This window comes from Hippichthys cyanospilos, chromosome 9 (assembly GCF_059441005.1).
Source record: "Hippichthys cyanospilos isolate Australia breed blue-spotted pipefish chromosome 9, RoL_Hcya_1.0, whole genome shotgun sequence".
Taxonomy (NCBI): domain Eukaryota; kingdom Metazoa; phylum Chordata; class Actinopteri; order Syngnathiformes; family Syngnathidae; genus Hippichthys; species Hippichthys cyanospilos.
Genome location: NC_142377.1, coordinates 8,363,376 through 8,507,554, shown reverse-complemented (window position 1 = coordinate 8,507,554; position 144,179 = coordinate 8,363,376). Strand labels below are relative to the sequence as shown.

Sequence of the window (144,179 nt, the reverse complement as noted above, 5' to 3'; positions counted from 1 at the left end):
CGCGCCGAGGCTGGCGGCTCAGGAGGCTGTGGCAGCGGCGCAGAGGCTGGCGGCTCAGGAGGCTGAGGCGCCGTGGCTGGTGGCTCAACAGGCTGAGGCTGCGGCGCCGTGGCTGGTGGCTCAGGAGGCTGAGGCAGCGGCGCCGTGGCTGGCAGCACTGGGAACGGCCGGCTGGACAGAGACAGCCACTGGGGACCAATCAGAAACGGCGGGGATGCCAGGAGACTGACTTGGGATGACTGAGGCAGACGGGCGACTGGCTTTGGAGTCAGACGGGCGACTGGCTTTGGAGTCAGACGGGCGACTGGCTTTGGAGTCAGACGGGCGACTGGCTTTGGAGTCAGACGGGCGACTGGCTTTGGAGTCAGACGGGCGACAGGCTTGGGAGGCAGACGGGCGACTGGCTTGGGAGGCAGACGGGCGACTGGCTTGGGAGGCAGACGGGCGACTGGCTTGGGAGGCAGACGGGCGACTGGCTTGGGAGGCAGACGGGCGACTGGCTTGGGAGGCAGACGGGCGACTGGCTTGGGAGGCAGACGGGCGACTGGCTTGGGAGGCAGACGGGCGACTGGCTTGGGAGGCAGACGGGCGACTGGCTTGGGAGGCAGACGGGCAGGGTTCACAGAGCCTGGGGTCCGGCTCGCAAGGTACGCAGAGGCCGGGGTCCGGCTCGCAGGGTGCACAGAGACCGGGCGCTGGCTCGCAGGGTGCACAGAGACCGGGGTCCGGCTCGCAGGGGTCACAGAGGCCGGGGTCCGGCTCGCAGGGGTCACAGAGGCCGGGGTCCGGCTCGCAGGGGTCACAGAGGCCGGGGTCCGGCTCGCAGGGGTCACAGAGGCCGGGGTCCGGCTCGCAGGGGTCACAGAGGCCGGGGTCCGGCTCGCAGGGGTCACAGAGGCCGGGGACCGGCTCGCAGGGGTCACAGAGGCCGGGCGCCGGCTCGCAGGGGTCACAGAGGCCGGGCGCCGGCTCGCAGGGTTCACAGAGGCCGGGGACCGGCTCGCAGGGTTCGCAGAGACCGGGGACCGGCTCGCAGGGTTCGCAGAGGCCGGGCGCCGGCTCGCTGGGACAGGGACGGTCTGCCGCCTTGGCGCTGGGACAGGGGCGGTCTGCCGCCTTGGCGCTGGGACAGGGGCGGTCTGCCGCCTTGGCGCAGGGACAGGGGCGGGTAACCGCCTTGGCGCTGGGACAGGGGCGGGTAGCCGCCTTGGCGCAGGGACAGGGGTGGGTAGCAGTCTTGGCGCAGGGACAGGGGCAGGTGCCGCTTCAGCCCGCCGGCAGGAAGGTTGGGGAACAGAGACAGGTGGTACAGACGCGACAGGAGCTTGGGATAGGGTGCAAGAAGAGGGTGGTACAGGACAGGAGGAAGTAGGCAGGGCGCGGCAAGAGGGGGACACAGAGACAGGAGGGAACGGATCGGAACTGACAGGAGACTGAACAGATGGGTTCTGGTGGTAACTGGGGCGGTGGCCTTTTCGCGGGCCCCTCCACCGGCGGCCACGAAATGCCAACCGGGAGCCCACGAAAAGGTCACGGTCAAATGGGGGCTCTGAATCTGAGTCTTCGGACGGACTGTAAAATGACTGGCTGGACGGAAAATCAAAATCTGAATCAAAATCATAAGAGGTGCACGGGCTCGAATACGGAATATGATAAAAAGTGTCGAAGGAAGAGGGACGCGGGTAAACAAAATCCGGACCGGTACTGGAACGAAACGTGACGAAAGGAGGGCAATCCTCGATATCGGAAAAATCTGAGTCCAACGTACAGTAAGGTGCGCGAACAGGAGAGGAAGGGTGATCGGGTGTGCGGACAGAAGGTGAACTACGCAAATCAGAAAAATCGGAACTACAAAAAACGTGCGGGGACAGAATCGTGTCGTATGGGAGGTCGGAGGAACACGAGGGAAACGCGGAAGTAACAGACGCGGGGGGCGGATCAGAAGCGGGGACAGACGCGGACTCGGAGGAGAGAAACACGGAAGAAAAAACAAGAGGTCTCACACTGGGGGAACGGGGCTGACCGGCGGGCTGAGAACGGATGCGGGCGGGGCGGCGGCGTCGAGTCCGCCGACGCGGACTTCCCGCTGGGTCCTGTGCTGGTCGGATCATTCTGTCACGGGGGAGTACGGCGGTTGAGGAGGCCGGCATGGTTGCAGAGGAGGAGGACCCAAAAGCAGGGGAGCGTCGGGACAGGGGGTTGATTAAATCCATTTATTTATAAACGAACGGGAACAAAAGCGAGAAAAACAGGACGGCAAAAAACTCGAACTAAGGGCGCAGGCAGGCTGGCAAAACAGAAAGCAAAACACTATGGACAGGCTGGCAGGAAAACACGGAGCTGAGGGACTCGGGGCAAGACGGGACTACGAGACAACAATACGATAGAGACAATATGACATGACGTGACAGAGACAATGATCCGACACGGGCTGTAACAGACACTAGGCTTAAATACATTCACAAACTAATCAAACTAACACATGGCAGCTGGGCAGGGACAACAGGCAAAGGGAGCAGATTGGAGGACACGAGGCGCAGGTAACAGACAGGTGAACTAAATCAAAACTAACGCAGGCAGACGCGACAGGGGCAGAAACCGGAACTATAAACGTAAACAGAAACAGAACCCCTCAAAATAAACCCACAACCCAACAAACCATGACAGTCATGTGACATTTGCAGGCTGAGTCGTAATAGGCTGTTAAGAGACCTACTTCTATTATAATGTCATTATTAGTTGACAGCAAGAACATCAAAATTGTATATACATATTAAAAATTGGTTACATAATAGTATTGTAAGTTTTACTCCTATATAATATACATTTATACAAGTAAATAACATCATAAATAATAAATATATGAAGGAAAAATGACATTTTATAAACCTTTAAGTGACATTGATTTGAGCTAATTACGGCCATAATCCCTAGCAAGGGTAGCCTAGCCTTCTTCTTCTTCTTGATTATCTCCAGCTTTGTTTCCATACTAATCATCTTCTTACTTCTACCTATAACATCACTAGCGATCTTGGGACCCATGGCTAACCAACTTAAGTTTAAATTAGGTATTAAATTGCACAATAAATACGACATTGGAAGCACTCACACGAGATCAATTCTTTAGCGTATCGGCATCTTAGTGACGCCGACCAATAGCAGACCAGCATCTTAGTGACGCCAGAATGCGCAGATTGATGACGCCACGAAATAAGCCGTGCGGGCAGGCAGTTTAACGTAACCTGAAAATAAGAGCAATTACCTAAAAACGCCAGAAGAGGGAGGCAAAACAACATAACCACAGCCAACCCCACAGGTCATGACAGTTGTTGCTGTAAAGCGGGAAAAGTGCTGTAAAGAGGGGACTACAAAACTTATCATTCCACTTTGTAACCTGAAAAAAATGTAAGCCAGGGACGCTATAAACCGGGGGTCCACTGTACATCATTTATGTTTTCTTCCTCCTCAGATATGGGATATAGGCGGACAGCCCCGCTTCCGAAGCATGTGGGAACGCTACTGTCGAGGAGTCAATGCTATTGTGTAAGTTTGTGGACTCGTTGGGTGAATGTGTTTTTTTTTTTTTTGCCTTTTAGTTTATTTTAACAAGAGCGTAAATGATTGAACAAGGTCCTTCTGGAGTTAATTTGAAAATATTGTCAGGTAACTTCACATTTTCTTGTTCTTAATAATAGGCCAGAACGATTAATTGGACGATTTTGTCCCTTCAAATACTGACCCAAAATAATCGACCGATATTTTTTTTTTTTTCCGCGAAAAAACAAGTTATATTGCGGAGAGACACACTGTGAAGGCTGCCTGCATGCCAAACAGATAAGTTAACGATAAATGTACATGCCACGGGCATTCCTTGTAGTTCAAACTACTGCAGTAGACATATTTATGGTACTTAAATCTTAATTTATTAAACCTTATACAGTCACTGTACTGTTATCCCTTCCCGTTCCCATTCCTTTGGCTGTAGTCTCACGTAGAGCCGCGGTTATATTAGCGGTGCCCTGAAGTCAAATTGGAGTGAAGCATGTAGCTCACCTAAGATGATTACAAACAGAGTTCGCACTTGAAACTCCAATTTTTTACAAAAGATATCACTACTTTGCGGTTTTTCACTAATCATGGCGGGGTTGCGGGTCCCCATTACGCGCAAAAAACGAGGGATTACTGTAGTCCTTAAACAGACATCTACTACAATGGATACCAATGAATTGGCTGGATCTCAGGAATTCACCTCACCTTTGGCAAATAGTGAACAATTAATCCAAAAAAGAGGTTTCAAAATCATCACGTGTGCAGTTTACTCAAACGTATCATTTGCCTCCCACGGTTAGCTTAATGCTAACATACCATCGAAGACTCCATTTACAAGCTAAATGTTAGCGTTTGTTATCTCAAGGCACTCCTGTGTTTTATTTATTTTGACAGGTACATGGTGGACGCGGCAGATCGAGATAAGATCGAAGCGTCCCGAAATGAACTGCACAACCTGCTGGAAAAGCCGCAACTTCAAGGAATTCCCGTAAGTCGGAGGATACTTCACGACCAAGATCTTTTGAAAGACAAACTCGTATTTGGGCTTTTCCAAACCGGTGGCGTACACTTCACCCACATGTTGTGTTTTTAAGAAACCAAAATAGCGCGCCGGTTCATGGCGGTTGTTGTGAAAAGTCCTTTTAGCTGTTTGATGTGAGATTAATGAGCTTTTGCCCGTTGTGGTTTTTCAGGTTCTAGTTCTCGGCAACAAACGAGACCTAGCCAACGCGCTGGATGAGAAGCAGCTGATTGAAAAGATGTAAGGCACACACACTGCCTAACCAAATACAGACATTGAACATTATAATAAAGACATTTAACATTTTGCAATTTAGCGATAAGGTGTTTTGTGTTCCAATTAATTTGCTCTTAATTTGAAAAGAAAAAGTGCAGTTCCCATTACCTCTTTAAAAAGCAATTAATTGGGTTTGCTGATACCTGCAGAAACATTGTTAAAAAATCTCCCTCCTTTGAGAAGCATGGTTCTAATCAGATGTGGAATTGACTTCGATAGGAACCTGTCAGCCATCCAGGACCGGGAAATCTGCTGCTACTCGGTTTCCTGCAAAGAGAAAGACAACATAGGTACGCAACGCCGCCGATATGCTCGAAATCCTTGTTGGGATGCCGCTGATGGTGAATCCCCCTCCCCCGACAGATATCACATTGCAATGGCTCATCCAGCACTCAAAGTCCCGGAGAAGCTGAAAGCCAAACGAAGCCCCCACCCCAGAACACTTGTTTATGGTCTCCAGTCATCCCTTCCAACTGCCTCCGTGACGTACTTCAGCTCACTCTGCCCCCCCCTTCACCCCCCGCCTCACTCACTCACTACTACCCTAGCTGTGTAGTCAATGTACAGAACTAATAGCCCGGCTCTTCTTTGGAGTTCTGAAATGTTCATCATGCCTTACTTCCCGTCCAGCAGATCAATACATTGCAGTGTTTTCTTCTCGTACCCCCCACCCCCCACCCACCCACCCCTCAAAAAGCATCACAGATGACTTTCTGTTTGGTATTTACAGTGCGATTGTGGTTTTTCATTCATCTTTGCCAAATGAGGATTGCGCTAATGCCTTCGATCATCAACGAACTCTGAGCAATGTAGCCTTCGTTTCGCAATAGGCGTCAAGTCACTTCATTTATTCCCAAGCGTCAAATTTCACTTTGTACATAGATGACTTAGAAGTTAAAAATAATTAGCGCGCGTTGCTGTCCGAGAGCCGAAAAACACCCTGCGCAAGTTTAAGACTCGTTGCCACACGATTATGAAATCATTACAAACCGAAATTGGAAATGCACATCAACCGTGTATTATATATATATATCATGTATTATAACCAGCGTCTACAACAACATCAAAGCATTAACGCTACAAAATAGGGCAAACGTACACAAAAGGATTAGGGTGAAGGGGGGAAAAAGTGTGAAAGGATTCTCACTTTTACCTCGAATTCGGATTTGATTCTCAAAATTTTCACTTTAAAACCAGAAGTCTGAAAATGCTAGGGAACTGCCCGAGCACCACATAGCTAGCTAGTAAGCTAACAAAGAATAGATTGCATGAATTCAAAACAAAACAAGCAAAAATAAAATGCTCGGTTCATTTTTAATGCTCATGAATAACAATCAAAAATGAATACTGGTAAGCTTAGTCGTAGCATGATATAGCCTTCTCAGCCGAAATTTTGAAAATGCTAAGTAGCTAGCTAGTGAGCTGCCAGAATGATACATAGCTAGCTGGTGAGCTAGCTTAAAAACTAGTTACCAACGAGACCGATCGGTTCATTGTTCATGCTCGTTAATGAGAATTAATAAAAATTGCTCCGATCAGCTAACAGTGAGAATCCTGATAACTTTTTTTTTTTTTCTTCACGGGCGCTACATTGCCTATCCCACCAAGCAGCAAACAATTTTTGACTCGGCAAATTTAGCGAAACGCGTCTACGTCAGAGTTTATTCAAGGTCGCAAAATGTTTGTCAGACATTTTCCTTATTTTTATCACAGCGGAAATTTGAATATGTTCAAAATTTCCTTGCGACAAGACTGTTGGTGGGCATCTGGCGAATGTTTAGCGAAAATTTGCGACTTTTGACAAAACCTTAAAAATTCTAGCCGAATAAATCAGTAAAACTCGGGAACGTCTGGCGAATAATTTTCGACTTGGGCAAACTTTGCGAGACGCGTCAGGTCGGAGTTTGTTCAAGTTTACAACTATTTGCCAGCCTGTAGTTTTCTTATGGTGGAAATTTGAATAAGTTCCAAATTTCCCATAAAAGTTCAAAAGCGCTAGATGATCATTTTGATTCTCCATGTACGTAAATGTCCTTCTCCCTTTCATCAAAGTGACACTTGACGTCATTTATGTGAATTTTGCTCCGTGCTAGCCCGTCAGCCAAGATGGCGTTTGTTCGTACGGTCATCTTTTTTGTCTGTGCAAAGTCATCACATGCTCATTGTTGTCATGTCGTCATTTTATTGATGAGAAGAATGCTAATTCTCAAGTCTTGTCACCATAGCAAAGGATGGGCTGTGGAGTCTACTAAATCTGAGAGAATTAAACAGAAACAGAAAATAAACAGCTTGTGTAATATTATAACAATTTATATGTGCATGTGCTAATATTATTCACATACAATTGCATACTTTGTAAATAAGAAGTTGGCATTTTTATTCCAACAATGCTCCTGTAGATGTCATGCATTCTTTCCATGTGATTGCTAATAAATGTTTTGTTTTTTTTTAAATGAGTTTTAAATTTGCTGGTCAAGTGTTAGGATTGGCCGTTAGGTGGCAGCAGAGGACTTTGTAGTGTTTGTATTGTGCACGCACGGGTTCTTCGACTCACGTTTGACGTTTTGGAGCTGAAGTTGCCACGTAACTTCAAGCATGTACTGCATTGCACCAAATTTGGAGTAAGAGTGGAATTTAATGTTTTCAATTGGTATCTTCGAGGATGTAAATCACACGAGTGGCAAAGTATGAAAATTATTGATTGTTTCTTCCGTCCATTTTCATTAAATTGTATGAGAAGTCATTTGATATTCGAGCTGTTAATAGTAATAGATATTTTTGTTGCAATTGATCAAAGTGCAATATATTGTATATGTTACAATATATTGGACATGTTTGTTGTGAATAAAGTTCTTTTTGTTCGGGTCATCATTCAAGGATCGGTTCAGTCAAGTGACGATATATTTTTTCGGAAAAAAACGACCATGTCTGGTAAAATATATATATTTTTGTTTTGTTTTTAATTCAACCATTTTTACCAAGACTTGTTTTTCTTTTACTGGAAAAGAAAAAAAAAGTAAAGCCGCCCCCCTCCAAAATAAAAACAGTAAACGACCTTGTATATGAGGCGTTTTTTTTTTCAAGTGGCCAGTTAAATAAATCAAATCATGTACAGTAAGGCATTTAAAAAAAGAAAAGACCATGTATAGTAAGGCTTTTGTTGTTGTTGCAAAAATACTATCTACAGTAAATCTTTAAAAAAAAAAAAATCATGTACAGTAAGGCACTTTTTTAGATTAAAAAAAAGACCATTTATAGGCGTTTTTTTTATTGCAAATATACCACGTATAGTAACTCTTTAAAAAAATCATGTGCAGTGAGGCATTTTTTTAAAATACAAAAAGACCATGTATAGTAAGATATAATTTTAATTGCAAAAAAATACCATGTATCGTAAGTATTTAAAAAATCATGTGCAGTAAGGCATTTTTTTAAATAAAAAAAAGACCATGTATTGCAAAAATACCATATATAGTAAGTCTTTCAAAAAATCACGTGCAGTGAGGCATTTTTTAAGTAAAAATAGACCACATATAGTAAGGTGTTTTTTTTTTAATTGCAAAAATACCATGTACTGTATAGTAAGTCAATTTAAAAAATCATGTAGACAAAGGATTTTTTTTTTAAATAAAAACAGACCATGTTTAGTAAGGCGTTTTTTTCATTGCAAAAATACCATATAGTAAGTCTTTTCAAAATATCATGTACATTAAGGCATTTTTTTAAAATACAAAAAGACCATGTATAGTAAGGCGTTATTTTTTTATTGCAGAAATATAATGTAAAAATATATGAACCAAAAATCTTTTTTTCAAAACTCTTTTACAGTAAGACATTTTTTTAGATAAAAATAGATCATCGTAAGGTGTTTTTTTTTAATTGCAAAAATACCATTTATAGTAAGCTTTTTTCAAAAACCATGTAGACTAAGGCATTTTTATATGGATAAAAATAGACCATTTATAGTAAGGCATTGTTTTCATTGCAAAAATATCATGTATGGTAAGTCTTTTAAAAAAAAAAAAACATGTATAGTAAGGCTTTTTTTTATAAATAAAAAATGACCATGTATAGTAAGGCGTTTTTTTTTAATTGCAACAATACCATTTATAGTAAGCTTTTTTCAAAAACCATGTAGAGTAAGACATTTTTATAAAGATAAAAATAGACCATGTATGGTAAGGCATTGTTTTCATTGCAAAAATATCATGTATACTAAGTCTTTTAAAAAAAACATGTATAGTAAGGCTTTTTTTTTTTTTAAAATAAAAAAAGACCATGTATAGTAAGGCATTTTTTTTTAGATTAAAATAGAGCAGGTATAATAAGGTGGGGGTTTTTTTATTGCAAAAATACCATGTACAGGAAGTCTTTTTAAAAATCATGTGTAGTAGGCATTTTATTTTTAAATAAATATAGACCATATATAGTCAGGTGTTTTTTTTTCATTGCAAAAATACCATGTATAGTAAGTCTTAAAAAAAAGCATGCACAGTAAGGCATTTAAAAAAAAAAAAATAGACCATGTATACTAAAGTGTTTTTTTGATAATAAAAAAAGACCATGTATAGTGTTGATTTATTTTTTCAAAGAAAATAACAAAAACAAAAACAGTCCAACATTAAGCATCAACAAAAAAATACGTTCTATAGTAAGGTTTTTTTTCCAGGCAAAAATAAATAAAAACAACTGTGAAGGCTCATTATTTCTGAAAAAGAATATAAAAGGAGCATGTATAGAAGATTTATTTAGCTGAAAAATACAACAACAAAAAAAGAGCACAATGGAGCTGGTAGTGGTCCAGCTAGTCCAGAGGCTCCACAGTTTCATTCATCTGATTTCTTCAAGGCAGCATTTACAAACAGCTGTCCCCACATGTGTTTTCTGATAACTTCCACAGCAGCCTGAGTGAGAGAGCGTGCGCTTTGCTCTTACGCTGACCACAGGGGATGCGGTGAGGCCAATACGCCACAGGGCCTGACGTGGCAAGCGGGTCGTCGCGTGACCTCAATGTGCGACAAAGCGTTGCATAAAAAACGTGCTCATCACGAAAGGCACTTTTCACACCTTCCACATCTGCACTGTCTGCACTTCTGATGATGTCACTAGCAAATATTTTTAGGATCGATTTGATCGAATAATAGTCTAAAATTTTGCAATAAAGTGTTTTACAAAAACTTTTTTTAAATTTAGACTTTATTTACCTGTTGTCGATGTTTATTTTGTGTTGTATAGGGTTAAAACAACAACAACTAGCAACATGAAACGGATTGATATACTCTCCAAGATTCTTAAATCCGATTCAGTCATTGGTTTCGGTCATCGTTCTAACCTGGCTATAGGAAGTACTGACAGGCCTCCGCAAACACTTCGTTCAACGTGCTGTGTGATCAACAATTGGGCGCTAATGGCTAAGTGTGGAATGTTACAGCATTACCACGGTGTGGCCCATTGACGATCTTAATTAACTGTTATATATCCTGGGAAAACACATGCTTGTAAACTTTACTAGGGCTCAATGGACAAATAGAATTTCTCACAATAGTAGTTTACAGATAGACAGACAGACAGAAAGTCAAGGCTGAAAGCTAGCTGGCAAAGATAGACTTTAGCTGCTAATGAGCTAGCTGACTACACAGATAGATAGATAGATAGATAGATAGATAGATAGATAGATAGATAGATAGATAGATAGATAGATAGATAGATAGATAGATAGATAGATAGATAGATAGATAGATAGATAGATAGATAGATAGATAGATAGATAGATAGATAGATAGATGGACAGACAGTCAAGGCTGAAAGCTAGCTAGCAAAGACATAAATTAGCTGCTAACTAGCTATCTAACGACACAGATAGATAGATAATGGCTAATAGCAGCAGACCAGCATTTTAGTGATGTATGCAGTGATGCCTATAGTGACGTATACGCACACTGGCTGCCAAGTTTGAAGTTTGTAATTGTTGTTGATGTTGTAGGGCGGGGTAAAATGCCCCCCCCCCCCCATCCATTTTATCTGCCTTACAACATCAACAACATCAGGGTTAGGGTAACCCTAACCCTAACCTCAAACAAGGGGATGAAAAAACTTCGTATTCCACTTCGTAACATGAAAAAAACGTAAGCTAGGGACACCGTAACCCGGGGGTCCACTGTACTTAGGAATTTTCCGTGATGGGGCCACGGGAGTAAGAATCTACGGTGTACATTTATTGATAAAAAATAAAGTTAGAATAACACATGCTTTCGGCATTCACAATATAGTAATTTATGGGTGAGTTCTTTCCAAGCTTTTCCGGAATACATTTGTTTTGGCAAATCAAAAGCTTGATTTTATGCAACCTTGACTTTGTTGTCGCTAGTGCAAACGTGGTCATGCAGAAAAGCTACCAAGAACCTCAGAAATGCAAGAATTGTAATCTTTCATGTAGTCTGTTATCCAGCATCCGCTTAAGCTAGTTTTTACTGTATGACTGTCACCTTGCCACCTCGGCCACAGCCTACCCCCCCCTCAAATTTCATTAAAAATCCCAACTTGTGCTCCTGGGGGCTCTGATCAAAAGGAGCGCCCAATGCATTTTTCCAATGTACACTACTTTATATTTACATATAGATTGACTACTTATCAGTCTGCATTTTTAACATAGATTTCATGTAATCCACTTTTTTTTCCAATCCATGTCGGATTTATGTACTGTACGTTTAAAAGAAAAGTTGATGTGGCGGAAATTCATCAGAGCAGTATTACACAGAAGTACAGACTCAGTATGCGATTTTAACATTCAGTGTAATCATTTTTCTAAACATAATATACACAAATTTGAGTAGTAATGTAATTCTCATTTCGTAAAGATGCAACAAAACACAAATATTGCCTCCTATATATATATATATATATATATATATATATATATATATATATATATATATATATATATATATATATATATATATATATATATATATATATATATATATATATATATGTGTGTGTGTGTGTGTGTGTGTATAGAATATTAAAGTAGTTATTTTATCATTATTATATTTTTAGGTACTAAAGTAATTGATTCCTTTTTGTACTTTGGTGACAAAATGAATTGGATATTTTAGTGCGTATTTACAGAAAGCAACCAACTACTACTACTAGTAGTAGTACACTGCGACTACAGTTGTCAATTATTCTAGTATGCAAATGACTGATAATTGATTACTCTGAATTATTACATACTAAAGTAATTAATTACTCTAGTTACGGAATACTTAAGTAGTTTCTTTTAGGTACTAAATCCCTAATGTAATTGATTAAGTAATTACTTGTAATACTTTCAATCACTTGTAATAAATAACAAAAAAATAATTAATTTGTTAATTTAGTTAAGAAATTCATGAATTTATTACTTATTATCTCACATAATCCATTACTTTAGCACTTTAGTACCTAAAGCGATAAATAATTTAGTACTCTGCACCGAAAGTAATCAGTACATAATTATGAAAAGTAATTGATTACTTTAGTACTTTGGTACCGAAAACAATCAAGTACTTTAGTATGCTTCACCTAAGCTAATCAAGTATTTTAGTGATTGCTCAGTGTAATCGATTACTTAAATATCTAAGATTGAAGGAGTTAATCGTAGCCTTGCTATCTACTATACTAGGTATTTAAGTAAATACGCACTTAAGTAATTGATTACTTTAGGTGCAGAATACTAAAGTAGTTTATTATTTTAGTTCCTAAAGTATTAACGTAATCATTACTTTTGCATTTTGATTACGAAATTTATCGATTATTTGTACTTGTACACAAAGTAATTGATTGGTAATTTACTACATAAGGAATTTATTAATTTATTACCTCATGTAATTGATTCCTTTTGTACTTTAACAAAAGACATTGATTACTTTAGCGCTACAGTAGCTAAAACAAAAGGAATTGCTTACTTTAGTACCTAAATCAAATAAAGTAGTCATCTGCAATCGAAGTAATCAATCAACTAACGTTTGACTAAATTAGACGGAATTTGAGATGAATTTCAATTTGATTTTGCAGACAAAAGTTATGCGGGCCACCAATGCAGTGGTTAGCTCGGACTCAACTCAGTGAGAAGGACAGATGTTCCCTACAGAGCAGATGAGACGAGGACCGCTGACTTTTGGACTCACATCAAAGAAGCTACCTTTGATATGGCAGACTGACTTGGCAGCGTTTTAAACAAGCTTCAGAAGAGAGATTTTTTTTTTTCTCTCTTGAGACTTTCATACATATACAAAGAGAGCATTGCATCCTGTTGATATTTTGAAAATCCCTTGAAGTTACGTACATCTGCTTTAACAATTTTTCTCTTCCAGGGTGACGGGGAAGCCGGAGCGTAAAGATTGATCTTATCCATAAAAACTAGCAACTGGTTTAAGGTTGATTTTTTTTTTTTCCAGCCAAGTACTTCATAACCAGCTCAAAGCATTTTTATGAAGAAAAAAAAGGACTTGAAACAGAGTGCTGTGTCGTTTTTTGTATGATTTATTAACTTGAATGATTGATTAAAGCGTTCCTGTCATAGCATTAAAACGTTTCAAATTAGAAGACTGTTAGTAGATCATGAACACGTTTTATTTGTGGCTTGTCTGCCAGAAAGTTGTGAAAATCTGCAGAAAATGCAGTTCGGTGAAAAATTTAACAAAATAAAAGATTTATTCTAAGAAGATTTAACAACAAGTAGCTTCAAGATACGTTTAATTTGCTCTCAATTTGAATAAAAATATACTGTTTCTGTCACAGCATTAAAAAGCTTTAAATTAGAAGATTGTTAGGAGATCACGTACACATTTTATTCCTGGATTGTCTAACGGAAATTTGCGTCACAAATGACAATTGGGATCCGTGCAAAATTGAACAAAATAAAAGAGTTAGGCTAACACAGATGACCAAAAAGTTGCCTTCATGATCCAATTAATTTGCTTTTAATTTGAAAAGTAAAATGTACTTTTGTGAGGAGATTAAGGGGCCTTCATCATGGTATTTAAAACTTCCCACAGTTAAATTTATGCGTAAAAATGATGGAATTTAACCTTTCGAAATTGTATGTACTAAGAAATAAAAGTTTTTTTCAAAGCTGCATTTCTAATCAGAATGTGAAACGGCTCCACACACGACTTTGGCGCTTAACTAATCTGAAGTGAGACGACCGGTTTACATGTATTCTGACCACAGCTGGCCATCTGTTCATCCGAAATATAAAAAGGGGCAAAAGTTTGGACCTCAGGCCAGGCTTGGCACAAAACATGAAGCCAATTAGATGGAAGCAGGCTTCGCCTGTGATGCCCTGCCAGGGCGGGGGCATCTTCCGTGACTTTGCCGGCAAACACAAGGTTGCAAAAATCTTCCGATGCATTCCCTGTGCAGCAATGTCGGAGTGATTCACGAGGTGGCGTACAGACACGTCAAGACAGGTCTTGACTGCAGTTTTTTTTTCTCATTCCCTTTTATATTACTTAGGGGAAATAACTGCATGGCTTACTTTTGCTCATACAGCAAAAGCGCTGGTTCCCCTCGGGGGGCTCGTTCTAAGCCCCGAGTTTGGCTGATGAGAAACAGCTGTAGCCGCAGCTACCTCAGTCGCACACGTGAAACATACAACTTTGACACATTTGTAAAACTATTCCCCGTAAATACTGACTTTTTGGCTACGAGTAGTCTGTAGAGGGAAACTTGCATCAGCTGTATTAGAAGGAAGTCTGACTAATATCAAAATCCTTCCGAGCGAAGGCACATTGATGTTTTCCTCAGTGTGGAAGATTAACTAACTCATTCAGTTCCGAAAATATTTTTAGATGAAATTCAATGCCAGGTATCTTTTGCCCATGTTTTTCTAACTATAAGCCGCACCGGTATAAAAACCACAGCAGGAAAAAACACTTTATTTATTGATTTATGTATTTTACAGCTAAGCAACACCAAACCATAAACTGCACGTCATAACATCAGATATTTACGCAGAAGTATTGCATATGGAATTTATTTTCTTTTTCTTCAATATTAATATCAACAGCAAAAACAGATTTAAAGAATATGGATGGATATTTAACATCATAACATCGACATAGAACTGCAGAGTTAAATAGCAGTTCTAACGCAAAATCAATACTTCCATATCATGTAAACACACTGCTCATAATTCATAGATAGATAGATAGATAGATAGATAGATAGATAGATAGATAGAGATATATAAAATATAAATGTAAATATAGAATTTATTCAATTTATACATGTGTTATACATATTTTAATGCTATATTTGGAAAACTCTATTTGAGCACGGCCATTGATTCACATCACTTCAGTTCTATTTCGAAGTTGTTCCATATATTGTCACCTTGAACAGATCAATACATTTGCATTACCAGTGGATTGCCCCCTGGTGGCCAGTAAAAAAAAATAAAATAAAATAAACTGCATACACACTGGACCATAAGCCGCAGGGCTCAAATCATGAGAAAGAAGTTGTGGCTCGTATCCCAAAAATACGGTATATCTAATTTTTCATTATTGGGCTTGAGGAGAGTCTAAAATAGACTGGCAGTGAATGAGTTAATTGTCCATTTAATTCCGCACTTGCCAGCAATTTACTTCTCTTTAGCGCGCTGTTGCTGTTGAGACGCTTCCAAAAGAAACTTTGCCGTCTGCAATTCTGCCGCCGTGTTTCGTCTGAAGCCTTGCCCAGACAATTTTCTCATTCTATTATTGTACAATTAAAGGAGTGTTTGAGTCGAAAAAAAAAGCGATGAAGTGTTTGGATGCACACGAAGGAAGACGAGGCATGGCAACGGCAGCTGCGGAAAGAATAGCATTCTTTGACAGTGTGTCCTTCACGCTCACCCCGCTGCCAGCTTTGCAAGCGGCGTGATTAAATGTCGCTTGTGTAACGCTCGAGCTCGCCGCGCGCAAGTCTTGAAGCGGCAACACATCCTTTGTATAGAAGCTCCACGAAGCATGGCAAAAATGTTATTGTTTGCATGGAGGGCAGCTTCGTTGCTTGCCGCCCATCTGCATGGTCGCATGGAGCCAAAAAAGTATTTTGAAGTATGTTGGAATGTATTTTCAAATACTTTTGAGCATGGGTCTGAACGTACATGTAGATAAAATCTTAAAAACATAGCCTTTGTTAATAGGTTATTGAGGAGCATAATGCATAGTATAGTGGGATTCGTTTTTAGCATTTAGCTTAAAAAACATTCAATTGTAGTTTCAGGTACGTTGGGTCATTATTTAAAGTACGTTTGCTCATTTAGTCTTACGTACTTGTAGACAAAATGCAAAAAAAAAAAAAAAAGACACGTGTTCCTATAATTACAAAAGGCGTTAATATATATATATATATATATATATATATATATATATATATATATATATATATATATATATATATATATATATATAATTTTTTTTTTTTTGGAAAGTACGTTGGATCATTTTTAAGAACATTCGAACATAAGTCAACGTACTTTTGCACAAAACGCTAAAACCATAGCCTTTGTTCTATAATCCCATGGGTTATTGATGAGCATTTATTGACACAGAATAATTGGGAAAAAAAATGAGATGTTTTTAGCATAGAGATAACAAATACGTCATTACAGATACAAATGCATTTTCGAGTACTGTGTGTTGAATCATGATTTTAAGTACGTATATGTCACATGTCTGAACGTATATGTCAACAAAATGCTAAAAACATAGTAACGTGTAGCATAGTGAGAGAAAAAAAAATCCTTTTAGCGTTTAGATTACAAATGTATTTTCAAGTACACTTGAACATTTGAACAAGTCCATTCAAATACAAACAAATATTTGAATATATATAATAACAAGTATTTGTAACATAATTTACAGTGTAGAAAAATGTGTATATATTATACAAGTATAGATATAATTAATACTTCTAATCAATTGAAATTGAAAATACAATTGAACATACTAGCTAACTGCTAAAAACAGCATCTTTTTGTTTCCGTTATCCTATGGGTCATGCTCATCAATACCCTGTGGTTTTATGGGAGCAAATATTATGTTTTTAGTATGTAGTCTACAAGTACATTCAAACGTATTGGCAAGTACGTTGAAACATATTTGAAAATACATACAGTACAAGCATACTTGAAAATACCTTCAAACGTACTCGAAAATATGTTTGAACATACTTAAAAATGCATTTGAACATACTTATAAGGTGAATAACATAGTTTTTTTTTTTTCCAACGCCACGGGGTTTTCTGTCGATAACTCATTCTAATCTTAGGATATTTTTCTTAACGGCGTCACTTCAAACGATGACGAAAAAGATACCGATGGCTCCTAAGCAAGCTACGTGACACTAGTTCAGTCTAATCTCCAGAGAGTGTTCCTAACTTTGTCTCTTCCACCCACGAGAGCAAAAAAGTTGAGCACATTCCGACAGCGGTTGGTCCTACTGAGGTGCTTTCGACTTTCTGTCTCCAAACTGATGGATGGCCTGTCTGACTTTATCTGCCGCGGACGGACGCTCCGCTGGCTGGAGCCCAGAGATTGTCACCGCTTACTCCTTTATCAGCGTCTGACTTATAGAGCTGTCATCCTCTCCGACCAAGGTTCTCAGGCGCCTTGTCCAGCCAGAACTCCCTCAGGTCTGTCACGGTCCGACTCGACTTGACTGGCACTCCACTTAACTAGATACGTTTCCTTTTTTTTCAATTTACACTTTCACTAGAATTGAATACTCTGGCCTTCAATCAAAAGATTTCAAATAAGAAATGCGTTTTCTGTGACGGCTTAGCGTACATTTGAGTCTGACATGGAAACATAGCAGTCCCTTCCCTGTTTTAACCGTGATGAGCAATCGGAGAGCTTGGTGGCGAGCCAAGTAAAATCAGGGGCCTCCGGCACATTCTGCTTTGTTTCAAACAGAATCGCTTTATACAGCTGTCAGAATAGCCGCAATTCATTGGAAGTCACAAAGTCTTTAGGAACCAAAAAAACACCTTACCTTTATTTATCAGATTTACGTTTTCCCCAAGGTTATATAGTCACTTTTTGACATTTCTAAATGTTACTCTGGGTATCATCGGTGTGCTCCTAAAATACTGCTTGTTGAATATCTAATACACCGCTGTGCTAGCATAAATTCATATTTAGGGTGACCCACGTCCCATCTAGTCATTTAGTCAATTCTTTGTATGTCAATCACTCATTTATCAAGGCAATTCTTTCGATGAACCGATTTTAAAAAAGAATTTAACTTTTCTTCTTATTTACTTTTTCATTCATGTTTGCCGCATTAAACAACTTTTTGCCTCCGTGTGAAAGAATCATGGGAAATGTAGTTAGGCCAAATGTTAGCTGAACATTTTTGGCGGTGTGTTTCCAATGTGCCAGATTGTTTTCTGACGTATGAAAAAGGTTTTGCCAAAAAAAAAAAAAAGTGAGTTCATGTTCGGCAGCTGACTTGAGGTGTGTTCAACGACCACTGTCGAACACCGTTCACATTTATGGAAGTACTCACTCACTACACTTACTATCAATGAAGAGTTCATGAGCACATTGCAGGGGTACGTGGAAACATTTACTCATTTGTTTGATGTACCAAATTGCAGTAGGGGCAACAATTTTTACTACATTGACACAAAACCACCATCGAGCAAGAATGGCACGGCCAGTGCTAATTTTGTATATCATTTAGCATTAGCTGAATTTGTTCAAACTCCGGACAGCAGATACACATAAGATTAAATTTGCTGTATGAAATTCATAGTGACAATTTAGAAGATCTTTTATTTTCAAAGAAATTACTGTGTCCTGATTTTTAATTTAGAAAATCCGGTCAGCTAGTCAAACAAAAAAATTTCTGTTGAAAGCAGACAATACCTAGCCTATTTGGTCGCTGTTACTCAGCTTGTGTATTTTGCTCCTGCATCATCATGTTAAGCTGCATGACGTGACACAAGTCTAAAGTGTTTGACTTGGCTGTACACTCAAGTGGACCGCGCCACGTTCCTCCAAGGTGACCCGTCACCACAGGCTTTCACAGAGGCCCACCATGAGAATTTCACCACCCAGGGGAGCTGTAAAAGTGTTAACGCCTTCTTCACTTGGCGACATGGTATTAGAAGGGAAGGCCTGCCTGTAGGAATGTCCACCTGCTCCTCTCTAGCTTCCAAAAAACCCACTCCTGCTACAGCCACGACACCGAGAACAACCTGAACGTCTTTGGCCTTTGAAAGATTGAAGTCCAACAAGTGTAATGGGAACATGATGTAATAGGAACTAGGGGTGAAATAAGTAATTACTCCCAACTCCCAATACAATCAACATAATGTTGGTCTGAAATCACATTCAAATCACAAATTCAGGAGGCTAACAAACCACTTAATATAAGGCTGTCATTGATGCACATCACCAGTGGCCCTCGAGTGCTCGATATAGGCTGGCTTGATAGATGTAAATGAATCTAATTACAGTGGTACTTCTACTTACGAAATGATTTCGTTCTGGAAATATCCTTGTTAGTAGAGCCGCTTTCTACATGTAAATAGATGAATCCGTTCAAAGCCCCCCAAAATGCTCCTAAACCCTTTAGCTGAATATTATTAAGTTATGAAAATGCATCAAAAATGGTAACAAATATATTAGAATTACATTAGTTCATAATAATGAAAATATATCCTGGAAAGAATAATAAATGCAACTAAACTCTCTAAATTAATAATATAGAAGAAAATAGAATTGTTGCAGTTGACATCATGAATGCAGTTCACTTGTTTGCCTTGAGATGATGCTGATGTGTTGGTGATGAGTGCGGACAGAGAGACACATTTTTAGGACGTGTAATTTATAGATTTTTATTTTACGTTTCCAGTGATCCAGGACTCATTTATAAGTCCACAGGAGCAGTAATATATCATTACTTTAGTTTAGCTTGGGGTCATGCAACGTGCTTCCTGTGTGACAACAATATTGCTAACAGATGCAACAGCTCAAAGTGCTATGTTACATATGTGTTTTTATGTACAATGTTAGCTATAGCTGATGTCGATTTTATGTTTGTTAGTCCTATGGTGTAAATTGTTGGTACGTTGCTGTTGCTGCACAAGCGCCGGTTTCTCGTATCTTATATGCAAATAACGTCACCTTTCGTACCTCGAATTTTCTCTCGTTACTAGAGGCGATATTCTTAGGCTGAGAAGTTTTGTAAGCTGAATGTTTTGTTACACGAGACATTTAAGTAGTTCTCAATTTTGACATGCTTAGCATGATGGTCGTCTTTTGTTCGCTGCGGTGAACAGAGTAAGAATTTCTCTGTGTGGTTTCGTGCCATACATGTGACAATAATCCTCTACGATCTATTTGAAAACATAAATGTATTGTTCCTGTCACGGCATTAAAAAGGTTAGATTTGCTGACGGCTGCAGAAACCTTGCTAAAATCTCATACCCCCATTTCAGAACACTGCACGATGCTTTTCCATTTGACGAATTCCAACCAGTGTCAATCAAAAGAATATTCACTGCCTTTGTGAAGCCAAAATATTTGAAGAGCTCTTGTAAAAGATCTTATTAAGTCTGGGCAAGTAAGAGTAGACAGTATTAGCTTGGCCATTAAGGACCTTCCGGTGACCTCTCCTGAGTCATAGTCTTTCAATGTAAATATTTTTGTCACTTAATTTAATATCTGCTAATTGCCAATTTGACGTAAACCTCAGCGAGCCCACAGCGTTGTCATTAAGCAGCAGAAGACAGTGCGCCGCTTGTCCAGAAAGCCACTCATCATGTTTCATGCAGACAGCTGCAACAACATGCAGATGTTGGCACGACCTCCGGCAACTGAAGCTCCGACGTTAATTGTATCCATTTTCTTTTCAAAATAAAGTCAGTGACCTGTGCTTCGTTTATGCATGAAGGCTGATTATTACGTTGTTAGTGAGTAATGCGTATTTAGACGACTACAGCATGCTTTCCTGAAAAAAAAAAAAAAAAAAATCTTATTTATTATCGCTGGTTCTAAACTCAGTCATTAAGCTGTTTTTCAACATTAGTAATGGGTAATTTATTAGCCCATTACTAATTCAGACCGCTTTAGGTAAAAGTCTCGACTAATGAATGTGTGTCATGGAAGTCCGTGACTTGTTATTTTGAGAAAGTTGTGTTCAGGGGCAAATGACAACAAATGATTTAAGCCACCACACCTTCTTTTTTTTGCACCTTTTCAATCTCAACGTTGACAATCACGTGCCTTGAGGGTCACACTTTTTGTCGTCCTTTTCTCTCCCATTCAAGGGGCTCGTCGAGACGAAACATGATTGCAGGGTTGGGAGCCGATGTCAGGCCCATCGCAGCTGTTGAAAGCTTCTTTTAGAGACTCTTACCTCATCATAACCGGGTGATGAAAATATCTTCGCTGTATGCTCGAGGGGAGGCACTTGAGTGCTAAACTAATAAATAGCGTGTCATCTTCACTGTCCCAATAAGAAATGACTATTCTACTATTCTAAATCAAATTAAAGCCGTCAACGAGTACCTGCATTGTTGAAGGTCTAAGAAGTTCTTTAGCTTAATATCTGCTACAAAAAAGTATAGGGACAGTGAAGGGGGGGGGGGGGGGGGGGGGGGGGGGGGTAGGGGGGGGGGTAGCTTAGATTTTCCAAGTCTAAAGTGAGAATTCTGACTTGGAGCTTTCTCAGTTTTCACTTTAAAAGTTTTGCATGTCTGAATGCTGAGTCAGAATTCTCACTTTAAAGTGAGAAATCTGAGAAGTCATAATTTTCATGTTGAAGTCAGAGTTTTTTGTCAGAATGATGAGAATTGAGTTCTTTGATAGTGAGGAATCACAGAAGTCATAATTCTCCTGTTAAAGTCAGAATTCTGATAATAAAGCAAGAATTCTGACTTTGGACTTTCTCAGTTATCACTTTAAAAGGTTTTTGTCAGAATGCAGAGTTGAGTCAGAATTCTCACTTTAAAGCGTGGAAGCTGAGAAGTCAGAATTCCCACATTAGTCAGAATTCTGAGAATAAAGCAAAATTCTGACTTTAAGGTTTTTCAGTTGTCACTTTAAAAGTTTTGTTTGTCACAATGCTGATAATTGACTGTTTTTCTTACATTGAAAGTGAAAAATCTCTTGAAGTGAGAATTCAAAATGTCACAAGAAATGATCAGAGATGTCAGAATTCTCACTTCAAATTTGAAATTCTGGCTTTAACAGAAAAAACTGAGACTAAAGACAGACTTGAATTCTGACTTCACTTTAAAGTCAGGTTTACGATAATAAGTGAGACTGACTGGAAAGTGAAAATTCTGAGAATTAAGTCAAAATTCTGCAATGAAGTCAAAATTCCACTTGAAAGTGAACATTCTGTCTTTAAAGTGAAAATTTTAAAAACAGAGCAAGGATTCTGAGCTAGCTCTTTTTTTCTACCCCGCCATCATCGTCTTCTATGCACCACATTTGTTCATGTTTTAGCCAACTACCTTCCTGAATCTTTAAAAAGAGTTTTTCTAACCAGAAAAAAAGACGCTCTCAAACTCTCAAGTCAAAAGAAAGAAACTCTGAAAGGTTTTCAGAGTTCAACTCTTGGGGCTGTGGTTATCATATCAATATATAACTGTCTCTGGGTTCAAAACGGAGAAGAATGTTTAGTGTCCAAACGGAATTAAGAGCTCCCTCCTAAATCAGAGGAAGAGGCGCGTGGGCTTACAGTGCCATTGAGAAAAAAAAACTGACAGAAGTTGTGATCTAGGGCCCTGTGGTCTCTCGGTCAGTTGGGAGTGTGAATGTGAAGTTATCGACTGTCCGGTGTGGGAGAGAAAAGCCAGGTTCACACTGAAGGGTTTAATGCTCAATTCCCATTTTTTTTGTCGACGTCACATTTCCAAATAAATGCGACCTGTGTTCGGACGCAAAATGGCCCCAAACGACCCCGCATGCACATTGAGGACATTGAGACGTCACGGGCAGCGGGCGTGCTTAACTCCTTCAGTATTACTATCTTTTTAAAATAGTAATAACAATAATAAATAAAATGTGTTTTTCATGTAGGCTAGCTGACACCCAGTGTAATATAAGCACTGTAGTGATAACTCTGACCATCGGATGGTAGTGTTTCCACACTTACAACACAGACATTACCTAAATGCAATTCAAAATGCATTCTAAATGCAAAGTACTGTAGTACTTGAGTACTTGAGTTAATTAAGTGCTCCCCAATGACTTTAACACGTTTTTACCTGAAGTAATTGATTACTTTTCGTTCCTTAGTACCGAAAGTAGCCAAGAACGCAGCGCTGAATCATTTAAAGTGATTGATTAGTCTTAATTACCTGAAGTAATTATTTTAGCACTTGATTACCTAATGCAAGTTAATTTTGTACTTGATTACCTATACTATATCTATTTCAGAGCACCGGATTTATTTCTTTAGGAGGTTAAGGAGTGCCACACTCGATTGCCCACTGACACTAATCCGCATTGAAAGCAAACAACTCTTCGAGGCACAGCAACTATATAAAAAAACAAACTTCAAATTGCGATTCACAACCATTTTTACAGCTGAATGGACACTTGAAAGACCTCTGTATGAGGGAAGTAACATTTCTAGGATCATTTTTGTCCTCCACCACCTGTACTTTCTTTAGATACATTGAAATTGCCAATTACTATAATACATGTTTTGTATATACTCTAAGTGATGAATTGTAATATTTTGGAAGTTTTCAAGTCATCAGCTCATTTTGCATGCTTCGATTCGTACTTTAATATTTCAAAACAATCGGGCCAAATTGCAAGTTTGACTAGAGAGGTTCCAAACAGATGTCTTTGAACAGGCCAAGTGGACAGCTCTCTAACTGACTTTGTTTGCTCTTTTCATGTTCAGTAGCATTGGCTAAACCTGAAAAGGCTCGGAGAGATCTTCGCCACAGGAGCGTATCCTTGCTTGACAGGAAGAATAAAAAGTACGTACTCATTTCTCTGATCTCTTCAGCGAGCCCCCTGGAGATTAGGTCTTCATCTTTATTCCCAATGAATCTGTGAACAAAAACAAAAGAGTCCAGTGTTCTTCAAAGGCAGCTTGAGAAGAAGCTGAGCCTCTCCCTGGATCTTTATATGAAGAACACAAGAAGGTTCTCACTCTGGCCCAGAAGGGTGAGGATTTGGACATTGCTGACCTTCTAATAAGTTACATGTTTTATTTTTAAATGTATATATATATATATATATATATATATATATATATATATTTTTTTTTTTTTTTTTCATCTTGAAAAACACAAAATATCATTGGTTCAAGGGAAAATAAATGACACCGTGACTAAGAGTTTGCATTGGAAAGTGTTGCTGCATGTGTCACTCGGAGTCATTAGCCACTTCCTCCTCTTTGCAAGCGAAGACCACATGACCCCCATAAACATGATGAATAGTCTGTCTTGAGATATCCACTCAGGTTAACTCCAAAAAGGTTCGATTTTCACCATAAAGACTATGTTTAATTGTTGAATAAATTAAAATTGACATCGGCCTACTGTAAAGTCTGAAAATCATGTTACTTTGCCCCATTAAATAAACATTTAAAAGTTCCCCTAGCATCTTATAGTCATGAATGGGTTTTTAAGACATCTCAATGGCATAGCGGCGTGTCGCTGAGGAAACACATGACAGTGATTAATGCACGGCAAGGATGCTTTTATAGGGTTCACTGTAATGCCACACCGTAAGTTGGAGAGCATTTAACTGCGCTTGTTTGACTTTAATGGAAACGAGGGTGATGGGAGCCTCACGTTTGCGAGCATCCACTTCTCCATTGCTTTGGCCTACAAATAATCCAATATTTTCCTTCCTTCCTTACGAAAGTCATGCATTTCCCATTCATATCCTGTAACCCTGACTTTTAGAGACTTTATAGGGTTTCCATGTGTTGCTTTCCATAGAAACAAAGCTGATTGTTGCAGAGAAGCCAATACAGATGCATACAAAAAGTATAAAGTTCTTATAAAGTACTATATCCATATATATATATATATATATATATATATATATATATATATATATATATATATATATATATATATATATATATATATATATATATATATATATATATATATACAGTATATATATATATATATATATACATATATATATATATATATATATATATATATATATATATATATATATATATATATATATATATATATATATATATATATATATATATATATAAGTCTTATAAATATATATTATAAAATATTGGGGCAGTGTCTGGCATAAGTTTGCATAGAAGTGTGTTAGAACATGTAATGTTGATTTTAAAAGGGGTTGTGCGCCGTTGTGGTTCTGAACAGAACTTAAAGGAATGTATAAGAAAATCGATCCCATTATGTTGTTTGCTCGCTAAATATAAGGTCAAATGTCTATGTTGCATGTGTCTGCTGCAGTGGTTCCCAAATGAGGTTACAAAACGGCTCAAAATATTTTGGGATGGAAAAGGACAAAAATGTTCTTTGCCATCCATGCCTTGTTTCATACATTTTGGAAATGTATTTGTTGTGATAACTCTAGGTGAATTTTATTCAGTGACTCTAGAAGGTAGGTTGTGTGTAACATTATCGGTTCTAGTTCTGGAGCTTGTGCCGGTAAAATGTATCACTAATTACAATGCTTTTCAGTAAAAAACATACCAAAATAAAGCCACATTTTGCAAAGGAGTCACTATAACACAATTTAGCAATAAGTTGCTTCATAATCTAATTATTTTGCTCTTATTTAAAAAGAAAACAAGTTGGGGTACGAGCAAATCAAATTTAATGTTGTCTCTTTTCAAATTAAGAACAAATTATTTGAAACATGAAGCAATATTACCGAATTGTATCAGAGACTCCTTTTTAATAGTTTTTTGCTGTTTTTTTTTTTTTTTTTATCCAAAAATACTTTGCGCTGGTTAGGATGAACTTGGCTGAAAAAATGAAAAGATATTAAACAGGCTGCAAAGCAACCTACCATTCACATCTGAATTATCACCAATTCAGTTTAATGGCACAGTAAAACGGTATACTGAGTAACATATCCAATAAAAACAAAGTAGCAAGACTTTGACCTGATCCATTGAGTTGTGGCAGGAGCTCATTAAGGCTCACACAGGCGCTGTGTCAGTATGACTCATTAAAAAAAAAAAAAAAAAAAACATGGCCACAGCTGGGCAGTGCTTGTATATACACCAGATTTACCTGCCCAACACATAAGATTTTGATTGGCATGAAAAAGTACTCTAACCATCAGGTACTGTAATTTGATTACTTTCGTAATATACGATAAAAAATAATTGTAAAAGATGTAGGGGTCGCCAACATCATGACCTTGGTATGTGACCTCCCTCAAGCACTACATTACTTCATCCTATCATTGCTCAGAGACCACAAATTTGAAATCCTTGAGTGTTAGACGTTTGTGGTTTCCTGGTACAAATACTTGTTAGCAACTAAAGAGGCCCTTGTTACTCATCAGTCTCTATACTGAGATGTAGTCAGTCAGAATTTGTACAAACTTAGTCACAGAATAACTTTTAATGATTCAGGAGTTGATCTTAAGTGAGACCACCACATTTGTGTTCTACACTTGAAACATTTACTGCTTGTGAGTCAGCTCCAACCAATTTTTTTCTGCCCTAAGCCATTGTAGGAGAAATGCAAAATAACCCCTATGTTATAAGGACAGCAGCTATAGAATATTTTAATATTCACATATCTTGAAAACTAATTGGGTATTTGGATAAAATAAATAAAAAAGAACAATTGTGAATACAAAGGACAATATAACATTCCGCATAATAAGGCACGCCTAAAAGCCTTCAATTTTCTCAAAAGCTGACGTGTGTCTTATAATATAACCGTGATTTTTCATTTTGGGGGGGACGAAAAATAAAAAAGCTTAATCGCCGTGTGAATTCTTCAATTTTTACATCTGCATTTCAGTTGTAAATATATTTTTACAGTAATTTTTTTTAACACCCTGTTTAAAATAAAAAAAAAAAAAAACAACATAAAAACACGTCTTTGGGATTGAATGAGTTAAGTGAGGATTTATGTAGGAGATGGGAGGCAGATTGGGAGGGGTGCTGAATTTCACATACAGTTTCTACCTATCAATATTATTTGAAAAATAAAAACGTATCTCTACTTGTTCTGCCCCCTTGACATATAATTGGCCCAGGAATTCAAAGTCACAGAGAAGCCCCGCCCACTACTACAAACCACACAAACTGGATTCCACAAAGGGAATTTATCATTAAAGAAGGACAATCAATACCGCACCCCCCATCACACACACGAACCCAGCATGGCAGAGTAAAGCGAGGCCCCCCCGATCTTAGAGCCCAAGCAGGGAATGTGGCGTACCAAAGGAACCAATTAGAGCGTGAACCCCGGCTATCTTTTCGAGTCCATTCCTCCAACTGTAGAAGTGGCGCTAATGAGAAATGTTGTATCAGAAACCGGCTGTTATTGCGACAGATGATCACTTTGCAATTCAATGAAATGAATACCAAATATTTCACTCCTCTTTGAGGCCTCATGCAGGCCAAGGAACCATGTCGGCGTTGGGTAAACTTGCAAGATGAGATTTTAAAGTTATCCATTTTTTTTAAACATGTACACCTCAGAAGCATAAAAGCTTCCGAATCAGTGAATTGCTTAAAGGGACAGTGTGTAAGATTTAGAGCATTTTTTTTTATTAAAAAGGAATACATTCAATGATTGTACATTTCAAAAACTTGCAAATGAATGTGTACTTAATGACCAACAGTATGTTTTAAATGTAATCATCGGTCTAGTTATCATTAAATTATATTACATGGGAGGTGACACTTCTCTGGAGGCGGCCATGTTTGTTATAGCCTTGGACAATGGTAAATGCAGCGTCTGCAACACCTCCTGCTGTCCGTAATGAAAAACGGTCAGAATCTTACACACTGTACCTTTAGCACTTGTGCAGTATTTTGTCCAATCCTCTGATCTTTATTTTAAAGGCAAAGCATTGAAAGAAGACACTAGGCAGCTGAAATTTCACCCAGGTGGTAACAACATGTCAAATTTCAACGTGGCATGACCACATACTGTAGATATCACATGACCAGGAGTGTGCCATCACTTGCCTAAAATACTACATGGAAGAAAATGACCAAAAAGTGGTCAAAATATTGCCAAGCATTAATCGAGACAGCCCCACATTTATAAATATGTTCGGAGAGACGAATGGCCTTTGACAATATTACAAGTGGAAACAAGAAAGAACAGGACCAGCCAATTATTACACAATCTGTTCAGGCAAGGCAAGATTTTCACATTAACCTTCCAACAGTTTAAAATAAATGCCTGTAGGGTACGCCTTTTTGCTAATTAATCTAGTAATTAGCGGTGGTAATGATTTGCATCGTCTGTTTTATCTTCATTAGAAAGAAGAAAATGAAAATAAAGAACTTTTGCTCATCCCTATTAATACATCACTTGGCAGCAGATTTGCATTCAGATTAGACCAAGAGGGGCATTTCCCCGTCTTTCTTCCTAGACTTTATTGGAGAGTCTGGGTAAAAATGCAGTTTAATATCGAGAACAATATTTGCGGCTCTGTCTGCCACCGCCGTTCATAGACGGCTCACCAAAGTCAATATTTACAAATGCGGCCTCAATAACATCTGCTGTGGTTTGAGCGTGGTGGAGCAGGGGCCATGAGGCACATCCTCAACTCATGGGAATAGAACCGCCTCTCAGGTTTCATTGGCTCATCGGAAAGCTGCAAATGCCACAAACAAATGGTCCCAGATGCCAGGGGATGATGCAACACAGATGAATTCAAGCCTCGTAGGGGTAGCTTTGATTATTTGCCATAGGGAATAGATAAGTGGCATTTGGCAGGATAAGTAGTGTATAACAGAGCACCGGTCATGTAAAGTAGCTATGAAAATGATCTTTTTTTATTTTTAGTACAATACAGTTGAATGCTTGGGATGAACATAGAACACATTTGAAATAATAACAGTGGACCCCCGTGTTACAGCGTCCCTGGTTTACATTTTTTCATGTCGCGATGTGGATTACTGAGTATTTTCGTCCCCTCTTTACGGTATTTTCCTGGCTTTGCTACAAAAACAACTGTCATGACCCTAGGGGGTTGGCTGTATTTGTGGTGTTTTGTCTCCATCTGCAGGTGTTTTTAGGTAATTGCACGTATTTTTTGCTGCCGTCTAACTGCCTCCATGCAACGCGTCACTACAATGCTTGTCTGCTACTGGTCGGTGTCTCCTCACGGAGATGCTGGTCTGCTATTGGTTCAAAATCATTTCAAAATGGCGGAATGGTAAAGTTTTGCTCATCGTGAGTGGTTACAAAATCGTATTTATAGTGCATTTTACTGCTTGATTCAAAACTTGAATGGGTTAGCCATGGGTCCCAAGATTGCAAGTGATGTTAAAGATGGAAGTAAGATGATTTCTATGGAAACGATGCTGGAGATAATCAAGAAATATGAAGCTAGCCTAGCCTAGGCTAGCCTTACAAGGGAATATGGGCATACAATGCTATTTATGATGTTTTCTGATTGTATACGTGTATACAGTATTATATATTCGTAGCGCTATACTATTTTGATACCAATTTTTAATATGTATGTACAATTTTGATGTTTTTACCAGGTGTTCTAAATGCATTAGCTATTTAACATTGGTTTGGATTGCTCGCCATAGGGTGAATTCGCCTTAGGAGCCCAACCGCGGAAGGAATTAATCTTGTAACACAGGGGGGCCACTGCAATGGACCTTTTAGTTATTAAAGTACTAAAGTCTGATAGTGCAATTAACTTGGGAGCGACACTGAGAATGATATTGAGGAAGACTTTTTAATGAAGGAAAAGTGAGTACCAAACACTATGTGTGAGTAACCCACAAATAAAATGTTGGGCACCCTGCGTTTGTGGATCAAATCCTTGTGCGTGATCCATACAAAAAACTGCAAAACCAACACTGTATTATTAAAACTGGAAATCCCTCTATAAAAACAGACAATTTGATTGACCCATTTTCAATGAAACACAGTCTCACTGGGTCATATTTCAGTGCTGGATGGGACTTTGCAATCTGGTATGGTTTGTCATTTTTTTGTTGGAATGAGGCTGCGGGTAAGGGGAAAATTGAATATTGGCTTGCTTCTCTGCACATAGGCCTTATAATGCTGTCAGTGTACGTGATTAAGGCTCCAGAGGCAAAAGGCAAACATATGTTTCATGTATATCTTTATTGCACGGGATTTCTTTATGGTTCGCTGAAGCATTATGTCAGCACGTGAGAGATGCCAGCGCACTCTGATGATGGGAGGATCATATAACAGCTCTTTTCTTATGTTAGTGATTGACAGGTTTCGGTTTGATTCCTTTCAAAAGTATATTGGAAATTGGGGGGGGGTGGAGACTGCTCCGTTGCTGTCATTTTCTGGCATTAGCGGCTAGCATCCAGCGCTAATGAGATTCTGATGTCACAGTCTCAGAGCCCAAACTCTCATCTCACCCATCTCATTATAGAGGTATCATCTAGGACCAATGACAGAGACCCAAAAACCAACATCTTAAGTGTCCCTTAAGTGGTTTATAAAATAAATAAAGACAAGGTTCTGTTTATCTATCTTTTAGGGGACTGATCTGTAATTTGATCAAATCCAGGACTCAAATCTATGATCTGATACAAAGCCTGATCCATTGCACTCCTAATGACTATAAAGCCAGAAATGTGCTCCAGGTCGTCTTTCCAACAGCACAAGTGTGGACTTCATGCCGATTCCCCGAAGGCAAGAGAAAGAAAGGACCAACTCATTCAAATGCTGGGTCAGGCTTTCCCTATCAAGGCAGTTTTTCCACTCGCCCCGTCACTGGGACTCAAGCTTTTCCCCCGCTTTGAAAAAACCGTGCCTTGAACTCTGCCGGTGTGCAGCAAATGGGATATCTACCTCGAAACACACAATACTTCCTTTACTACCTTCTTTCATTTAAAATGTCAGCTAGCTTGAATACAAAGTGCTTGTTTGTGGGATATCAGACCAGAGTTTGTTTTTTTTTTTCTAATCATGTTGTGTTTTTGTACAAATGTTGCTTTTCCTCTACATCTGTTTCGGATTTCTTGAAGGTTGCAGGAAGATAAATGATTTAGTATCACTAAAGATTTCATGGGGGTTATGGAGATACAGATGAGTGGGTATCAGATTACTCAGAGTGCAGCAAAGAGCTTTCTGGACTTATAGATAAATAGTATTCGCATAACGTCACGGAACTACGGCAATTGACTCGGTGACCATTTTATGCTTCTAACAAGCATATGCGGGCCAGTGAGCAAATGTAAAAGTGAAGGAGTGTGTGTTTCCGTAATGTTATTTTCATTCATTCTTTTTTTCCATTCATGGTTTCAAAGTGATACACGCATGCGCTAATAGGGCAAACTTATCTTACCCCCCATCCCCAATGACGTTATCTTCCCTATTTGACAAAATGACAGTTTCCACCAAGAAATCTACCTGACTCTACTCTAGCTTACCTGCTTTTTCTGATCCCCGTTGCGTTATGGTTGCAAAAAAAGTAGCCCTGGTTACAAAACGTTACATAAATACTTGAAGGCCATTGATTGATCCGAGACAGATTTGAATATGCGGCGCGGAAAACTAGATGAGAAAAACAGCCACCATTAATGACAAAGCTCCTTCAACCGTCTCCACCTAACGCTATCTGCTCTACTCTATTGACAGATTCCACCAAGAAATTCAGCAAGCTCTACTTTACCCAACTCGCTTTTTCTGGTACCCATTGCGTAGTACAGTAGTTCCAAAAAAAGTAGCCATGGTTAAAACGTGTGACATAAATACAGCCATCATTAACAAAAAAGTTCCTTTAACACCCATCTCCACCAAATCTACCTGACTCTACTCCACCTTACTTGCTTTTTCTGGTACCCATTGCATTGTGGTCCCCAAAAAAAAGTAGCCCTGGCTAGAACACGTGACATACATACTTTGGAGGCCATTGATTGGTACGAGACAGATCCAAAAAATGTGGCACTTAAAACTAGATGGGAAAAACACCACCATTAATGACGAAGAAAGGAAAAAAATAAAAAATCTTTTGCTTCCATAAGCATTCTTTGATGCATGGACTTGAAGTCAATATTGTCTTCTGGTTGATGAAGTATTCCAAAACAGACAGTCCAAGCACCGAGTACAATAAGATGCCATATCCTTTGGTGTGTAGAGCAGAGTAGAGTAGAGTAGAGTAGAGTAGAGTAGAGTAGAGTAGAGTAGAGTAGAGTAGAGTTCACGCAACCGTCTGAAGCGGCCCAATTCCAATCTTGTTTCCTCGATGCAACTTGTATCAGATCTTTTAATGACAGTGTGAATGACACAGGTCTGATTTTATCAAATGCGACGCAGGCCACTAGAGTATGTGGTGCTGAACCCGCAGGCTGAAAGGTCAGACGGTCGGAATACGTCTTCTCAGAAATATTCTCAGAGAAAGATGAGTATAACATTTTTCATCACAAAACAAAATTCGGTGTAAGGTCATCAACGCGACAGAGAGCAGGACGGAGACTTACGCTAGCCCGATACGATTTACAATGGCGCTAACAAGCAAGATCACGTCATTTTGTCACATCAGTGAATACTACCTAAAGATCAAAAATTTTCCAATTATCGAATTTTTACACAAATGGATGACATTATGTACGGTAATCTCTCTCACACAAAGCTAGTCTGCACCTGAGATAGAAGAATACTTCATTCATTATCTAGCTAGCTGTTTAAAATGGACAATGCTAATGCGTGGTCTTTGTGGTGCAGCATAGGGATGATGACAAGTATTTGGTTCGGGGTCAGTGCTAGCTGACAGATTTTCAGATGGGTCGTTCAGGCTCGGCCGGACACGGCTGCTGGACAATGAGGTGATTATCATGGCGCTGCAATGCCACTGATGCCGTGTTGGTTGAGTTGTTATCAAATGCCAGGATCTATGAATCATCTCAGGAACGACTGGCTAATTCTTATCGCTGGCACACACCTGTCCGTGGCTTGCTTATTACTGAAGGTCAAAGTCATTAAAGATCTTTATACTCTAAGCGGTGACATTTTCTGCTGCTGTTTTTGATACAAGGTGTTCCCTCATTTATTGTGGGGTTCATGCTACAAAAAATACTGGGATTTTTTTTTTTTTACTTATAGGTTTTAATGGTTTTTATTCAATCACAATATGTTTTGTTTATTGTAAATGTTTTTGTGTTCTTCATTACTATATTGTATGTGTTTTTTAGTTTAAGGTATGTTTTTCATTTGTTATACATGGTTATTCTTTTTTGAAAAAAATTAAGCTGTACTTTTAGCGTTTTTAAAACATTTTAAAACATTTATTTTTCTGAATTTTCATTTATTATATTGATTGTTTTTTTCATCATTCTGATTTTTTCATTATTTATGTTTGAAAGCAGTAACCCCTCACTCCACAAGTTAACATTTTTCCTGACAGGTGTTAACGTTGTCTCAGATTGATCCCATTCAGACTCACCTTTGAAGATTTGGAAAAATAAGTACACTTTTACAGAAATGGATCTAACGTCAAAACGTTTATTTGAGAAAATAAAAATAAACAAGGATAAGCAGTTGAGAAAAAGGATGGATGTTTTCGGAGGTTTTTCTATTACAGAAATATTTTTCAAACAAATTCACTTTTAATGCTCAATCTGGAGGCTGCACACAATAAATAATTAATAATGATTCACGCTATTTACCTCTAAGGACCTCTTCCATACCAAAAATCATGGGGAAGATTGATTGAAAACGGCCTGCAGTGCATTAGCCAATCAGGACTCAGAACAAAACATGGGTTCGTTCTGTAAAAACAAACAACAAAAAAAAGGCATAAAAAAACAAGAAACAGTAAGTCAACAAAAGGTGAACCACGTGAAAACTATTTGAAAGTTAATGAACCATCTACTGCAATAAAACACATACTACATATCAAAAATGTCCCAGCTTTGATGGTTTTGACATTATTGTCGCCACTCGGAAAAGCCTAAAGCATCATCCATAATTTTTGGTTACCATGGCAACCTGACACTTTAACCCTTGTGCACATACTTTGCCAACTATACTTTGCGTTTTCTTTCCTTTTTGCAAATACTTTTAATGGTGTAATAATTAAAATTATTTATGAATATTTTTTTTCCTTCAACCACTCAAATTGTTCAGTGGCATCAGTTCTATCCGCACATATGTAGGTTGAATTTATTAACACCCACAAAAAATTGAAAAATGGACGAGTCTGTCAGTGCGACGATGTCATAGTCAATAACAGGTCTCTACCGCCACCTACTGTCTTGAGGTGAAACACAAGTCAACAAAGAATTTTCTCTCTGCTGACATAGTTTGACTTCTGCTCAACTAAATGCAGCAAAAATTGCAGGAAAAATCAATGCAATACATCCTTTTAAAATGAATCTCAAAAATTGTAATTATTATGGTTTCATATGGTCCAATATTTGTACATAAAATCTCGCACGTCCAGCTGCAATTGCATAAAAATGTCAGAATTGTTGCATTTTGAAATTTTACATGTTTCAATCATCTACTGGAAATTTAAGCTCTCTATTGTTTTTTTCCCTCATTGATTCTTTTATGGTCATAAAAAAATGAAATGATTTTCCATATTCTAACATGAAAACCGCCATGCCGGTTTCCATTCAGCTTGACCCAAACTGCTGAACGCTTACTCGGGCTAGACCAAGCACCCAAGGCTCCATTCCAACTGCTCGGCGGTCACCATGGATACCACATACTCAACATCGATGCCTTCACTATGTGAAGGCCGCGCTGCCTCAGGAATGCAACTCAAAGAATGCAAAATAAAACCGTTTAACGCTCTGCCTCTAGATCAATATCAATCGAGCGTTCTCTTTTTTCAATGTGATGACCATTTATTGGCTAAACGGCCTTAAGTGACTTGTATTTGATTTTTATTGCTTCAGTTTGTAGTTTTATAACATGAACTGGTAATATTATTTCCCACATGAATTTGCATGTGAACGTAAGAGCAAAAAACGCAGTCAAACCTCCGAGTGACTTTCGAATTCAAAACACAAAAAGTTGTATCTGCCCTCTTCTCCCTTCTCTTTTTATCAGTGATTCTGTTTGTGTTTTTGGTCCCCTGGGAGAGTAAGTGCTCAGATGGAGAAACTCATTTTCTCCAGCTTGCTGTCAGTCAAGATCAAATCTTTTTTTTTTTTTCCTTCCCGGCTCATCCAACCGTTATCATGGGCAGTATTGCTTCAAAAAATGACTTCTTAAAGAAGTCAACCCAAAACTTTTCAAGGCAATATTCTTTTTTCACGTCCCCACTAGCTTAAACTGGGCATTGTTTTTGCGGAATATGAATTAAGCAGCAAATTGTACTTACCTTTTACTAATCTGATGGGTCGGCCATTTTGCTTCTTCCCGTCAACTAAAAATGACATCACAGTCGCTCGCGCAGGGAGAAACCAATCATGGCTTTTTTTGCGAACATCACATGACCCCACTCAGAAAACTGGTGAGCTATGTTTATCTGAGAGAGCCACTGTGATGTCATTTCCTGTCCACGTTCAGTGACAAAATAGCTGTAAAAACAAAGACAATACAATCCAACAAGAAATCGCTATTTAGTTTACGCTTACATATCGACAACAAAGCGCTTTACAATGCGACCAGCGGCATTCGCATTTCCTCCTCAATGGATGCTTGTGATGTAAATAGACACAGCAGGAAACTCGGAGGTTGAAGGTACAGGTAATGTTGGAATGACAATGCATGTGCATGTTTGTGTGTGCGTGTCCTCAGAGGGGGTCTCTATTTACATGGTCCCGCATAAGAAAAGGGGTGCTTTACGCAAGAGCCACAAGACATGGGTCAAAGGGACAAAGGAGGAAATTGGGCAAGCAGGAGTCAAGCGGCAGCTGAAGACCTCTGATGACGTTTGTTTGTTTTAAGACAAGAAACAATGACGGCGATTGTTAACTACTTGCAAGGACCACCAGAAGACTTAGATTTGGTGTTTGTATCGAGCAACAAAGACTTTATGAAAGATTTATAATTGGAGTCAGTAAAGGTGTGAGTTATGGATTTTTGGAGTATCTGATTGAGCCGGACCACTGTGTATACAAAATATACATTCTAAAGAACAGTTGGATCAGACGTAGCCCAAATTGTCGAAAAGACTGACTCAAAGGGTGGAATGAATAACTTAGAAATTCTGTTGGTTCTCATTTGACACAATGTAAGTTGATTCAACCCAACTAAGTGTAAAAAAAAAAAAAAAAAAAAAACAGGTTAAAGAAATGATTTTGAATGAATGAATGAATGAATGACATTTATCCATCATTTTTTTGGTACATAAGAGGCACTTAAAATGTTTCATTTTTCACAAAAATCAACAGTGCTTATCCATGGATTTGATATATATATTCATATATATATATATCCATACGATAGGTGTATACACATACATACATACATACATACCTTTTGTATGAATGTCAACTTATAAGGTCTTCATTTTTACTGTCATTCTATTTCATTTCATTTAATGGGTCGTTAGTTTAATAAGAGACAAATTTACTCCCTAACCCTAACCCTAACCCTAACTCCACTACTGCTCATTAAGAAAAAAAATGCAGTACAGCAACTGAATCAAACTTTATTCAGCTTCAATTCAACATCCTTAAATAAGGCGGATTCTGATTATGAGGTTAACTGATGATTTGGGAGAAAATGAGAGGAATTGATGTGTGCCTTATATGCATTCCAAAAATGCAACAGTCTTCAGATTAAAATGTACTCTAGAAATTAATTGTGCACTGAATACATGACGGCCAAGAAATGATCTAATGCTTTACATAAAAAAAAAAAAAACAGTGTCTCAATATTATAGTTAGTCCATATAAAATGATTCGAATGGATTACTTGTTTTAGTAGTATTATCAAAGCCCACGCATTTGAAAGATAGAGAATGACTGCTCATGGCACATCAATTCCAATAATGAAGCGATTAGATGTCACTGTGGCAAATGCCTCCATCCTTGGTAGCCGGTTTAATCTCTCATCACTGGGCTGAGCTCCACTATCCACAAGTCCATCAGCGAGGTGAATCCGTTGCTGAGATAGAGGGATTATCTGATCACCTGTTCCGCGCTGTATTCCCTCATTATCTAAACTGCACAACTGCAGGTCTGACTTGCACGTGCGGCATTGTTCCCCTTACGTTATCATTTTTGCCCTTCACCTTCACCTGCTGAGCATCCTCCAATTATTTAGAAAGCGAGGGACACTGTGGCTATATTTGTATGTTCCTGCAGGTATTTCTCACGGGAAAACCGTAAAGAATGCCTCCATGGAAAGAATTATTAGTTTAGAGTCCCCTCTCTGCCAAACAAAGGATTCGTTCACCCTTTCTCATTCGACGCATGTGTACCCTGGAGATGTTTACCGACTTCTTAGTACAAGCGTGCTCTTAATTTTGCACCTGAAATCGTGACAACTTCAGACAGATAGCCCGTCGCCTTGTAAAGGTTGCGGTGTCGATTCCAGCACTAAGGTACTTCCTGTGTGGAGTTTGCATGCTCTCCCCGTGCCTGCAGGTGTTTTCTCTGGGTACTCCTGTTTCCTATAACACCCCACAACAGTTACATTATTTTTTTAAATTTCATTATCAATTGAATCAAAATAATGTAATTGCACTTAATTTGAAAAGGTTTAGGATTAAGGATTAAGGTATCCGATGACTGATGAATTCAACTTTGGAATTACAGTTAAAATGGGATCTTTAGTGTGTGTTATACGATATATTTTCAATAAAATGTGCCTAAAGATATATATATATATATATATATATATATATATATATATATATATATATATATATATATATATATATATATATATATATATATATATATATATATATATATATATATATATATACTGCATACACACACTCACACACACAGGCGGGTATCACTGTTGTCGTATTCTAGTCAGTCAAGGGTCATTAGAATCAGCGCTGTCATTTTGCCACCCTCTCCGCACCCCCGCTCAAATCCATCTGTGCTATTGAGCAACGCATCAATTATAAGATCGCTTGAATATGCCAGATTGTTGTTTTCCATTTAGCCCGGAGGCTCGTGTCATCTCCTTTAAAGTCCTTCATGAATCATTGTTGCAATATCTCGCACTTTACAGGAAACGTACTTCCTGTAATGCCTTCATAGGTGCAGAAAAACGAGCCGCGGTCACCATTGCACCATTCGGCTGTTTAACAAAAACAACACAACACAGAAAGACAATACGCAGGTAAACATCATCAAGCAAATGTTTGAAATAAATGAGGATTGGACAAACCAAAAATAATACAAATGAAAGTGTGTAGAAAGTTGACTGTCGTGTCGAATGAGGTCAATGTCATTTCAAGTAGCCTGGATTGAAGGACGTGGCGGCTGGTGTTTAGCCAAGTATGTGAGACCTTTCTGACACAGGCTCTCACGTTACCTGTTCACATTTACCTTTGCGACGGACAATACTCCATCACAATTAACAATATCAAGAATTATAAGTGCAGAAAACGACTTGTCTCCTGTAGAAAGGCTAAAACATCTGTTGGAGTGCTCAACCTCAGTGAGATGACATTGGAATTTTTTTTTTTTCCACAGATGTCACCTGGATATGATTTACTTTCAAACAAATGAGTAACACTCCTTTATCTTCTTTCCAGTGGAGAAAAAAAGTGTTTCACATGTATAACAATAACTTTTTAAGTCATGAATTTCCTGATGTCTGACCCACTTCTCACTGAATTCATTGTCTTTTATACTGTAGATATTGAGTGTGTGTGTGTGTATATATATATATATATATATTTTATTTTTTTTCAATATCCCAAATATGGAGTAGGGCAATCTTATTTGATGGCGTGATGATGTCAAACTGCATATGTTTTTATGGTTTTGGCAGGCAATATAGGTCCTTCCCCAAAGTAGCCCAACCCAAGCAAGTTTTTGATGTGCTGGCGCTGTGTAGTCTACACAAAGTGTGAGGCAGAGCAGCCCAGACATGTCGCGCTTGACATGTGAGCGCCTCCAGCGTTGGGCAGACAACAGAAGCAGCTCGCATAAACACGTCATATTAAGTCCCCTGTCACTGCTGCATTCTTGTGTTGTTTGCACTTTTGGCAATGTGGAGATTCTGAACATCTCGTTGTATATGAGATATTACCCAATTGAGATTTGGAAAGTAGAAAACAAACAAGAAAATCCTTAAGATACTATTTGCCTGCTAGGTCGGGAATAGAAGATTGAAAAGATTTTCTTGAGTTATTCTTGAAGCCCTTTAAAAAGTATAACTTTCGTTAGAAAGTGATGAGATAGTAGGGATACTGTACAGCAGTTCAATTTCTAAACGATGAGCGCTTTGAATCTTTGGCTTTCATGTCTTCAGGTACTTCTTGAAATGCGAAATTACAAAAGCTACGTGAATTCGGATTTAACGGCTGTTTCACTGCTAGAGACAATGAGGCTACTGTGTCAGAATCTCCTCGAATTAAAAACACGTTCCTCTGCTATAGCTATTATAACGTTTGTTGCAAAGTTGTGTAATTACAATAAAATGTAGATTTTTTTTTTTTTAATTTCAGGCACGTTGATGTATTTGTTTTTTTCTGTTTTGGACTAATCTGTAATTTGTATAAACACTGTAAAAAAGAATGACTCAAAGTTGACTTAGATTGCTGTTTTATTTCTTAATATCAAAAAGAATAAACGGTATAATTATAGACTTTTTATCACTAGTGATTTTATTTATAGTCGGCACAATGAGTGAGGGTGCACAAGTTTTTTTTCTTTCCTGAGGGGACTTTGCAAAAAATAAATGAGAATTATTGCGGTAGCCCTAGCGGTGGATAGAGCAACTATACCCCAATCTTCATTAAAACCTCATTTTTAATCAAACTGTGGTTGAAAACTTCCTACTTTACATGAATTTATCCGGAAGCATATTAACAATGAAAATCTGAATTTTAATAGACCTTATGTAATCTATGTTTCCCGACCTTTAACCCAAACAGCAAAATAGAAAAAAAGGATGCGTGTACTTGAAATACATAACCACTTACAGTGTGACTCTAATGGGTGGTACCCGTATAAGTATCGTCTCACCCTTCTAATACAGTACAGTATGTGTTGGGAAGACCTTTTAAATATTGAATGTGTAACCATGGCACCAGTATCCCATGAATCTGTGTGGAGGAAAGAGGCCGGCGTCAGCATAGAAAGGAAACACTTCAGCTTATTTCCTATCTGGCACCAGTGAGAATAGTTGATATTTCTGCTAGGTGCAGGGCACCAATTCTGGATACTGAAATTTGTGCATACACTGACCTAATGATACCAATTGGAATATTTTGTATTTTTGTTGTCCCACTGGTGCACTTCTATTAAAAAAAATGTCCCTTGGAATTCCATTTACAAGTCAATGTCTACCAAATTGGAATGGTGGGGTTTTTTGGTGGATGCTGTTGGAAAGGAAGGATGTATCCCGCCTGTCAGGATACAAAAGCCGAAGAGGCTTAAGTTAAAGGTTGCTGTGATTGTAACTCAAGATAACGCCAAACATCTCTGCTCCCCTCAGACCTGTCAAGCTATTTACAGCATGTTTTGCTTGGAAGATTAGCCTTTGCTTCACATAAAGATGCATTGGAAAGAATCAATGAGCATTTGAGACTTTTCAACATATATTCTCGATTTTTTTTAAGCAGTATCGCCTATAAATAGGTTAAAAAAATTGTGTAAAATATCTGATGCATAGGTGCATATAGGGTATTGACAAAGGTGTCCAAACTGTAGCCCGGGGGCCATTTGTGGCCCGAGATGCATTTTTCAGGGGCTCACTGTATTTATTAAAAACTACAAGGCTAGTGGAAAAAGGTTAAGATGCCGCTACTACTAATATATTGGTCTACATTTCCCTATAAAAAAATTATGACAATTTCTATTAAAAAAAAACAAAACAAAAAACACGGCAGTCAATAAAAAAAATGGATTTTGAAGCAAAACATTGTTTTAAAATACACAATAACTGCTGTCAAAGCAGTGGCTGCAAAAACACAACCGGATAAACAAAAGATTTTGTCCGACGAGATAAAAAATGAAAAAAGGGACAGATTTCACTTGGTGTCGTTATCTCTAAGAGGAGGAGGAATTTCTGACAGACGCTAATCCTGGTGGACTAGTTAGTGGCTTTTGGCAACCAAAGGGGGGCACACTCCTGGTCATGTTAAAATTTGACATCATCAACCGGGTGAAATTTCACCTCCCTATTGTCTTTTTTCAATGTTTTGCACAAGGCTTTAAATCAACACTAATAGACCACAATTTTACGGGTACAAGGGTGATCATGAGTAGTGTTTGGATTAAAGTTATCTTGCAGTGTATTTTTCCGGGATATGCAGTGTAGAAAATGGAAGGATAGTACTTTACATCAACAGTAATAACACCAGTAATCTGTGAAAAACAAAAAAAAGATGGTCAGCATTTGAGAACAGGGGGCTATTGAGAATCTAAAAGTGGATTAGCTACTTCCTCAAGGGCTGATGCTGTGGCTTGTGATTTTCTACGGCTCAGGAATATTTACCTTTACAGAACGTCAACACTGATTCAGAGCAGCGGAGGGTCGAAATGAAGTCACCTGCTTCTCAAAATACCCATTATATGGTGCCCAGTAACTTTGTAATTTAAAATGACATGGCATGCGTGCGCACGTGTACACGCCCTGGCAGGAGTTTGTTTATACAGCTTGCGCAGGACAGTATATGGTACGATTTCCCTTGCTCATTGGATGTGTGAAAAGTGGAAGGAAATCAAAGCCATTTCCTTGATTTTGGCTGCTGCGGTTTGCAGTTCCCTCGGGTTGGTGGGCTGCGGGTGGCTACGGAGTGGCGGTAAGCCTGCAAAAGTCAACCAAGCCCCGCCACATGCCAAGAACAACAGAAGAAACTGTTGCTCGTAGGAACTGTAGGAGAAAATTGAGGTGGTCCAAGTATACGAGTCTCGAAAGGACAGCGAGGAGAGACTCGCTCAATTCTGAGCGATCGCCTAGCCGCAAATCTTTACCTCAACTTCAGCAATCACTTCCTACAGAATTTGTTCTATCGCCCTTTAAACTAGTTCAACGTTGTCTGTCTCCTTCCATCTTTGGTTTGGAAAGTGATAAGATTCTGATTAAAGTACGGTACTTCTATTCACTTTTGATGATGAGAAAAGTTTCTTATATTGAATTAATGAACGAGCGTCTTGCAGTGATTTTGAGACATGCTGATTCTTTTTCTCATTTAAATGCTAATAACTTTGAGGACATTGCGCGGTGGAGTGAAGGTGAAACTTCATTTTGCATGTTTTGAGTCATGTTTGTTGCTCGTTCTTAAATGCGGAGGGCGGGTGGTCACGCCCGATTCATCAACGGCCAAGTTCGTAATATGTTCCTACTACACTATGCCAATGGCGAAATTTTTCCATGATACCATATTAACTGCCGTATAAAGATATGTATGTTTAAACTTGTTTGTTTATTATTATTATTATTTAATTATTATTATTTATTATTCATGTTATTTGTTCATTAAGGTTTGTTCACAAGGTCTTCCATAATTAAACACGATCAGTTCCCTTTTTTCGACTGATCTTGGAAGTAAAATCTTGGAAGTTAACTTAAAAACAAAGAGAAAATAGCATTTCATTTCAGACTAGTTAGCTTCATTCGATGCCTTAAAGCAATTCTTTTCTCGTAAAATACAACAAAATTACAGAATCTGAGTCAGTGATTTTTTTCATCATATATATATATATATATATATATATATATATATATATATATATATATATATATATATATACCCGCACACACAAATATATTCAAGTAGCCTGTTGGATTTCATTCACTCCGGTGATTAGCATAAATACCTATAGTTAATTTCACATTCAAAGTGTGACATATTTTCCAAATGTATCTTTATGGAATTCACGTCCAATGAAAACTTTGAGATCTGGCAATTAGGTCCACCCTCAGACTTTACCGAGTCACGGCTCTCTGACGGTTGCGCACAAATTTCCAGGTTACGCGTTTTGGGTGTATCCTGGCAGGAGGATTTCTCAACTTTCTTTTGCAAAACAACTCAAAACTCACAGACGCAGTGAGGGTTTTGCTGACTGACTAGCATCCTCCCCTGATTCTTTCCCTTTCAAAAACTGGGACTTTCTGTCAGTTGATCTCTTGAAGCCTATATTCATCCAAAATGCTGATTTAACACCTGCCACCCCTTGACGCCCCGAGGGCAGAGCCCCTTGGAAATCTCAGTTCCCATCTCCACAGGAATGTACAGTACTCTATGCAACATTAAAACAATTTCATACGCCACTGAGACAGACGTCAACAGTAAGGCCGAAACGTGCACTGGCAAGATTTTTATCACCAATCTTATCATGCGAGCCCACTTGAGAGCATGGAGTGTTTTTGGGCTAGTGTACACAGCTCACCTTTGATTTGCATCAAGCAGAACGTTGCTTTTGTCTCCAATGGAGATGCTGCCAAGGCTGAAACTTTGACGGTTTGGAGCCTTTCAAAGAGCTCGAATGGATCCAAAATGTGGAATGACATGGCGCGGTGGAATGTAAAGGCCTTTGCTCAAATGAAAACGTTGTCCTGAATGCGCAAGATGTCCGCTCGCAGGAAGTGGAGCGATTCCTTTTTGCCAAGTGGTCGGGAAAAACTTTCTTTACGTCAGGTCAGTTTGAAGGTTGACAACTTTGGAGACAACATCCTGCTGCCATACTGAAGAAAAGATGAACAGGCCAGCTCCTTTGACCCTATTGAGGTGACGGATGAACACCTGACAAACTTTTCTTTTCCCAATGAACTTGATGGTCAATCCGCTGCATATTAAGCAACCGATTTGAATAAAGTGCTTTTAATCTGAATGAGGAAAAGACGTCAAATGGATTGTGATTAAAAGCGAATCTTTTTCTCTATGCAATCATTGCGTGAACAAAAGGACAAATTAAACATGTTATCATCAATTTTGAAATGAATGACATTTCTTGCCCTTTTCTAACCAAAAGGTAACTCAGATAAGACTTCAAATTTGTGAAACATTGTCTGTGCTCCAAGTCAGTAAAATTAACTTGTAATAATGTCATACTGTGATAACCTTTTTTTAAAAAAAATACAGTTCACTAGTTGTTTTTATCTCTAATAACAGGAGTGCACACAAGTGGTGCACAGGTGCATGAATCTTTGAAATACAAAACTGAATTTAAAATCAAAATCTTAGTGTTGCTGTATATTCCTTAAAAATTCTTCCAAATGAACAAATGTTGAAAAAAAGTTGCATTTGATAAACCAGTGGTCCTCAAATTAGGGTACGAGTACCCTTTGGGGTATTTGAAAACACTTCAGGGGGTATTTGAGACTTTAACAAGGCTTCTGCAGGTATGAGCAAATGTAATTCGATGCTCTCTAATGCCTTGACAGGAATAGGGTTGTTTCTTTTCAATTTAAGAGCAATTTGAACATGAAGCCAATCATTTTAAATTGTGTTACTGTGACTCCGTTGCAAAACGTTGCATCGCTTTATTTTGTTAAGATTTATACGGTGCGTATTTTCATTAGTGACACAATCATCTGACGAATGAGGAAATATAACAGAAAGATGCTACCTTCCTTCTGGAGTTGCCTTATTATTTCCAGTATGCGGAAATGTACTTACAACTTATAATGTAGAGGAAGACAATATTGATTGTCCAATCAGTTAAGCCACTTATATTTGCAAAGCCCCCACTTAGGAAAGAGAATCCCTCACACACACACACACCATGCCAGTTGTGTTATCATCCATGAAGATTTTATACCTAAATTGGTTTCCTTTTTAACATTAACAAAAGAAAAACGCAATACAAATCAAATTTCCACAACTGTTAACTACCTTTTATAGTGTTCATGTTGGTTACGGGTTAGTTTAAAACTGCAAAAAAAACCTCAAAAGTTCATGATTGTAATATTTAGTTAATTATTATTAGTTAATTATTTAATTGACACGTTTAATGAAACATTAATCCTTTTAATATGGAATTAAATAAATCAAACATTTATTTAATTGATGATAATTAGAATTAATTAATGACACATTTAATTTATTTAATTGCATAATTAATTTATTAAACATTTAAACAATTGATGACAGTTCCATTTAATTCTTTGATAGCACATTTATTTATTTTAATTTGGTCTCCTGTCCTCCATACATCTCTCGTACGATCACAAAATGCAATTTTGTTGACGTCACAAGTTGACTACCCGTACGTCACAGGGAAAATAATCGAGCCACGATTCTCCCGCACGCAGATGACTTTTTGACAGTTACAGTAGATTTCTTACAAATGCAATTTCGAACTCTAATACATCAGACACAGATTGACAGATTTATGTTAAACGGTATCTTGACTGAAAAAAAAAATCACAGCGGGCAACATCACTGAAAAAAGGTTGAGGCACAACGCGTGAAGAAAAGCCCCCCTGGCCTGCCGCGAAGGGGCGGCTCGCATCTGCGTTACCCGCCCCGTGGGTGTGTTTAGCCGAAGCCGGCCTCCGCACCGCATCCACCTGCTCCCGCCCTGCCTCTCTCTCTCCAGTCAGGAGCGGCCAACTTTTAGTCAGGAGCGCACGCTGCGTGTCTGGACCTCTTCCACCTCGGGGACTTTGTTTCACGCTGCTTTGCGACGCACCAGGAGATGTGGATTGCGCCGCTCGCCTTTCGGGCTTTGTCAAGGCTCAAATAAACATTTTCTCCTTGATTTTTTTTTTTTTTTTTTTTTTAAATTCTCATGTTGATAAAGCCTCCCGGAAAGGACGCGCAGGTACACGGTTGCATCTGATCAAGGAGCGTTAAGAATCAGCACTCGGATTTCAATATAATTGATCTCAACTTGGAGGCGGAAGTAATCGATATTGGATTGTTTTTGTTTGTTTGTTTTTGTAAACACTGGCGAAAATGGTGTTGAAGTTTGGCTTTTAATCTAGAAGCTGATAATAGCCAGGTGGGTGTTTTTTTTCCTCTCTTCCATAATGCTTTCGTGACTATTGATGCAATGCTATTAACTATTTGTCTACCTCCTGCATATATTTTAATATTGCTTTACCACTTGCTCGATGTATTCATGAAATGTTGTATGATAGCTTTTCTGTTTGCTGTAAAGCCTCACCAGAATGTTTACTGTTCTGTTGGCCATGTGTAGCCAAGACTGCCAGTCTGTCACACACACGTTCAGTTTTGCATTTCCATCCCACTTTTATTGTTTTCATTCTCATCCCTTCACATTATGGGACACTATGGCCAATCAACCTTTGGGGAGCGTAACGCCTCAACAACTTGGGAGATTGATTTGTTGGACTGTTATTTGGTGAATTAAGTCGTGAGTAACACCAGGTCATTGAGTTGATGCGTAACTAAATATATCTTGAATGATAGATAGTAAATAATTAAATAAATACATGAATTAATATAAATATTCCACCTGAGGTTGACATGTCCGAATGTATTTAAATGCACCTCCTGTCTCGTGCACATTTGAAAAGTAAAAGATTATTATAGCTTCGTTCAATTGGGAATTTTCATTACCTTTTCTACTGCAGGTTCACGTCGCTGTTTTTCTAGCAATTTTCCTTAAAAAAACAAATGTGGATGCTGATTTTTGATCATATCAATTGCAGGTTTACCTCACTTATTGACTTTATATTTTTCCCCTTCCTAAATAGGACCAGACAAAGAATATCAATTTATTTATTTATTTATTTTTAACAAAGGTGACAGTCAAAAAGGGGAACATAAGATTAAAAATACAAACAAACCTTTGATTCTTACTTTTTGGGATTTGAAAATTATGCTGGTATTTTTGTCTACTGTGATGTACTGTACAAGGGAATATTGCATAGGTAATCATTTATTACTTACATCAGTGGTAAGAAAGAAAGAAGTAAGAAGTATGTTTTCAGCCAAATACCCCTTAATCAAAGCAAAGAACTTTTGGATTAAAAAAAAAGACATGCTATCAGTGTTTAATTCATTAAACTTTAGAACCTCTCAAAATTAATTTGTATTAGTCCACAAAAATAATCAACCTAAAGTGTCCTCTTTTGGATTACTGTAGAGATCTGATCACAAAAATAAATCAAGATCAAGTGTCGGACTTGTTCTAAAAAAGAAATTATAAATAAATATTTGCCTCCAGAAAAATATTAAAAACAAAGCTTCTTCTTTTACGACTACAATAAAGATCTGTTCACAAAAAATAATCATTAACTTAATTATTAATAAATATTTCTCCACAAAAAAAGGATAAATTGTCAGACTTGTTCTCAAAAAGAAATAATTCGACATAAAATTTTGTCCACAGAAAAATAATCAATTTAAAGTGTCCTCTTTTGGGATCACAGTAGAGATGTGTTCACAAAAATACATCATTAAATCGACAGGTAACGAGCGGCGGCGCTTGACAAGTTGGGTTGAACCATTCAAGTATGGGGGAGAATATGGCTTTTTAAACTAATGAATAAAGTACTGAATGGAGAATTTGCTTCATGGCCTTTTATTTTACTGAAACATTTAAGGTTTTTATTTAAAACCTCGAGCACCCCCTGGAGTTCCCTCAAGTACCCCCAGGGGCTTTCGTACCCCCATTTGAGAAGCATTGACTTAAACAACCGAACGGTTTTGTTTTCATATCTTTCCGAAATTCTACTCATAGTCAGTGCACTCAAATATTTTCAAGTAGTAAATGGAAGTAGACATGTTTACATTGGAATCCTGTTAATGGAATCCCTAGACTCTCCTTGTTGTCATTTGCTCTCAGTGCCTTGTTTGATTTCATTCGCTGGTGTGAAGGACTCTCAGAATAAACAGCTGGCCGGTTCGCAAATTGTCAGTAAAAGACAGTGGTTTAAACAGCTGGATTTGCTCATGCATCCGCTCTGGTGAAGCAATTTGGGCGCCTTTTGGTCTTTGCAGACTTTTGAAGTGGACACACGAGGTCGTCTGTACATTTTTTTGGATAGAATTCATTATTTCTTACAACCACTGCATCGTTAGTGTGCGAACGTCAGCAAAATTTGATGTAAGCATGAGGACGTGTTATAACACGGTATGGCTTGACACTGTAATTTAAATTATTACATTTGAATGATGTTATCAGACAGGAATGCGCTTTTGTTTTGTGGAGATGCGATACACGCACGCAATAAATTTTTCGGCTAGTGGAAATGTGTAACAAATCTCCAAAAGCTTGGCTCTGTTCCATCAGCGTGCATCGGCGTTAAGAGACTTACAGTTAAAGTTCAGGGCCGCTGTTCCAGAACTTGCAGCGATGGGCCCCATGGGAGCCACTGACTTGACATTTCACATCAATGAATAAACAAAAATAGGGGAAGAATCTGTCAGGTTTGTAAAGTGTTTGTTTTTTCTTTTTGCTGATGGGTTCAATTTTGTTCCTGCAGATTGTTTTTTTGGGGGGGGTTCAATCACCAATTGTGTGCTACTGGAAGTGGAGCGGCCATGCAGCTGCACAGTCTGTGGGCAGTCCGCACCCTCCTGGCGCTGTGCAGCTTTGCTCAGGGGAACCCGATGAGCAATGAGCCACTGGCTGCACCTCGCGTCTTTGTCTCCTTCAAAGGTAAGATCTTTCTAATTTGCATTTTTTTTCCGTATTGTTTCCAGCTGCAGTGTAAGAAATGGGTTGGGATGCAAAGGTTGTTTCCCAATTTTAATCTATACCCACTGTCTGATTAGTCTTCATACTTGTCTTTTAACTCATTCAATCCCAAAGACGTAAATATACGTCTTTAGAGAGTTCGGAAATTCAGTCCCGGGTACCGAGTTTGTTTTTTTCTCTCTCTAATTTTGAACCCCTGTATTAGAGGGGTTGCGAAATAAGTCCCATCATGTCATGCACAAGGTGTAAAATTATACGTTATACAGTACTCCAGATCAACTCGTACCAAGAAATATGGCCGAAACTTATTCAGTGACACTTATTCAGACACCTTTACCCTAATATTTTGAAAAAAAAAATGTATATAGTTGCAGTATTTTTTGGGTACAAGTTGATCTCGAGTACTGAATAAGTCAACACCCCCCCTTTAAGGTAGGTCTAAACCCAAGATGTATATATATATATATATATATATATATATATATATATATATATATATATATATATATATATATATATATATATATATATATATATATATATATATATATATATATATATATATATATATATGTTGGTGATTGCAATTTACATTGAAGCTTAAGGCCTGAAAGGATATGGATTTTACATTTGGATGATACTTATGTACTGTAGTTGCAGCTCTTTCGTGTCTCCCCACTCTGGAAGTCGAAACTGAACTAAGTAAAACCTTATTTCTGAAAATGTGTCAGTGTTTCAAAACAATGGGGCTAATTGTTATAACAACAACTCCCACACTGAGCTTCTCAGCCAGTGACTTGGCAACAAGGCTGGACGCTATTCCAGTGCGAAGGAAAGATTTTCATGCAGTGGCAAAAGCATAGTAATGATAAAGACAAAAGATTCAAGATTCAAGAGATTTATTGTCATGTGCATAATTGTACCTCACAAGAAAAATTCTTATGCTGTTCACTGTTTTTACCCTGGCTCACCTCTGGTCTTTTCAAATTAAGAGCAAATTCATTGGCACATGAAGAAACTTTTCTGATGAATTGCGTTATGATGAGTCATTTGCAAAATGTTTTTACGCTTTGTTTTGTTAAGGTTTAATAGATTCAGAGATAAAAGTGATGATGTTACATGATCTGTCTTCTGGAGTTGACAAAAAATACACGGAGAAATGCCACTACAAGTTCCAAAGTGACTTCTTGTGTGGTATTTTGTCCAGTCCCTTGATTTTTACATCAAATGCATTTGAAATCACAGGGAAAGCATTGAAAGAAGACACTAGGGAGCTGAAATTTCACCCAGATGGTGACGACGTGTCAAAGCTCAACATGGCACCAACACTTAGTTATCACACCAGCAGGAGTGTGCAATTCCTTGGCAAAAATACTCCATGAAAGACGAGAAAGAAAATGACCCAAAAATGGTCAAAATACCGCACAAGGGTGAAAAAAAAGTCAGGCTTGGATGGCATCTGTTTAAAGTCTTTTTTTCATACTAAAATACTTTGAGCTTTTTAGGGGAAATATTTCTCAGAGCCGCTGTATTATAGAAAAATTACAGCTAATTAATTAACGTATTTAATCACATTTGTCACTTTACTACACAGTTAAAGGAATGATAAGGCGCATGTAATAACTTGTTGGCCATTATGTGATCATTCCCGGGCGATGTGTCTTTTATGGTCGGCGCGTTAGCGGCTGTACAAATGAGGTGAGATGGATTCTGCAGGGGTCGGCGCATATTATCGAGAGCAAATTGCCAAGATCAGTCAAGCGGAGCGCCATCCCCGAGGCCCGTCCAGCTCGGAGATCCAGCCTTTGATTAGCATCCAGAGAAAAGCCCAAGAAGCGTGGGGCAGCGCCGCTGTTTGCTTTGCTTTCCATTTCCCAGCGCTCCCTCCGACAAGTTGACTTCATTAAGTGGACCGCCACCACGCATTGTTCAAGTCCCTTTCCTTCTTTAATCAAGAAGGATTTAACGCATCGCTGAGCACACCCACCGGCCAGTCTTTTTCGTTTGGCATTTCAAATGTCATTTTGGTCCGCTACGCACGGCTTGAATGTTTTGTTTTTTTTGACAAATATATATTTGTGTGCCTACTTTTCTGAAGTAGTAGTGAGACTACGCTATTGAATGCTTGAAATGAGCTTGATTAGCTGATTTGCAGCTTGAGGCAGCCACGACTATTTGATTTTGGTTAAATAAAAGACGCTAGACTGCCTTGTCTATCTATTTGTGTTTGACTCTCCAGTCGATATGAATTTCGCAGTCTACTGAAGCCGATTCCCTCGGAGGAATGCACGCCCTGCATTCAATATCGGGACTCTATCTCCTTTAATTGCTTTTGGAGAGACCCGTGCGGTCCTCACCTTGACAAGCTGGCTGCGCTTCCTCTGATGCTTTAGGACTTGCAGTTTTGGCTTAAGCTCTTTGAGAACGCACTGCAACTCAAGACAAGTACATTTTTTGTTTGTAAACATTATTATGTAAGGCATGTAAACAACACACACACACACACACACACACATATATATATATATATATATATATATATATATATATATATATATATATATATATATATATATATATATATATATATATATATATATATATATATATTAGAGATCGACCGATATGGGTTTTTCAGGACCAATACCGATTATTAGTGACATTGAATAATGCAAACACTGAACGTTATTGAAATGCCTAAAGCATGTTTATTGAACCAGACAAATAGAAAATAATAGCCCAAACACAAAAATGCGTCATCGGCAAAACTGGAAGTGCTTCTATCGGCAAAACGACAAAAATATACCTTAATATCGATACTCATGTGTGTGAAATACAATAAAATAAAATTTATGGCATTCCTGCTTGATAATTTACAGAGGATGGTGTCAGATAGCATGCTGTTCGATTAGTGCGGCCATCTGCAAACGTGGAATTCTTCATATCGGCCTGTCCGATTAAAAAAAGTAAAAAAGGGAGGGAGGGGTGATACTGATATACGTCAAAATTCCAAATAATGGCACAGATAATCGGTCCATCTCTAATACATATGTGTGTATATATATATATATATATATATATATATATATATATATATATATATATATATATATATATATATATATATATATGTATATATAATCTCTGCTGAGAAATGAAAGTCGAGACCTTCAGCAGGTTGTTTTTGTAGAAATCTCAAATTGGACATATGTCTAAAATTCTTAATTTTGCAAGTGAATCAAAACTAATCAAATGATATCCAATATTCTGAACATGGCTTCCAGGTCTGCACTCAGTTTTTATGACAGTGCAATGAAACCATACTGAGTATATGTGCATGTTAGAAACAGTATTACCACCAACAAGACAAGAAAGCCTGAGTGAGAAAGTTCGACGAAGAACTTTTTCTAAGCTTACTACGTCTTTTTCACCGGTAAACTGAGCAGAAAAGCAGACTTAGCAAGAAGCCTGCCAGTTTGGACAGGAAAGGTGTAATCAATGTCAGACAAGAAACCTGTTTTCAATGAAGTAGGTGCAGGAGTGAAACAAATCTACCCCCGGGTAATCAGTTGACATCTGAAGATTAGTTGAGACAAGACCAAAGAGACATACAGTATTTTTCTGGAACTATATATATATATTTATATGGTACTCCACTTCAGCCCCTTCCTTCAGAGTAAAATCAAGGCCAAATCCAATGGGACAAGAGAATTTGGGTCAACTTTGCCATAATACACAAATGTACCACTGGCTTTGCAGGTGCCAGTGTTGTCCCAAATACAACTCATCTGCATGCACAACAACAAATAGCCAAACTCAGGTTCCTCTTTTCACTTCAGATACTTAAGTCAAAACATTAATTTCCCAATGCTTAAGTGTATGGAATTGAATGTCTGGACTCTTATAAAAAAACAAAACAAAAACAAAAAAAACATGAAAATACATCCATGGCATTGAGTGAGTAGGCTGTATGTCTTTTGAGCTTTAATAATTGGAAATCTAGAAAACAGGTGAGGAAGATGTGAACTGAAAGTAAGTTTTAAAGTTCATCCACTCTTAGGTTGTTGTCAGCGGTTCACTGCCAGTTTATCTCAGGGCGCGTCCATTTACTACCGCTCCGTCACGTCCACTAGTAAATGTTTACATGGTTATTAACATTGTTCATACAAAACACATTCCAGTGACTATTTTATACTCATTTCATGTTAGTAGTGCAATGAGTCATTATTTTTAACTTTGATGACAGCTAAGCCCACGTGAACTCAATTTTCTTGTAGAATTAGACAGAATGGCGTTTCCTGTATTATATTTTTATCTTGGTGTTTAACCTTTTTTTCAGTGATATATCTGTGACTTTTATTTTTTTGCAATGTGCTCTTTAACCAGCCCAACAACAAAGTGCTGGACCATCTGTGTCTGATCTATTGAAAAATTTAGCTGAGAAGCTTCATCTTCCATTTTGTTTGCTCTTAATTTGAAAAGAAATAATGTTCTTGTAGGGCATTTGTTGATTCCTGCAGAATCCCTGTTAAAATCTCACTTGCCGCCTGACTCTACCCCCAGGTGTATTCGTACCCCCATTTGAGAACCACCGATGTTTTACTACCTATTTCAATGCTTGTGTTTAATAACGAGTGATGTTTCCCCCAATACTTCAAACATAGACCACATTTATGCTTGGAATGATTTTACAGCTCTGGCAGACCACAAGCAGCAGCCCACAAAACCAGTACTCTTGTTTTGTGTCGCTTAAATGTAACGCTAAAGCTAATTACTGTACAGCTTGCTAGTGTCAAAATAAAGACGGTATCAAAGCTGTGACCGGAAAAAGAAAAACAAACAGTGCTTTAATACAACATAGGTCAGAGCTCATCGCATATACAGGAAATCAATTTATAGCGCTGTAAAAATATGTTCTCCTGTTATCTTATCTCTTATAGACACACAATTGCAATATAAATATTTATTGAATTCAAATGAAAAAGGGGTGATGCCAGTTTAAATATTAACTATGGCTATAACTATCGAGTATTTTTGATGTTTTTGATATTTAGAGATTCTACAGAAAATTTGACTCAAATATCAAATATTCAGATGAAATATATCACGCCAGCCTATATGGAGCACTCCAGTGCTGCTAGTTAGCTGCTAATTTACTCTGTCAGGCACTGCTATAACGAAGCTCGAGCCATCAGTAAACACTTTCAACATGTGTCGTATGTCAATGTTAGCATAATTTAATCATAATTACGTTGTTTTTAGTGTGCCCTGAATTGACGATTGAACAGTATTTCAGAACAATGTTGTGTTGTTTGGATTGGGACTTGAAAGCAACAGTTGCAAGAGAGAGACTAGTCCAACTTTTACGACGTGACACGCTTCTGGGAACGTCAAAAAAAAAAGCGTACCAAGACTTTCGTGTGCATGTTAAATCATAAACTAAGGTTTGTTTTTAAGTCGGGCCTTCTCTGCTGTGTTTTCATCATGGAGATCCTCAACAATTGCTGCTGCGATTGGCTTGACATCTTTTTTATGATGTCTTCATTAATAAGTGGGTATCTGGGGCAGGAACAAAATGCTTTGAGTATTCTTTTACATTTTTTTTTTGAGGTACTCGAATTACTCGAGGATTCGTTGCAGCTTTCACTTTGCTGTGATCCAGCTGTAAAGACAACCTAACAGCTACAGTGCGTTGCTAGCTGGCAAGAACCTCAGCGCAAAATCAAAAACGTCGGGTACGTTGAAGGCTGAGTTGAGGTCACTTTTTACTTATGTTTTACTTTGTGTTGGGGGGTATTTGTCTTCTCCTGTAAGAAAGCCAACAGAAGCTCCCTTGTAGTAGAGTTTGTTTCACATTGAAATCCAGAAAGCGGTTAGAGTGACGGTAAAATGGAAGGAATTGGAGCTGGACAAGCCGCATGTCTGTGCGCACCTCTAACCTAACTCATGACCCCGACTTGGGAGATGGGCAGCAGCAGCAACATTATTGAACTTCAGTCTATGAATCGACTCATTCTATTGGGTTAAATTGTCCCTGAGGTTCAAAGGGAATCGATTTCTGCTTGGGTGGTCTTATTTTTGGTAAAGTATAAGTGATTGTTTAACAGCTGGCCACTGAGACCCATGTTATTCATTTGTGTCCACTGTAGTGGACATTGTTTTTTCCTCTATAGGTTTAGACTCATGTGATTAGCCTATTAAGTCCTAATGAGCTCAGTAGAGGACATCCTGGCCTTTTCGGTGATGTCTCATGTGTGTGAATGGGATTAAATTAACCCGTGTGCGGTATTTCGTCCAATCCTTTGATCTTTACAAAGGCATTCTATATCTTTGAAAAAAAAGACACTTGGGAGCTGAAATTTCACCCAGTTTGTTACATGTCAAATTTCAACATGGCACGACCACTTAGTTATTAGTGCCATCCTTTGGCAAAAATACTGCAAGACTGATGTGGGGAAAAATGACCCAAATATGGTCAAAACACCACACAAGGGTTAACTTTGCATCAATAAAATGAACACAGTAGAGGACACAAATGAATAGGCTCCGTCTCGGGAGGATATCAGATATGCACAGGTGATTAAAAGATAAGGGTTAACACGGTTCTATTACGTCCCCAGTTCAGACTTAAGTGGAAGTGATAGAATGGCAGCAGCGCTAGCTAAACCCTCTTGGAATTCTCCCTTTCCTAAAGCAGTTAAGGCTCTTTAACCTTTCACACTGGAACTGTAAAATCAAAGAGTTTGGCATTCCTAGCATGGCAGCGCTACTTTGTTTTTGCATGTTCGGAAATTGGTCTTCTTTTGACAGTGTCACACCCGTACAGGATCTTGAGTCAGGTTTCAGGCTTTGTCTGTAGCTGGCCTCTGAGAAACTGAGACCGGTCCTCCGCAAGACCGAGGACCTAGACTGTCTTTCCGTCTTGTGTTGCCTGGATATTTTGTTGCATCTGTTGCAAACTGCTCCTCAGTCGGCTTAAAATACAAGGTGAAACTCCTATCATTTTTAAGCACTCATACTGGATTTAAAACATGGCTGTTTATCTGGCTGTCCTAAAAGTAACTTGAGGGTACATTAAGTGACTCCATATGTTAAAGCAACGTGAAACAGGACTGTTTTTTATTTCTTGAAATGAAAAAAAAAAAAAAAAAACTGGCAGAGCAAGGTTTTCAGATGGTTTCTGTCAGGCTTCTGAGGCTTGTCAGTTTTATGAACACTTTTTATGAATATACAGAAACCCTTCTTTGTTCAACTATATATATATATATATATATATATATATATATATATATATATATATATATATATATATATATATATATATATATATATATATATATATATATATATATATATATATATATATATATATATATGGGCACTTGTGATGAGGTCACACTTATGTGAAGAAATGTGGCTGTTTGCATGACACGGAAGAGTAACCACTGTAAGAGTCCTTGGGTGCAGTACAATGCACAAACTTTGATGTCTTTGTAGTCCTGTGGTTTTGAAATGCTGATTTTCCTGTTTTTGGAGTAGGCGTTAATTATAATGCATGAGGATGGACTTCAGTTAACGTCCATTGAGCCTTGTCCAGAGCCAGCTGTGACCCCCTGGAAGGCTGTTTTTGTCAATGACCCATCCTTTTTGACTCGGTCCCCCGGCGGTGCCTCCTTGTGATTAGTAACGAAGTGAAACAGGGGAACTCTGCCATGCAATTCTCCTTGTTGCTGTTTTTCGTTTTTTTTTGTTTTTTTTTTTGCCATCACCCACACACCATTGCCCAAAGAAGACCCTAAAGCTGCAGGGGCGTTTGTGTAGGTTTGGGTCTCATTCAGAAAAGTTCATTCACACTCTGGGAGACCTGGGGGTGGCCATCAAACTGGCATCAGACTTTTTGGGGTCCATGAATGAGGTGCACAGCCTCCCGCTGGACCTCCTCCGTGAATCTTATAGATTCCCCAGCCCTCGCTCAAAGAGCACACTGTGAAGCAGTAAAAAGAGGACGAGAGGTGAAAAATGAGGTCTTTACATTGAGGGGGGGAGGGGGGGTGTCAGGAGTAGCAGTTTAAACACAGCAGCGTATTCCGGCATTGTGCCGAACAGAAAACGGGTGATGCAAATGACAGCGGATTATGAGATTTAGAGGGAGTGTCGGGAAAACTATTTGGCAGTACCCGAGTGTTGCTCATTTAGTTTCGTCACACCTCCTTTTGATTGTCTCATTTCCCCGCTCGTTTGAGCAAGATGCATGAGCTTAACGGCTATGAGAGGCCTCATTGTTTTGTAAATCTTAGAGTGAGAGGGTGGTACTACTAAATCCATGTTTGACTTCCCGATTGCTTGTTTTTCTACTTTGCCATTCAATGGAAAGGTAATGAATACTTTATTGCCAGTTGACCATGTGACTTTCGGCCGGCATATTTAATACCCCCCCCAGGAAAGTCCTGTGGTGTTTCCCAGACTTTCCAAGTAGGCTGCTTTGCATTTCCTCTCAGAAAGACAAACGGCCTCGAGTCCTAGATGAACTGTTCTGACCGAGGGAGGCACAGAGGGAGGATACGAACGAGGATTTCACTCCGACTTGTGCTTGTTTTCCCCCATTCTTGGAGACAATCTAAAGTCTCTCTGACGCTACAGTTTGGATCCGATTTCATTCCTTCAAACTTTGACTTTTTTTTTTTTAATATCATCCAGAGTTGCATAGGATAGGACTTTATTTGTCTTTTCCCTATGTGCAATGCCTGATATTTTACTTCTCTGTTTGATGGTTCTCAAAAGGTTCTCAAAAGGGGATGTATGAGTGCAATTCGGGCGGTATAGAAGTTTTTAAACAGACACCACCAAATTTTATTTAATGCCTTGAGAGGAACAGAGCTTATTTTTCAAATTAAGAGCAAATTGATTGGAACATGAAGCAATCTATTGCTGAATTGGATTATAGGGACTTCTTTGCAAAATCGTGTATGACTTTGACTAGGTTCATTCACTTCCGTAAACACGTTAAGTACACCTGCTGTGTGTGACATCACGGACAATATCTACTCCATAATATGCTCAAAATGTAAGTCTATACATTTATTAATAGTTCATTATTACTGCCCTTATTGCTCTATTATGTTTTGTTTTATTGTCTACTTTATTATTTGCTCGATTATGGAATGTAGGCTGCTTGGGGAAGTGAACAGAATAAGAATTTCATTGTGTAGTATTACTATGCATCTGAAAATAAAACTTGAATCTTGAATCACAATGTCCCTAATGCGCATGCGGGACTGTTCTGGGCTGTTTTGCATTCAAACACAGATCACATTTATTTGGAAACATGAATGACCTCACAATTAATAAAAAAAAAAAAAAAAAGATTTCAGAAAAAAAGTGTGAGCCGAGCGCTTACGTTTTATACAGATGCTCATTTTTATTACCAGCCAGAAATAAAACAATATCATCCGATCTATAAACATTTGGATCAAAAAGAACCGACCCAATATTTGCGTCGATTTCACCCAACTTTATGTTTTATACAAAACATGCCTATTTCTGAGGTTGACGTACAAAACGACACACTTTCTGCGGTACTTTTATTCAAAACAACCCTTAAAGTTCAATCAAGTTGACTCAAGTACTCGATCGGTCTTTTTTTGACCCATAATTGGGTTATTTTTCATTCTGGTGCAACCGGCAGGCAAATGAGCAAGACTGTGTAAGGAGATCTTGCTGGAAGAGGCATTGAGAAAAGGTAATTGATTGGAATTAATGAGCTCTGAGAGATAAATGATGGTTAAGGTGAGATTTGACACTTGTAATGATATATTATAGGGATAGAAGGCCTAATGGATTTAACTGTTCACTAAGGCACACGTAAAGCTCAGTCAGGTGTTAATGAACAATCTCAAGGCATTTTCAGACTCATTTTTGGACACTTTGTGCCAGAAACTTGACTTTTGTTTCCTCAATCTGAAATTTTTAATATGCGTTTTTCTATTACTGGAGGCTAACATGAATGTAGTTAGGTATTCAAAATAAATGATGATTGTACAGTAACAGTCTGTGTGTGTATGATTATGAGTAGTCAAGAAAGTAAACAACCGAAAGTGGGAGGCGATACTTATTATAAAAAGAAAAATACATTTTTTCAATTATTTCGAGACAACGTGTTTTTTTCTTTTGGTAAAATATTTTTCACAAACATAGTTCAGGGTGCTCCCAGCGTCATCAACACGTCGTACTAAAATGAAATGAAAAGGCCTAGTTTTTCACTGTAAATTTATTTTGTAAAAATAAACAGACAAACATGTTTTCATTTCAATATCTTTATTTAACAACGAGACATTTTTTTTCATTTAAATTACAGAAATCCTCTTTTCATGATTTGGTTGCTGGTTTGGACTGTAACAAGTCAGAAAATTGACAAAAATGTTAATCATTTTCTAAAGTAAGAGCAGATGTTTGCAAAAGTCTTGTTTTGATTCAACGCAATTATATTCTGCTTTCATACAGTGGAGGAAATCTTTGAATAAATCCAAGCGAGAGGCATGTTGACGATTTTAGATTTCGAATTCATTAATCGATGATTAAAAACAATTTGATAAATTTTGTATTGGATTAGCTGAAATTAATTAATTGATTAACCATTACACCCCTATCTTTGTTTTGATTTCAAACAAAAGATGCAGAGTGTTCCTTGGAACAGAAATTCTTTTGAAGTTAACTAAAATTTAAAAGAAAGAATTCCCAGATTTAAAGTAAAAATATACAAATAAAAAAATGACAACTGCCAAATAGCGGCACCGTTTTTGTCCAGCGATCCATCAAATTGTGATGCATGTATTTCCGTTCAAGTAAAGTTGACGTCCTTTCATAGAGTTAAGCCATAACCGGAGGAGGATCGAGTTGTGACTTGTTGTGAAATAACAGCAAGCAGCAGGATTAGAATCGATGCAGCGACAAGCCTTTCACTCCTGGGGCCGACCTCTTCCTCCTTGCTTTTATTTGAACACATCCCTGATCTCGCTTAGCAACCTCAACTCGGCGATGGCCTCTCGAGGCGTTGGGGATAATTACTCACAACCGTCTATGAATAGAGCTGTCATAACTGGGGGATGAGGATCAGAGTTATTCGGTACCGCCCCAGCCCCTGAAAAGCCCTCGAGAAACCCCGCTGTGATCACAACTTGAACCCTGCATCTGATTTTCACACTTCAAATAAACTACTGCATTTACCTAAATATTAAATTATAAAACCTTATACGGTAACTGTACTGTTATCCCTTCCCATCCGTTGAAATCTTTTCAGTTCTATTTCATAGTTGTTCAATAAAATGACACCTTGAACAGATACACACATTTGTCACTATAAGTCGCAGGGCTCAAATCACCAGAAAAAAAAAATCAGGTCGCAAATGTCCGCTGTGCCTATTAGTAAGGTAGCATATATTACACGATATACAAAGTAGAAATGCCTTTTAATGTTGTCGTTTTAAAAACACACACCATGATGTGTTATACATGGGCAGCCATGATATATGTAACCACTTAAGTTAGGGTTTGACTCAGTAAAAGGGGGGTGTCGAATTGTACTGAAAAAAAAATACAGCCATTATTTTGTCATTTACATTTGAATGGACTGAGAACCAGTTTGACCATTTTAAATTGCAGCAGTAATTGTCGCAATGTTTTGAATAAACAACCAGAGAGTTTCTAATTTCATTAATGAACTGTAACAATGTTACCCAGAGCCAAAAATTGAAAATTATAGACATGTTCATGTGAGAGGATAATTAAAGAGTGTTTGTTTTGCATTAGGGGACGTCTGTGCTTTTTAAGACCTCAAATGCTCCTTTTTTTTTCTTGATGGATTTCTGGCAGAGGCACAATCAATTTATCCTTGTTGATTACTCGACTTTGTCAAGATAATCTTCGCTGGTTGACCGCAATTTCTGTTTTGACTTGTCTCACTTGCCGCCAATTAAAATGTTTGAGACAAATAGCATGCAATTGCTGGTTGAGAGCTTTTGTTTACAGATGTCTGCTGCCTCCAGCAATGAAGGCGAGGTGGAAAGATTCAACAGCAAGCATGCATGCACAAGGTCTATGGCGGGGATAGAGCAATTTTCGGCACCAATATTTTGTATGTTGACAAATATGGGCATCGGCCTTTTATAAAAATATGATGGCTGATAATAGATCATTTTAAAACATCTTAACTTCAGGGAACTCTTTTTTTAAAAATTGTCAGGAAACTGGGAACAGTCTATTACTTTTTTATTTAAAAAAAACGTGAAATTATTCTTTTTTTTCAACATTGGAGGACTTTATTTTTTGGGACAACAGTATTGGGAGATATTTAGACCTTTCATTTAACTATTTAGGACATGCAAATGACCCTTGAAGTTCACCAAATGCTTTCTTTGAATTTCACAACAAAAGCATATATGTTGTCTTAAATTTATTGGATAAATACATTAAGATTAATAAAATCTTAAAAATTGTTACACATATTAACCTAGATCATTTTCTGTATAAGTAAACAAATAAACATAGGATGTCCAAGACTCTTTGTAGATAAGTAAAAATACGTCTTTGGGAGTGAACGAGTTAAGATTTCAATACAAAAATCAAATGAGATGAAGCCGATTGTGCTTCACCGATTAAAATGGATTTATGGTCTTTGTCATTTTTAATTTGGAAGGAGAAATGATGTATGGTCTTCGGCTGTTGTCGGAATTTTATAGCAAAAACCTTTCAGGTCTGTTGCTCGTGAGGCTGTGCTAGAGTCGCTCGCGCAGAGGTTACAGTGTAGGATATGTCGAATATCAAGTCTGACAGGCGTGTGTCCGTTTTGAATTGAAAGTCAAGTGTGCAGACACCGACTGGTCATTAAAATTTGGATTCTGTCACACTTGAGCACATTTCCTCAGCTGTCAAATTGTCCATGTCCGTTCCCCTGTGTGGTTGTCACCTCAGGCACAACAGAGATTAGGAAAGCGCTTCTTTTTTTTTTTTTTTTTTAATGAGGAACATCGTGATGGGAAGTTAATGTGTGATGGCAATGCTTTTACTTCACTATATTTTTAATGACCTCTAGGAGGTGTGTGCATCCTATTTAGTTGATTGTATAGATTTGGACAATGGTTGGGCAAAAAAATCTAATTAATTCGATGTTTGTCATTTGAAATATTGAAGATTTGAAAAATCGTGAAATGGGTGTTTTGCAAAAGTGGTAGAATGCTGGACAACTGGTTTGCAAGACATGTTTACAATAGTTACTATTTACTATTACTCATTCTGCGCCATCTTTTTTCTGACCCTCCTTTACCCTAACACTTCTAAATAAGTGAAAAAAACAAACTAATATTGAATGCCTTGAAAGATACGTAAAAATACATCTTTGGGATTGAATGAGTAAATTTTAACCACAGGATTTTTGTTTTGATAAATCAAACCTATAAATAAATGTTTGTTGGATTTATTGCTTCAATTAAAATCATAATCACCCATGACTACTGGTGAAAAAAAATGAGATTTTATTGTTGGGCCCAATTGCCCATGCCAATGGTACACTTTTAGGGCTCTTATTTTTGTAGACAGCGCATGTGTTCTTAGTTTACGTAAACACCAGTGCATCTAGATTTTTGCGTCCATGCTAGCCTACTGTTGCATTAAAGTACCACCCCCATGCCTTGATTGGTCAATGGTCTCACCAGGAGCCATTCACGTGTCTTGTTGGACTTCCCGTCTCCCACTTGAAACTCATACTGCTGTTGGCAATTGGAATTTCAAGTGTAAACTGGTTGTTATCATGTTTGGTCAGCTACAGGTTTCACTCTAATTAGACTTTGGGGCGTCGCTAATATAACCACGGCTCTCCGTGAGACTACAGCCAAAGGAATGGGAATGGGAAGGGATAACAGTACAGTTACTATATAAGGTTTAATAATTTAAGATTTCATATACGTATGTACTGCAGTATTTCGACATCCGAGGAGTGCCTGTGGCAAGTGCATTTATTGTTAACTAGTCTGTCTGTCATGCAGGGACTCTTCACAGCATATGTCTCTGCAGTAAAGCTTTTTTTTTTCTTTTTAATGAAAAAAAATCCGCCATGCACTGATAGGAGAGGAGCGAAGTAGCGAGGGATCACTGTATTGGGAATTTGGCTGACCGTGCTGTGCCAAGCTGAGTGGATCAAGTGCATCTTCTTTTACACCTGCCAATTTAGCGGCTGAAAGTAGACCACACTTTAGAACATTTGAAAGCAAGTTGAGATGTCGGTAGACAAATTCTATGCTTTTGTACTTTTTTGAACAAATATTATGATGTGGTTTGGTGGTTTGAAGTCAACGGTATGTTGTACTGACACGATCGGCGCCTCACATTCTTCCGCATGCTTGTTTTCAAGGCTGTGTCCTCTCCGGGGCTTAAGTGTGTTCCATTAATACCGACTCATGTGTTGCTTTCTTAGTACATTTCGTCTGATATTGATCAAAGTCGAAAGGGGAGCCCTTAAGTGAATGTGTAAAGCCTCCCGGTAATCAGTGATTGACGTTTGCTATTTCGACTGGCGATTCAAGGTTACATCGATTCCGTCTGTGCAAAGCAGAGCAGCGGGGCAAAGCGCCGAACAAATGATGAAAACACTCAAAGCACACAAAACACTCCCTGATTTTTAACTGACAGAACGTGTACAAGCTGGTCTTTTAATTGAAGCCCTGACAAAATTTCAATCCATCATGTTGATCATTTTATTATTAAATGTGTGGGTGGCAGAAACGCCACGTTCGCATAGATCTCAATGTAGGAAATTGGAGAAGCCTCTCCTGATTTTGAAAGCATATATCCTGAATTGAGAAAGACGTTATGTGGTCATGGTTGAATAAAACGTCCATAAAGGGGTTTGAAGAAATAACAAAGGTCGGTCTGGCACTGAGTTTGAATTTTATTTCCAGTCACTGACAAAGCAAACACCCAATATTCCTTCTTTTGAGGAAGCATTAACCATAAAAGAACGATTGTCGGGAGAAAGGACTGCAGGCGCCGCCGATATTTGGCATTGATAAATAGTAGTATCTGATTAAAAAAAAATAAGAGGGATCACTTTAAAACTGTTAATTTCAGTGAACTTTTTCTTTAAATTGTTAATAAACTTTATTCAAGATTATAAAACGAGTGAAATTTTTGCATTTTTGATATTTCAGAGAGCTTTACACTCGAAAACCAAAAGGGAAGTTTTTTAAGTTTTCGTATTACTTCTTAAGACAAGCTCCTTGAACAGTTTGTCAAATTTTTTACAAAGAAATATTTGCATTGTTTATGTTTGTTTTTTTAAAAAAAAGATGTTGTTTAACATACCAAAACTTGAAAGAGCACTCAATTCTTGAGTAATCACCGATACCAACTACGAAAGAATATTAAAGACAGACCTCTATATCCCAAATAATACATTTCCTTAAACTGCAAAGAATTTAAATTCGCATGTCTTTTTTCAAGGTCCTATTCGTTAAAAAGGGCTACAAGCAGGTGGCCGATACTCTATTATGATACTATGGTATTGTGCCTAAATTGGCAAATTTAAACAAATGGTCTTAATATACGGTAACTTGTTAGTAATATTTTCTCAATTTAAAAACTCAGGCCAGTTTTGCTAGATTCAAGCACTTTTTCCAGATACATTCTCATAAATTAATCAGGAAAGATTTTCTTTTTTTTAATTATACAGGTGCAATGCCATAATTTTTAAATGAGACAACCCCAAGATAATGACTTTAAAAAATGACAAGCATAAGTAGATTTAACATAATTTGAAAGCATAATTTGTGTACGACCTTCCTTATAACAAGATTTTTAATTTGTATACTGAATATATTTTCAATAAACTAAATTAAGGAAAATTGTTTTGTTCTTAAAGCGATAGTGTGATTTTTTTTTGCATTCGCCTGTTGGAGCTTTAGGGACATCACGGTAAATGCAACACCTCCTGCGGTCCATATCTATAACAGACATGGCGATCTCCAGAGGAGTGCCACCCCCTATGTAATATAATTAATGATAACTAGACCTGCGTTTATATTTAAAACATCCCGTTAGTCATTAAGAACATGTGTATTTGAAATTTTGAATCATTGAATTTATTCATTTTTAATGAAAAACAATCTTCAATCTTACACATTGTCCCTTTAAGATGTAGATCATTCAAAATCAACTATTAATCGTGTGACCAAAATATAATGTTTGAGCATAAAGATCAATTGCTAGATTCAATGTCTTGAAATAAGTGTTGCACAAAATATTTTTCCTTTTGAGACAATAAAATAGCACTATGTATTTCCTATTATAAGCATTTTTTCCTTCTTAAAACGGACTTTTTGCAGCGTGTGAACGGACTTACTTTGTATCCATTCCATGACAATGCTAAACAGATTGCCATCGTGTGTCACACTTGTTTGCAAGCGATTTAGCTATGCGTGTTTAATTCCATGCTATGCATATTATCTGTACATATGTGAAAAACGGGGATGAGCCCCAAGAATGCATGCCATTGCTCTAAAGACCACACGCACTTCACATCACAGTTCCCCCTCACTCGTTCGGTCTTATTCCAAAGCGATCTACCTCCTGCAGTTATCAGGCTGATTCTATCAGCCTGTTAGTTGCACGGAGATTAACGGTGACAAACTGGGATGAGTAAATCGGCTTGGCAAACTCACTGACCCGCCATCCTCTTCCCACCCTCACCGCCTCTTATCCATTATCTCGCTTCAGTCACCTTACACTGGTACAGAGGCATGCCTGCAAAACCGGCTTGCCGTATAAAAACTGATAAGGCTCGAATAAATTAGATCAAGAATTACAACATGTTTGGCATTTTAATGTTTTAATAGTTGGCAGGCTTACGGCAAAGTGGATTTTAGATGATTTTGACATTTGAGACACACTACATATTGTGGTCAAAATTATGTTTACACTGTATTTAGTGAATGACAGAATAGACTCTCTCCTTTGCGCCCACCTCCAGGTATAAAACAACACAGCACTTTTATTAATTCGTGTTCATTCGCCAATTCAGGGCACCATAAAACACCATATATCTCCAGGTACAAGTCGACTTTGCTTAAAAGTCGACACCACTAATATGGGGGTTGAAATAGGCGGGGAAAATGTGATTTGTAGTCAGAAAAATACGGAAATTACGTTGGCATACGATACTTGTTGCTAGTATTTACCGGCGGCTTTGGCTCCATTATAGCTGCGTCCAGCAAAAATTGCTACCTAGCGGTGTGCAAGTGCTCCATATTGGCTGGCTCAGAGTGTCGCAGCTGCTGTTCCTACTGATCACTTTTTTCATGCAGAGCAGTGAACTCTATCCAATGTTGCAGTATATCTATATTGAATGTTTTTTTTTTCTCACTGTGCTCACAGCAATTTTCCTCAGATCAAAATTTATAGATGGGAAGTAGAAAGTAGTTAGTTAGTAAGTAGTTTAAATTTAAGTAAAAAAAAAAAAGTTGATAATCAAAGATGTAAAAAATTGGGTCATTCAAAATGAAATGTGTTATTTGGTCATATATATATATATATATATATATATATATATATATATATATATATATATATATATATATATATATATATATATATATATATATATATATATATATATAAAATTTTAGCTGAATACTCGATATTTGACCCGCTGTTTCTGTAGAGTATCCAAATAACAAAACTGTCAATAGCTGTAGCCCTACACTGGGACAACCCATCTCCTAGATTAATTATTTACTTCTTTCTAGAGCTAATTATCTTGTTCTGTCTCCGAAACGGGATAAGAGCCGAGAGTCTTAGAATGCCTTTAAAAACAGCCGTGATTTAGAGACGTGATTTAGAAGACCTTTTGCTCATTGCCGGTACTTGCAGTCTTCGGGTTACGAACAAGTTCTATTCCCACCCTGGAAACGTAACCCATATTTCCGCGTAACTTGGAATAAACCCTTTCATACCCTAAATACCGCCTAAATGTCCAAGTAACTTTCGAAATGCATGTCACAGCCGGGCTTTCTCCGACCTTTGGATTATATTCAGCTTTGTTTCCATCGTCACTAACTTTCCTCTTGGCTGGAAGAGCATCGCTGGAAGAATCTGCTTTCTTTTTGCGGGCCATGATGTAAAAACGGAGGGTAAAAACGGCGAGGACACCGAGAAGATTACGGAGCACAAACAGGCACTCCACAATGTCAAAAAAAGCCGAAAGTCAACCGCTTGTGCATCCGAAGGTTTTTTGACCCTATGACCGGCGCTGCCCGGTTTGGGTTGAGAGAGACCGCAAAGCCAGAAGCACAAAGCTGTTTGTAGAAGACTAATCACATTGATTTCAGATGAGCGCTCTTTGAATAGAGACAAAAAGCGATGTAGTGACTGCGCTGACATATACGTTGAAATTTGGGATTTGTCTTTTAATCCCACTTCCTGTCTGGGAAGGTCTGGGAATCCCAGGCACATGCAAAGAGGAGCGGCAGGAGCATAGTGGTCGGAAGCAAGCTGGACCGGAGCCACAATGGCTGCTGTCACAATCTGTCCTGCTTTTCCTGTCATTCTCATGAAGGGCTTGCAACAACAGGACTCCCACACTGTGACCCCACACTGCTTCAGCAAATAAGTCATTTGTAGCTACGGGGCATAGCAGTGGGTGCCGCATCCAAAGGTTGCTGTATCCTGTGTTTTTCTCCTTGTAAATCTTCAATTGACTTGTCAGGATGCACCTGAGGCCGTGATTGTCCCATAAAGACACTTGGTGTCCCCCACAGGTTTTTCAAATGAAACGGGTGGTTCTTTCAAAGAAAAAAATACTGGGTTGTTAGAGATTATGCAGGAAACAGATTAGAATGATTCAAAATGTAAATTGTAACTATTTTGCTGTATTCTGTGTTTTTTGATGAGTTTCATAATAATGGGGTCTTTTAAAGTGGCAGCTGGTCAATACAGCAGTGATAGATAAATGAAGCCTCATGAAGCACTGATGATAACTTTTTTGCTCCTCTAGATGGCACTGGGTTTAAAGATGTGATGGAAATGTAATGCATGTCCATTGCACTAGCATTTATATTTAAACCAAGAACACCATCTTGAGGGGAAAAACAGCGTGTTTATGAGGCTTCATGTTCTCAATTCGGATTACGTAGAAAACCGAAGGGAAAGATTCCAAATGTAGAATGGATCTCTTTCACTGTATTTTGGGTATTTTGATAGGAATTTCATAATGATGCGGGCTTTTTAGCGGAAGCGGGTCAAAACAGGGCATCACTCACTGGTGATGAGTAAATGAAGCCTCGTGAAGCACTGTTGATATTATTCTAGATGGCACGCTTTAAATATAAGAACTGTAATGCATTTCCATTGGCTGTTGTACACATGTATATTTTTTTGTGGTTTGCTCCACCTATTTTATAGAAATGAAAAAAAATTAAACCAAGCAGACATTAATAACTTTTAGTATGTTTCTAAATCTCCTGATTTGTTTTTGGTTACGTGTTAAGCAATTTCAAAACTTCAACATTCCAACAATGACAGTTAAAGACATAATTCATCGTTGCAACATTCCGCGCTGGGCGAGAAGGAGGTTCCATCTTCATTACCGCAAACCTGTCCTGAACTCATATCTGTGTCTGCTTCCCAGACACCGAGCAGGGATGTGGAGTGCGTCTCTCCCTTGAGTGTGTCCAGAATGCAGAGATTATTTTTTGACATGAGTCTGAGACCTGCCAAGATAAGCCGTAAAGGTAATATTGTTCATTTGGGCAGAACTTGATATTTAGTCTTTGTGTCTTCTCACTTTTCCTCTGCTGATTTTTAGTCTTTTGTCTTTTTGGTATACTTTAATCTTTGATTCAGTCTCAGATCTATCTACTGTACAGTACTACCAGTGATTTAAGAATTATTGGGTGTGGTAATCCACGGCCTGAAAGTATGTATTTTTTTTTTTTTTTTACCGATCTGGAGCACTCGGGTTTGGAATTACTAGAAGGACTGAGAGGATACGACCCGCGTCCATTGAGACGGACACATTGAGTCAATCAGTGTCCTTCGACACTGTCAAACACATGTTCGCTGTGATTGTGGGCAGCCTAGCCAGTAATGCCACTTTACCCCAGGCAATCCCCGTTTCCTGATTCCGCTCAGGCTGAGGAGAGATAACCCTGACCCTGAGCTAATCCCAGATTAAACCAGAATATAAAGCATTGCCACTGCTTCCCAGTGACCTGTGATCTACTCGTGTCTCCTGGCTCAGGCGTCAGGAACCCTGCTGACCAGCATTCATGAAAGCCAGGCCGTGCTGGGAATTCAACTATTTGGATCCACCAAGAAACAAGAGCATATTATTTTCATAGTCAAGGAATCGGTTGTTGGCACATTCTCATGCAACCCAGAATATTGATTGAGTGGAATACGATGACAGCTGGAGGAACTGACATGCGAAATGGGACAAGGGCACATTATACTTCGAGATGGAGACAGTTCATAAAACCATCAGTTAAAACACAACTCTGCTTGTGCAGATGTGTGTTATTATAAGAGTCTCTTGGGATCTCCTTCCATGAAAGTCCTCCAAATTCCACATCCACATAATCCTTAAATCATACCTTTTCCTGTACCTGTAAGGGAATTATTTTGTTTAAAAAAATATTATTACTGTATTTTTTGGACAGTTTCAAAGAACAGATCTATTTTTGGAAATGTCTAAATACAGGGCACACAGAATTACAAGGTACTAACTATGTATAATGTACTAAATAGAATGTTTTATATGGTCCAAAATTTGGACAATGATTATTTTTGTACACAAAATCCGCACATCTAGCTGCAAACGCATAGAAATATCAGAACAGTTGCATTTTGAAATGTTGCATGTTTTAATTATTTGCTGGAAATTTCAGCTCCCTAGTGATCCTTTTATGATATATTTTTTTTTAAAAATCAAAGGAATTTAATTTTTAACATAATGCCACAAGGGTTATTGCTAGTGAATATTGTGATTACAGCCCCTAAGCTTAATTTAGGGGTGACAAAAAAAAATAAATAATAATAATGATCGGTGAGAAAAATCCCTTTTTTTTTGTTCAGCCCAAATTTTAACTGTGTTTGAAGGCCTAAAATATGATAGACGAATTGACACATTTATGCCATGACACCAGATTCTCCTCCACCCACATTTGCCTGTCCATCAGAGTTTGGGGCTTGGCAGGCAACAGCGGAGCTTAGATGACGCTAGCCAGAAGCCCTGCGATAAGGCCGTCTTCTTGCATGAGAGCTCATCAGAGCTGACAGCGAATACAAATTGGTGCCATTAGCAAAGGAGTGACAGGGGATAGGCGTGGGATGGGGCTTACAGTGAATCCTAATTATAGAGCGGGTGCGCACCCCAGGTCGGCACGAGAGCTTCAAGAGGCTACGGTGGTAACGAGGTGCCTGTGGTGCTAAGCAAGAAGTGTCATTCCTCAAAAGGACACAGAGCTAACTTAACGGTACAACTGCGGGAGGGTCAGCAGTTGCGGTTAATGATGAGAGTTAGTGATACGTTAGCTTAACCATTGTGATGGCTCACATGTAACTTGTTGAGACATGAGAAGGTTACACCTTTTTACTGGTGAGAGAATACAAAACAGACCGTAGTATAGAGCAAGATGAGAACATGGAGAATTGAAAAGTAGCTAAATTAGACCTACATTTTTGTTATATGAGTGTTTGTATATGAATATTCAATATTGTGTTATTCTACAGCAGGAGTGCCCAAAATTTCTGCCCTGACATTGTGAAGATGTCAGCCAATCCTTCAAAATAAACTGGTAAATTTATGGTACAATGAACATATGATACCAACGGCTTTGCTATGCTTTTATTTTGAAGTTCCTCCCTAAAGCATAGTCACGACAATGCTCAACCAATTTGACAATCTTTGGTTCCCAGAGAAAGCGTGCTCCGATGTTAACACAGTGTTGTTCTGAAATTACGTTCACACGGTGAAGTTCAAACTGTTAGGTTAGGGTGCTAAAAACAACAAAAACAAGCTATGACTGGCATTTTTTTTTTTTTCTTGATTGAAGTTATTTTTCTCGGCTGAGTTTTTTATTTGTTTGGAGCAGTGTTTCTCAACTAAATTTTGCCACGCCCCCCCAGAAAAGAGAAAACTTTTTGCGCCCCCCCCCAGTGGATGCACTAACTATAAATAAGATTATTATTGATGAAAATTGTTTAAGTATACCAACACATGTATCCTTTTTAACATTAACAGAAACACGCAATATAAATCAACTTTGAACAACTTAATTATTTTTATCGCATTTATACGGTTTACAGCTTAGTCTAAAATGGGAAACAAGAAGCAAGTGCACCAAAGTGCCTGAAACTAAAAGAAAATGATGAAAATTATTACTTTATTGCGATTACATTCCACATGACAAAAACAAAGCCTTTTTCCTGGGATCATCCTCGCCCCCCCTGACATCACCTCGCCCCCCCCCAAGGGGGCCCGCCCCACTATTTGAGAAGCACTGGTTTAGAGCGATGTCATGCCGACTAAAAAAAATTGTTGGGCGACTGACCGTCGACGACGTATTGAGCACCTTTGCTCCACAGGGTTCCGCCCAGAAAAGTTGTTGATCAAGGATAGACTGGGAAAATGTTAATCGATGCAAAGGCGGGTTTACGGACAGCTCCAACCAAACCTTAAATATTCGAGGATTACGTTTGGAATAGCGTGACCAGACGTCCCGTTTTATCCAGGACAGTCATGTATCTTCCCCGAGTCCCGGCGGATTTTGCCAGCCCCATCGTTTTACGTAGGTTGTGTCTCTATGTCCCATTTTTTTGTTGTTTTATTTGAGTCAAGGAAGCCATTTGTTTGTTTGTTTGGGCCAATCACACAGTTGTCATCTTAATTATATACTCTAGATGGCTATAGAAAATTGCAGAGGAATCTAAACTGTTTACATTCACGTTCACTTCATATCAGACCTAGAACTACTTCCTGCTTCTGTGTCAATGAATCATGGGAAATGAAGTCAGACTAAGATGAGATCTAAGTGTTCTGGGCCTCTGGCAGCACATCCCCAATTTAGGATGGCGAGATATGTTTTGCCAGTTGATTTAGAATTTTATGAACGAGGGTTTGTACAGGAAGAAACTGCTAGCAATCAATAATCAATAGCAATGTAGAAAATCAAAAGAAAGTGAGGACCGCACTCATGCAATCGATCGGGGCTGCGTTCGTTTAATGCTCACACTGTAGGACATTTCAAAAGTTAATAGAAATACTTATTCAATGCACCACACAACAGTGTCTACTCTATGAGGACGCTGCACGGGGTGCATAGAAACATTTGAGTATTAGTAGTGAGCACAATGACCAGTTTAGTGCTGTTGAACTGTCATCCAAGATAGCATTTAGCATTAGCTATAGTAATCACCAGATTGACTAGAGATTAAACTTGTTATAAATAGTGCTGGTGAGAATGATTTGCATATTTAATTTTCAGCCAACTTGTTGTATGCCAGTTTTTATTTTTGAAAATGCGGTCACCCTAGCTTAGCATGGTGGAGAGGCCGAAAAAGCCTAGCAGACTCTGTTGTATTATTGTTTTCAGTGGTCTTATTATTACAAGCTCGTCACAGGATGTTTTGCTATATGATGAACGATGCCTATCATGTAACAAAATGGCCTAACTCTAGGCTCCTACATTATGCTTCAGTCCAGAATGTTGCCGGGCTGCAGAAAGCAGGTGTTGTGCTTAGATGTTGTTCCTTTTCATTTACTACGTAAGCTAACATCAAACACAGAAATCACATAGTTTAACTATGGTGTCATTTCCTTTTATTGCCTTTGAAGTATGCACCTGATTCAAAGCTAAACAACCCGTGCGAATGTCTGCCGCAAACAAATATCATAGGGGGACACTGTTGAGCGTGAGAATGTGCCGCGGCTTGGATTTTGTGACAAAAAGCAGCCACATTCAATGGATACACACCAAATGCAGTGTTGTGTTGGCTAATCTTCCTGTGAGTGATTTCACCAATGGCCATTCTACTGTATTGGGTATTTCCTTATCTTGCTAATACTGAGTATCACCGTGAGAAACCTCAGCTGAACAGATAAGGAGGCAACCACAACTCTTAAGATATATACTGCTGAACAGGAGCCAATTCTAACAGTGGACAATCATAGCTATGTCAGGGACGGCGTTACACCGGGACTAGCTTGGTAGGAATCTGTGTAGTCTCATTAAAGACCATCCAGCATTTTATGCTAGAATGTTTGTTGGGAAATTCTGACACAAGCTCCCTTTGATGTGTGGGAGCATGACACCGTTCCCACCCATCTTAAAGACCCCAATTATTGCTCCTGTCCTTCTGCTGTGAGATCTAACAGGAAAGCGCCTCAGGACACAACTTATGTGCCGGGGGCTAGCAGGGTATAGCTAACACTTAATGACTAAAACACCCTTCAGTCATCCCAGGTATCCACAGTAGTGGTTTTGGTCAAAATGGTGATGGTCCTATTGTTCTGTTTAAAGGAACAGTGTGTAAGATTTGGACCATTTTTCATTAAAAAGGAATACATTAAATGATTGTAAATTTCTGTCAAAACTTGCAAATGAATGTGTTCTTAATGACCGCCAGTATGTTTGAAATATAATCATAGGTCTAGTATCATTAAATTGTATTACATGGTGGGTGGCACTACACCAGAGGCAGCCATGTTTGTTATAGCTACAGACAATGATAAGTGCAGCACCTGCAGCACCCCCTGCTGTCCGTAATGAAAAACGGTCTAACTCTTACGATCGCTTTAAGAAAATTATAATAATAAACTTCACTTACAAATGATGAGGCAATTGTCAAAGAAATTCCTGCGGAATCATCACTGAAACCATTTTGACATGAATGTTGTTTTCTGAAACTATCTTGAGGATACTTGGAGTAATCATGCCCAGTGTTTATTTCATCACAGTAAGACAACTTCATATAACACAGTTAACGCATAATGTTTTCAATGCGTGAACAGCGTCATGGTTTTTCTGGCTAAATTGGGAAGACCCGCATGCCGGGAAGTGGGTGTACTGACAAAAACTAATTATTCACAAAATCACAAGCGAGACTACTGCGGAAAAATTAAAAATCAACACAGATCTGAAATGAGTAAAACTCAAGGTGTCAATGAAACAGCAGGTAACAAAACTTCGTGCCAATGACCCAACAAGATTGAAAGAAACCAGGAAACTAAATACAAGCCAAATGATGAGACAACGAGGAGGACCGGGAGGTGTAACCGATAGACCTGACGAGAAGACAGGGATTGAGTTTAACCCATAACAAAACAACAAATCTTGATAATCATCAGTATCTTATTTATGATGAAGACTTTTTTTCCATTCCGAATGCAGACCTCTGACTACTTGTTTATCTATTCCGATTTGCTGTTTGCGTGCTCATTTCGTTCATCAAATCAGCTGTGTGACACGTCGGGATAAACTTTGGAGTTATTTCGTGTACTGTATGTAGCACAGTAGGAGTGTGATTGTTTGAATACTCTTATAATGCAATTTCTTGATTGAAAAAAAAAGTGCAGGTACTCTAAGAGAAGTTCTCCAAAGAGTGCCGGTAACATGCCACCATTTCAATGTGCGCACCTAGTGACGTACGTCATTTACGCCAAGACGAGGCTTGGCTATTCTGATCTAACTGTTTACATGGCGCTTGTTACAATTGGCAAAAAGAATATACCACAGCTGGGATTATGCATAAAACTCAATTTGGATTTGGCCTTTTCATTCAGATTGAGGCTCTGGAGAATTTTCAGTCCAATTGGTCATTCAGATGAATTAAGTCCCCGTCCCACTGAGGGACGAACCTCGGGGAGTGTCGGCAAAGGCAACATCTCTTTTGTTCTGGTCGGAGTTCCTCCAAGGCCACAGACGTTTGCAATTTGATTCCGATGGGTCATTCAGATTCATTCTAAAGTACAGACGAATGTCTGGAGTAATACATGAAATAATACAGTACATGGCTCTTTGTAAAGCTGGCTAGTAATTCCTTTTCCAAACTGAAATTTGTCTTGAAATCATTTCAGCTTCCCAAACACCATTGTTGTATAAGCAACTCTTAAGCCCATATGTGGTTTCTCAGTTCCCATATTGTCCGAATTTCGATTTTTGGACAAGAGTGTATTTTGAGGGAGAACCTTCAGTTTCTGGTTCCCAGGTACACGCTTCACAAGGATGGATTCCGCAGATCAAAGAAATGAGCCAGTGATTGCTCCATGCTTGGCTCCTCATCACTCATCATTTTTCCCTATTGAGTGTCAAAGCAACTGACTGCTTGCGTTTGATATCCCTCATCATGAAATTCCAATTGTTCCTTATCAGCCTTCGACAAGGAACTGAACTGGCATTGGCGTTGGCAGTGGCGTGTGCTTTTATTTTCGTATTTGAAACCTGAGCACTATGTTGTAGACTACCCATATCACCATCTTGTAGTGAATGTGAGATGCCCCACCCTTTATGTCAACCCACTTGTTTGTTTGCTCCAAGTTTTCATGAGGTGAACTCAAGGGAGCTCCCACTTAAATATACCACTTCAATATTGCTCACAGATCACGTACAATTTTGCGATAGTGACTGAATATTTTACTGTTTCATTCACAGGTAAATATTGAATTAGAAGTACTGTTTTGTATTGTAAAACAAATTATTTGTACAGTACTCTGTATAATCTGCATGTATATGACTTGCTGGTGGCGATATGGCTGCCGATGCAATCACACTTACTTAAAACACATATTTAGTGTTTGAAAATTCATGGGCGTTCTGATTGGCTGTTAGTAAAATTTTAACGTAACCCTATAAAACTATCGAACGAAGCTCTCTGCCGAATTCTGCTCACTGTACAGATTTCTCAGTGTGATGGCCTTAAATGTTCTTCTATAACTTTACGGATAAAGGTTTTACTTTTACTTTAAACATAATTACCCATTTCCTTTGCTTTTCTTTCCATTTCCAACTCATCGCTTATTCAGATTCATCTTTTAAACTGCCCATTAGGAAGAAAAACATGAAAAACCAAGACGCAACATCAAAGACAGTAGAAGTGGTGTCGGTTCATTTTTCACGGTATGTTCTTGGAAATTCACTGTTTTGAAGGGTGAAATACAGAATAAAAATGAATATTATCTTGTGAAAGTTGGTTTTGCGTTTTTCTTAAGATGTGGGTTCCTGGATATACGGAGTTAAAAAAAAAAATCATAGAATGGATACAAAACCATAGTACGAACTCGGGTTTTAGTCAGATTGTTTCCGTATATACAACGAACAAAAAAAGCACCAAAAAAATTGAAAATATAAAATTTCACCAAATGGGCCCGTATCCATTTTGCATCGAAAGTTAGCATCAAAGAACCTTTGTCTGTGTTCAGCCGACTGCGTGAATTGGATTTTCTTATTTTTAACCTGAGGACAGATCTCATGTTGCTATCTCTACCCATCTGCACACCACATAGGATCCAGGGTACAGGTGCATGACTGGAAGTCAATATGTTGCTTAGTGCACGGATCTTATTCCCTCCCTGCTTTACTTTCACCCTGAACAGCACAATTGGCAGGTCAGACAGAGGCGTGAGACAAGGCTCTCCTGTGTGATTCTAGACCCAACAAGTTTATTGTTTTTGCACCATTTATACTGCTCCTTTTACACACCACTTGTCACTAAATAACCTACCCACTTACATGTGCTGTGTTACTTACTGTATGTATTGTTTATATCTTGTTTTGTGTGTGTGTGTGTCTTGGTATTTATTTCCTTTACGACATTATTGTGGACAGCAAAGTAAGAGTTGCATTATATGGAGAAACTTGTGTGCATGACAATAGACACTTTGAAACTTTAATCTTTACCAAGTCATACACAGAATAACTATTGATTGCACTTTTTGCAATTAAACTTGTGTGAACCAGCTTTTACTCAGAGGTATTTTTTTAACATCTTATAAATGAGACTGTCCCTTGATACTCTCTTGGTCTAGTAACCTGTGCGCACACGTTGCTAATAGAAGCATTATTAAAATAATTTTCTTGAGGAGTACAACTGAGGCAACAGTTCAAGATTCAAGAAATTTATTGTCACATGCATAATTTGTACCACACAATTAACTTCTTATTCTGTTCACTTCCCAAGCAAGCAGACGACATTCTATAAACTAACAATAAATAAATAGCAATAAATAAATGAATAGCGACACAAACAGAGACAACGGTGCTAATAGCGTAGTGCATAATATCATGTAGTGCAAGATTTTAGTGCAAGATATTGTTTATGCATTCAGTGGATTCATTCATGAGGGATTTGTTAAGAATCCGGATAGCTTGTGGGTAGAAGCTGTTTGCCAGTCTGGCAGTCCTGACCCTCAGGCTCCTGTAGCATCTGCCCAATGGCAGCATTTCAAACAGGTCGTTTTGTGGGTGTGTCTTGTCCTTTATGATGTTTCGTGTCCTCCGCAGAACCCTGGTGGGGGTTAAATGTCCTGCAGTGAGGGTAAGGCTGCTCCACAGATGATGACTTGTGGGCCTACCCTTATTGTTTTGGCAGTGACGTACGCATGCCCAGACTGAACACTGCATTCGCAATTCTTTGCTAAAGTGTTCGAAACAAGATGGCATTTTGGGTCGTTCCGTGTCAAGTAACACCATCTCCCTCCGCTCTGGCACCTCCTCAATTCGCCAGATTTTTATTCCCCTGGGCCCTCACGATGTCAAATGAAAGAATCTGACGTTTAAATCCACCTGCTCAAACATTTTATTTACGTGATGAATTTATTCACTCATTCAATCCCAAATATGGATTGAATGTGTTAATAAACCATCTATGGAAGAATCCAAAGTCCTTTTTATAATCCTTGTACTTTCTGCTGTTTAAAAACACACTTCTGTCATCACACCCAAAAATAAATGATGTCAGCGCTGATGTTTATAGAGCAGTAGAATGACGTCCAATCACAATTGGTCACTGGAGGCACATGTTTAGTCCTACACGGATGCCAGGCGTGAGCTAACGTGTCCACTTGTAATCGGATCACCTGAGATGCACATTAACGTCAGGTCCGAACGTTGCCAAAGACTTAACTTAAGCTCCGAGTTATTCGATGTAATGAAAGAGCAAAGTTTCCCTGCGGGCTTAGCTTTTTTCAACAACACCACCTCATACAGTAGGCCTTCAATTCCTGCAGCGAGTGACTGCATTTAAGACACAGAGCATAGAGTCAGATGCCGATATTGTATTTATCCGATGATTATGAGCTTGGGTTACTTGTTGCTATGTACTGCTCACATTCCCGCCTCAGCTGACATAAGGTCCCATCTAGCTACAACAAACATACAGACGAGCTGCTGAAAACGGAATGTGTGTGCATGCGCAATGTGGCCGGCCATTGTGTCCTAAGTCATACACACAGACGCAAACTGAGCGTATGGGGAGTCATCATTCAACTTAAGTCTCTAACACAAATAATCGCGGGGTCAGGCCAAATGTTGTCGTTCCACTGCACAAGGCTTGGACAGCTGTCCATCTCTCCGCTGACATGTAAACATTCCCTTGGTGGGCACTGTTATGAATTCAAACCTCACAAATATAGCGAATGTCATTTTTAAAAATGTTTGCTTATGAGTGTAGCCCTAAAAAAATGACTCCGGTCTCAAAAGTTGGATGCGCTCAGCTTTCCCGTTGGGTCACTTTATAACAGTCTTGCTGCGGTCATTATTTTATGACTTAATGGTTGACATGTTGACAGCTGCTATAAATTTAAGTCAAAACTTGTGAAAGTCGTCATAAAGAGTTGTGTTAACAGCTTTTAATTAATTATACATACCAGCACTAGTCTGCATTTTATAAAGACACTGGCTAATAATACATTTTTGTCTCTTTAGGTGTACCTTTGGTGTTGACAATTAAAAAAAAAGTATATATATTGTTAAAAAAGGCATCTAAAAGCGTTTTAGTTGCATTAACACACACTTACAAAAGCCGGGGGCACCTATTTATCGAAACAACATGCAAATATTTAAGCCACGTTTGGCAGCAGGGGATGGAGATGTGACACGGTCATCCTGACAGCAAATCCATTCAATGCATTTTCCTCATTGGAATTTCACACATCTGAATCAGTCTTGCAGTTTTCCTGACACAAGATACAAGTCAGTCCCGCAATTTTCCAATCAATACCAACAAAAGGCCATTGAATCCATCTGTATTGATAGTAAAACTGTGAAACTGACTTAGTCATTGCAATTTTAAAGAGAAAATACAAACAAAAGTTTCAATCTTGACACAGATTCGAAGCATGAGTCCAGTGAGTCTTTTCATGGTCAGCGTCTGAATCAGCATCACAAGTTTCCAGAGTCAATACTGATGGATTTGAGTATTAACTCAGATTTATTTCAATTTTCCAGAGTCAATAGTGATGAAGCGTCCTTCAATCCATCAGTATTGACTCCAAAACTGTGAGCCTGGCTCAGAATTGTCATTGCGAGCAAGAAAAGGGCGCGTATTGAAGGGGAAATTAATGTCACAACTCCTGCTGGCAAGCATGGCTGTGCACAAGTTGTCCCGACAAATAGGTTCCCTTAGCTAGTATCAGCTCATTTTATTACAACCAGGTAAACCAAGAATGCATTTGGATACAGTTTTTCTTGATAAACCACATATGTTTTACCTTCTCTGAACCACAGGTAGGCATTAGCAACACTAGATTCTGGTTAACCTCGTAATGTGGCGCTCTCTCAGCTTGATCTTGACTGTATATAGAACAAAGACTTAAGCTCAGTTGTTGTCCAACAGTATGCAAATCCTAACCAGAAATGCTTGTCGAGGAGTGTGTTTACCTATGGTGTGGTATGGCCTTTGCTTGTAGGAGGTCGATGAAAACCAAAAGCCCGTATCAAACAAACGCTCCATCACATTGTTGGAAGATTGGGTTACTCTCGACATGAAAGGACATGTTTACGGCATCGTGTTACCAAAGACAGACTCCAAGCTGAGCTTCGTGTAATAATGTTCAGGAGGAATGACCAAAATGATATGCGTGTTTACACGGGCTTGCCGGTAAATTGACATGTCACTGTAGGGTGATTTATTCTAGTCCCTTTCAGGAACTGTGAATCTCAGGTGTTGAAAGGTAACCCGATCTGATAATAACTCTGAAGATCGCATATTTGTGGGTCAGCTTTAACTCTCCGTTGCACGTTGGTACCTTCGACACAAAACGACTCTATGGATGACCGGTATGGAAGGGACTTACAGCATGGCTGTATCCAAGTATTTTGTCTGACAATGGCTCTTTCATGGAAGTCTCTAGCAACCTTTGATGAGACACTTTCCAAATCTTCAGATCTACTCAGGTGGTATTAAGCCATCAGCACCTTGTGACAGACATTCAGTTGCACGTCTTCCTAATGTGTGGGGTTAAGTTACATCATTGTTTGTGAAAAACCATCAGGTAACTCCAAACGGCTCCGTACTGGAGGAGCACCACAAAGATTTACTTGTACATGCGCTCAGGGCTACAGGTACTTAAGTCCGGACTTAACACGCATTTCTGTTGTCTCGGACTTGACTCAGACTCCTCGGCATTTGGCTCGGACTTGTCTTAGACTCACAAATTGTTTTGAATGACGATGTTTTCATTCTTGAAAATCTAAATAAAATTTAAGTATTGTCAAAATAGCACACTTTTAGGTTAAACTGACACAGAGTGCCAAAGCACGCTGTTTCTTTCAAGTCATGTCAGCAAACAGGCGGGGTACAAAAATTGGATTTACGTACTGTCGATTAACTGTGCTAGGCACAACCTGAAGCAATCTGAAGATTATGGTCGTGAAAATAGTATTTTTCAGTCTTAAGGTCTTCTCATGATCTTATCTAGAGTTGGACTTGGACTCGGACCATGTGGACTTGGAATTCGACTTTTGTGACTCAAATGCGACTTAGACTCGGACCTATGTGACTTGGACTCTGACTTTTGACACTCTAACTGGACATGGACTTGACCTTTGAGACTCGAACTTGACTTCGACTCGGACCTTTTAGACTTGCACTTGTCTGACTTACCTTTGAGACTCGAACTTTGACTCGGACCTCTGAGACTCAAACTTGGCCTCCACTCGATTTAGGTGAACTTGACTACAGTTCTGCATGTGCATCACATTTTTCAAAAACAAGAATGTCTTCCTCCACACAGAACTGAGATCTACTGGTACTGCTCATCATTTTGCCTATCTCCTCAACACGTCTGATTACCGGATCTTGCGGATGGATGAGGACTACGACCGCATGTACATCGGTAGCAAGGATCACATCCTCTCTCTGGATCTCCACGACATCAACAAGGACCCTCATATTGTAAGAACTGCTTTTTGTCTCAATTTTTGCCCCCTGGGACCACAGTGCACCAGCAGCCGTGGTTTGCGTTAGCTCAAATCCAGTTTTTGTTGGCATTCGCTTTTCCTGTTTTATAATTAGTCATTTAAAGGTTGTTATTGCATTAGGACAATCCCTCCGGGACTAATATTAGCCTTGGTGGACGTCCATTGCAAATTTAGCCGCCCATAAATACATGTGACGTGTAACTATTTGCAAAAATGAAATGTTTTCTCGCTCGTAGATCCACTGGCCAGTGTCTGAGCGAAGGAGGATGGAATGCCTCGTTAGTGGGAAAGATGCCAATGTAAGTATGCCTCTTGACAGCAAACCTAAAGCCCCTGCAAAAATCATGAGATTTGGATGATTTCCATTGGCAAGACAGCTTTTTATGAAAGTGCTTAGTTAAATGTTTGCAGTTCCCCCTAATATAATTTTACGTCACTGGTTGTAATTGGCAACTTGTTCTTTCACAACAGCAGTCACACCGAACCAAACATGTTTGGAAGGTGGTTTTGAAGGGTTCTTCTTATTGATGTTTTAACAAAAAAAAAATGCTTTGTAATTCATCTCTACAGGAAGAATGCGCTAACTTCATCCGTCTAATTGAGCCATGGAATAGAACACAGCTGTACGTCTGTGGGACAGGAGCTTACAACCCAGTCTGTACCTTTGTCAACCGGGGGCGGAAATCTCAGGTAAGATCCCCAAAACATCATCATCATGCACATAGGGCCCTAATCCTGAACCCTAACTCTAACCCTCTTAAATTAGATTATACTCTCAACCCACCTGCGTATTTATATGATAATTAATGAATTTCCAAAGCTCTGAAGCAGTTCGGTGTATGTCGCCTCTAAGCAGACACCGCACCGCAGGTTTACTCAAGCCCAGCTGTTGTCCCAAATGAGCTGTTAAAGCCACTCCGTTTAGCCTCAACCTTTAATGGTGCCACTTGGCTTTCCTAAGGCAAGCCAGGAATCATAACCTCCCTGTTCATTGACATTAAAAGCCCACTCTTTTTTAAGTATTATACTTGTTTCCCAACGACCACGGGATTTCAATAAAAACGACGTATTAGACGTCATCGACTACTGTACTAGCCCATCGAGATTCGATTACAATCCGTGCGGAGAACATGTCGCAGCAAGTGTGGCTTTTATGAGTTTCTGATCGCATCTGGTTTTTAAAAGGCCTGTTCGAACAAAGGTCCACCATCTTTTCGGTCACCGCTATATCCGCAGCTTCTGGTAAACGTCACAGTAATTGGAAGTGGGAACTCCCATTATGGCGTGTCCCTGGAAAAGTTGCTGGTTTCTCCGTTAATGAGAAGGTTATTTTCTTTGTCACGTTGTACGCATATTTGAGCATTCCCATGAGCACAATTTTCAGTCACATGGAGAAGATGAATATTTGAAACAGCTTTTTGTATTTTTTTTAACCTATTAGGCACACTTTGAATCCTTTAATTTCATGTCTTATAATCAGGTTTGCGTCATGGAGAAGTGAGCCTTTTACAAATTGTTGCCGGTTTGGTCATTCATTGTCGGCACACCAAATCCGTCATTATCAGTTCGCCATTTTTCAAGCCCGAACAAAAGCTGATCGTCAGTCTGTCGGTTCGTCGTTTTATTTTACCGATGCTTCCTTCGTCACTACAAGGTGCGTATTTTACCATTTTTTTACTGGTTGCTTGTATGTTAGCAAAACTGACATTTGTTGGTGACGGATCGACAGAACGCCGTCCATGAAAACACTCTATGCGTTACTACTTAGTTGGCCATATTTTTTTTAGCTTTCTCGTCATTGCTCGTTCATGGGTAAAACGGGAGTTCATCAGTGACGGTGGACCGACAGACCTCGGGCCTTACAAAATAGAATATGGTAATCATGCACAGGTATACAACAAAATTGAGCGCGCTGCTCTGATCGGCGCATGTTAATAAAGTAAAAAATAAATAAAAAATCAATAGATTAGAAATCATAGAACCTGGTGAAAAATAAAACCTTGTGTGGTCTATCTATGGAAAATTCCAAATATAGACTTGTTCATTAAGACTGCGCTGTATGCTGCTGTGCACATTATGTTCCTCAAAATTGGACATTTATTTATTCAGTTTTCAGCCAAAATGTTGTCCTGAAATGAATACACATTTTATGGCTCTTTTTACAGATCTCTGGGTGTGGTCTTTGAGAAAACCTCAAGTAAAACGCCATCAATATAAAGATTATCTTGACACATATACTTTTTTAATGCGTGCATACATAATTGGAAGCCTCTTGAGGTTTTCGGAAGCAATCTCTAACCAAGTCCCAGGCCCTTTTCCGTCTGTGGCGTAACACCCAGACTGTGTTGCTATCTCCTGTTTTAGACCTCCATGTATCTTCAGATGGCGCAGGCCAGAGGAAGGGCAAACCGTGCCGCTGAACCTAGCGCTGTGCACGAGACACTTGGACTCAAGGTGTGACGTCGGCCTTGTTTGCGGCGACTGATCATAATCGCAAGCTGCATGTGCCATTTCTTTGTTTCTGGCCATCACGTCTTCCGATTTTCCGCCCAAAGCATGCTTCCTGACCATTTTTGTGCACTCTGTGTGTTTTACGCTCTATTTTCCACCCATTTTTCTTCACGTTCACCTCATTCTCTCGTCGTTCTGGCTTATCCATCCTCTGTTTTGATAGGAAGGTATATTTGTACCAGGGCTGGGTTGAAGTAAAATGACAAGCCTTCAACAGGAATGTTTTGAGGCAGCGGGTTTCGTCCGCGTCTCACCCACTCCCACAGCAAGCTGTATTAGCCCAGAGCAAACAGCAGTCATCTGGAGCCATAACTGGCTGTTCAGTAAAGGAAATAAAAGAGCTGCCTATTTGAACATGTCTGACTTCCTCAAGCACTTTAAATAATTGACTTGGGGCTTGAGTGAAAAAGTTTTTTTTCATATTATTTGTTGGACCTTGAAGCGTCCCCTAATTTAATCATTGTTGTTTCCTTAAATGTAATCTACATTTTACAAAGTGCTAAGAACAACCGAGTCAGTTAGTTCAGTTCTTGTTTCTTCCTCTGATAAATTTGCAACCAAAAGTCAACGGCACAAAAGCAGGCAAAAAAAATGAACATTTACATTAAAAAGTTGCTCAATGGCTCAAAAGGCTTTTACCCAAGTAAATACTTGTTTCAAGCTTTTTAGAAAGTAGTTGGTGAAAAACGTGATTAACAGTATCTGATCAACCATGGAATATTTTTGTGATGAATTAGGTAAAATAATAATAATAATAATAATAATAATAATAATAATTGCGTTTCAGTTCTAGTTTTATTTCATATTTCATGTATTTTTATTGTTTTTAAAATTTTATACTGTATATCATTGTGCTTTTTTGTTTGTTATGTTTATGTATTTTTATATGTATTGTGTGTATTGCGTTTTTTTCATTATTTGTTTTGCACAAATTATATGCATTTTTTTTTAAATTATACTCTTGTTAAAACTCATTCCCATGAGTTAACTCATTTTTTTGGTAAACGTTCAAAATTTCTTTGCAACTCAAAAGACACTTGACTGTTTCTGAATGGCTTAAAGTGACACTATGTAAGATTCAGACTGTTTTTCATTAAAAATGAATAAATTAAATGATTGCAAATTTCAAAAACGTGCAAAGAAATGTGCACTTAACGACCAACAGTATGTTTTAAATACAATCATAGGTCTAGTCATCATTCAATTATATCACATGGGAGGTTGCCAAGTCAGTTATAGCTAGAGGAGGACTGTGTGTTGCTGCATTTACCGTAATGCCTCTAAAGCAAGCACGTGCGAAAAATTACACATACTCCCTCATCTTAAGAACATTTGATGTCATTTTGTTTTCCTTTTTAATTGTTATACATGTTTTAAGGCTGAAATTTCCTCCATCACAGTCTTAATACATTTTACCATTAAGGTTTTCCTCTGATCTCTTTCTTTACACACTCTCGAAGTTCAAACCTTTTTAGAAGGGAATCTACACCGCAATATTTAGCGCATGTGTCGCTGCCGAGCCAAGTTCTGGACCTTTTTTAAAATGTCAACACGTGGCATGATTGTGAGTGAGCTTCCAGCTCTTGTTTGCACGAGCGCTGATTTTAATCAAATTTGAGTGGGTATATCGAGGGGTATACGCGATAAAGTGAGTTTAGCATGAGCGTTCTTCTACTTTGTTACTGATGGACAGCGACAGACATCTCTGTCCCTACAGGGAATCGAAATGGGGATTTGACATGATTTGCTGGGTGCAGCCATAGCACATGCCATTGCATGCCACTGATTGGAATATTTGTGCTCATAAATGACCAACAACCATTTTTCAATCCATCAAGCAACCTCCATTTTTGTCTTGGCACCAAACATCGAAGGAACACGTCACAATCTCCATTATGCTGCGAGAAAGCACATGCAGAATAATTCTGCACTGCAGTAGCTTGAAGATGGATTTGAAATTCCTCCTTCACCCCACATTGCATTTTTTTAAGTGAATGCACTCTCATTATCCTAATACTCCACCCCCCATCAGGCCTTCAAGATCCCACGGGAGTCAGAGGGAGCCTCATTTTCCCCACACTGGGGAATCGCTGTGACAAGATCAAGAGTGCTGAATTTATTGCCATCTCCATCTGATTTTTTTTTTTTCAATTGCAGGAAGACATTTTCCATTTGGAGCCTGGCAAAGTGGAGTCTGGGAAAGGGAAGTGCTCCTACGACCCCAAGCTCAACAGCGTTTCTGCTTTAATTAGTGAGTGCCTATAATGTTGTTATTTTTATCATACTCTTATGCCATGTACCTTTTCACCAGTATATTTCCAAACGGGTCCTGTATTACAATGTCTCCTCATTTATTGTGGGTGTTACGTACATTACCAAAATACCATACAGTAACTGAAATCCGCAGATAGAACTTTTTTTTTTTTTTTGCTTTCGTCCCCTTTTATTTAGTTTGTTTCTTATTAAAAAAAAAAAAAAAAAAAGAACACAGAAAATATATATATTTTTTGGTCCTGGTCAGATTTCTTCAGATTTATAAGGAAAAAATATCAAGATATATATACTGTATATATAATATCAAGATGCTGTAGATATATGGTCATTAATGAAAACCCATCGGGTAAAATTGCTATTTTTTGACCGGTCTGACATAAAAAGAAAAAAATTTGAAGAAAATTAGTGGCAGTGAAGTCACACTATCCATGTGGTTTCTTCCTATCAGAGGTAATGGAATTACAGCTCAAAAATCTACTATTTTGAGAGGTCAGGGTAAAAACCGTAAGCCCCAACATTTTTCCCAAAAATTAAGGCAAATGTATGTGTGTCTTCTCTAAACCGTAACTTAGAGATTAGATTTTTTTTTTCTTAATTCAACGCCATTTGAGGACGATTGATCCATCAGCCACATAGTTTTGAGGCACAGATGTGCATTTTAATATGGGGTTTATTCTTTTTTACAATAATTACCGCTAGAGCATTTTTTTTTTTTAAAGAAGTGTGCAGACTGAACCAATGTCCGAGTCTACACAGAAATATTACTTAACCATAGAGGATCATCTAAAGGCTATGTCTCCAACTGATTCAATTATGCATGGCAAGGTATGGAGCTGAGATGCCAAGATGAGATTTATTTTGTTTTGCTATAGTTTTTACAATGTCACTGAACCCTTGGTGCATCTTATACACCGGAACATAGAAAATACCAGAATCTGACCCCAAAATTAAGGCTGCACCCTATACACAGGTGTGTCTTATATTTTGGTATTATGGTAAGATTTTAGTTTTTTTTTATTATTAGATTGCAATCCAATTTTATCACATTAAATATATTTGGTCCATTTGTAATCTTCAAAAGAAAATGTGTTAAATCATCACGCTTTTATGGTCCGGCACCTGCATTTACTCGATGTTTTTTTTTTTTTTTTTCCAGTATTTGAACCCTTGAACGCCTGACTTGATTTCCAATTATAAAAATAATAGAAAAAAATAACCCTAAGCCTTATTTTTCAGGCAGTGGGGCTCCCTCCTAGAAACATAAACTATATATACACTACTATATACTATATAAACTAAGCTATCATGACATATCGTTAAAAACAATAAATCTCAGCCTTCATCACTGCCAAGCGACCGGCGTGGAACAAATCATGTCATCGAAGATTTACAACCCGCGTTCATTCGTTGGCATCACACAGGGGGCAATGTTGTCAAGCTGAGTGCCATGACATCCAGTCTACCACTGGCTAGTCAAGCTGTACGCCACATTACACATTAAATCAGATCATCCGCCAACGTATCAATGATGGATGGAAAAATACATCACGCCGCAACCAACTGGGACATTGAATGTAAAGGGGGGGGCGGGGATCTTTATTTCTTCTGCACCACCCCCCGTTGTCCCACCTGCTCTCCATCGGGGCCTACACAGCAGCTGGAGGACAATCACCTTGCCTTCTTCCCGTGGCATAACGAGGCTACCATACAGTATACGCACATCTGTCCACACATATGCCTGTGCTTAGATTTTATGTCTTAATAATGTGTGAAGGCTTGTTGAAGAGGTTTAATAGACTGTTTTTGCAAGCAATGGTTTACCTGTGAAATATATAAAAAAGGACCTTGTCCGCTCGTAAGAAGGTACAAAACACACACACTGAAGCTGTCTATAATGAAGTCAAAAAGGTGCGAACCGAATGGTGGGTTATACTTGATTGTACACTGTTTTATGGACACAATGTTCTATGGAGTGAAAGTAATGAATACATAGTATGTTTTTTGTTCTATAACGCATCCTTAAAAATCCTTAAATGTTCTCAAAAACCAGCAGTGCACACTGTAATCAAGTGTGCTTTATGTATGGTTATTTGTCATCTTTAAATCAGATTCCTTTCTATTTACGTTTTCCGAAAAATACGTACTTTCCAAACATCCACGATGGGTTATAAGATTAGCAAAAATATGTTCTTGATAGGGCTGAATCTGAATTTGACTTATATAAGTTTGACGTGTTCGCCATGCTGATGCGTTTCCCTTAACTCGATGCATGTTATAACCCTGTGCACGTTATAACCCGGTTCACGTTATAACGCCTTATATGTGTACGTGGAGGGGACCACTTGATGAAAACGCAAATTTTACAGGGAAGCGAGAAAAGCATGAAAAACCAAGAAGCGATTTCGGAGAAATACAGAATAAAAAAGAATATTATGCTGTAAAAGTTTGACTTTTTTTTTTTCTCTCAAAATATGGGTTCCAGGAGTTATGGAGTCCAAATGTGTGGGTTATTGTTTCTTCATTGTTTCTCTATATACAATGAGCACAAAGAACACATAAAACGAAATATTTCACTCATTTCATACCCATTCATGGAATTTTCCCAAAATAGACACTGTCGTTTAGAAACCGCGTTATAACGTGGTGCACCTTATGCTCTATGTGCCCGCTGTGGGGTTGACATTTTACTAAACTGAATGATCGTATTTCTTTTTCAGACGGTGAACTCTATGCCGGAGTCTATGTCGACTTCATGGGAACGGACTCAGCCATTTTCCGGACTTTGGGGACGAAGACCGCCATGCGAACCGATCAGTACAACTCCAGATGGTTGAATGGTAAATGCCTTACTCCTCCGTCCGTTCGGAGTATCTCAACAAGCGGTAAACAGGAAACGCGTTCAGTTTATAAAATATATCAGCCTCTTCCACCCGCAGATCCCACTTTCGTCCATGTGCACCTCATCCCCGACAGCGCGGAGAGAAATGACGACAAGCTGTATTTCTTCTTCCGGGAGACGTCGTCCGAGATGGGCCAGAGTCCTGTGACCCAATCCCGCATCGGACGCATCTGCCTGGTGTGTATACTCTGCACTGTTTGTTTGGGGATGTAAACATAATGAAAAGAAAACCGGCGTCTCCAGTCCCCGTGGTCTCAAGAGTCACCCCCCGTGTTGAAACGTTTATGTGTTGAACTCGTATTTGGTCAACACCGATGTGCTGGAATCCACATGTGTCTTTAACCGTCCTGTCCACAATGCGTCCCTCTGTCTGTTTGGCAGCCCTTTGCCCCCTCACCTTTTGACCCTACGACCTTTCCTGTCTGATTGTCCGATAACACTTTTAGTGTAAAGACCGGTTAGAAGTTGTACTTCATCAATCTTGCTTAATAACCTATTCATGCTTCAGAAAATACTGTGACTGGACTCATTTTAAAAATGTAGTCTAGAGCAGTGGTTCTCAACGTTTTTTCAGTGATGTACCCCCTGTCAAGTATGTTTTCAGCCAAGTACCCCTTCCACGAATCCAATAATAAGATTTAAATACTTACTTTGTATTAGTCCACAAAAAATAATCAACATAAAGCGCCCTCTTTTGGATTACAGCAGAAATCTGTTCACAAAAATAAATCATTAACTTCATTATTAATGAATATTTGTCCAGAAAAAATCATCCACACAAGATATTTAAATTCATAGCAGTCTTATTTTACTTTTTACTCCACCACAGATGGACTAGTATAAATACGAGGAGAGCGTGTTTATCCTCCCAGCCCCCATCTTCCGTTAAGCTTCCTCGTAATGCAAACCAACATGTTGAGCTTTGTGTGGGAGACTCCACCTGTGGTTTGTTTTCAGTAGAGTAGCGAGATGAGTAGGCGGATAGGATGTTCGTGTGTTCAAACCATGGCAAAACCATTTTATGGTCTCACTTTTTTTAACCGCAGAATGATGATGGCGGTCACTGCTGTCTGGTCAACAAGTGGAGCACCTTCTTGAAGGCCAGGCTCATCTGCTCGGTGCCAGGGGCCGATGGAATGGAGACGCACTTTGATGAGCTCCGTGAGTACAAAATACACCATTGGCAGTTAATGCTAGGGATGGGAGGAAAAAAAAAAAAACATCTCATGGATCATTTTTCACCTCCGAAAAAAGATCGAGTTTTCTCCATTGGTTTTATGAAACATGTTTGTCCGCGATATTATGTTCCAATCCTTTGATTGTTCCAAAGGCATTTTACAGGGGAAGTGTTTAAAGAGGACACTAGGGAGCTGAAATATCACCCAGATGGTGTCAACATGTCAAATTTCAACAGGACAAAACCTCTTGGTTATTACACCACCAGAAGTGTTGTCGCTTGGCTCAAATACCGTGAGAAGGATGTGGAAGAAAAGGATCCAAAAATGGTCAAAATACCTCACCCTTGTGCGGTATTTTGACCATTTTTGGATCCTTTTATTTTGTCTAATTATTTGATCTTTACATCAAAAGCATTTCACATCAAAGGCAACGCAATGAAAGAAGATGCTAGGGAGCTGAAATTTCACCCAGATGGTGACAAATTTACACATGGCACAACCACTTCGTTATCACACCACTTCCCGGTGTCATGGCTTGGCTCAAATACAGTGAGAAGGATGTGGAAGGAAAGGATCCAAAAATGGTCAAAATACCACACAAGGATAGCTTTTGATTTGATATGATTTCTGACTAGGATATTAGTATTGGTCTTTCTATCCGTGCTCCTTTTAGAACTTGATTTGGTAAACGATGCCCTCTATGATGACTGCGATACAGTGACGTAAGAACTGCATTAGCACTAGATGCTAGCTGCTAGTAGCAACTATGTGACGGACATAAAAATTGGAAGAGGACAAGCTGAAATGTCAGGAAGACAAATCGAGCTAGCCGTCACGTGACCGCACATTGGCTAATTTCAAAATAAAGGTTTCCGGAAGCTATTGCATCAGCATCAGTGTTTTTCAGGAAACTTTTATTTTGAAGCTAGCTTTCTTGAAAAACTGTTAAATGTTAATGAAGGTGCAAACACCAAATAAACTTCACGAGTTTTTAAAAGCTATCTTCGATCATTTTTTTTTTTAAGGTACCTGAATTATACTACATGTGACATACTGTACATATTATAGCACCTTTGCATGCGATATGCTCGACTCGCGGATCAAAAATGTGATCCACTGGTTATTGTTGCTATGAAAACCTTAATATTTCCCTAAATTGACTGTTGCATTTCCCTCACAAATTCATTTTAGACCAAATTTTCAAGTCAACTTTAATATCTCAACTTAATATAATACAAATACACTTTCAAAAAGGTAAATCTGCAAGGAATATTTTCTGACTTCCTCTGCTTAGAATCCACTGTCATGCCGTGAATCATTTTGACAGTAAATATCAAATTACTCAGAATAAAAGACAAAAATGACGAGATTTATGAAAGGCATATTTAATTCCAAGTACCTGTCAAGTACGATCACATCTGATATGCTAAAAGAAAAACGATAGGTTCTGTTTCTCCAGCAGCACCTGCCAAAAACATCCTACATTTATACACACTAACGCACATGTGTTGGATCTTTGGCCCACGTTGTGACTTTCTATCTTTTGTCCATTTTTATGACCCAACAAGGGTACTTACTGTAAGGGGAGTTAGGAAGCCCCGCCCCTCCCCCACCATATCATTTCCTTTCAAGATGTCTTGCGCAAGTCTCTTTTGGGTTTTATTCGCGTGGAAATGGGGATTGATGGTCTGCAGATCAGATCACCAAATAGGAATGTGTGTGACTGTGAGAAGTTGGTTATTTCATGCCCTTTGAACAAAGATGACACTCAGGCTTGAGAAAATATGTGAGTGACTCGTCTCCCTTTTTCCAAATGCCGCATTGATTTTTACTATTTGAAATTCATGTCCCACTTCTCCAAATAGCATTTGTAATAAACTTTTCAAAATAAAAGGACACACTGTTTTGTAAAGGTTCCACTAAAACACAATGTTGCTTCATGTTCCATTTAATTTGCTCTTGATTTGAAAAGAAAAATATACTGTCTCACAGTGCATAGCAAGAACTTCGCCTTACTTGACTCAGGCTAAGACACTCAATGAAGACATTAAAAGGCTTGCAAATGTCATAAGTTGTCCGTTAGCACCCCCCAACACAAAATTTTCTATTGCATTATGTTCGCCAGTTGCCTTTGAAAGGATTCATACAGAAATCAGGGGAACTGCATGATAAAACATCGGGTTTTCAATATGTCCAAAATTGACAATATTTAAATTTTTAATGGAAGTAAATGCGCCCGACATGGGCTAAATTTGACTTTGTGAAGGATGTATCTCTCGACTTCCTGTTTGCAAGTATTTAGAAGGGACGGCATATTGAAAGTCCACATTTTTGACAACCTATGCAATATTTTAGCCTCTTAGTTTTTTTTTTTTTTTAATGTATTCCCTTTGATATCACGCATTTAAAACATCTAAAAGCCCAAATTGGGTCAAAGCTTCCGAGTCTAGTGGTTAATGACTGTCACCCAGTGTCTTAGACAGCCTCTTGTCCAAAGTCAGCTGGGACATGCTCCAACTCATGGAGTTCTACAAAAAGCTACATCACTTCTTTAAACTCCCGTTCAAATGTCACATGACCCACCTGACCTTTTTGAGCAAAAGACGCAGAACCTTCAACTTTTGTAGATAACTCCCTTTTTTGAAAGCGGGGGGCGCTACGAAACCCGTGTCAATATAAGATCTGTATCGCATAATGACGTATCTTTTTTTTGTCTTTCAGGTGATGTTTACATACAGCCGACACAGGACACCAAAAATCCTGTTATATACGGCGTCTTTTCTGTCTCCGGGTTGGTCTTCCCGCTCAATACAAGTGATTTCCGTTTGCACGTGTTGAAGCTTTCCTGAAAATATTTTCCGTCCCTTCTCGTGTCACAGCTCTGTCTTCAAAGGCTCGGCCGTTTGCGTCTACTCCATGGCGGACATTCGCATGGTCTTCAACGGACCCTTCGCCCACAAGGAAGGTCCCAATTACCAGTGGGTGGCCTACACCGGGAAGATCCCCTACCCCCGCCCAGGCACAGTAAGTCTCACCTATAGAAGGTCCAACCCTGCGTGGACCCCACACGCGAATCCCACAGCAAGCTGGCATAACATTGATTTTTCTTTGGCCTAAACCACAAATAGAAAGCGCGTGAACAAAACACGGCGTCAGCACAGCTAAACTGAGGATTTCTTTCAGAATGTGTGTTTTTCCTACACCTGAGCATGCTGAATGTTGTTGATTCTGTTCTCTGTGTAGTGCCCTGGAGGGACGTTCACCCCCAGCATGAAGTCCACTAAGGACTATCCGGATGAAGTGATCAACTTCATGAGAAATCACCCGGCCATGTACAATTCCGTCTACCCGGTGCACAAGCGCCCCCTAGTGGTGCGGACCAACGTGGACTATGAGTTCACCACCATCGCGGTGGACCAGGTGACGGCTGCTGATGGCAACTATGAGGTGCTTTTCTTGGGAACTGGTGAGTTAGGAGATTTTTTTTTTTTTTTAACGCATTCTAGGAGGCATCTCTTGTATTCTTTTTATAGCTTTTCTATACTTTTTAAACCTTTTGACAGTCTTAAAAAAATACAAAGCCAAATACATTTCTGATCGTGAAGATAACATTGCAAATAAATGTTTTTTTTTGTTTGTTTTTTTGCGAAATAAAGGATATGTTCATAATGCACCTAAAAAAAACAAACAAACATAAAATCATTTTGGTCATCATTTTACCAAACGTTCAATTGAATGAAAGACTATTTCACTTCATGTAAAAACATGTACTTGCTAAATAACATCCATATAAAATATTTACAGCACCAGTCAAAAGTGGTCTCACACTCATTAAGAGGTCAAAAAATTCTTGATCTTTTTTTTTTGCACAGCTGTGAAATCGAAGTCAGTCCAAAATATTTTTAAAATAAGATTTATATACTTTTATATTATATATACCCATGTATATATTTTGCAAAGCCCTATCTAGGAAAGAGTAAACATTTTGTGTAGGCCCTCTTGCCGCGCCGACCATAAATAAGATTATCTTTAAAAATTGTAATCTGGATGTAGGCTTTTGAACGTTGACGTGTTGTCACCATCTGGGTGGAATTTCAGCTCCCTTGTGGCCACTTTCAAAGCTTTCCCTTTGATGTAAAGAGCAAAGGATTGGACAAAACACTGTACAAGATTTTAAAGAGCGCCATCTTTTTCATATTTTTAAATACATTTAGAAAACCAACCAACAAATACAAAAAAAAAAAAAAAGCCTAGTAAGCATCCTGCATGATATCATGCTAATATCTTTCTATGCAATGTCGGGCCTGCTGAAGGAATGTGTTGGCTTTCAGCTGCTGTCAGACGCAAGCATTCACCCCCCCAATTGAAGACTCCCTGCACAAGTCATAACAATAAATTATGTATCCTGCTCACAGGAATGCCAACAGAAATCTCAATACTATTGATGTCTTTTGAAGAAGAAGGAGGACATTGAAAGTTAGGTTTGGAGTAATGGTATTCCAAAGATTTTATGTCAAGAAAAAAAAACTACAAGAATGTGGCATCTATATCTTCACTCTTCACGTTAAATGCGAAAAAATCCACTAAATCAGTCAGAGCAAGGAAAGGAAAAGATTTGGAAACATTTTTAAATGTGTAGTGTAGAATAACAACAATGTGGCCATTTACACAACATACAGGAAATAAAAACGAAAATATTCAAACGCACAATACAAAGACAGAATATTAAATAAATGATAAGATGACAAGCAACAAAATGCTTAAAAAAATCTCCCAGACGAACATTAGATGAAACCAGGATTGTTCGATACCACTTTTTTATACCGATACTTGTGCTAGTACTTATTTCTTGAGTAGTAACCCATACCAAGTACTGAGATCAGTTTTACGCAAAATACCTGCCAAAAACAATAGATAATTTTAAAGTAAAGACTTCCCGATTCTAATCTCTTTATTGAATGACAGCAGAGAAACATTAAAAGAAGACACTAGGGAGCTGAAATTTTACTCATATGGTGACAACGTGAAATTTGGTTTCAAGACCTTTCAGAAGTGTGCTTATCTGCTGAAATCCAAGAGGGTGCGCAATGTAGGTGTTTTGCTGACAAGCTGGTGTGTGTGTGTGTGTGTGTGTGTGTGTTTTTTTTGTTTGCTACCCAGACAAAGGAACAGTTCAGAAAGTTATCGTTCTTCCCAGAGATGACCTGCAGACTGAAGAGCTCGTACTGGAGGAGGTTGAGGTTTTCAGGGTTAGCATTTGTTTTATCCTCTCATACAGTATATATATATATATATATATATATATATATATATATATATATGAGTATGACAAGAACTTCATTAATATGTTTTCTTTTTGATATTTAAGATTCCGACTCCAATTACGACAATGAAGGTATCTTCTAAAAGGGTAAGCATGTCCGTGCATCTGTTGTGTTTGTGTCAAGTGCAATCATGAATTTGGTTTGGTGGCAACATTTCCTTAGCATCGCTTTGTGTTTACGTAAACAGCAACAGCTGTACGTGTCATCCGCGGTGGGGCTGACCCAGCTAGCGCTTCACCGTTGCGATGTTTACGGGGAAGCGTGCGCCGACTGCTGTTTGGCCCGAGACCCTTACTGCGCCTGGGACGGCAAGTCGTGCTCTCGTTACTCCGCTTCGCAGAAGAGGTGAGAGCAAACACTGCCGTTATCATTTATTTTATATGGTGTTCAACGGAATGTTGCAAAAATCGGGGGAAAATCAATGTGATGAATCCTATTAGAATGCATCTCAACAATTGTAATTTTAACGGTTTTATATTGTCCAAAATTTGGACAGTAATAATTTTTGCACACAAAATCTCGCACGTCCAGCTGCAATCACATAGAAATGTCAGCGTCGTTACATTTTGAAATTGTACGTTTTAATCGTCTGCTGGAAATTTCAATTCCAGAGTGTTTTTTTTTCATTGATATTATAAAAACGAAACAAAGGAATTTCCATAATTTGGAACATAATGCCACAAGGTTTAAACCTTGTGAGGTATTTTGTCAATTGCATTTCACGTAGGAGGGGAAGCATTGAAAAATGACAATAGGCTGAAATTTCCCTCAGATGCTGACAACATGTCAAATTTCAACATAGTACGACCACTTAGCTATCACACTAGCAGGAGTGTGCCATCGTTCGGCTCAGATACTGTGAGAACGATGTGGAAAAAAATGACCCAAAAATGGTCAAAATATTGCATTACAGGGTTCATTTTCTCGCTCTCTCTCTCCTTCCCGTCCTAAACAGATCCGACCCGTTTCGGCGAAGCCGCAGACAGGATGTCAAGTACGGCAACCCGATTCGCCAGTGTCGAGGTTTCAACTCCAACGGTGAGCCGCTCGTTCTTCACACCATCCTTTCATTGATCTTTCGTCTGCTGTTGACGCCATTTGTTTATAAATCAACTCAGGGGTGTGCCACTGACGTTACGTACTTAAAACGAATTGAGATGAGCCCTAACGGTGGGATCGTGTCAGTTTTATGCTAATATGTGCAATCCGAGCTCTTTGATTTGCCAATCCTCACTTTTTGGATGACGAGAGTTCATGGTAATGAGTGTTTTGTTGCCATAGTAACACATCTCTCCCTTTTTTGCCCTGCAGCTAATAAGAATACTCTTGAGATGGTACAGTATGGGGTGGAGGGAAGCAGTACCTTCCTGGAGTGTCAGGCCCGCTCGCCGCACGCCGTCATCAAATGGCATCTGCAGCGAGATAACAGCGACCGCAGGAAGGAGGTAAGATGCAAAAAAAATTAATTAAATGCCCACATGACATGTTTGATTTTGCTCTAATGGCTCTAGACTAGATAAATAATTGCATTGGAGGAATATGATAATACAACACAAGGCTAAGTGAGTAACTCATTTATTTCTTTTCGCTTCACTCCTGGTGTTATTTTTTTTCCTCTCAGGCACTGCGGGAAGCCCGTCTCTTTTGAGCTATGCAAAATATTTGAAAGGTCAAAATATACATGCGGGGACCCTCCCAAAAGACTCTTTTCTCTGAGGCTAGTCAACCTTCAATACACTCAGATTCGAGCGTCATTTTCTCCATTGGCTAGCATGGAAAAAAATGTGTGTCGAAGAGGCAACATTATTGGATTTTTTTTTTCTACAGATCTTTTTTAGTTGTGTACCCACTGGGAAATATTTCTTCAACCAAGTAGTCGTTCATGAGGGCAAAATATTTTTGGATGGAAAAAAAAAGATTACAAGAGCGCCATGCGGTCTGTGTCTGACTTACTACTCTTTAAAACTTTGTTGTCGGGGTGCCACTGTCAAATATTTTTGGAATTGATTATTCCATCAGTTAATCAAATAATGTGATAACATTTTCACTTTGCATTCAAGTGTACTGCAAACCATTTTGTCCCAGTTTATTGACCTAATATTTCTTTTGTTTGCTTTATTTCGGGGTTGTGGGGAGAGTTAGCGGCTGCTCACCACGCTCCGATGCACTGTATGTCGAGAAAATAAAATGCGTTCGCAGAATTCCTTTATTTCCCAGTCCCCGTTACCGTGAACATGGAGGATAGATGCTGTTTTTTTTCTTTCTTTTTGTAGATACGTTCTGACGGCCGCATCTTAAAAACAGAGCAAGGTCTGCTCCTGCGCTCCCTGCAGCCTTCCGACTCGGGCATGTACCAGTGCACCGCCACGGAAAAGAACTTCAAACACACCCTGGTCAAGCTGCAGTTGGTGGTCCTGTCGGGCCGAGCCGTCAATAACGCCCTGGTGGAAGGCGGGGGCGGCCTGCTGCCCTCTTCTCTCCACCCCAGCACCCAGTGGACTCCCAGCGCGGGCCAGTACAAGGACCTGCTGACCATTCTGAGCCAGCCTGAGATGAGCCTCATCAATCAGTATTGCCAGGACTACTGGCAGTTTGGTGACCCCGTGCAAGGCGCCCTCAAGGTCAAAGACCTCAAAGAGTTCAAGGAGCAGAAGAAACCTCGCAACCGTCGGCATCATGGCCAGCTAGAGGTCGAAGAGCAGGAGGATGTAGAGACATGAGGAGGCCAATTATGTAGCCGACGTCCTCCGCCACCCCCCCCCCCCCCCTGAAAACTCCCAGAGACTCGTTGAGCCAAGCACAAGAAAAAAACCCAAACACAAACCAGAAAAGAATTCAACCGAGAGAAAAAGAGGCTTAAACACAAACCCCAACATCCGTTGTTTCAAATCGTAACATGTGCTACTTCAGTATTTATTGTAGGTTGTACATAGTAGGCCTATCATTCTGTGGATTTGTTTGTACTCAGAAGAAAACGGGCTCTTTGTGTATAGGTAACTTTGGGGGCAGATATTGTTGGTGTTTTATTGTTGCTGTTACCCTCATTCTGTCGTATGACAATGGAGACTAAGTGGGAGGATTAGCCCAGTGAAGAAAAACTCAAATTCACAGAATTCTTAGCTTAAAAAAATCAGAAGAGTCCGAATTTCCCTGGATTCTGACTTTACTCTGAAGTCATATAGACAGAATTCTGTACAGTTGGAATTCTGACTTGATTTTCGTAATTCTGACTTTAAAGTCAAGTCAGAATTACGACTTTGAAGTCAAAATTCGAAGTCAAAAGTCGGAATTCTCAGTTTAAAATGATCTCAGAATTTTAGCCAGGGCCCTGGCTTGAAATTCAGACTTCTAACTACTGGGAGTTACAACTTCAAAATTCTCACTTTATTTGGTTTAATCAATGCCGAGAATAAAGTCAAAGTCAGAATTCTAACTCAATTCTGAAAAGTCAGAATTCTCACTCCATTCTGAGGATTAAGACATTCGACTCAATTCCGTGGATTCCAAATTCTAACAACTCTCAGGATCTCGAATTCTGACTAAATTCCAAACATTACAAATTGTGACTCAATACCCAGGATTCTGATTTCTGACTTGATTTTCAGGATTCAGAAATCTAACTCAATTCCGAAGATTGCGACTCAATACCCGGGATTGCGAATTCTAACTTTATATTAAGAATCCGACTTTTGAGTCGGAATTCTGACGATTCTCAGAATTCGTTAAGGTGAATAAAGTGACGATTCTGAGCTCAAAGTGAATATCCTTCCAAAATTTTTCCTTCTTCACCGGCTCTGATTTTCGTTCATAGGAGACGGTTTGTGCTATTGTAAGCTAAACGGAGCCCAGCTATGAAGCTCTTTACGTGACAGGGAAAATTTATCGCAAAAAAAAAAAAAAAAGGTGACGGGATGGCCGTTGTTTCTTGACTATTGTGACGCGGTACCAGGACACCCGCGGGAAGGCCCGGTGCACAACCCCACATGGATGCATGTGGACTGACATGACACTTAGGGGGGACCGTGGACATGAAGAAGTCTCCCCATTTTTTCCGTGGGTCACGATCCGGTAGATTTGAATAGATCTCGTAATGGCGGGGCTTTACCAAATGCAAACTTCGTATATATTGAGACTGCGGTGCAATAAAGAGTCAAGATTTTGTACAAAGGGCATTCTAATTTTTATTTTAAGGGCCGACAGCCAGGGCCAAATGCAGCAAGCGCACTTGTGGACGTCTGTGAATACTGTTAAAAAAAATAAATAAATAAAAGGCAGTGGTCCATAGACCTTTCGGTCCAAACGGAAATTTCCATTTACCGTATCCACAAGTGAGCATTGTAACAATGTTGTGACACTAACCAAATATTGGGAAGCTGGCTTTCTTTGTGTGCATGAAAATGTATCTGTACTGCATTTCTGATAAGATGTATGTGTGGTCTGCGTTTTTTGTTTTTTTTTCCCCCACATCACCTTTGAATTGGTAGATCAGACTTTGATAGATCAGTAAATGTAAACGTGCAGCCAGTTCAAGCATACAGTAATAAAAAAAAAAATTAACGGAACATGCAAGAATTTGGGTGTATATGTAGTAAATATGTGGATGGAATTCACCATGTGAGACCATTTTTTTTTGTCTCCTCCCTGTAAATGACTATAAATGGTTATGTCCTAACGTAATGAAAAAAATAAGATATTTAATTTAGACAAATTAGGCATTTAAAACGCTTGCCATTTTAGCTGGATCAAGAAAAATAACTTCTAAAGATATTTTTGCTGCTCTTCAACTTTTTTCCCACCTGCATACCTAAATTTGATTTTAGGTGATTCATTATTTTCCGTTATCTGACTTAAAAAAAAAAAAAAAAAAAAACAACGTTAAATGTGGTGATGTTATTGGACTGACCTAATGTGTAAAATACTTGTATCATCCCCTTTCCTTTGATGTTGCTAACTAATAAATTAAAGCTCTATATTTTTTCAAAGAATGGAATGCTTCCCCCCACTCATTGTGATGAACTTCATACTGGATGTTTTCTATGTTCTGCCTTCTCTGGAATAAAGTTGTATCTGTTCAAGTGTGAAGTATGCACATTTGTATAAGATACGCACTGCATTTGCACATCAAAAACGCGTCAATATTTTGAGCGCGCTTGCATTAGATATGCTTGTGGGAAATCGAGCCGACACTAGAGGGAACCATCAGCATATGCAAGGCCAAGCCGGTTCCCTCAAACGCATCAGAAGGCGCTCAGAAGAAAAAAAAAAAAAAAAAAAAAAAAAAAAAAAAAAAAAAAAAAAAATATATATATATATATATATATATATATATATATATATATATATATATATATATAGTATTTTTATAATTACATATATTTCCAAGGGTGTTATTGACGTTTTTTTTTTTTCCCAGATGTAAGGAAGAACCAAATAAATAAATTCATGCAAAGAAAGCAAATCAAAAAAGCTCAAAAATTGTTTTGACAACTTACAAGTGTTAAAGTGATCAGTAATGTAAAAGTAAGATACTACCCTCGTATTTAATTACCTGAAGTAATTGATTACCTGGATACTTAACTGTAATTGATTCTTTTTGTACTTCATTCTTGAAAGTACTTTACTTTCGTAATCACAATGAAAGAGACTTGACAGACAGAACACAAGGTGAGATCACTGTGATCAAATGAAGATTTTATTACCACCAAAAGTCATCAGCTCAGTCAAACGGAACATTACGGAGGCCACAAATGCAAAACGGGAGCGACGGCTTGGCCACGGGTCCTGGCGAACATCACCACCACAAAATACACTTGTCAACGTGTGGCAAATGAGCGGACATGGAATAATACACTGAGAAGAGTCATTTGAAGAGGGCATTACTTCAAATATGATTCGCCATCTGGACAAACAGGATGGAGAATTTTACATCATGTAAAAAATGTGGAGTTGATTTCGTCAAAACAAACACGATGAAACTAGAAATGGAATCAGCTTCAGCAGCAATGGACAATGTGTTGAATTGCAGGAAACAAATCATTTTCCTTAAATGTATTTTTTTTAAAGGACTGATGAAATATGCACTTTTGTTATTGACACTAGTTTCAGTGAAAACAAAATGTACACTGTTTGTATGTGGCTCTATGTTTCCTTTGGACTTGTTTTCAGAATGTAAGCTTCTTCTGGGGACTTACTGCAAACCTCATGACACATTGGTACAAAAAGATATAATAAATGAAAAAATGTGAAAAAGAGACGTACAGAAAAAATAGAAACAAATAAAAATGCATAAAATAAAAATTAAAAAGAAATAAAATGTGTAATGAAATAATATATATATATATATATATATATATATATATATATATAAATCAAAACCATATATAAAAATCAAAACTCAACATAATACAAAATGAAACCAAACAAATAAAAACAAAAGCTGTATACACTTAAAAAAGACAGTGTAATTAACAATAAGTGATAAACAAAAATGTACACAAAATAAAAAATTGAGCGAAAAGGAAAATAAATATACAATAAATAAAATACTGGGACAAAAAAACAAAAAACAAAAAAACACAAATAGCGAGCACAAAATATACAAGACATGAAAAGACATGAAAAAGTGACACAAACAGCAAACACAAACAAAAAGAAATATTAAATATAAAGACATAAAAATAGAAAAACCCAACTAAAATATTTAAATGAAAGAAAAGCAATAAATGAAAAATATATCAAATAAAAAATGAAAAAAATACTTTCCACGTTAGGAAAAGACCTCCTTCCCATCTTGAGGCAATCTACTTGAACCATGCAGTGTAGATTTGGCCCATTTGTCTTCAAGCAGACATAATGTGCTATTTTTGATCCACACACACACACACACACGCGTGTCTCGAGTGGCTGCTTGCGGGGACCACATGCTTCCACTAACAAGACAAGCACGGACAATCCAAAGGACGCTATTGCTCAAATTTCTTTACATTTCCTCCGGTGACTTCGAATCCATGCTCAAGAGGACCAGCGAGTAGATCGGAAGAAGCCAGCGAAATATGACTATTTTTTTAATGAACGTTAATTCGCTTGCCATGATGATGTCACGATGCGTGTTATGCCATGAACGACTTCTGAGGACTCTTCCTGCGTGTGTAATTGTGGCACAATAGTGCGAATTCCTCGGAACACGATCACTTGTGGTGCATTTCGCAAATAAAAGCTACACGTTCATTTCGGTGCATAGAACTGCTATGAGATGAAAACTTTAGTTTTTTTAATCGACATGTAGTAGGCCACAAAACATAACTACACAGAGTAAAAGACACTTCAAAACAGTTTAACCCTTGTGTGGTATTTTGTCCAAACTTTTGATCTTTACAGACGTTTCACATCAAATGAAAAGCAATGAAAGCTGAACGGAGCTGAAATTTCACTCACATTTTCACATTACCGGGAGTGATGTGTGAGAAAACGACGAAAAATGGTCAAAATACCTTACACGGGTTAAACACACAATGCTAAGTGGGAGCCAGTGCATCTTTATTTAACAGGTGGCTGTACAGGGAATATAAGAAGCGTGCACACCCCTTTTTCAAATACTTTTTGTGATATAGTGTATATTAAAAAAGAAAGATCAGCCCGAGAAAGATTTTCAGATTCTCTACACTAATATGAAAAAAATACATACACATACGTATATACATATACATATGTATATGTACACATGTACGTATATTCACGTATACACATTCACGTACATACGTATACACGTATACACATACATACACACACACATATATACATACGTATACACATATAAACATATATATAGTATATATGTTTATATATATGTATGTATAATATCTATATGACAAAACATAGCGTTTGAACAGGGGTGTGTAGACTTCTTATCTTAGTGTAAATGTAAAATGAACAGGAAAATGTGAGACTTGCATGCTACTTCTACATTGTTCTCTATATACAAATCGTTGAGACCCACAACTATGAGGTTCTTTCCTGAGCAAGTAAGCAAAGGACCAAATACTATTGTTGTTCTGTGCTTAGGTATGCGTTGACATCGGGGGCCAAACCCTTGGCCATGTCAGCGCTGTGAAACGTACAGTTACTGTCAGCTATTGTGAGTGACAGGACGACCGCCCCGGTTAGGCCCAGGGAGGTGATTTTTTTTCAAGTTTAAACTTTTCTCAGATTTAAAGAACAAATACCACCAGAGAGACGTGTCCCGAGTCAGCTTTAAAAAAAAAAAAGTAAAGACATATCAGAAAAAGTCTTTTTGTTAAGCCACAGCTTGACTGCGTATCTGTTCTTCCGCTAAAACTGAAATATTTCTGGTGTACACTGGGGGCTAGCACAAGAAGATGCATTTCAATTAGATGGAATGCTAACGCAATGCAGGAAAGCTAGCCTACAGCCTCCGGGTGATAATAAAGCCGCAAGTGATAGAGAAGCGGAGTCAGTGTCACCATGCTAGCAGCTAATGTACAGGAGTTAACGGGCGTGGTGAGGTCCGGCAAGGGGCGGAGCCTAGCCCTGCTCGTCCCCCGCATCGGTGCCCGCGCGGAGAGCGGCGGTATCTCCGTTGCAGCCGGACGTGGGCTCGGCCTCCTCCGCCGGCTCGACGACCTCTACGACCGCCGTGTTTATCTCCGTGACAATTTGGTGGGGCGGGGCGGCGGAAGGTGAGTTTGCGGAAGGGTCGGCGGCAGCCTCGGGAGCGGCGGGCTCCGCGGCGGCGTCGGCTGCTGGACCGGAGGCCTTGGTGTTACTTTGCTCGGTTGCTCGCAGTCTCTTCATGATGGTGGTCACGCGCACAGCTTTCTGCCCAGACACGGTTGGGAAATCACGCTAGGTGAGGACCGTGAAAAATTCACCAATTCACCGTACTAGGCCTGTCACTGAATCAAATTATCAATCCAAAAATACAATAAAAAATGGTAATGAGGCAAAATAACGTTATAACGAATAGAGTACCATTTTTTTTCCTCCAAAATGTATTTCAATAGGTGTCAGTCGTATACGGATAGCTACTATTCGCGGTCTTACATAATGATATTTCTTATGAATCGTCAAAAGTATTGTTCATAAACATTGCGCATAATTCATATTTATAATCATATATCAATCATATACAGGGATACCGTATTTTCAGCAGGTGCACCTTCAATGAATGACCTATTCTAAACTTTTTATATATAAGGTGCGCCACATTGTAAGGCACATAGAATAGAAGCTACAGAAATGGCTGGGGTTATGTTTTATTATTAAGTATAATCCATTAGATGGAGGTGCGCTAAAGGAAATGTCAACAAAACAAAGAATTCAGCCAATCTTCATTAACAGAGAATCAGAAATGAAGACTAGAGTTTAAAAGAATATAATTATGATTCAATTAAATGTTACACTCATTTTTTAAATTCAGATTGCAACCAAAAACCTTAATACAGTCGGCCCTCGGCTTACGAGCACCCTGATTTACGAACAATTCGCCTTACGAGCGTGGATCAGGGAGATTTTTGTCCTCCGCTTACGAACAAACCTCTCGCCTTACGAGCAATTCGACATGCCGGCCATTGAGTATGTAGAAATGATCTCGTTTAATTGCGTCAATAAAATCAACGGTAGTGACATCATCAATCATCAGTAGATACTTGTGGCAGTAACGTGAACGCTATTGCTCTTACAACGTCACACTGACTGTCTCACTCACGGTGTCTAAATATATTACCATTTAAGTGTAGTGTTTGTACAGCTAAAGGGAAAAACAGCTGACATGAAATTAAATGTGCCGATTGCAGGACAAAGAATTGTCATTGGTTTAAATGTGTGTTTTTTTTTTAAATTAATTGTCAATACATTCCAACCGTTTAAAAAAAAAGTGCGAATAATTATCAGTCAGTCACGGAGATGCGAATATGCTATTGGTCGATTAAGGTCACCCGGTCTCACTCACGGAGATGCTATTGGCCGGCGTCACACGTCAATCACAGAAATGCCGATATGCTATTGGCCGAACGCCTTTATCTAGCTTGATGGGACAGGATGGAAGGAAGGAGAGAAAATTAGTGAAAAACGGAATGTTGTGAAGACTTTGCAAACTTTATCTGTTAGACATAGCTTCTAAAATTACTTGCAGCGGTAAAGAAAGAAATAAGAGGATGATGTTTTAGTATCTGCGTGATTTGCACCCTGACTGAAAGAGTTACTGTAACACTGTAAGACCAATAGCATATCTATCGCCGTGTTAACTTTGAGCGTTGGACTCTGCCCCCTCTGCTTACACCCAGCTCAAGTCGCGTCGTTTCAAAGGTAAAAGCTATTTATCCATTGTATTAATTGTATAATACAAGTGTACAGAAGATTATGTCACTCAATTTAAATATATGTATACAGTGTGTCGTTCTTACCTAAGGCTTCGGCGCGCGTTGCACGCATTCACGAATTAACATGGGTTTGGATTGCCCGCTATACGAGCAACTCGAGATACGAGCGTAGCCGCTGAACGGATTAAGTTCGTAACCCGGGGGCCCACTGTATATATTGTTTTGTTGATTTGGGACCGTTTCTGGATTTATTCTATAAAATTTTCAAAAACTAGTGGTTTTTGCACCTTGTGCCCATATACAGCGCTTGAGAATTGGAGCATATATAGCATATCGAAATTTCAAACAGAGTGTTATCAAAAATTAACTGTAACCATAAATGAACACCTAGAACAGACACACATGTACTTTAGCGGTGCAGGATTTTATATTTTTATTTCTTTATAAGACCCTGGTGCAAAGAAATTAAAAAAAAAAAAAATCTGCAGATAAGCCGCACTTGACCATGAAGAGCAGGGCTCTAATCATGAGAAAAAAGTATCAGCTTATAGTCCGAAAAATACGGTAATCGGTCAAGCCCGGGTAAAAACCTTTCAACGTCACTTGGTGGCTAATATTCCACTCTAACTTCTATTTTTTGTCAACATTCCAACTAGTGCATTATTAAAGCTTGAAAAAGGAGCCGTCTGGAACGGGGCGCTTACCTTCCACTTGGCTCGAGCAAAGTTCTTCTCGATTTGCGCGCATACGTTTTCCTTGATGTTTTTATCTGACGCCGCGCCGCCGGAGATCCTGTTTGACAAAAATGAGGACAAGAGAACACAGGAAGCGTCTGTGGTTCTTCAAGTTCTTTTCTTGTGTTTACAAAGCTTGCTTCATGTTGTCTGCAGCATCTACCATTCATGGTTTATGGCCTCCTGGGCTGTCAGTCTCTGGTCTTGATCCACCTCCATCAGACGCGCAACCAGAGTTTTGGCTACCACACGGAAATGCATGGAAACGTCAACAAGGCCTTTTATTCTTCCCATGGCTGACACGGTTTATGTTGGAACCATTTGCTTTTACATAAAAAGAAAGCTCACATGGAACGGCGTCGTGTTTCATGTTTTCGCATCGAAATACCTGAATCGGAGATGTCGTCCCAGTACGGTGAGTCAAACTCATAATCGCCTGCGAGGATCTTTCGGAAAAGGTTCTTGTCGTGGTTTTCGTAATCGTCTTCATCGCTCTCGTCATAGAAAGGAGGGTTGCCCGACAGTCTGGAGGAGGTTCAAAAAATACGACAAATTACAAAATATGGTCACACCAAAACTAAAAGTATTAAGTAATTACTTATTTATTTACTCATCAATTATTTTAAGCACTCCAACCACTAAAATAATTGATTATTTTAAGCTCCAAAAGTACCCAAGCTATTACTTTAGGTACTAATCAATTACTTTAGGTAATCGTGTATTAAAATAATTAGTTACTGATGTAATCCTTTTTATTGGTAATTAAGTAATTATTTACTAAAGTAATCAATTATTCTAAGCACTAAAACTACTGAAGTAAATGATTATGTTGAGCTCCAAAAGTACTCAAGTAATTATTCTAGGTACTAATCAATTACTTTAGGTAATCATGTATTTAAGTAATACATTAATTTAGGTAAGTACTAAAGTATTGGGCAATAAAGTAATTGATTATTTATGAAAGTAATCATTTCAAGCACTTAAACTACTGAATGATTATTTGCAGCTCTGAAAGTACTAAAGCAATCATTTTAGGTACTTAACAATTACTTTAGGTAATCATGTATGAAGTAATATATTAATTTAGGTAAGTATTAAAGTAATCGGGTCATTTTTAAGTAATTATTTACTAGAGTAATCAACTATTTTAAGCACTAAAACTATGAACGTAAATGATTCTTTTAAGCTCCAATAGTACTAAAGCAATTATTTTAGTTACTAAATAATAACTTTAGGTGATCATGTATGACAGTAACGAAGTACTAAATGATTATTTTAAGCCACAAAAGTACTAAAACGATTATTTTAGATACTAATCAATTACTTGACGTAATCGTGGATAATCGTCAATAATTTACGTTTTTGCTGTATCACAGACACTGCCTCTCACGAGTAATTTATGTGAGATAACTCACAGAATGTACATGATGACACCCGTTGCCCAGCAGTCCACAGGTCGGCCATAGCGTTGTCTGCCAACTACCTCTGGAGCTGGAGGGGGGGAAAAAAAGGATCAAGTATTACTCAGGGTCATTCCAGATCGTTTATCAAATTTCGGACAAGATTCCCATCTGAACATCACAGAGAAATAGAACTAGTAGAAATAGAAGTCTTGGCCACAACAATGGTCATCATCATCAAAACACATCTAATTTATGGGAGAAAAAATATGGGAGTTTAAGTACCCAGCATACAAGATTGTACTTAAGCTACATTTCATGTTTGGAGGTAATAGTAACAAGTATACATCTTAAAAAAAAAAGTGAGATCCAGATATTGCCGTTTAAAATGGCTTTTCCAAGTATATTGCCAAAAAATGTCCTAAGTACCCTTCATTCAATGAGAAAAATATTGATAACAAAAACCTAATATTTTGTGCTTTGCCTATCGAAACGAGTGACTTTTAATTCGACGTTTTACAGGACCTTCTGAGATATTCAAATATTCGATGAAATCGCAAGGAATGACAAATTTAAAAAAAACACAATTTTTCGGTACCGTCTTATTTGCCCGTTTAAGCGCTTCAAAAATCTCACCCAAATACTCTGGTGTCCCACAGGGGTCTTTGATTAATCCATTCTCCAGCTTGGCAAGATGAAAGTCACTGATGACTATTTTGGAGTTCTTCAGGCGGTTGTAGTACACCAAATTCTCCAACTAGGCCAGTTGGAAACAGGAAGTGTCAGAATAGTTGTCTCTAATAGTAAAAGTTTTATCAAGTGGCTATCCAAAGACATTTTGGACATTACCTTAAGGTTTCTGTGAACAATGTGTAGCGAGTGGAGGTAAGCGACAGCTTCCAAGACTTGGCGCACCACATTGCTGGTATCGCGCTCGGAATAATAGCCTTGGTCCAGGATCCAGTCAAAAACTTCTCTGCCTGTCGCACTGAGGCAGAGGAGAAAGTTCCTTACGCTTTATATTTTATTTATTGTAAGTTTGAAAGTTTTAGGAACATGAAACCTCACAAAAAAGAAAAAAAATGTTGTAGCTTCTCTACTTACAGTTCAAGAAAGAGGAAGTATTCCTTTTTAGTCTCAAAGACATCCACCAGCTGGAGAATATTGGGATGCTTCACCCTGAGGAGATGAATACCAGTTTGGGAAACGATAAATTTGAGGGGGGCGTTTACATCTTTCTTTCATTTGTAACACGCACAACAGTAAAATTATACTAAAACTAAAAAAAAAAAAGAAAAAAAAAACATTGCATCATCTATTTTGGGAAATTTGCAGACACCCCTACTTTAACTGTAAGGCACAGCTAAAATTCTTGAATTTTCTCCAAAATCAAATATACAAAATAGAAATGTCTTCCTATTTACATTAATGTTTGAAAAATATATGACTTTACATCTGTTTACAAGTATCAAAATAAGAAATACTAATTCTAGAACTACTACATCTAGAACGGTACTCAATCTAGAATTTGAGCCGAGTAAAGTTTGATTGATTGATTTATTTTATTATTTGACCTGATGCTCCTTATAACCCGGGGCCTTTTATTATCCGGTGCGCCTTACTACCCGGTGTGCATTATAACCCGTTGCCTTTTATGAGCCGGTGTGCCTTATAGGCTGGTGCCTTTTATGATCTGGTGCGCCTTACGACCGTGTGTGCGTTATAACTTGGTGCCTTTTATGATCTGGTGTGCCTTATAGCCCAGTGAGCCGCATATGATCTGGTTTGCCTCGCTACCCGGTATGTGTTACAACCCCATGCCTTATATGATCTGGATTGCCTTACTACCCGAGTGGGTTACAACCCGATGACTTTTATGATCCAATGTGCCTTATAACTCGGTACCTTTTATGATTGTCACCCGGCGCCTTTTATAATCCGGTACGCGTTGTAACCCGGTGCCTTTTATAATCTTGTGAGCCCCTTTAACCCAGTGGTGTCTTTTATGATGCAGTGTGCCTTATAACCGGGTGCCTTTTATATTCCTTTGTGCATCTTATAACCTGGTGTGCTTTATAATCCGTTGCACTTTATAATCACGAACAATCATACATTTAAGATCATTTTAAATTCGTATTCACGCTAACATTTGGATAATAAAAAATAGTGATGTAAAATCTGTTTATAGACGATTAAGTAGTAGCAAAAACACCAAAAATATTAATATGGCTAAAATTGAAGTTGAATGAAGTTTATTTGCTGTACTAGTTTGTTTTCCATTGATGTGCAGTAATGTGCCTTACAAACCAATGCGCATCATAGCAGTGCGCCGTATTACAAGGTTTGTACTATATAATCATACATTTTTACAAAACAGGCTTTATTTTTTTTCATTGTTTTAAATTCCCTATTCAGACCGCCTCAAGTTCAGTGCAGCTTTATACGTCCAAAATTCTGTATATTTTCATCGCTGGGATCACAAAGACAACCCTTGGGAGTGGCGCAATGAATGTAAAAGTCAGATAAAGTGCTAGTGATTAGCAGCGAGCATGTGTTACTAGCAGCAGCATTAAATGGGAAGCTTGTCAGGAGACAAACTGTGCTTTCCCCCACTGATTAACTATATTACATTAAGACTTGAACGAGAGCCTCTTCTGCGCACTAATTGCATTTCCTAGCAATTATTCGCTGCCTTTGACAATAATAAACTGCCTAGTTCTATCTTCCTAACCACTGAGCGGTAAATAAAAAGAGTGAGAGCAAATAGGGAGTGAGGGTTACTACTAAAATGTTGTCGTTATCGTAACAATATCTAAATATGAACATGTTAGTTGGTATTATTGCGAAATCGGTGAGATAAGTGATAAAGATTATTCCTGCTCGCAGCTCAGCCAAATGTTATTTTTACACTTGTCATTGAATGCGTGACTTAGGCCTGCCAATCACAAGCCTTACTTCAAGCTTGCCAAAGCCAGCCAATAATTAACGTATTAAGGCCGGTGTAGATTTAGTGGCATACAAAATGTCATTTTCCATTAGGGTTAGGGTTCATGTATATTTTCAATACATCGGGCAGCATCTTAAAGGTGTCCCAGGGCTTGTCGTTCAATTTTGTTCTGTTTTTAGGACTGCAAGATAAAGTACTCCCTCGTTCTTTGCAGTTTATGGGGACCAGAGTGCCAAAAAAAAAAAAAAAAAGCAGCACCATTCCTCCATGTTGGAAACTATAGGTTGCAATCGGCAGGGGACTAGTTTCAGAAATAGCAGAAAAATGGTTACAACTGCATCTGTTAAAGAAAATAAATGACAATTTTTTTGTTGTTGTAGACAATATCTAAATGAACAGTATCTAAATGAACAAAATTAAGACCTTCTGGTGGATGGTTTTCTCCTAATTCATCTTATACCTTTTTTTGTAATCTCACGGCAGGACTAAATAAGATTGCATCTAAGAACTCACATTTTTAAAATGAGGATTTCATTTTTTGCAGCTTTGCGCACCTTCCTTCCATCCTTCTTCAGGAACTTTTTGCATGTGTACATTTTCATGGTGTTTCTGTCCTTGGCCCTGAAAATCTCACAGAACTCCTCCCTGGGAAGATTTCAAGCAAAAACGGAGAAACGGGTGAAAGTGGCACAAAAGTTTAGAAAAAAGAAGGAAAAAATTGGAGAAAAACTGCAAAACCAGAATATTTTCATTTGAATGATTCCACTTCATTCAGTAAATTGTAAGAAGATATTTGCAGTACTCACGATTTAACAATTTGACCCATGTCATACTTGTCCGTCACGTCTGAAGGACTATGGTAATCCTTCTTTTCGCCAATTGTTAAACAGCCGAATGGCATAGCCACTCCTGACCTGTGGGGACAAAAAAACAAAAAAACAGAAAGATAAAGGACGAATACGAAGGTACATTATGTAATTCTATCGATATCATTTTCCTACATTGCAGTAACACATGACCTCTTTGCATCTGTGAAGCCCTTTGAGACTTTGGTGATTTAGGGCTATACAAATAAAATTTGATTGATTGATTGATTGCTGATTTTGCCCCATACTGTGTCCAGACTTTCAGTTATTGATGAGTTGGCACGACAAATATTTCTGTGATAAAGAGGACATTTTTTAAAAGATGCTCTAGGGTAGTTATTACTGCAATACACAGCTTTTGGTTATACTGAACATTGTATTCATGTATTCATTTTCTACTGCTTGAACTGTTCACTGGTGTGGATTAAATGGGGTTTGTGTCATTTGAATGAGGTGAGAGGTGGCATGCTCCATGGACTGCAAATGATTTGAAGATGATTTTTGCGCCGCATTTTTTCAACCAAAAGAGGCACGGGATAAAAGGGCACAGTCTCGATGAGCATGTATAATTTTGGAAAGTGTATATCTAGGGCACACTAAGGGATAAGGTTTTGAGGTGCATCTGGTTATAAAAGGCACCGTGCTAAAAGATGTATTGTGCTATACGGCGCACCAGGGAAAAGGCAAACCGTGTTATAAAGTGTAAAGGTTTTAAGATGCACTGAGTCAAAATGGGGTCAGCGTTACAAGGCACACTTTGTTATAAAAGGCACCATGTTACTCTGTATAAGGCGCACAGGATTATTAGGGGTTATGAAAAGCACGTACTATAAGGCACATCTGCCCATAAAAGGCAATAAGGTGCACTGGGTCATAAAGTGCAACATGTTACTTTGTATTGTATTATCAAGTGCACCAGTTTATATATGGCACCAGCTATAAAGTGCATAATAAGACACCATGTTATAATGGATGCCGGTCCATAAGGTACAATGTATTACTCTACTTTATAAAGGCACACTGGGTTATAATTTCACTAAATTATAAAAGGTGCTGTGTTTTAAGGTGTATTTAAGGTCATTTAAGACCGTGTCATTAGGTGCACTAGGGTATAAGGCGCACTGTGTTATTCTGAATAAGGCGCGTTGGGTTATGAGGTGCAGTCGGTTCTGAACGGTGTGTTATATGGCGAGCCGGTTTATAAGATACCGGTCTATAAGACGCAATGCGTTACTTTGAACAAGGCGAACCGAGTTATAAAGTACACTGGGTTGTAAAATGCACCGTGCTCTTAGGCACACTAGGTCTTAAGAGGCATCGCATCATAAAAAAAGTTATACCGTGCACCAGGTTATAAGGCTCACCGTGTTACTTTGTATAAGGCGCACCCAATGACAAAACAAATTATAGACAGGAATGTGTTATAAAATACTCCTTGTTATAAGGTGCACTGTGTTACTTTGCATAAGGTGCACTAGTTTATAAAAGGCACAACGCTAAAAGGTGTAGCGAAGCATGTAATGCGTCATAAGGGTTATAAGGCGCATTACAACAAAATAAAGTCAAGAAAACCAGTATAGCAAATAAATCCACGTTTATTCAACGTCTTTGCTAGATTAAGCCCAATTAAGATTGTATTTTTGCTGTTGATCACTTGTAAACAGATGTAAGGTACCGCATTTTTCAGACTGTTATTTGGAAAAAAAAAAGGATTAGAATCAAAAAGTTGGCATGCACAGGATGGTTGAGAAAATAAAAGGATTTTAAGTGTGCCTTATGGCCAGAAAAATTCCATGAAAGCAAGATGGGGCCAGATCACCTTCCGGTTTACATTGAACTAAAATGCAAATATAACCCCTTCACCTGTAGATACGTTTTGAAAAGGTTTACCTCTGAAAACAATTACGTAGTTCTTAATGGTAATAATCAAAAGTGTAATTAATGCCTTGCCTGTGAATACAGAACAGAAGTGAACAAAACAATGTTGGTAAAGCTACGAGCTGTATCACACCATGCTGACGCTGGCAGCTTAGATGATAGACGCAAAGCCCAAAATGGCCTCAATCGGCGGTTCACATGTACCATCAGTGGGATGTATGGTTGTATAATACTCAGCAGTCGTTTGTGAAAAAAAAATGCTCTTTGAACTCCCTGTTTTTTCAATCAGAGACACGCGTGTTTGTGTACCGTCGGTGATGTTGAGTGGGTGACCTTCGCTGGCTCTGCATCCCTTCGTGTCACATTCACTATAGCATCCTTGCGAAAAATATTGACTCAGCAAAGTTGAACTCCGAAAAAGCAACGGGGCATTTTGCTGTGTTTCTGACAGGAAACAAAGGAACTAATGCACACAGCCAATAAAAGGTATCGTGAAAGATTTGCACCCACCCTTGAAGCGTTATCACCCCTCGTTCTGTCTTATCAATTCTATCGATTGACCGATCAATGTCTGGCGGTGCTTTATTACTCAGTTTGTGAGACATCTTGCGCCAGAGTAGAGCATCTAAAATTTACGAGGGTTTGAGTAGATTGCGATGAAGACGTTGGCTCTGTTTAGCCAAGACAGCTCCTTCCAGGAAAAATTAGGGGAGCATATGATGGATTTATACCCCACTCGGTTCATTCTGAAGCCTGAAGTGACACAGTATTTTTTTTGTTTTTTTTTTGCCCCTATCCAACCTGTATGTGTTTTTTGATTGCGGTGTGATCTGATTTTATCAAATGTGATCCATGCTACTTGGGTATTTGGTACTAAATCCGATACATATCCGATATTTTGACCCGCGACTTCAGTGTGAACGGCAAGGTGGCATTCATCTGACTCGTAACAAGCGACAAATGTCACAATTGTGCGGAAGCAGCTTGGAAAAGCAAAACAAAATAACGGAATATGCAAAGTTTTAAAATATTCTAGAGTGCATGTAGCTCACTCGTAGTAGCTCACATGTAGCGAGGGAGACGTTGCTGTCAGGACACAAAATTCCATGGTCAATTACTGCAACCCCCCCCCTTTCTGCCTCAAATGCAACAGATTGAAAATACTGTGGCGTGTCCGTTGTGTGTAACATGATGATGTCCTCTACGCATGCGGGATAGTTTTAGGCCGTTTGGCGTTCGCATTTATTTGCAGATGTGAACGATCTCATCAAAAATTCAGATTCCCCAAAGAATTCAGAATTGAGAATTAAGCCCCTGCAGTGCGTAGCCTGTAGTTCATGTGTCTGCGTCAAAGCCTACTGTGAAACTAACAACAAAATGCGTATGCACTCAATCAATACTTCAGATAATTAGCAGGATTGTTTCTCCTCCTGCTATGCTATAATAAGAAACTGCCTCCTGGGAAAATTGTTGACATCTTTACTCTAATACAGTAGTTCTTAACCTTGTTGGAAAAAACGAACCTGACAAATTTCTTATGCGCATTCACGGAACCTTTTGTTATTGGTAAACTAATTTTGCACTGGTAAAAACAACACAAAAAAGCTTTTCTTGAAGCACACGATCCAACACAAATTGCCTCATCGAACCCAGATTAAGAACCAATGGTTTAATAACAGCAATCATGAAAAGAATAGCTCAGTGTAATACTTTGACATCAGCAGATTTGAGAAAACATTTATTTCATGTTTACTTTTCAAATCCATCCTTTTGTCCCCCCTCACCCCCTCGCTGAGCGTTCTGGATCAGCAACTCATCGAATTGCTGACTACTAGGAGCCATTGCTGATTTACTGAAGTTAAACAGTGCTGAGTCTCAGCATTTACCAACGACATTTTATACAAACTGTCCGCCCATGAGTGAGATGAAAAGCCTCCATTTTTTTTTCCCCCCGTGTGGACCAAAACAACAAAAATACAAACCCACAAAACCCACAAAAGGTCAAAGTAAATACTGACAACAAACAATACTGACATTTTGCCATTTCTTTTTTTTCACTCTGAATACAAGTGTTGTGGTGTGTTGCAGCAAAGGTTGACGTTTTGGGTTTAAAAATGTTATGGATCAGCAGACAGAACCACTAATTCCATCAATCCATTTTTTTAATCCAACAATGTAGAACTCAGTTGATTAAATTGGCACTTCAAGCATCATCCAAAAATAATCAAAATGGTCGATATCAGTTCCAATGGTGTTATTGTTTATTATACATAAATCCACAGATGGGAGTTGGCAGAGTACAACTCCTGCCCTCATTGGTCGATTGTCATCACGTATCTTGTAGCATTGCCCCTCTCCCTGATGACACTCAAACGTGCCTGTTAGGTAGACCAAGAGAAGAGTGCCCCTGTCCCTCGTGAAACACACACACCGCGAGAAGCGAAATGCCAGAGAAGAGAGAACAACGCAGGAATAGAGCGTTGTAAATCTCGTACCTAGATTTGTAATAAATTGTAAATATAAAATAACAGATAAATAATCAAATAAAAATAACAAAGTATAAACTCTGACTGTTATCATGTTTGGTCAGCTACAAGCATCACAATAATTAGACTTCCACGAGCCGCTAATATAACCGCGGCTCTCCGTGAGACTACAGTCAAATGGAAGGGAACGGGAAGGGACAACAGTACAGTTACTGTACATTATCAGGTTTAATAATATAAGATTTAAGTAAACATGTGTATTGCAGTAATATTTACTGCCTTGTATTTAATGTGATTATTAGCACCTACGCACCAAGACGTCACAAAATAAGATCTCTATTTTCAGGTCAAACAGTTATTCAATCCACATCAAAGTGAAATAACGTGAAAGTTAATATAGTTGTCCAAACCACTCTCGGTCACCTGGTGATCTGATATAAATTAATTGAGGAGGTGTTTGACATTTTCCGGCGTTGTTAGTTTACAGTTTCCTTTATATGCTCGATTAAATTTACAGCTCGTTATCGCCAAAGTCAGAATTTCAATTAATGTGCGCTTGACATTTAAAAGGTGTCAGCTTTATTTTTTCCAATGGCCTTTAAGTTGTGATCTCTCATGTAATGTTGATTTTATGTGGACAATTAACATTTCTGTTCACACAGGGAGGGCAAGTGGAGTAAGGTTGGCACAGAAATGACTGTCCGTGCCACAATATTGACATCAGGCACAAAAACTTGTTGTTTTAGGATCCTGCCGTTGAAAAAGCTTTGCAATGTTTACTGTGTGGATACTAAATGAAAATTGTGAGGTAAAGTGCGAACGATTGCATTTTTTTGTTACCATTTTCCATATTTTCCATAGATAGTGTAACATTGGGGGGGGGGGGCCCTTTCTGGAATATTGTGTCCCTAATGCGTATTTGTATAAAAACTAACAAAATAAAGAATACAACATTTAAAAAGGAGTCACTATAACACAATTGTGTTTCATGTTCCACTTGATTTCCTCTTAATTTGAAAAAAATACTAATCGTTACAGCTTTAAAATGCCTTAAATTACATTTGCTAACACCTGCACATATTAATCCCCCTGAAGTGCCTACAATGTTTTGCAAGTCACTATATCTTATATATAACTTGCTTGTTTCAATTAGTTTGCTCTTAATTTGAAAATGAAAAACATATGGTTTCTGACGGTACAATGAAATGTAATAAATAAATTCGGAAGATTTTACTGTATCACTCATGACAATGCGCATTCTGCTAAAACCGAACAAAATAAAGGCATACAAAATTTACAGAGGAGTCACTGTAATACAATTTTGTTTGATGATTCAAATGCTTTCCTTTTAATTTAAAAAGATACTGATCTTGTTACAACTTTAAAATGCCCTAAATTAGATTTGCTAACAACTGCACAAATTAAAACCCTTGAAGTCCTTACGTTTTAAGGTCACAATTTAGCAATTACTCGCTTGTTTCAATTAGTTTGAAATTAATTTGAAAAGAAGATTATTTTGTTTCTGTTAGAGCAATACAATGCTATAAACTAGATTTCCTGACGGCTCCAGAAACACAGTACTGCTGTAACCTATGTTTCAGAACGTAAATGAAGGAAATAAAACCTTGCCTCTGGCAAACCAATGCAAGCACCATAAGCAGTGTCAGCTTTTTGAATCAGTTTAATAATTAATGGACCAACACCACATCATTTCTTGTTCAGGATGTATTTGTGCAAATTAGACAAAAATTAAACCAAATGAGCGTTAGCCCACGGCGGAGAAACGCTAAGACGATACAGCTGTTTCCAATGTAAAACCGACACGCTTGCTTAAGGCTAGTGAGGAATCCGGCATCAGTAGTTTTGCAGGTGTGAATTTTTTTTAAGCTGAAAGAAGCATGCTGCTGTTCTCAGGTTTTATTGCAAGCGAGCTCGGAGGTGCTGTTCACTGGCTTTGCAACGTAAATATGTTGTAAATGCTTGGGCTTCTAATGACGATGTGTTTTGCTTCCCTGCTCTCAAGCAGAACGATAATGTTCAGGTGGGTAGAGGGAAAGGAGAATAGTGCAGGGGGGGGGGGTTAGTCTTTTTTTTTTGACATGTTCTTATAGTCAAGACTTTTATTGTCATATGCGTAATATTACACAATGAAATTCTTATTCTGTTCACTTTTCCGAGCAGACTACGTTACACAATCGAGCAAATAATAAAGTAGGCAAAAAAAACAAAAAACAAAAAAACAGTAATGGAGTAATATTGTGACTATAATCATTTTATTACAATTACATTTCACATGATAAAAACAAAGCCTTTTGCCTGGGGTCATCCGCGCCCCCCCACGCATCACCTTGCGCCCCAGCAGGGAGACCCGCGCCACTATTTGAGAAGCGCTGATCCAAACCAATTTTTAGCAAACCAGTTTTCCATTCATGTTTGACTTTTTCTCATTGAAATTTCATACGTCCCCATCGAGGCGCTATTGTATTATTTGTCTTTAGTAACTGTCTTTACAAGTGCTGCTGCCCTCTGGTGGTAGAATGTGAAATTGCGTGTATTTTACATGATGGTATTTTACATGCTGTAATTCAGATAAAATTGGACCAAGAACCGTATTTGGCCGAACCCTGTGAATGGATCCTTTAGAACTACTCAAGTAGCTGTTGATAAGAACACATTATTGGCTGTTGAGACTTTCCTCAAGTAACAGCCTCGAATGAGATCTCAAAATAAAATCGCAAACCCGAAAGCTAATAGATTCTTGAGAATTGAGGATCTAAGAAATAAATTATGCAGACAGACAACGTGGGATTAGAGGACGAGCGAAAAGGAGAAGCTTGATGATTATAACCGGGGTTGCTGAGCTGCCATGTCTGTGCTCCCTGTACACCGTCGAAGCAAGCGCTCCGGGATACAAAAATCCTCAATACAAGTAAAACATGAAGCACGGTTGCAGCGAAACACACTGTAGACAAAGAAATGCTTATTAATAATTCAATCAATTGCGTATGCACGGCCACTCTTACAGCTCGCAATCTTTATTTGGCTCCAAGCAGCCTACTTATTTATTTCAGTTTTCGTCTCTTTCATTGACTTCCTGCGTGACATCGAGCTTTTTTTTTTTTTTCCTCCTCGTTATGCGCTCCTCATCACTACTGTCTTGGCCGGCTTCTGGTTAGTATTGCTCTAATTACTGCAGTGAGACTTTAACATCAACTCCAGAGTCAAACGTAAAAATAAATAAATAAAAGAAGCAGTAGAACGCACAATGACGCTTTTGAATATGCAGCGAGGTTCAGACCAGAATCAAGAAAAACAAGAAAAAAAATGGCAAATTTCTTGTTCTAAGCATCATAATCTGCCAATGAGGTAAGATGTTTTTTCTTGCTAAGAAAACCAAATGCAAGACCTGCCCCCCGAATGGTTCTAATAACAAATACAAAAACGAGTCAGAAATTCTTTACTAAACAAATGGTGAATCAAATCTACTTCTCAATATAAAGTCAGATTTAAGAAAATTATTCTTACTTTTAAAATCTCAACAATTTTTTAAAAATTTGCATAAAATAAGCATTTTTTTTCATCTTTTTAACCTAGATTTAAGTAAATGGTCCTAATATACTGTCAAATGTAAGCAATATTTTCTCTTTGATTTGAAAATTCAGGTCAGTTTCCGAGATGCATTTTATTATACAAGTCATAAATCATCACATTTCTCTCAAAATTATACCCATGCATGCTGTAATTTTAAAACATCACAACACAAAAATTTTTTCTTGGGACTTAAGTAAAGAAAAACCAAAAACTATAATACTTATATAATATAATAAAATAATTCTTATACGTAATTTAACTTAAATTACAGAGGGGAAAAATAGAAATCTAAGTGTAAATGCATCAAGCAATGCTTATGTGGAAATCCATTTTCATAATGAAATGTTGTTTTTGCTGTTGTTTTTTTAATTGAGAAAAACGGTCTTGGTCTTAAACTGAAGATAACGATAATTCAAAATCATCTTGTTATGAGAAAAAAATCTTTTGAGAGAACAAATCTTACTAAAAAACTGCTGAATTTAATATTTAGAATTTTTAAGATTAATTTTGCTTGACATTATTTTTCGTTTTTAGACAAAAAAATAAATATATTTGTTGTTATAAGCCTTTTTTACTGACTTAAAATTGACATTTTACAGCATCAAACGTTCAGTTGGTCAAAAAACATTTGTAGCTTTTATAAGGATGAACATTTTTTTTTTTTCAGGCACTTTGATGCATTCGGAGCTATTTCTTTTTTCAGATTCATAATAAGCTGTAAGTTGTATAAACCCCTGTAAAAAGTAAATACTTGCTGAAAGTTGATTTAAATTGCTTTTTTGTTCACATTAAAAAGGATGCAATTTTAGGCACAGTTTCGAAAATGGATCATCTCATTTATAATCACTGCAGCGAGTGGGGAGGCGTGAAATCTTTTCTTTCTACAACGGGGCTTTATGAAAAAAAATAACAGCGAAACAATGTAAAATCTGGATGATCGAGTAAAAAAGGTCAAAGTTGCAAAACCACCGTAAAGATCCGTAAAAAACTTCTCGTATCTCTCATGCTCGTAGACAAGAACGCATAGGGCGGGTCTCAGGATCTCGCACCCTTGTCTTGGCACTGCGCAAAACGCTCACAGACATCTGAAGCAAACAAGTGGCTGCAGCACAATGCAAGCGCGCAGAAAAGTGGAGACGTAAGACTCAAAGCCCATGGGCTTGGTCCTCTAATGCACGCTTGGCCTTTCTCATCTAAACTAATGAGGCTCCAACAGCAGACTGGCCACACTACAAAAATCTTCTTTCTACCGCCAGCTTCTTTTCCACCCACGTGAATACGCCAGTGTAATCTCAAAGGCCTTTTCTCCAGTCAATAGTAGCCGTCTGCACCTAAATATACTCGCCACTGATCTGTTTCGTCGTAATGTGGTGAGCGGCGCCGCTCAAAGCCGAGCGTAGCGCCGTCACGCCTGCTCCGGCGGAACTTGTGACACCGGGTCAGTACCGTGCCAATTCTTTTCGCATATGGAGCAAACGCCTCCGGCCATTCTTTGCCGGTGATTGTACTTTGCTCATATGGGAATTGGAAGTTGCAAATATTATCGGACCAAAAGCAAAAAATGTTCACTGAATTTTAGCCAGTAATCAAGCAATGATGAATTTTTGAATTCTTATCACCGTCTAGGTGAAATTTCAGCTTTCTTTTGCCTTCTTTTAATACTTTTCCTTCGATGTGAAATGTCTTTGATGTAATGATCAAAGGATTAAATACTGCAAAAGGGTTAAAGGGACAATGTGTAAGATTTAAACCATTTTTTCCTTAACTCGTTCAGTGCCATGGATGAGAATTCTCATCTTTTAAGATAGTAATAACAATTCTGGTCAAATATGTTGTTTTTTGGAGAGGAGCTGACACACTTGACTATTGCTTACCTAATATAAGGCAACTGAACACTGCAGTGATAACTGTGACCATTGGATGGCAGTGTTTCCACATTTACAACTCAGCTGTGACCAACATGCAAGTATAACTGAAGAATGGAAGTCAATCTTACAATGGCAGCACCCATATTTACATGGACATAGCACAGAGTGAAAATGATGAATAAACTGGCTCTCTAGAGCTTTCCTTTTCCATTAATGCTTGGTACTGAAAAACTTAAAAAGGAATACATTAAATGATTATAAATTTCAAAAACTTGCAAATAAATGTGTTCTTAACGACCAACAGTATGGTTTAAATATAATCGTAAGTCGAGTTATCATTAAATTGTATTACATGAGGGGGTGGCACTCCTCCGGAGGCTGCCATGTCTGTTATAGCTAAGGACAACGGTAAATGCAGCACCTGCAGCACCTCCTGCTGGCTGTAATGAAAAACCGTCTAAATCTGTCACATTGTCACTTTAAGCAAAAAAAAAAAAATGCCAATTGGTTAAGAACTTTTTTCTTGCCTAGAAACCCAAATTTAAGACCTTTTTTCTAATGGTTCTAAGACTAATCTGAGTGCAAAAACCACAAATTCTTAATTTACTGTATTTTCTGCATTATAAGGCGCACCTAAAATCAATCATAAAACATTAACATTACTATTCATGATAAAATGTTTGGAAATATTCATTTATTGAAAAAAAATTCTGGTCATTTATATACCGTACAAAATCACTTCGCGGACCGGACTAAACATGTTTGCAGGCTAGACTTGGCCCGCGGACCGCATGTTTGACACCCCATGTGTAAATGTTTAAACCAATGCGATTAGAAACGCTTGCTTTAATATCTTGAAATAAGCATTATTTTCTTATCACCTTTTTTGCTGCACAAGATATTTTTTTCTTTTTCAACATAAAATAAAACTATCTTATTATATTGAATTTTTTAAAACGTGACATATTTGCAGTGTTTGCGTTTGAACTGGAAGTCTGGCGTTTCCGTGCTGATTCAATACATTTCATTATATCATTGCGGAATTGCTTTGTCTTCACATTTCAGTAGCTAATCTGACCATATTCTTTGACTGTTGTTGGTTGCCATGGTTACAAAGTCCTTGAGTGTGCCATGGCACTACTGTACTGTTTCTGCTCCATGCAATTGAAACACACGGGGGTGGGTATGTGTTTTGTACCCAGCAAAAATGTAGGGCACACTAATTTTTTTCTTCACTGTTGCTTATGTCTTGAAGGCGCAATGAAAGAAAAAAAAAAGTCATGAGGATCAATCCACTCAATAATGTATCAAACTTATTCCCGGATCACTGTTTGTTTTCACTCATGAATATTTGAAAAAGATCTCCAAAGCATGACCAGTGAAAGTATCATAGAGGATCATATTTTATTAGAACTGGCTCATTTCGTGAAAGGCACATGAGTTATAGACTAAATTGACTGGTACAACAGTAGAGAATGAGAAAACAAAATTGCACAACGCTACTGAGCGAGGATGATACTAAAATGAAAGAAAGACAGTTTTTCCCTGGTGGGCAATGGAGGCCTTTCTTGGGCAAAAGGGATAAAAAAAAAAAAAAGAAAGCAATCCTCATATTTCTAAAATGATCATTTTGCAAGAGTTTGGTGGAGTCTGCAGGTAAGCGCGCTGGCCTCGCCTCGGAGCCCGGGCCGGACCGCGGCTTCACTGGGAAGGCGGTGACGAGTTGGACTTTGACCTAATGGTTTTAACAGACAATTTTGCCTTAACGTCATTGCAGCGCCAAGTCTTGAGGAGCGGCCTTTCCTCTGTGCCAGTCCGGGACATAGACCGGTCCTTAAAGGCACAGTTGATGCTTGATTTGCAGACATATCATCGCCGCATCATGCTGTCGGCTGCATTCAGGCGCAAAGGTCGCCGCCAGGCCGTGCCGTTTACGGCTCGGTCGGCCCGGACTACCGGGACGGCGGCTGGCTCGGCCCTCAAGGCGGGCTGGACGGCCTTCAAGGCAAGAAATCGGGGGGCAAGGGAATGTCCGGATTTGTCAAGCACCCCCCCACAAGCCCCCCAGGGATATTAGAGAAAGGTTGTTGTAAACCCACAGCTACGTTCATTAACAGCAAACTTACAGAGGGTCATGCCCACAGTCTCGGCATGAATCAATGCCAAGGTGAAATATTTATCCATTTCCATTTCGAATTCCCCTTCAAACATTCTATTTGCGGATGATAGGCAGCATGTCGCTTTGAAGCTCCGTGATGCCGGGAGGAACGCTTCCACTATGGAGAAGACTTGCGGGCAGACAATCCCCTTTGCTGGATTGCGCCATACTCACGATAAATGATACCTGAAGCAACTGGGATCCACTTGATGAATAATTATCAATTTGAGAAGAAAAGAATAAATGTGTCATTAACGCATTCATCCCTGAAGCAAAAAGAAAACAAAAACAGCTTTTCTTTTGGATATTTTTTCCTTTTCTAACAGCATTTTTTTTCATGATTTTAGATGATCTTTAAAGGCACACAGAATATATGAGGTATGTCTATGCAAACAGGAAACCCACCAAAAGAAAGATTAGACTTCCGTCCTTCATCAGAAAAAAGGTGCTCTTTCTTCCTTATGTTGAGGTTTGGGAAAATAAATCATGTTCGGTTCAGATAGAGTATGTGGACGGCGTAGCAAGCGACGCATTTGAATTGCAGTCAATGATGTTTGCTTGATCAGGTGCTAGGGCGACATCTGTAGGACGCGTTTGGTGCCACTGGATACGAAACGTGAGGCGAGACGGCCAAAGTCAAAACAGGAAATGGGATTATGGCTCGGCCTTCCAGATGAAAAGCACACATTCTCAGAGATTTTCACATTTTAAGATAGAACTGAACATTAAAAACTACAAATCGCTAAGGCTAAATGACGAACGGAGAACGTAAACAGGAAATACAGCGCAGACTTCTAGATTAAAAGCATATATTTCTAAATAAGATAACGCAGGTAAGTAAACAATATAAACTGGAGCACTTGAAGGATTTTTAACACTGAGTAAATTTCATCTTAAGGCCCCTGTGTGTGAACAAGGATTGATTCAGTCGTTGGTTCGGGCTGCTTGTTTCTTTTCATGAAAATAATGCGGTAAAACCTTGCTTAGCAAATGATGCTGTTAGCAACTCCTCCATTAGCTCACACCCAACACCATTATCCTAAGTGTGTGTGTGCGTGTATATATATATATATATATATATATATATATATATATATATATATATATATATATATATATATATATATATATATATATATATATATATATATGTGTGTATACACATGCATACATATACATACTGTATGTGTGTGTGCATCTTCATTTCACATGTAATAAAGCGTTTGCTGAGTTGTCATATCCTTAGAAACCAGGTCAAAATGGCTCTTTGAATGTTAAAGGTTGCCGACCCTTGCATTAGACGCTCAAGATAGCGTTTGTGCAAAAAAAAAAAACCACACACATTTCTGGGATAGAACATTGTACCGTATTTCCCCAAAATATGATAAGTCTTTTTTCCCGAAAATGAAGGGCAAATGTCGATTCTTTTTTGACACCATTCGAGGAAGATTAATCTGTCAGCCACATTAACTGAGTTTTGCACAGATGTGCATTTTTTTTGTCGGCCATATTCTTACAAACACTAATTACTGTAACGGGACGAGCTCGAGGGTAGAAGTCACTTGGCTGTTTGCAGCCTGTGCCTGTTGCAGCTAGCAGAAGCTCATGGTGGCTGAGATTGTTACGGCATAACTTTCAATAAAAGAAGCGAGCAGCCTGAACCAATGTCCGAGTCCATCCTTGTTCACACACAATAATATTACTTAGAGGGAGAAGATCATGTGAAGGTTACGATCTCTCCAGTTGATTCAATTAAAAGTGCACCGGTGAGAGAACAAAGAAAGCTTCCATTTGACTCATTTATTTATTGCATTCTTTTTCAATATACTCACAATTATAAACTTGGTGGAACACGGATGGTGCGCAACTTTGGGTAATTGTAAAAATGAACTCGATAGCATATAATGAGAAATGTCAAAGGAAGAAAAAATACGACTTGAAGAAGTAGTAGAGGCTGGTGGGGGTTTTTTTGTTTAGTTTTTTTAAACAAAGATAAGTCCATCTGAAGTAAAAAGTGCCAGAGACGGATGCTGCCACCACTTTGCTTCACTGTAGGCCTGGTGCCATTCTGAAAAACCGCCTTTGAACAACTCATGCGCACACACACTTGTGATACAAACACATCCATCCATCTGTCTTGTCACTATCACTTATCTTTGTTTGGACTTCAGAATTTTCTTCTTGTAATTTGGTGTGCCTGGAAATGAGCCGCAAGCCAGATGACACCATGCAGACATTTCAAGTCTGTGTGAAATTGTACATTGTTTTAACACGACCATTCTAACACGACATTTTCACCATGTGATCCCAAATCTTTTCGCTTGGTGAAAATAAAAACAGAGAAGACCAAATAACACAATTCCACTTAATTATGAACGACCAACTTTTCATTTTTGAAAGTCAATATTTTTTGGTTCAATCTAAACTGAAGTTTTGGACAGATAGATTTTGGTCAATGAGACAAATGATCTGGCAGAAACAGTAGATTTGCTGGTTTGCTCAAAAGCGATCAGTAGGAACAGCAACCAGCTATCAGCTTCCAATTACGCACAGTCATTTACGTCCACTCGACAGCTCTCGAGAAGTCGACCGACTTGTTCTCGCCAGCAGATATGGAGCAGTCGAGCATTGCTAGCTAGGAGCTAAATGATGCTAGATTATATGCTAAATGCTGGCAACAGGCAAATGTGATTTCAGAACAGCATAACAATGACAAATTCAAAATAAAAGCATAGCGAGGTGTTTGTTACCATATACAATTTGGTACAGCACGGTTTATTTCGAAGTTCTCACCACGTTTGGCTGCGGGTTTTATTGTCAGCAGCATAGCATACTAAGAAGCAAAACATTTTCCTGTGTACTTTTGCTCAAAATATATATAAATAACTACCAAAACGGAATAGCTCTCACGCTGTGCAGGGACGAGAAATCTTGTGGCTTTCTAATATCATCCCATCCCTACTTATTACTGAAGGTATTGCCTACTGTGAGCATTAGTAGAAAGGGCTTATTATCTGTTCTGGAAGGAGAATCATGCTTTCACTGATAACATCCTCTCCTGGGGTGAATGTGTGTGTTTTTTTTTTTTTTTTTTTTTTTTTTTTTTTAACAGGGTTTCTGTATGTATAAGCAAATCAAGTTACCGTATTTTCCGCACTATAAGGTGCACCTTCAATTTGTGGCCGTTTTTAAATGTATAGTGTGCATCACATTATAAGATGCATAGAATAGAAGCTACAGGAGTGACTGGGGTTGCTTTATGCATCCACTCAGTTATGAATCCAATGAAAAACCTTTTATCGTTTTGTTGATTTAAAAAATTGTTTCTGGATTTATTTTATAGAATAGCCCTTTCTTTTACTATAAGAAAAAAAGTTTTTGCTCCTTGTCCCCTTACAAATTGCTTAAAAATTGGAACATATATAGCATAGCAAAATTTCAAACAGGGTGTTCGAAAAATTGTAAAAAATACATAAATGCAGAGGTAAAAATTGAAGAATTTACATGGCTATGTTGATTTTTTCATCCTACAAAAATGATAACTTGTGGTTTAGGGGCCATTTAAGGCGCACCTCATAAGGCGCATTCGGCTTTTGAGACAAAGGCTTTTAGGTGCACCTTACAGCGCGGAAAATACGGTATAATTGTTCTATGCATCCAATTAATTGCTAAATTGTGTTATTTACAAAACATTGTGTTTCCTTTCGTTTTATACAGATGTGGATTGTCAATATTTTCCAGTTGACAAAAATAAAACGGACAATGTTACATAATCTATTTAAGCATAGAGAAACCACTACAAAATTCGCACCATAGTTTAGTAAGTCAGACAGACAGCACGTCACTGATTTAACTTTTATCGTCCAAAAACGCTCTACGGTGTTTAGGAAGTACTTCGAATATTTCACAAGGGCTATCATAGAGAGAGAAAAAAATGAAGTCTGACGCCTCATTTGCAAAGCAGCCCTCTCATTTCCATTAGACTCTATCATGCCAGAACATAGAATCAAAAGCACTTGAAGACGCTCTCCCCGGGGATGCGATTTCATAAAAATTGCTATAGACCATTTGGTAATCATCTGCCCCTTCCAGCCGCTGCTGCTACTGCCTTGGCCCACCTTTTAGGCTCAACAAATCATTACATATGGCTCATTGATGCCCCTGTGTGACACCCGCATCTCAGGTCTGTAAAATAAACTACATGGATGAATGACTTGAACTCCTCATGGACATGTATTCACTTCTTGCGTGTCCAATAGTGAACCAAAGCGCAAAACGGGAAGACTTGAATTTTTAACTGTAAAGCAATGCAGATGGTGGCCATGGTTACAGTGTACGGGAATAAGTGTAAGAATATGCTATGTCCCCAAGCGAATACACCGCCGTTGCAGAGAACATGAACGAGTCAGACAGATTAGTGTCAGTGTGGCACAGGCGGTGATAGTAAACGTGTCGTGTGCCCTGCATAGGGATTTTAGTGCAATCTATTCAAAACAAATGAAAAAAAATACAATGGAATGCACGAATAAATACAACATATTTAAGTAAGTAAAAAAGTATGCAGTCAAGGTGAAATGGTATTTGTAGCAGGATGTCTGTAAAGCATTGTAATTACGGTGTTTTTTTTGTTTTTGTTTTAAATGACACAGTATGGAAATGAATTATACAGCACTGTCTGGCACGTCTCTTCTCTCTATTAAACTTGACAAAGTTATTCAAGTCATTAATGACAGATTGCAGCATCAGGAAAAATTGAACCGGCGCAAATGGAGCCAAGACAGGTGCGCACTGAAAACTATGAAATTACTCTCATGGTAATATGTTTGAGCGCAACACTTTCGCTAAATGATAACACCGATGTAATTATAATCTGTTCGGAGCGCAATCGTGTACAACCTCACCAAATTAAAAAAAAAAAAAAAAAAAAGAAATAATAAAAAACGAGCATATTCTCTGCGATTTTTTGATATGCCCAGGAAGATAATTTGAAATCAACTTACCTTGTCACCAAATTCCGTGTCGAAACGGTCTTGAGTTCAAAGTCGAGTTTTGTTTTGTTTTAGTTTTTTTTTTTCCTCGAAATGAACGTTTCCGGGTGTTGAATGTTCAGTGTCCGGTGCTTCTAATGAAAGTTGTTCTCAAGCAAAACTGTGCTCGAGTTGTGCACCATCTGTTGTGCCGCTGTGAGTCGAGTAGGGTGGAGGAGCGGGTGAGGGGAGGGGAGTGAGGGAACGGGGGCTACGTCACGTCACTATCACGCACAGTACGTTTTGACCCTAAAACAGCAGTACGGAAATTGTACCGGCACACATTAACTATGCTTCCCTATTCATCATGATTGAATGTTAACATGCTTTTCAAGTTCACAATTTTAAACCATTTTTTTTTGCACGTAAATAAATGTATGGGGTACTAGTACCCAAAGGGATACAGAAAAACGCTTCACAATTTTCAAATTAAGGGCAAATGAAATGGAACATTAAGCAACATATTGAAAAATTGTGTTAAAGTGAGTCCTTAGTGCAACTGTGATGCTTTTATTTTGTTCAGTTTTGCCAGTGAGGGAACATGTTCAAAGTTATTTTAAATAAATTGACTGAAGTAATGGGTCTCAAATGAGGTGTGTGCACCCCTGGTGGTACATGAAAAGTGTACTTTGCGAGGTTCAGCAAATCTCACTCAATGACATAGCATGAAAAGTACATTTTTCTTTTCAAATTAAGAGCAGTTTAAAGGGAACATGAAGCAACTTATTGCAAAATTATGTTATAGCGATTCTTATGAAATACCGTACGGCATTGTTTTGTTAAGTTTTGCTGAGGGAAAAACTATTTGAAGATATGACATGTACATTCAATTAAGTCATAAAGCAGTTCCCAAATGGGGTGTGTGTACCCCTGGGGTTACATGAAGGCGCTCCAAGAGTTTTTAACAGTGATAAAATTATCAGCAAATCAAATTTAATGCATGTTAATGCTGTTCTTAATGCAACTTAAAACACATTTAACACCTGCGTTCAACTGTAAATTAAAATGTGTTGGATCTTGGTGTCAGTAAAAAGGAACATCGCCTTTTCAAAGTAAGAACTAATTAATTGGAACAGCAAGCAATTCATACTCCAGCATATATATATATATATATATATATATATATATATATATATATATATATATATATATATATATATATATATATATATATATATATATATATATATATATATATATATATATATATATATATATATATATATATATATATATATATATATATATATATATATAGTACACTTGAGTTGGAATGGTTCTAATCGGTCAACAAAGGTTGAATAATATGTATCGTGGATTATCGCAGAATTGCCATGGCTGATAACCGTAATGGAAATATAATGCGATTTTGAAACGTTTATGTAAAACCGCATGAATGTGACAAAAACGGTAGGTTTTTTTTTGTTTTGTTTTTGCGTGTTTTCTGCCTTAAAGGGCAATTTACAGCTTCAAGCGGGATTTTCCTCTTGGTGTGACTCATACTCTTTGGCTGCCTTAGCCAATCACACCCACTTCCTGGTTCAGTACCACTGTAAATTTGATAACCCTATCGACATCAAATGACCGAATCCACATTGTACTATTAACTAATGCACATAGTAGTTGCATAATTGGTTTGAAGGAAACTACTATCACTTGTTGGTAATTAATTTCAAATCAATCGTCTTTCAAAACCTTGTGCATTTATATTTTTTTTTCAATAATATTGTGCATGGTAAATGGTCCCTATTGTAACAAATTTACATATTGTATATTTTGTTTAAAAACAAAACTTTATAAAATCCAGAAAAACGGATGCCAATGAAAGATTTAAAAAAACCTTACATTTGAGCGATAATTTCAATACCGTAATACCGCAATATTTTTGTCCAAGGCTATCATACCATCAGATGATGATGTCGCCCCATGCCTATAATAGGCAGAACAAAAAACATAAAAATAAAGGTCACGCTTTCCGCATTTGCGCATCTTGAATTCTTGTTCTAAAATATTTTGAGCCTCGGGACTATCAGACGTAGAAGAGTCGTCAGACGAAACCAAGTCAAAAAGTGGGTGGAGCTCCACAAAGCGCCAAATGGGTTTCTAACTTCCCGTGCATCATCTTCCGCGCTATCTTGATGATATCGGCGCGATAATGAGGCAAAGCTGCATCTTTTCTTTTTTTGGGGCGCAAAGTAGACACAGCTGTCATTTCACGGTTCTGGAACAAAGGTGACAGCTGGTAATGAGTCCACCAAGATGGTGTTCCTCTTTCGGGGAACACAAAGGTTGTGATCACAGAGTCGACTTCCTTCCAGTGAGGCGTGACTTCAACGTGGATTTCATCCTCTTGGAGTACCATTTAGGTCACAGTGCTCCTCAACTAATTATTGGAGACACCCTGTCGTCCCCGCTACTGTTTCTCCGGCGAGCCTCGTACTTCTCGTCAGAGCGACCCGCTGTTCTCTCTGCGTGCGCCCGATATCGCAACTGCAGGAGCGGCCTTGTAGTATCGCGGCGTTCGTGCGGGGGTTGCCATAGCAACGGGGGACGGCAAGCATGATTTCTCTTCTTGCGTACATATCGGGGCAACCATGAGAGAAATATGATTTTATAATCCGTCGCCGGCAAGCTAGCAGCATCTGTACGGCCAGCGGGGCAATACAAATCAACCTGTGATTATTCCTCATTACGGAAACGTACGCGAACACTAAAAGTGATGTAATGACTATGTTATAGGCCTCGCTGTTGGTAACCATCCATGACTGATGTTTCCTCCGGCAGAAAAAGTGCAGCACGGCAGCATCCCCCCACCAAACAAGCTCGCCAACAGGATGTGAAATCACAAAGGGCCCAGCGGGATGTGATATCGCCGCTTCAGAGGGGACGCCGCACGCTGACACTTTGGGAACTCCTTGAAAGGTCACCGCCAAAGGCAATTGCCGACTCTGACAATCATTATGCAATACAAATACGCGGGTACCGCTTTTTGTAGTTGCCCATGAGAGCAATATATCAAGCAAATACCGTATTTCCCCAAATAAAGGACGCACCTGTGTATAGGACGCACCCTTAAGTTTGGGGTCAAATTCTTGTATTTTCTATCTTACCGAGTGTAATAGTGGTTCTCAACCTTTTTTCAGTCATGTACCCCCTGTGAAATATCTTTTCAGCCAAGTACGCCTGAAAGCAGGAGTGTCAAGCTCATTTTTATCGTGGGCCACATTGTAGTCATAAATTCTGTCAGAGGGCCGGAATAAATCTAAAAATAGTCTAAAAAAAAGCATCCTTAACAGTCATTGCTTAAATTTTGACGTACCCCTGAATTTCTCTAAAATCCTGAAATTTAGGACTTAAAAATAGAAAAAATTGTCTAATGTACGCCATTTTTGCTTGTTTACATCCTTACCTAGTTTTGAAATCAGAGGCCGGTAAAAACTGTTCAAAAGATAGATCTGGAACAGATTTTTTTTTTTTTTAAGACAATCTGCAAGTTTAGCTAGAAACTTGACATCAAATCAGCATTTGGCGGGCCACATGAAATGATGTGTTGGGCCGGTTCTGGCCCATGGGCCTTGAGTTTGACACCTGTGCCTTAAAGGGAGTATGTGTAATTTTTTGCACGCGGCTGCGGGAGCTTTAGGGACATTACGATAAATGCAGCTCCTCCTGCTGCACGTAGCTACAACAGACATGGCGGCCAGATGTGCCACCTCCCATGTAATATTAATTAATTGATAACTAGACCTACGATTGTATTCAAAACATACTGTTGGTCTTTAGGAATACATTTATTTGCAAGTTTTTGAAATTTATAATCATTTAGTTTGTTAACTTGAAATGAAAACGGTCTAAATCTTACACAGTGTCACGTCAACCAGTGCAAAGCATTTTGGGGTTAGGGAAAAAAAAAAAAAAAAAAAAAAATCAATCTAAAGTGTCCTCTTTTGGATCATATAAAAAATCTGGTATTAAAAGAAATAACTTAATTATTAATAAATATTTTCCACAAGAAATATTACATTTTCAGACCTGTTCTAAAAAAACATATATATATATATATATATATATATATATATATATATATATATATATATATATATATATATATATATATATATATAGACATGCAAAAATGGTCCTCGGCCGCAAGTGGCCCCCGAGCCATAGCTTGAACATTGGCTTTGAATTCTATGTGTTGCAAATATTTTTTCCAAAAATAGGCCTGTGTTTTAAAGCAGCTCGATAACATACTTGAAGTAGTTGAAAGCCGTTTGTGTGGATAATTAAATGGAAAAAGTAATCAGCAAGAGTGTCCCTACTGCTTATCAGGTAAATGTGTCTCTGCTTGGTGTTGGAACGTTTCCAGTGCAGGCATGCGGCCAAGCCAAAGGGCTGGCCAACGTTTAAAAGTCTTCATGCTTATTTATTTATGGCAACCAGTGTTTGTCAATACTGGCCAAGACTCACTGTGCCAATTCCATCCCTCCTGGAATAACAAAATAATCTTTTTTTTTTTGTCACTTCCATTGCATTAAATGAAGATAAAGTAGCCAATCACGGGAGTTCCATGACATTTTTTTTAACTGTGGTTGCAATTGCTGATCGCCTGCGTGAATATTGCCGAGATTGCATTTTCCATGACCTTAAGACGAAATGTTGACAACGGCAAGGAGAAGCGGTGGGGGTGAGCAGAGAAAGACCTAATTTTGGCGCTCGTCTCATTTGTGGAAAGAGACTCACTAGAGGCCTTGGAGAAGTGGCTAAATATAGTAACAAAAGCTCCAAATTGGCAACACTGGGGCAGAAACTTTGCAGCAACTTTCTTTGACATCCACACAAAAACAGGCTTTTTATATACATATATGATCAATTTATACCAAAATCTCAAATATCGCACAGCTTTACTTTGCCTATTGGCCACCATGATTTGAGAAAATTGTAATGTTCTGTTCTTCTTTTGTAGCGAGATATTTGCTGAATATTTGCTGAGCGACAGCAAAAGTCACCAGCAGCTTGTCATGCAGCGCTCTTCAGGTCCATCTGTCAGACTGACATCACACCATCGGGTCGGACATGTCCCAACGTTGATGATGTCCTGCTGTGCGGGAGGAAGCGAGATGGCGTTCTCCCACTGTGCCGAAAAACAACCCGAAATCATTTTGAGGATATAAAAAAAAAGGTCAAAATTGCTTGTGAAATGACTAAAATGAGGCGCAGGATGCGTTCTCGTGATACGACGGGTTTGTAAGGAGATATCGGTGATGATTCGTGTCCATGGTATCCATCTGTGAGCAAAAGCAGGTCACCCATGTGGTAACGGCTGCTCCTTATTGCTATGTTCCTCAAACGGGGCTCCAGGCAGAAGAAGCAGGTGTGAAGAGACTTCATGACCGCATACTTTCATCCATCAGTTGTTTCAAAGGCAGCAAATGATCCTCCCTGTCTCCAAGGTTGAGCTTTCACTGAAATTTTCCTCCGAATTGATCGTCTTCTCCCAGGTGTGGACCCATTTCACGTCGTCTTCGTTATTCTTTCTGCTTGGGGGGTTTGGAGATACCGTAAAGATTGGTGGACTATTGTCAAAAGCGTCCATCTTGAAAGCAAAAAGAAACGGGCTGCTGACAGAAGATCGTGGTTTATACTTTTTGAAAAACCTCACAGCATTTATTTGTAGGGTATATTAAAAAAAAAAAAAAAAAACTTCCACTTGCCATCAGCAGTTTGTTCCCGAACATTGAGTGATTATGCCAGAGCAGGATACCATATGGTAGTTCACGCATATGATCACATGACATCACTCTCCATGTGAGTTGGCTGACAGAAATGCGTACGCAGGCCACAACATTCAAGACACACACACACACACACATATATATATATATATATATATATATATATATATATATATATATATATATATATATATATATATATATATATATATATATATATATATATATATATATATATATATATATATATATATATATATACATATATATATATATATATATATATATATATATATATATATATATATACATATACATATATATATATATATATATATATATATATATATGTGTGTGTGTGTGTGTGTGTATATATATATATATATATATATATATATATATATATGTGTGTGTGTGGGTGTGAGAGATGTGTTTTCACAAAACCAGGCCTATTTTGCAGAGATCAAATTTGAGTTGTTGATGACAATACAAAGATTCAAGAGATACCCATCTCAGCATTTCTACAAAAACAACCTCCTTATGGTCTTGACTTTCATTTGTAATTGAAGAGTACTTTTTTTTTTTTAAAAAAAGCAGGTTAAAGTTTTTTGTCTTAGCAGAAATTGGTATCAAGTTCAAACTGGGCGACAACAAATAAATAGCTGAAATGGATGAAATTTTGACAGTGTTTCTGTAAAAATCACCAAATCCTATTTAATTTTGACTTTACACCTTTTGTTTCAAATTAAGAGCAAATGAAGTGGAACATGAAGCCACATATTGCTAAATTGTGTTATATTGACTCCTTTGCAAAATCTCTTTATTTAATTATGGTTTATATGGATGCGCCTTGTTGTTTGTTACAATTTTCCAGTAGATGAGCCAAAAATAAGAGCCAGAAAATTTTATATGTATCTTAAAATACATTGAGAAACACAAAGTCATTTTTTTTCTTCTTCGAGAAATGCTTTTGTTGTGCGGTTTAGTGTTTACCTGGCTAAAAAGTGGGGAACCACTGGATTAAAGAACACACACTCTCACACACACACTTTTCCGCCAACAGGAACTTTTGATTACCGCCAATGTTTTTCTTGAATTACATAACCACATGAAGTTCACATAATGTGTTTTGCAGGTTTTAGTGGAGATGATTCATCATTGAAAAAAAAATGGAATCCATTGATTGCGGATGGACTCAGGTAGCCATGGCAACCTGGCGAACAGGATGCAGCTTGATGACAGGCTGTTGTTGATGCGGCAAGTCAGGCAGCCAGGTTGTGTAATCCTTTAAGCCTTGACGCTCATATTCATGTGGCGCTTAACATCTTCATACCTGGTGAGACGTGGCAGCGTGTGATTTTTCCAAAGCGTGGATGTCGAATACGATGGGGGAAAAAATGAATTATTGAAGAGAAGTAGAGATGCGCAAATGCATTTACGGGAATTGAAAGGTTGGAAGAAAAATGAAAGAAATGTTAATTGCTGCCCCTGATTTGATTAAGTGATGAATCTAAGTGTGAATGATGTGATAATAATGAATACATGATATGTGGGTGTGTGCGTTCTGAGCGGATGGCAGTGGTGGGTGGGTGCTGTGTTATGGGGGTAGCATGGATGCCACTTAAACATGCAGCGTTTTGTCGCTCATCTTTTGCATGTCCCCGTAAGAACAGAATATGATTTCCACTCGCCGCATTTTTTTTCTTCTTTGAAGCATGGCATTGTATTTCTAATTCCATATTCCAAGTTTTACAAAAACGATGCGTGGCAGTGAAGGGTATACCCAGAGTTACGTATCATGGGATTTTAAACATTCCACTGTTAAATATACGTATAGTGGAGCCCCGTTACAGCGTCCCTGGCTTACATTTTTTTTCATGTTGCGAGGTGGAAGTTTTTTCGTCCCCTCTTTACGGTATTTTCCCGGCTTTGCGACAAAAACAACTGTCATGATCCTAGGGGCTTGGCTGTATTTGTGTTGTTTTTCCTCCATCTGCTGGCGTTTTTTGGTAATTGCACTTATTTACTATTGCCGTCAAACAGCTTCCATGCAACGCGTCACTACAATGCTGGTCTGCTGTTGGTCGGCGTCTCCTCGCGGACATGCCATTCTGCTATTGGTCGGCCTTGCTTGTTTCAAAATGGCGGAACGGTAAAACTTTGTTCTATCCGACTGGTTACAAAACCGTATTTCTAGTGCATTTTACTGCTTAATTCAAACTTGAATGGGCTAGCCGTGGATCCTAAGATTGCTAGTGATGTTAGATGGAAAAGTAAGAAGATGATTTATATGGAAAGTAAGCTGGAGATAATCAAGAAATACGAAGCTAGCCTAGCCTAGGCTACTCTTATTAGGGAAGATGTGCATAACAAACACCACAAAGATAAATAAATACTTTCTATATTTTTTATTTATGAAGATTTCTGGTTGTATACTGTACATGTAAATTATATAGACGTATCACTTACTATATTATTTTGGTACCAATTTTGAATATGTATGTACAGTTTTGATGTTTTTACATGGGGTTCTAAACGCATTAGCTATTTAACATTGGCTTGCCCGCCATGCAGTCAATTCGCCTTACGGGCCCAACCGCTGAACGGATTAATCTCGTAACACGGGTGGCCACCGTACCAGAATTTGACCCCAAAACTAAGGGCACGTCCTATATTTGGGGAATTACGGTAGCATCGTAAAATAGCGTTAAAAGCTGCAAAAAGTTGATTTTCAATGATAGGGGCCCTTTAATTCAGTGGCAGAGGAAGAGCGAGCCAAAACGATTCCCACATGCAGAGTGAGATTATTGCTGACATCTTGTGTTTAACCTCCCACGGCGCCTGGCGAGCACGCTTTAAATGCTATCTGGGACCAAAACGCACAGAATTTGCTGTACGATTGGCGGATCTCAGCACGCATGTTCCCCGGAGTGATGACCGTGTTTTGACTCCTATCTTTGACTTAAGCGCGATGCGCTTTCATGGGTCGTTCCGTCGCCGATAACATATTAAATAACCTCGGAAAATCCAACTTTACAAATAACATCCTTGAGTCAAAACTCATCTCGACTCCTGAGTTGTGCCGGCACGGATCCACATAGAAGAAAGCGAACAAGAAAAGCAGAAGCGGCATCTTATTGTCGTCGTATAGATATGAGGAAAATGGAATTTTGAAGTGAACACGCGTCTTTTCATTCTCCATCTATCTCGCAGCGGCTGCTGGGAATGGATTTTTTTCCTATAATTGTGTATCCTCCAGAAGCAGCAGATTGTGTTCCATCAATGAACCTTTACCGGTCAGTTAATCCCGAGCACATTGAAGTGAGATGTCGGCAGGAAACATCCCGCTAATCTCACATGAGAAATGGACTGTCACTGATGAAATAAAAAAGAATACGTTCAAAATGATTTCATTTTCAAGGGGCAATGTGTGATATTTAGACATTTATTCATTGTAAAACACCACTATAATTTCCAATAAGTTGTAAATAAATGTGTTCTATCACAGTGGTTCTCAAATAGGGGTACTCAAGATTTTAAATACAACAAACATGAAATAAATCCTTTAAAAATAATAATTACATAATTATTAATAAACTTTTCATTATTGAGTTAATTTTTCTTTCAGGAAAATAGAAGTTCATAAGACATTTTATGTTCAGTAGGTTATTCAATTTCATTTTTGTAAAATGGCAGATTCTCCCCCATAGTAGAATGGTTCGACCCAATTTGTCACGTGCCACCGCTCGTCACCTGTCAAGTTAAAGATCTATTTTTGTGAACACATCTCTACTATGATCCCAAAAGTTGAATATTTTTCTGTGGACAAATATTTATTTCAAATAATTTCTATACCTTTCTTTTTATTTATCAATAATGAAGTTAATGATGGCAGTAGACATCAGACAAACAAAGGGTAATAAAAGTAAATCATCATCAAGTGCATCATGAAAAGTGGTTTGGATGGTTGCGGTCGTGAAAACGGCAAGTGTGTCTATTTGTCCACACAACAGGGCTCTTATGATAAACAGGGTGTGAGACAGAAAATAAACATAATGTGATCTGCGCTTTCACCAAAAATATGTTTGGAGAGTGCGGCGAGCGGCGGTTGTTGCAGCTGGAGCGCCTGAAGGATCAACACGCTTTGTGTCCACTGGGCACAAAGCCAGCGACAACTGGGTCATAATACCAACACAACAGGCCTGATTATTTGGAAGAGAAAATGTGCTACCTTTCTAACCTCGCAGGATGCCGGCCGGCTTTTATCAAGCCACGTGAGGTCATGAACGCTTGCGTGTTTGACTTGGAGAAATAGTCATATGAATGGTTGTGTTCAATGTTCTTGGGATTTCCTATAATCCAAAGCAGAGAGTCCAGTTGTTCTTTTTTTTGTGTATATATAACTGTTATGATAGAACAGATTCCTCCTCAGACCCAGCCCATCTATTAGTGTACACTTTTGTGGACATTTGTTTTTGCTCACTATCTTTACCCTACTGAGTCCTAGTGTGCTCATTCGAGGACATCTTGGCATTTCCAGTGATGTCACATGTCTGGCAGGGATAATAACCATTATAACAGAAAAAATCCTGTACTGTATATCCTCCCTCGACCCAGCCTGTCTATTAGTGTCCACTTTTGGGGACATTTGTTTTTGCTCAATATCTTGTGACTCAGTGGTGTTACCTAGCTGCGTCCTACTGTGCTCAGTAGAACATTTAGAAGTGACAGCAGGACGGCATATTGAAAGGTTTTGACAACTTATGCAATAATTTAGCCTCTTAGTGTTTTTTTAATGCTTCTCCTCTGATATCACGCGTCAAAGACCACGAAAAGCCCGAGTTGGGTCAAAATTCCCCCCGGGGGTTACAAGGGCTGACACAATTCATGTATATGATAACTAATGCCTTTCTTTGACCTCTATCCCAACCGTAAATGTAAAGAATGATTGATCATTCATACATTCCTCAAAAAAGAGCTTTGGTATTTGACAAATCCCGCCAGGGTACGTCGACTTGCGAGCACGGCGGTATATCCTGAGGCGTGGCGTGCTCTGTGGCTCCTCAGAGGACACCTTTGAGCTAGAGGGCACAACTGCCGGCACACTGACTCCACCGGGAGCTTCTATTTTGGGCAGCCCTACTCAAGGAAGACATGCAAATTTGTGTCAACAGTGTGAGATGCTCCATTGTCCATAAAGGATAAAAAAAAAAGAAAAAACGACTAAAAGTGAAGATTAAAATACATCGTACTAGCAAAAAAAAAAAAAAAATGAATGAAACTTGCTGTTCGCAACCCCCACACAGCGTCTGCATTTCAAGCAGCTGGTAGGTGTACGGGAAAATGAAATTGCTTCAGGAAGAAGAGAGGCTCTCCATTGACTGGCAAGATGGAGCGCAGTTGCTTTTTCAAGAGAACATTCGAAAACATCTTGTTCCGTACAACAGACCCTGACGTCAAGGCTAATTGCCAAAGTTATTAAAAGCCAGGAAAAAAAATGCAGGTAAATTCGAGCAAACACGTCTGACTAGAGCCGTTAATTCCATTAACATCCTCCCACAAAAGACAGCAGAAGTAAAATTAAGGTAAAAATACGTGCATTGTCGTCATAATTCGAGGTTTTGGATACTGTCAGGTTTTCATTATCGTATTTGGAAAACAAGCATTGGCATGATTTGCAACAGCATCCACTATCCAAAATTTCACAATAGTTTTACGTGCTAAAAGTGGTCTGTTGGAGAAGCTATTGTACTGTGCTTGAACCAAATCAACAATTGCTTAATCTGCCAAATCCAATTTGGGCATTTGATACTGCAATATTATCCAAACAAAGCCAGATATGGACCAAAAGAAAAAAAACAAAAAAACACTTCTTTTGTTGTGCGTAGGTGTGTGTCATCAGTGGAAAATATTTTTCCTTTTCTCATGATCAATATGGTTAGAAGATAAACATTATTTTGCTGTTGTAACAAAAACAAAAATATAAAAGTGGTCTAGCATTCCGTATGCAATTCAACCAAATGTCTCAATGAAAACTGGATGGATTACCATTGGCAGATACAGTAATTATTAGAGTGGAAGATGATTAAACTATAGTGACTTTTGTGATTATACATATACTGTATGTGTGTGCGTAAGGAAGGTGACAAGTGGCTGGGGGTAGAGGGTGGGCGGCTTGCAGTTGGGCTGGTGGGCAGAGGTGTGAAGTAGGGGTGGTGATTTAGGCGCTAATGGTTTTCAGGAAGGGGGAGGGCTGGTACGAGAGCGCTTCATCGCACTTCTGTCAGTGTCGTGATCAATCAGGTGTGTCCACACAGTTGTTTAAAGCAGCACTCTGCAAAAATAGGCTGCGTTCTAACTTTGACGTGCGATCAGGACGGGGAAGGCACAAACCTTCGCTAACTAGCTTGTTGGGGCTCGTAATATTTTTTGTCTCACACGTTGAACCCTGCGGCTTATAGTCCAGTGTGGCAGTCTCCTTGTAAACACAAGGAGACAAAAAATGGCGCTATCAAAGGATTCATTTTGCGTTTGAACTGCTATTTTACTTGCCACCTGGGGTCTCTCTCCACTAGGGAGTGCAATCGGGCATGTTACTTTTGTTTTGGTGTAATATTCTACCAAATCTGAGCGTGTTGGGTTTATGTGGAAATTATGTCGTTTCTACTTTTAGTTCTACAGTAAATGTGCAAGCATGTTCAGTCTGATCTGATGGCGTAATGTTGCTGTAACCAGGCAGTTTTGAGAAAACATTTTTTCAAAATTGATGTTGCAACCTTTCATCTTATAGTTTGGTGCGATCTGTGCAAGACGAAAATGAATTTTCTCTTAAAATTTTGCTGGTGTCGCTAATCCGGTGTGGTTGATATTCAGAAAAAAAGTATTTTGTTGCTCAGCATAGACGGCAGAAAAGAAGCTGCAAAGTCACATTAATAGTACTTTTTTCACACACAGTACTAATGTTTATCCATATAATATCCATCCTAAAAGGGTGTTCATTTCTGCTCTTGATAAGATCGGTGGCCACCGCTGAACTCTGCTGGATTATACTCGTATTATTCACATCTTGCAAATATTGTACTATAATGACTGCGACATACAGTAAACGGATGGAAATGGCACCAGTGATTTGGTTTATACGGCTTATTATAGTCAAGCACAGTACGGCTTCATGTGATTTCCAAAGTGCTAGCAAAGCGGCCATTCTCCCGGTCACTCCAAAAGGTTGACAAGCAAAGCTTGAAGATTCAAGTGCGCTCCACACACTTTAATTAAAGGCTTCCATTGGACAAGAGACGGCAATTAGAGTGGGTGCCGGACGACCGCGTGTCCCCGGGGAAGTGCCGAGGGGAACTCCCACTCAGCCATTAATGTTTCAACTAGCCTAACCGACTTCAATTATTCAACGCGCAGGTAAGTAAGTCCCTGGTGCTTCGGTCCTGGGGCTAAAGTCCACGTGACTTACGGCAAGATGATGGGGCAGGTGACGGCTTGGTGGACTGATTTGACGCGTTTGCAGAAAATGTACCTGTAAAATATCAGTTTTGTTTATTTGTATTTTCTTCACGTTTTCCTGGGGGAAAAAAACGCAATCGTGGTAAACCAATCGATGGCGAACGTACAACATGAATCCGTTCAAGAGTTGGGATCGTTAGGCGAAATCGTCGTATGGCGGGAAGTGGAAACCTATGCTAATTAGCTAATGCTTGCAGAACCCATGGTAAAAAACAACAAGTTTTTATACATATTAATAGTATAGTAGGTACTGCTTATAGTATATAATATACATGTGTATAATGAAATATCATGAATAAAAACTTTATGAAGGAAAAATAACATTTACTATTGGAGTGACGTGACTTAAACTAGTTAGCGAGGTTAACGATGCCGTCTTCGTATTTCTTTAAAATCGCAAGCAATCGCTAACGAATTAAAGTTTGAATTTGGCACCATAATGCAAAATAAATATGATATCATAAGCCCTCGCACAAGATCAAGTCTTTAGCATATCGGCATCTTTTGTTGGTGCGGCTTATAATTCGAAAAATGCAATGAATAAATAAATAAATAAATGTTTAAATAAGCTGGATAATAAGCAGCTCATATGCGCTGTATTATGTACTTATGTATTCATCATTTTTTGGAGCACAAAAAAAATATATATATTTTTTTAAATGATTGTAGCCTGAATATTGGCCGTGACGGATTGCTTCAATGTTTTTCAGTTAAGCTCGTGTTTTCTTTTTTCGGTGTGAAGTAAAGCATGGCATTGCTGCTGCCGTCCTACACATACTCATTGTGAAAAATAAGCGTTACCGTGGCAACAGGCATATCACAAAGCGTTGATGTTGGCAGACTAAGGAAAAAAAAAAAAGACCCAGTTCTTCGGAAGCTGAGACAGTGAGAGTGATATGTTCAAGGACATCGACTGTACGGCCTCTGTGGCCTCCGCTGAGTTCATGGAATCAAGGATATGATTTTACGAAGCCTTTTTTGTCGCCAACTTTGCTTGAACTCACTAATCGTTCCTAAAATGTCTGAATCTTGCAAACGGCGAGGCTCCAATGGTTTGTTGTCGTTTCATTTGTAAATAAATACTGAGCTAAATGCCAGTCTCGGTGGGAGCAAATTGCTTTGATGACTTCAAAACAAATTTCACGCCACAAAAGTGAACGATACAAATGATGCAACTGCCGCAACATTAAACAAAACTCGAGCTTTTTTTTTCTCTGACATTAGCTTCACTACAAGGCCGTGTTAAGTTAGCGGGAGGAAAAAAAAAAAATCCTGGCGCTCCGCTGGAAGTGCGCTGTGGGCTTCATTAATGGTATGTCACGAAGCTTGCAAATGCCACGAGTGAAGGTGTGTGTCTGTGTATGTGTGTCTTTGCATGTTCCAAAGAAAGGGGGCCAATCGAAACATCGATTGTTGGCTTACCATTCAACCACAGATTCTTGATTAATAAAAAAAAAAAAATCTGGTATTTTCTATGGTACAGAGTATAAGAAGCACCAACACTTTGGCAGCAAAGTCAAAAGTATCACAAAACAGAATTAACCTCATATTCTGAAAATCTTCATATTTTCTTCTGTTCATATCTGTAAATTATATAGTTGTTGCGGGTTTAAGTAAAGTGTGTATCAGATTTTCCACATTGTGAGTGGCCAGTGACACAGCGCCAGTGTAACTCTGAATGCATTCCAAGCAGTTGTTTTATATTTTGCCACAAATACCCATGTTCCACCAAAAACCACAATCAATAAAAAAGTCAATTGGAATACCTCTCTATGATCTCTGGTGCACACAGGATCCATACCTTGCCACTCTTAATTAAATCAGCTCGAGAAATCACAACCATTCCGATTTAGTAATATTCCTCAGACGTTGGTTCAGTCTGCTCGCTTCTCTGGTTGAAAATAATGCTGTAACCACATGAGCTAACACGAGCTGCTAACACCCTCTTGACGTCCTCTAGCTTGTAGAGTTACAGTAATTATTGTAAGAAAACGTAGGATGTAAAAATGCATGTCTGTAAGTCCAAATTCAATCTTTAAGTTAGCGTTTATAGGACGCACCCATACTTTTTTGGGGGGGAAAAAAATGTGACCTATATTTGGAAGATTATGGTTGTTACAATAAATTTAATCATACTGAATCTGGTGGTCGTGTTAATAGTTTAGCTAAATGCTATATTGGACAACGATTCAAAAGTCCTCAAGAAGTCAATGTACCCACGATGAGCCAACAAATTTCGCTTGTACAAATGTAATACAATTTGTGTCCCCTGCAATT

The 144,179-nt window shown here is 38.7% G+C and overlaps 3 protein-coding genes across 5 annotated transcripts in view; 2 read left to right on the top strand and 1 right to left on the bottom strand.

Moving 5' to 3' along the window:
* Positions 1 to 7,717, top strand: part of LOC148418722 (ADP-ribosylation factor-like protein 8B) — a 10,677-nt gene extending 2,960 nt beyond the window's left edge. The window contains exons 3-7 of the mRNA XM_088422556.1: positions 3,470 to 3,543; positions 4,444 to 4,537; positions 4,743 to 4,810; positions 5,066 to 5,136; positions 5,210 to 7,717. Coding sequence (XP_088278682.1) covers positions 3,470 to 3,543; positions 4,444 to 4,537; positions 4,743 to 4,810; positions 5,066 to 5,136; positions 5,210 to 5,259 — 357 coding nt within the window. The 3' untranslated portion in view covers positions 5,260 to 7,717. The remainder of the gene's footprint in view (positions 1 to 3,469; positions 3,544 to 4,443; positions 4,538 to 4,742; positions 4,811 to 5,065; positions 5,137 to 5,209) is intronic.
* A 37,944-nt stretch (positions 7,718 to 45,661) lies between these two features.
* LOC148418721 (semaphorin-3F-like) lies at positions 45,662 to 100,442 on the top strand. 2 transcript variants are annotated; one of them, XM_088422688.1, is made up of 19 exons: positions 45,662 to 46,051; positions 48,504 to 48,679; positions 80,988 to 81,148; positions 81,411 to 81,473; positions 81,745 to 81,864; positions 83,539 to 83,628; positions 85,843 to 85,936; positions 88,677 to 88,796; positions 88,896 to 89,035; positions 89,905 to 90,019; positions 92,758 to 92,827; positions 92,916 to 93,060; positions 93,280 to 93,502; positions 95,197 to 95,285; positions 95,405 to 95,446; positions 95,548 to 95,705; positions 96,316 to 96,398; positions 96,672 to 96,805; positions 97,634 to 100,442. In XM_088422688.1, the coding sequence occupies exons 2-19, from the start codon at positions 48,562 to 48,564 to the stop codon at positions 98,078 to 98,080; spliced, it is 2,412 nt and encodes an 803-aa protein (XP_088278814.1). In that variant the 5' UTR covers positions 45,662 to 46,051; positions 48,504 to 48,561; the 3' UTR covers positions 98,081 to 100,442. The 2 variants fall into 2 exon arrangements, with proteins under 2 accessions (XP_088278814.1, XP_088278815.1); XM_088422689.1 differs by lacking the exon at positions 83,539 to 83,628.
* A 588-nt stretch (positions 100,443 to 101,030) lies between these two features.
* On the bottom strand, positions 101,031 to 128,803 carry camkvb (CaM kinase-like vesicle-associated b). Of its 2 annotated transcripts, XM_088422690.1 has the most exons (11): positions 128,626 to 128,803; positions 111,585 to 111,692; positions 111,292 to 111,423; positions 108,936 to 109,010; positions 108,681 to 108,819; positions 108,468 to 108,588; positions 107,847 to 107,922; positions 106,820 to 106,956; positions 106,595 to 106,673; positions 106,402 to 106,489; positions 101,031 to 104,195 (listed from the first exon to the last, which is right to left on the bottom strand). In XM_088422690.1, the coding sequence occupies exons 2-11, from the start codon at positions 111,677 to 111,679 to the stop codon at positions 103,902 to 103,904; spliced, it is 1,236 nt and encodes a 411-aa protein (XP_088278816.1). In that variant the 5' UTR covers positions 111,680 to 111,692; positions 128,626 to 128,803; the 3' UTR covers positions 101,031 to 103,901. The 2 variants fall into 2 exon arrangements, with proteins under 2 accessions (XP_088278816.1, XP_088278817.1); XM_088422691.1 differs by lacking the exons at positions 111,585 to 111,692; positions 128,626 to 128,803 and having other exon boundaries at positions 111,333 to 111,419.
* Positions 128,804 to 144,179: the final 15,376 nt, after the last annotated feature.

Bases quoted from the DNA above. Each gene is read 5' to 3' on its own strand.
- LOC148418721 (XM_088422688.1), top strand. From the start codon at position 48,562: ATGCAGCTGCACAGTCTGTGGGCAGTCCGCACCCTCCTGGCGCTGTGC. The intron at 81,865-83,538 runs GTAAGATCCCCA...CTCCTGTTTTAG, and splicing joins ACCGGGGGCGGAAATCTCAG to ACCTCCATGTATCTTCAGAT. The intron at 88,797-88,895 runs GTAAATGCCTTA...TTCCACCCGCAG, and splicing joins CAACTCCAGATGGTTGAATG to ATCCCACTTTCGTCCATGTG.
- camkvb (XM_088422690.1), bottom strand. From the start codon at position 111,679: ATGCCATTCGGCTGTTTAACAATTGGCGAAAAGAAGGATTACCATAGT. The intron at 108,589-108,680 runs GTAATGTCCAAA...CAACTGGCCTAG, and splicing joins TTGTTCACAGAAACCTTAAG to TTGGAGAATTTGGTGTACTA. The intron at 106,490-106,594 runs GTAGATGCTGCA...TTTGTCAAACAG, and splicing joins GAGGCCATAAACCATGAATG to GATCTCCGGCGGCGCGGCGT.